Source organism: Rousettus aegyptiacus, unplaced genomic scaffold (genome assembly GCF_014176215.1).
Source record: "Rousettus aegyptiacus isolate mRouAeg1 unplaced genomic scaffold, mRouAeg1.p scaffold_m13_p_14, whole genome shotgun sequence".
Taxonomy (NCBI): Eukaryota; Metazoa; Chordata; class Mammalia; order Chiroptera; family Pteropodidae; genus Rousettus; species Rousettus aegyptiacus.
This window is the reverse complement of record NW_023416289.1, coordinates 261672-401315: the sequence shown is the minus strand read 5'-3', so window position 1 is coordinate 401315 and position 139644 is coordinate 261672. Positions and strand designations below refer to the sequence as shown.

Here is a 139644-nt window from a genome sequence, read left to right as displayed (position 1 = left end):
CTCTTAAAACCCAACACTCCGAACGCGAGCGGCGTGATGTAAAAATGGGCCGAAGGCCTGAAGAGTCCCCCCAGCGAAGAACACACCCAGATAGCAGCCAAGCACGTGGGGAGAGGCTCCGCACTGCACGTTACCAGGGAAACGCAAATTACAGCTGCTCGGAGACACCAGCACGCACCTGGCCCAGCGACCGCGGTGCGGTGGGCCGCGTGGGGCACGGTCCCTGGCGGCTTCCGACCCGCCGTCCACCTCGCCTGCGCCTGGCCGGCGCGGGCCCCAGCCCAGCCCGGAGCTGCAATGACCGCTGGCCGGCGTGGCCCCCCCATGCGCCGCTCACGCGTGGCTCCAAAGGCGCCCGCATCCCTGCTCCGAACCTACGTGTGAATAGCTGAAAACGCTGCCCTGATTTTCCTCTCAGCCTGGGGTACAGAGTGAGAGAAAGGACCGGGACACACAGGCAGGGGCCTTCACAGGGAAGACCAGAGTCTCCGGACACAGCCGCCACTGACCAGAAGGGCGTCCCCACCGGGGGCAGCTCAGTCCAAGGACTGGCGAGGCCGAGGGTGGGTGGGAAGGGTCAACGCCAGGTTCGAGGTCCGCAGGAGCAAAGCATCCAATGGCCCCAGCGCGTCCTGCCCACGAAGGGCACGTGCAGCCTGCCCTGGAGCGCGCCCAGCCCCGGCCGCCCCAGGCCGCAAGCTGCCACCTCACGCCACCGGCACTGGCAGCACCCCCAGCAGCATTTGTCACTGCTCCCCTCCGAGGTTCCCAGACACAGGAGAGGGGCAGCAGCTATGAGCACAATGCGGCCCCGAGACGAAAAGATCGTTCCCGCCCCCTCGACGACGAGACTCACCACTGGTATTTACAGATCTAATTGCAGGTCAGGCGTGCACCCAGCGCTCCTCACGATCGCTGTTGGTGGCAGGTCCCGCTATCGCGCTGAGTTTTCGAGTGAGGACGCTGGAGACCAGGCGGCTTGAGACACTGGCTGGAAGCCACGCGGCTCAGAGCAGAGCCCGCCCTGCCCGCCTTGGCCCTTCCCGCCCGCGGCGTGCCTGAGTTCAGGGCGTGTAAGCGGTGCCGCGCCACACTGGGCCCAGTCGAAGCCCGGGCCGTGGGGACAGAGCCCAGAGGCGGGAGCTTGGGGCCGCGGGGCCGCGCGTCAGGAAAGCCGGGCCCCGCCTGCAGGGCCGCGGCCCGGGCCCCCCGGCCCGCAGCCCCGAGCGCCCACTGCCGTGTGGGCACATCGCTCACGCGTCCGCGGGCACGCGGGGCGTGAATCACGTCTCTCTGTCGAGGTCGTGTTTTCTTGCTTTGAAAAGAACACCTATTCTTCTTATTCTGAGGATGGGGAAAAAAAGTTGCCTCTCTTTTTGGCTTAGAAGGTGGCTGAATTTTTCAATATATTCATGCAAACGAGATATTTCATCTCATGGATTTTATCCCAGTTCTGTCTATGCACATTTTAAATAAATTAAGATGAAATAAATCCATTTTATTATATCACCCGGTGCCATCTCCGTGAAATAATGCCCATATTTGTATTTCCTAAGGAATGTTGACGTGGCTAAAATGTCGCGGCGAGTGTGATCTCAGAGGATTGTGCTGCCAGAAAAAAAATAAATCTGGGCCTTTGTTTAGCGCCTGGAGTGGCACCGCTTTTGATTGAAATGACTCGAAATATCCATCCCCAAAACACGGACGAGGCAGTAAAGCACACGGAATCGATCGCCACAGCCCAGAAGCAACGTGGCCACCTGCCTTTGTTTGCTCGGCATCTGCTCTGTCACCGCCCCCCGCCCCCGCCCCGGGGATAAATTCCTCAGGCTCCCTGTCAGGGGCCGGGGAGAGGAGGGGGTGTAGTGGCCAGCCCCCAGGGCCTCGGGCAGCCACCCTGTCCCCCATGCGGCAGCCCAGGATACTCACGCGGTCCCCTGTCCCCGGCACTGGCGCTGACCACGAAGACGCCGGCATCTCCGCCTCCCTTCCTCCTCCAGGGCCGGGACGGCGCGGACCGGGGAGGCGTGTGCTCCACGGCCTCTCGGCCCCTTCGAAAGGCAGGCGGACAGGCACGGGAGACACCTGTGACGCGGCTTCGCTGCTCAGCCCAGCTGTGACCACGGCCGGCACTCAGGGACGAGCGGCGCTGACTCCGGTCCAGGGGACACAGAGACGTCACAGAGAACGACGACACTGGATGACAGTCCGACGATGGACACGAGGGCCTCGCCGAGTCCTCCCGGCCGCTGCGCGAGGCCTGCCTGGAGCTCCACGTGTAGGCCGGACGTAGGGACAGTGGGGCGGGGGGCGGGGGCGCCCGCCAACGCCGGGCACACGGCTCGCTCCCGCCGGCCTCGCTCTCTGCGGGCCCTGCACTCAGCCCACATCAAAGGATGGACAGACACACGGCCAAGTCAGCTGCGCCCAGCCTAGCTCTTTCTAAACCATTCGGGTGCAGAGACGATCACTAGCCGTGTCCACGGCCAGCAGGGGCCCCGCACGTAAGGACACCTGTGACGTGTCAGCCCTCGAGGGCACAACGAGTGTCCACGTGCCCAAGCACCACGGCCACGGCCTTGGCTCTGCCTGGGACGTCCTGGCGGGTCTGATCCCCATGCTCTCTGGCAAACGTGAGATGCCTCATCAGGGCGGCCGGCCAGGCCCCCAGCAAGAACCCGCCACACACGCACAGCTGAGTCACGCCCGGCCCTGCAGAGAAGGGCCCCCTCTCGGTGGCAGGTACGGTATCGTCGCTGGAAAGAGGGCGTGCCCCCAGGCCCTCTGGGAGCACCCTCGGGCCCGCCTGGCGACAAATACCCTGACGAGGCCGTCACCCTCTCCCGTTAACCACCAGGAGACCCCCACCTTCCCCCGGGTGGGCCGGGGAGGCGTAGGGAGACCTAGTGGCGGAGCCCCAAACCCCCGGCGCACACAGAGCCAAGCGGCATTCTGAGCTGCTTCCTCCTTTCTCCACGGCCATTAGTGTCAATTACGTTGGGCCTGACAGGCCGCCTTTGACGAAACGCTGGCGTGACAAACACATAAACAACGCCCAAGCCTTGGAGCTGATGTATGGGTGCATTTAATAAACACTTGTTTGCATATTTGTTATCATACTAATGAATATAATTACTTTAATTTATGTCATCAAGCCATGATTCCGTTCCGACCTATACGTCACTTGAATGTGTCGCGTTAGCATTTTGCACACCCTGGCACTTTGAAGAAAGGGAGGACCCACTCCCCTGTGAGGACGCGGGGCAGCCGGCCCCAGGTGGACATGCCCGCGTGGCAGCCGCCCCCGGCTCCGAGCACCCCCGCCCCACGGCCTCCCGGAAGCCACGCATCTTCAGGGCCTTGCGGTGTCCCTGGAGGTCACCTCTGAGCAGTGTTCCACACACGGCCATAAAGCAAAGTTTTAATCACATTAATGGTTTTGCTGATGACAAAAGTGATGCCCGTTTATTTTAGAAAATAAACAGATCACAAAGAGAGTAGATGAAGATGATGAATTAAAATCCTACTTTCAAAATACTTAGAAAAAAATACGTGTGTGTGTGTGTGTGTGTGTGTGTGTGTGTCTCCTTCTAAAATGCATTGGACACGGTGCAGAGGTTCTTGGTAGATCAGAAGCCATGCGGAGTCCCCGAATGTAAGAGGAAGACAGGGCCTGACAGCGGACAGCCCGTGCTCAGACCAGCACCACAGCCCGTGAGTAGGGCGCCTGGGCAGACGCGCCTGAGGCGGGCGGGGAGGGGCAGGGCGTGGGGTGCCCGGAGCACCGCTCGGTGTTGGCAGAGAACTGCATCAGAAGAGGCAGCGGTCACCCCTGGTCACTTCCTGCCCGTGGCCAATGGGCCGGGCGGCATTCTGGATGGGTGCCGGCCCGCAGGGCTGGTCGTGTTTGTCAGAGGCAAGGCGGCCTGGGCCAGCCTCGCCCCGCACGCAGCACATGGGGGTGAGCTGCGGGAAGAGGTCAGACATTAACGGAGGCAGCCCTCTGGGACTGCTGTCCCCCACCCGGAGACACCGTGCACCCACAGCCACACGCCCAGGAAGCGCCCTTCACCCCCGCACACGCGCGTCCCAGGAAGTGCTCCTGGCCTCTGGGGGAGGCCCTTTCCCACAGGATTTGCCAGACGGCCCCGCCTGGCAAAGTGTCTTCCCATCGAACAGCACGGGGGGAGCCCCAGGCGACAAGATAACCAAGCAGACCAAAGTAGCACCCCCCAGGCTCTAAACAAGAGACGGTCATTGGAACTGCAGCCCACAGAAGTCGGCAGAGCCTGCATGCCAAACCTAAATGAGGCGGCAGCAGCTAAAATTAACATTTAAATTTGACCCAGAGTCTCCTAGCAAAGCAGCCAAAATGCCCAGGATAAAACCGAAGGTTACCCATCACACCAAGAACCAGACAATCACAGCGCGAATGAAAAGACACGATGCCTACATGCCGACACGAGCGGAATCAGACCCTGGGATCAATTGGCAAGGATTTTCAAGCAACCACAACAGTGATTCGACAGATAATTACACAGTCTCTTAAAGCAAATGAAAAATTAGAAAAATCTCAGTAAAGAAATATAACTTATTCAGAAGAGCTAATTGAAATTATAGAACTGAAAAAGTCAAAAATAAAGCTTAAAACTTGCTGGAGAGACTCAATATTGAATGGAGGCCACAGGAAATAAATCAATAAATGAAAGGACAGACCAATCTGGACAACAGGTAGAAAACGGAGTTAAAAACTGAGCAGAGGCCACAGACCTGTGGCCACAAACAGATGAAAGCTGATCTGCGTCGCGGGGGGTGGGGGTCCCTGTCCCAGGGGAGACAGACAGGGTAGCCGCGGGCTTGGTCTCCGTCCCAGGGGAGACAGACAGGGCAGCTGCGGGCTTGGTCTCCGTCCCAGGGGAGACAGACAGGGCAGCCGTGGGCTTGGTCTCCGTCCCAGGGGAGACAGACAGGGCAGCCGCGGGCTTGGTCCCTGTCCCAGGGGAGACAGACAGGGCAGCCGCGGGCTTATTCACCGGAAGGTGGCAGAAGACTTCCCAGAGTCAGCGAAAGACATAAACCCACAGATTCGAAAGGTACGCAATCCTCAAATAGGATAAATCCTCCCCCCCAAATTCCATGCCGGGACATGCCATAATTAAATATCTGACAAAGGAAAATCTGAAAAGCAGCCAGAGAAAAACAACACATCACCCAAGAAGAACACTCAATCGAATGGCATCAGTTTCCTCATCTAAAACCGGGTAGATCGAAAGGAAGGGGCTGAGAGGAAATCATTGTCAGCCGAGAGTTCCATATCCAGCCAAACTATCCTCTGGGAACAAAGGGAATTAAAGAAACTCTCAAACACCCAACAGCACTTATTACAAGCAGCCCTACCCATAAGTAACGACCAAATTAAGTTCTTCAAGTAGAAAGAAAACAGTTAAAGAAGAAATCTCAGTCTATGGAGAAGGAAATAGAACAATAGAAAGAGTAGAACTGTGGATAGACAATAGACCTGAGTTTTCCAAATCACGTGTGATGGTTGACACAAATACCAAACATCATTTGTTATCCAAGACAATACTTAAAAGTGGGGAAATTTTCTAAATGAGAAAACTTAAAGATAGTAAAGTTCCCACACCACTCAAAATAGTCAAATGTTGATTTTAATTCATAGACCATGATAAGTTCACATATTGATATTTTGACATCACAGTTAACAACTAAGAAAATGCTACAAAATGATGTATGCGAAATAATAAATAAGTCAAGATCGAATTTTTAATTTTTTACTAATTTAAATCATACCACAAGGAGCATCACTGTACATGTATCTATGTTCATACCAGGATTATCCCACTTGGCTATATTTCTAGAAAGTGAATCACTTTCAAAGAACGTGCTCATTTTTAAGACATTTAATACTTATTGCAAAACTGTCTTATGCAAACTCTATCTCAATTTATACTGAATAAAACATCTTTATCAAACTTCTTTCAGCACTGTTATATTTTTTTCTAAATTGCTTCCAATCAATCCACAAAGACTGTTCCAATCTGCATATCTTGGATTACTACTAAGGTTAAGCAGTCTTTGTGTGTATTCATGGTCCATTTATATTTCTAATTTTGTTAATTGCGTATTGATTCTCTTCGATCATTTTTCTATTTATTATTAATCTTTAAAAGCTATTCATAAATAATGGCACTACTCCATTCTTGATATGTATATTCTAAATAATTTTCACAACTTATTTACCCTTTAATTTCATTTACGATGATATTTGGAAAACAATTTGTATTTTTATGCGACCTAATATATCAATTTTTCCCCTTGTGTTCTCTGCCTCTGTCATGCAAAGAACACTGTCCTCATGATCACGTCCTTTGCCTTTGTCCCCATTCTTTTGTGGTTTCATTTATGCAGCGGAGTCTTCGGCACATCTGGGACTATCTAGCTTCATGGTAAGTCTCTACCTTTATTTTTCCAATGGACTAAATGGTTGTCCCAGCACCATTTCTACTTTCCCCACTGATTTTTTTAAATTAAATTCCATTTATTTTAATCTCACTAGAAATATTAGATACATCTTATTGTAAAATTCAAGCAATCCAGACAAAGTCGAAATTTCCCTTGACCAAATGCTTGTTCAGTTTCCAATTGCATTCTTTCAGCCGAAGTAACTGTAACTATCAGTTCGATGTGGGAAACCCAAAGTTTTTTCCACAAAACAAATAGCTAATGCTTACGAGTGTTTCCTGTGTGCCAGGCAGCGCTCTAAGTGCTTCACGTGTGCATGAGCTACAACTTTAACTGAGATGGGACGGGAGGCAGGCGGTGCTGAGACACCTGCTCTGGTCGAATCTTCAGCCCCAGCGCCGTTCATTGCATTTTAATTAATCCAGCTTAGTGACACGTCACGATATTTGGCGAGGTAAGTATGCTGCTTGTGTTTTTTCTACATTGTTTTGGCTCTTCTTATGCATTTACTCTTCCATGTAAATTTTAAATCGCCTTCTATTAAAGTTGTTGTTGGACATCGAATTTATAGATTAATTTGGAGAGAATACGTACCTTTATAATATGAAGCATTCTCTCCAAAAATAAAATACATATTGTTAAGAATTCTTGTTTTGCTCATGGTTTGAAGAGAAGAGTAGCGGATGATTTCACCACTGCTATAGATTTGTGGTAGTTATCTCTACCTCGATAACGAAAGCTTTCTTGTTTCCCATACACAATAATATTTAGGGGGGTATTGATCATTAAAGAAAAAATTTTTTAAAATACGTTGACTTCTGTTATGATTTTAACATCAAAGATATACTAGGCTAATAGAATTAATTATCTTCCCAGTTTATAATATAAGAATTACCTATTTCTGGAATATGTGGTAGAACTAAGTAATAAAAGCACCGGGCTTGGTGTTCTCTAGCGGAGTATACCTTCGACTGGCTTTCTAATCACTTCAATGGAAATCAGCATAATCGGATGGTCTAATTTGGCAATTTATTTTTTTTATAAAATTATGCATTTTATCTACTTTGTCAGTTTTTGATATAAGGAAAGCATCTTGTAAAATTTAATTCCTTCTTTAATTACACCCCCTTATCTCATTCATGATGTTTTTTATACTTTCTTTTTTCTTAATCGAATGTGAAGGTTTTATAGATCAATTCTAATGGCTTTGTTGTTCTTGTTTATTTTATTAAGGTCAGTTTTTATCTTTATAACTTCCTTCTACTTTCTGGAGATTTGATTTTTTTTTGTTGTTTTTTCTGTTGTTGATGTTTTTTCTAGTATCCTGAATATTATGCTTTTTGATTTGGTCCATTTGATTTCAATTTCCCTCAGTTTCTAATGTATGCATTTAAGTCCATAAATTTTCCTCTGATTGCTGCTTTGGCCACATCTCACAGGTTTTAATATTTAATGGTCTATTGCTTATTTCTACATAGTTTGTAATTTTTATTTCCTTATTAACGCAGGACTTTTTATAAGCGTTTTTATATGTATCACTATAGAGATTTATTTCCTGTTTTCTTGGTTTCATTTGGTCAGTGAATGGAGCCCATATGACCTTTTGTTTTTAGAACTTGCTGAGATGTCTTTTGTTGTCTAGTCTATCATCAATTTGTGGTTTATGTATATTTGAAAAGAATGTGTATTGTAAGTTTGCATTAGGTGTTAATTGTGTCATTTAAATTATATTATTAAATTGTCTACTTGAAATAGTCTTTTAAAAAAAAAGTGTGAAATTTGTCCCCGTTGACTTGCAGATCTGTCAATTTACCTTTGTCTTTCTGTTTGTTTTTGTCGTACATTTTCCAAATCTGTATTTTTAAGGGCAGAGGGTATGTGCACGTCACGGCACCTCGGCGGGAAGCCAACAACACGAGGTCCTCCGCGCACTCTAAGGGCAGAGGGTGTGTGCACGTCGCGGCACCTCGGCGGGAAGCCAACAACACGAGGTCCTCCGCGCACTCTAAGGGCAGAGGGTGTGTGCACGTCGCGGCACCTCGGCGGGAAGCCAACAACGCGAGGTCCTCTGCGCACTCTTTAACGCGTCCCCTCTGGCTTAACATGGCACCAGACCACAGGACAAACTTGGGGTGCGGGCGGGCTCACTCCTCACCCCGTCTCTCTCTGCCGGCGTAACCGACTGCTGCTGGAGCCCGCGTTGCTCTTCTCTTCATCGTGGCTTTAGAAGTCAGTGTGTTATCGGACGGCTAAATGATTGGTCGCTCTAGCATATTCATTCATCCATCCATATTAACTTTAGATTTACGTTGTAAAATTCTCCAAAAAAAATCCATTTAAAAGTCTTTTCTAAAATAGAGTTATTTATAAATCAGTTTGAGGAGAGCTCTGTGTACTTAAGTCTTTTTACATAAGCTTCAGGAAAAGTTTATTTCTTTCATATGTGTCTGGCCCACTTCCTAAGTTTATTTTAGATTTTTTAGATTTTGTGTCATCTATATAAATAAAAAATTGCTTCCCTTTTGTCTGTTATTTTTGGTTTAATACACGGGACATCTATCGATTTTTATGTGTCTGTTTTATAATTGCACGTATTGAACTCCTATATGTGAACCAGGAGCATTTCAGATGATGTGCTTGATTTTTTTTCTTTGACATTATCATAAAATAGCAATAATTTTGACTTGACCATTCCAGTATTTATTCTCCAATCTTTTTACTACTTTGACCGTAACAGTCATCACGTAATTATTTTAGATGTGTTGTTACCACAACAAGAATTCCTCCGAGTTTTCCATTTTGAGTATGGCATAGGTGGTCACTTCTAGATAGATTATCTTTATCATGAAAACCAAGGTTTCTCAGCTTTGGTGCTGCTGACGTTTTGAGCTGGAGACGCCCTGTTCTGGGGCGGGGGAGGGTGCCGCTGTGCTGTGCACTGTGGATGTCTAATGGCATCTCTGACTTGTACCCACGAGATCACAGTAGCGCCACTCCCCAAATCACGACGATCAAACGTACATCCACTGTCAAACATCTCCCGGTGGCAAAATCGTCCCTGGTTGAGAACCACTGATGTAATAAATTAGCCTTCTATGCTTATTTTAACCATAACCCTCGGTAGGACTGGATGCTAAATTTCAACAAATATCTTTTTAACTTATAATCACATTTTTTTCTCCCATGACCTATGGATTTGATAAATTTTTAATTATATTATTTCCCAATTTTGTACCATCCTGACAGTACCAAAATAATGCCTTATCAGTCAAGGCATATTATCTTTTTAATGTAAGTTTAGTGTTCTTCTTTCTCTAGATCATTTTAGATATTTAAAGTCTTTGGGGTTTACATATGAATTTTAGGGTCATTTTTCTATTTCTGTAAAAAAAATTTCATTGGTACTTTTATAGAGGTTACACTGAATCTATAGATGGCTTTGGGTCATATAGACATTTCAACAGTATTAATTCTTCCAGTCATGAACACGACAAGTCTTTTCGTGTATTTGTGTCTGCTTTAATTTCTTTCATCAGTATTTTATAGTTTTAATGTATAAATCTTTCACAGACACACACATGGAAATTTCTGGAGGCGATAGATATGTTTAGTACATTGATTGTGGTGATGGCATCAGGTATATGCATATGTCCAATCATATATATATATATATATATATATAGTGTTCACATGTAAACTTATGTTTACATGTGAGGCTGACATGTAGGTTTTCTTTGTTTATTTACTATTTTGTAGGGTTTGGTATAAGATTATGTTTGCTTTATAAAGTGCATTGGGAAGCTTTCTATCTGTAGTGTGATCATCCTCTCAAGAGATTTAAGTGGATTTGCTATACAACCATCTGTTTTAACACTTTTCGCTTTCTTCCTTTCTTACTCATTTATTTTACAATTAAAATTCATAATTTAAATTTTCATTGAAAATCATCCATTTTAAAAAACTTTCTGTGTTAATATATACTATATCTTCTACCTTTAACTTTTTAAAATATATGTCTCATTTTTTATTTGTAATATTGTTACATGTGTTTTCTCACTCTGATTTATTTGAATAACTTCTCAAATGTCTTTATTTAGTTATCGTTCTTTAGATTTGGTAATCTGCTGTTTTCTGATTCAGTAACTTATGTTTTGTCTCTATCAATATTTTCCTAGGTTTATTTTATTGTCTAATTCATTGTGAGTTAAATACCTAATGCATTTATTTTTGTTCTACATTAATAATATTGGTATTTTAAGGCTATGTATTTTCCTCTGAGTACAGCTTTGACCAAACACCATGAGTTTTTATATACAGTATTTTCATTATTTTATAATCGGCTCCTAAATACAGCTTGATTTTCTCTTTGCTCTAAGAATATTTCAGAGGTTTTAATAACTTTTTAAATTGCTAATTGAGATTTTTAATTACCTTTTTTTGTTCCTTTTGTAAAATATGATATCTGTCTACCTTTTAATTATTGGAATATATTCATTCTGTCTTTATAGCCAATTTATACTGTGTATTTCATGAATATTGCATGGGCTATAAAATTCTTATTTTAAGAAACATCTCAATTTAAGAAACAAATTTATTATTTGAAATCATCCAAATTCTTAGACTCTTTGCCTACGAGATCTGCCAGATACCAACAGAGATGTCGTAGTTTTTAGTACAATCATGATTCTCTATCTTTTTCTTGCACTCGCTACAGTTTGCTTGCTGTATTTCACTATAACGTCACTCGGCATATTAGGACCATGATGTGTTTGGTCTACTAGGTTGTGCGCCCAGCGAAGGCAGGAGTCACATCTGCCTCCTTTAACACCGAATGGCCAGCTCTTGGCCCAGTATTTACTGAATAAATGTAAGAATAAACTTACGAGTGATAGAGCTTCAGCAATAAAAATAAGTTCGCTGCTGTAACTAACTACTCCCAATGCTACTTCAGCTGATACAATATTCTGTCCCCATATTTTCTGGGTTCGTTTTGCCTGATATATCTTGTCTTTTTTTTACTTTTTGCTTTTTTGAGTTTCCTTTTCTGCCCTGCCCTTGATCTATGAAATCTATTTTCTTTGTGAATGTATTCGATAAACAATGATCCAGTTTAGAATTCAAGTACTGAACGTTTTACATCTTTCGAAAGCATCTAAGCCCTGCGTTTAACGCGGGGTAGGTAACTCTCCGGGTTTTAAAGTCGGAGGGAAACAGGCGCTTGGGCCTCCAGCGCACGTCGCAGGGAGCGCGTCTCTCCCCCGGACCCCACGTTCACGTTCCTCCTCCGGCCACCACTGACACGTATTAAAGAAAGTGCGACTCCACATTTGGATTATTATTAATTTTGGCATAATGCGACTTCTCTTCAAAAATTAACTTTTAACGTTTGAATTTGGGTTTTTAAACAATGTCTCGCTTATTCAGACCAGCATTTCCTAAAGAATAAATTATGCCGTGAACGTCGTCCTTCCTCCGACGCCCGCGTCGCTGGCCGTGGGCCCCACGGGGCACCAGCGGGGGACAGAATTCCCCCTGAGAATCCCACGCTTCTGTGGTCAGGTGGTTTCAGTGCCAAAAAGTCAGCCCCTGAGAAAGCTGGGGGCCCCGGGGCTGAGAGCCGAGCACCCGAAAGCTGGGGGAGGTGGGAGGTTCTGGACAGAGCCCGGAGTTCCTGACTGGCGACACCCCTGTGCAGGCTGCGGGCTGGAGCAGCCGCCCTGAGCGCGCGACAAGCCCGGCTGCGCGGAAGGAGCCGCAGAACCAGCCAGCCGCACCTGGCGCCGCGCCTCGCCCTGCCCCGCTCGCCCCGCTCACCTGGCCCTCACTGCCCGGGTCCCCTACCTGGGACCACAGGGCGACAGGGCGCCAAAGAGGCCGCGCCTGGACTCGCTGTCGCGCCCGCGCCTGGCGTCGACTGCGCCGGACCGAAGTCCCCGTGAATGGTGAGTCGGTCGCCTGCGATGGGAAAGGAGGGCGCCTGTCAAATCTGCCGTGAAAATCGAGGGCTTCGCACGCAGCGCCCGCGGGCCTTGCCGCTTTATTGAAACCGCGCTTGTTCGCGCAGAGACTCGGGCGGGTCTCGGAGTGACAGTCGCCGCGGGCGGTCTTCAGCGTCCCCGGGCGCACTCAGCTCCTGCTCACGGCCCCTCTGCGGCGCGCGGAATGGACACTTAACGACGAGCCGGTCGTGAGGCCGCAGGCGGGGCGGAGGCTGCGGGGTGCTCCGCGCACGGTGGCCGCACGCGTACAGGGCGAGGCCGCCACGTCCCCGCGTGTCCCCGTCACACCGACCCGGCGCTCTTCCGCTGCGCTCAGCTCCGCCAGCGCCTTGCTCACCTGAGGGGTGGGCCTCCGCCCCCGAGTCCGGGGTCCAGGAAGCCCCCCAGCTGCCCACTGGCCCAGCGTCCCCCCCAAACCTTCAGCTCTGACGGGGCTCCCCAGGCCGGAGCGCCCCGCGCCGGGGGCAGAAGCCCAGGCCGGGAGTGAGGGCTCCGGGGGCGGGGGGCCTCCGGGGACCGCGCTGAGGAGCAGCTGTCCCCTCGGCAGACGAAAGCCACACGCAATTACTCATCCCGGCCTCCTGACACGGAGATTAATGAGTCCGATAACCCGGGATCTGGAAGGAGCGCGCCCTGCGGTCGCGGGCTCCCCTCCACCTGCGCGCAGAGAAGCAGGTCGCTGCGGGGACAGTGGCCACGCAGCCCTCTGCGACCCGGGCCGGGCCGGAGTCAGAACGGCCCGCGCCCACCCCTGCCAGTCGCAGCCGGCGGACGCTGGAGGGGACAGCGGCCCCAGACCCTGGCCTCTGCTTGCGTTCGAGACTTCCGCGGTGGGCGGGGCTCCCGTGTCGACCACGGTGACCCGCAGGCCAGGCCGGGCCGAGCCCCGCTGGACGTGCACTGCGGCCCCACCTTGGCACCAGGACGCTCACCCCGGAGGAGAGAGCACGCCCACAGCCACTCCGGGTGCCACCTTAGGGTCGATGGACAGCAGGACTCCAGCTTTCGTCCCTGCCACCCAAATGGCATGGATTCGAATCCTGGCCTGGAGGAGGGGGTCCGCAGCACGCGGTCAGCCCCAGGCGGTGGCCTTTCCATGAGCACGTCACCCCGACAGGCCCTGGGGAGAGTTTAGAGACGCGTTTGGAGCGTCAGGAGACTGCCCTGGGTGTCATTCGCCAGGTAGCAAAAGCCTTTCCAGAACCCGGCACATTTAATTTCCTCTTCATCATCATCAGTATTTATGTTCTAAAAATAATGTGTGATTTTTGCAGCAAATTCACATGGTACGGAGGAAACAAGTAACGAAGGTAATCCTTTCTCCACATTCCCCCGTTACACTCCAGAGACCAGCGTGGCCAAACGCGACTGTGCACCCCGGGAACTTATTGGCTCCCCAGCCAGTGCCAACGGGCCAGGGGGCCATGAGGCCAGCATGTGGGTCCGTGGGGTGCAGGGGAGGCCTTGCTGCCCCCCTCCCATCCCTCCAGAAGCAGCAGACTCCCAACACCTGGACAGAGCAGACGCGACAGCCGCGGGGTCCCCGGGTGCTGGGGCTGAAGGTCCGGGGCTTCCGCCTCTCTCCTACCAGGGACAGAGCAGGGGGCACCACACGGACCTGGCGAGGCCTCGGGTTAGCAGCGACCGCTGGTCAGGCCCTGGTGGCGGGTGGCGGGGCTCCAACACGGCATCCATGCTGCTTCTGAAGAGACGGTCAAAGTCTCGTCCCTGGGCCAGCTGCCTGGGGGCCAAGCTCAGGCCCCTTGTGCACGGTCAGGTGAGGGTCACCAGGCCCAGCACATAGACTCAAGGCGCCTGGTGATACGTGGATTTCAGGTGATCAATGAGTAAGTTTATAGTATAAATACGTCCCAAATGTTCAGGAGACAAACTTATGCTTTAAAAAATGTACTATGCAATAAACACTAAAAGAATATACTAAAAAAAAATTATATTAGTAAGCCCCATGTATATTTGAGACTTATTTATGCTAAAAATGATTAGTCCTCTGAGATCCAAATTTCACCATACATATTTCATCCGGCAGTCTCCGGGGCGTCGCTGTGGGACTGCTTGGTCCAAACCAGGGGTGACCGGGGACGAGAGCAAGAACGGGCTGCAAACTCAGGACGGCCACACGTGGGAGCCGCCTCCATCCACCTTCCTCAAACCCCTGCGCCTGCCTGGCCCAGACCCAGCAAAGGGGCGAGAACAGGGCACTTACCACCGCGTGCCCAAGGAGCCCACCGGGATCCCTGCTGGGGGGCTGCATGTGGCAGCCCAAGCTGGGGGTGCGGGTCTCAGGCTGGACGCCCAGGCAGGACCACGAGAGACCAGGGCCCCAAGGACTGTCCTTGACAAACCCCTTCTTGATCCCAGAACACAACCTCAGCACCTCGCCACAACCTGGCTGAGCTTTTTCTAAAAGATGGTGGAAGTTTGGAGGTCCTGCTCTCTCCCCCACCTGGCACACAGCCATCCCAGGAGAACACAGTGAGGGTTGGGGGGCACCCCACTTCCCTTTACAGATCAGTCATGGCAGAAGAATTCATCCTCCCGTAGACAGAGACCCCGTCTTGCTGCTCCTCCGTCACCCAGAACCCTAATACAGACGCGTGAGCAGGACGAGCCTGAGGGAACCACGTCCCGTCCCCGCGCGGGGCCTGGTTCTCACGGTTTCTTCCGAACCGCAAGCACTGGGCGCCGGCGAGGCCGGGTCAGGACAGCGTCCTCTGCAGGGACCTATCACAGTGCGGCCTGGGCGCCCGTCACAGCCGGAACCCCGACCTGCTCCCAGGCAGCTGTTGTCCCAGGTCCCACACCCACCTCTGAGTCCCCACGGACAACTCTGCAGCTCCCATCCCTCCATGACAGAGGCACGGGACCAGGACACGGGCTCCTGCGCCGCCGTCTGCCCTGAGCAGCAGCAGAGCTGAGGGCTGCGGGCTCCAGAGAAGGTTCTGCCGCGGAATCCCCCCCAGCACCCCGGCTGCGGGCGCGGCAGGCCCAGGGGCGGCTCCGGAGCCCGCAGGGCCCCCGCGGTGCGCGCCTCCCTCGTGCCCCCGTCCAGCCCTCCCCCGCCTCCTCCCTCTACCTCCCCCCACCACGTCCTCCCCCCCTTGTGCATCCGGCCCCCCTCCTCCCTCGGCCCCCGCCAGCAGTTCTCGGAACTGGCTCGATATCCTTGCGGAAGGGTCCTTGGGCCCAGCACTGCAGAGGACATGACCCAAAGGGGACCGCCCTCGGGACGCTCCCAGCAGACCTCGGTGTCTGGGACGAGGGCCTCAGAGATGCGGGTCCCACGGGACTGGCCGCGAGAGGACGAGAGCAGGGGACCCGCAGCCAGCCGGGTCTGGGGGGCCGGGAGCGGGGCGGGACCAGGACCCCGCGGCCAGCGACGGCCGGAGGGGCCCCGCGCGACCCCGCATCACACCCTGCACCGCGTCCCCAGCCCTGCGCCCGACTCCGGCCCACACGCCCACGCCCGCGGCCAGCCCGCAGCGCTCCGCGGCGGCCCAAATGCGCCCCGCTGGGTCCTCGGTCCGCCCTCGGTGCCGTTGGCTCGCAGTCGTTTAAATGTCCGATTCGCTGCCAGTAGTTAAAAATCAGGACATTTCACGGCCAATCCAGATTCCCAGTTTCCCCTCTAAAATCTCGGTTCTGCGGTACCGGTACCGGGCTGTGTCTGTCCAGTGTGAGGCGGAGGAGCAGCTGTCCCTCCCCCACGCGGCGCATGCGCCAGCTCTCCTGCTCCCCAAACTCCACACTCGCTACCTCCTGCTCTGTGGGGCCCCTGGAGGACAAGGGGCAGACGGGCGACCTCCGCACCCCGCCCCTGCGGCCACGCCCCCTGGGGACCCCACACGCCTCCAGCCCCCCGGGCCGCAGACCCAGCGGCAGCATCGACAGGTCACTACGCCAGAGTCCAGAGTCGCGAGGCTTCCAGAAAACAGGTTCGGTAGAAAAGAAGCGCTTTCGACACAACGGAACGAAGTCGAGCTCAGGGCCGGAGGCCCCAGGGGCGGCGCCAGCGCCAGTTCACAGACTGCAGCCACCAACCCAGCCACGGCCCGGCCACCAACCCGGCTCCCGCGTGCACTCTTCCCGGCTCCGGGAGGGTGTCCCCCGCGGGGGGAGGCTGGTTAATCAACCGCCTAAGTGTTGGGGGGTGGGGAGTTCGATCGGCGGGTGCGGAGCGGGGGTCCTGGCCGCGCGCCACAGCAGGACGATGTGTCTTTAAGCCTAGGTGCCCTTCAGGGGTGTGTTGGATAAATGTCTTCTGAAAAGCCTGTAAATATTCCATCGCCTCACTGTCATCACTACCATGAAATGATAATGAAGCATGAAAGAAATATAATTCCATATTCAGATGACAGCATTAGCCTCCATAAGCAAACTGAAATATTTATTAGTAAAATGTTCAGTATCTACATCCGTAATCTAAAAAAAAAAAAAAAGGACAAAAATGTTTTATAATAAAAAAGAGATTGAATGCAGAGGTAAAATCTGGTTGGCTGATTTTATTGCTTATTATTAAATCCTGGCAAAACAATTATTTTTTTCTTTTCATTAGTAAGACACCCAAATTAAAACTATGCCCTCTGGCTGCCAGGTTTACAGTTGTGATTAAAAACAAGGAATTGTGATGCATGGGGCTTTTGACAATGGCATAATCAAATTCATTCATATTGTTCAATCTTTCACTGACAAACATTTTTACAATGAAATATACCAAACAAAGAATCACATACAACTATCAATACAGAGAAATTAAGAAACCTTGTTATTATTTAAACAGTGAAGTGATACAACGTTGCCATAATCTTGAATACAAACATTACAGTGGTTAATTAGGGTAATTATTGCCTAAATCGTGCTTAATTGTCTTAAACTGAATAGGATGTGTGAATGAAGCTTTTTGAGCTTTTTATGATACGTAAGTGCCGCTGAACTATTCCGTTATGATTTAATAAGTTTTGATGGCATCTCCTCTAAGTCAGGAAATACATCTGAATACGAGCTAAGAGATAAACCTGAGCCAGAGGCCTTGACCTCCGTTTCACCTTATTGAAAAAGAGGCATGAGAGAGTCATTTAGTCCGACCGGAGTTAGAGCATTCCCGCACCCCGAGCACACTCCTTTAAGAAACAGGAAAAGGAAAAAAAAAAAGAGTCTTCGAAGTGAATGAAAAATTAGAAATTCAAGTGACCACGATCAATTCTGAAACACTGCACAAAATTAATTACAGTTTTGCATCAGAAGCAAGAATGTGGATTTCAGACAGTCAGTGTCATTTATCTCGAGCTGCACAATATACAAGGCGATTAAAAAGCCAAATCTGCGCCCCCCCCCCCCAGGCCTAAGGCCCCTCGGAGCCTGTGGAGTACAAATGATTAACTCCCAATACGCGAGGGGCACGGGGCACTTCAGCTTGAATGGAGCGTGTGGCAAGTCCCCGGAGCTGGAGAGGGACAGATTTGCGGCTCTTTATCAAAATCCACTGACGGAACCCAGATAAATTGCACGGGGCCTGAGAATGGCTGTGGAGAGCTTGCTCGGCAAAACCCGAATCTCCAGCTTCTATCGGCTTTTAATTGCTCGCCTTCTGTCTGCATTTTCCTACGACTGGTTTAAGGATTTATTCTATCCTCTAGGCCCTGCTGACTAAATTGCTCCCCACCGCACAGGGCCCAGTCTTGGGGCGGGGGGACAGTCAGTATCCAAAATACACCTGGGCTAGGGAGGTCCCCTGCCCCCTCTGGCCCTTGGGACTAGCCCACGAAGCCACTGGTGTCCAAGTGGCCCAAAGATGTCCCCAGAAGCTCAACAAACAAGCACCCCACAAAGAAACCCAGCCACCCTGCCCCCGGGGCCGCCCTCACCACCCGTCTGACAGAGGATGTGCACGTGTTCAAAATACGTCCTGTTCTGTTGTCAAAATGACTCCGTATAAGGCTGGCAGGTCTTCCCCAACCCCAGGACACGCACACGCATGTACACACGTGCACAGTCACGCGCACGCATGCGCACTCAGGGCCGCTCTGCCCAGGGCGCGAGGGGGCCTCGAGCAGGGGTTTTCTAACGGTGCTAGCTTCGCGAACTGCTCCAGCGGTGTCTCCATCCAAGGGGCCGCATTCCGTAAGCTCAGGTGTGACGAGGCAGCGGAGGGGCGGGCTTTGGGGATGCACGAAGGAGAGCGCTCAGCGTTCCGTTGTTTATAATATCTCAAGCTTGAGTGAGCTCAGGCAAAACTTACCGGGAACAGTTTTTCACTCTATCACAACTTAGGCGGCAAGGATTCGCTCCGGGACACACGCAGAGTGTCTGTCTTGCCTCTGATCACACACGGCTGGAGCCGCGGGCACTTGCATTAGCAGGGTGCCTCAAATTAACCCCAGTAACCAAATCCTCCCCCAGGCAGGAACAGGTGACTGTCCCCGCCCTCCCTGCCCAGGAGACACCAGCATCCGGTTCACTGCCTGGAGCAACTCCACTTGTCCTTCCGTGGCCTCATGGTGGGGCTTGAAGGATCAGGGAGGGTAGTGACTTAACACACACGTCAGAAACTCACCTGAGGCTAGAACGCCAGCCTAGAGCTAACGCCCTGCTTCCCAGGGTAGGAGACCCCACGTTCGCAGGGGGCTGCACTGGACCCTGAAGGAGGAGGAGGTCGTCCTCAGCCCGAGGGTGGCCTTCCCTGGCTGCAGTGTGGCCCTACAGAGGTCGATAAAGGGTCTGCCCGCCCCTCAGAGACACTCCAGGTCGATGACAAGGGGCGACTCAGGCAGAATGTCCTCAAGGCCTTTGGGGAAACGAAGGCTGAAACAGACCTCAAGTCACAGGAAAACTGTCCTGAGTGTAGCTGTTTGGAGGGTACATGTGCCGTCATCTCTGGAAAAGTCCAGAAAAAAGGTGGCCCCATTTAAATTAGATAAATATGCACAGAGGTCAAGTTCACAGTTTTCCCCTGTCCTCGGCAATGTACCTTAGAGAGACTCCGACAACGATAACGCAAATAGGATGATTGTCACTTTAAACTGGCTACGGGATACCTCCGACCCAAAGCCTCTAGGAGAACAACTGCCGCGAAATAAGAGCCAAATAAGATTCATTAGAAAAGAAGACGAGCCAGGGGTCACAAAGGTCAGCTAACGATGATGCGTCAGACTAGTGAGGCAAAACGGCGAGCAAGCCAGGCCCGGGGTCAGAAGTGCCCGCTCCGCCACTGACCTTGGACGGCCCCCTCCTGAGGAACCGATTTTTCAGCCATAAAATGAGAGTTAAGTAATATCGCTTCCATCTTGCTCACAAGGTTGGTTTGGAGACTCAAGAGAGGGAGGAGCATTTAAAAAGCCTGAGGCACCCCTCACGCCAGGGGTTACTGCTGGCGTCCGAGCCGGCCTCGGGACGAGCGACATTATGGACTTGACCCCTTCCCCATGGTTTTGGACACTCATTTAAAGAAGAAAATTAAGACGATCCCCAACATGGCATTTCCCCTCCCGCGTTTCTTTAACCTTTAGAACAGGAACATGAATAACCGCGGGCTCGGCAGCAGGACGGTGAGCGAGGTCAGCATCAGGGCAGAGTGAGAAGCCCCCTCTGTTCCCCCCGTGAATCAGCAAGTCAGACGCCAGGGAGGGCCCCCTGCTCAACACATGCACACACACACACACACGCACGCACGCGCACACCCGCACACGTGCACACATGCATGCACGCACACGTACACACATACATGCACACACGTGCACACGCACACACGCACCTGAGAGAGCCACGCGGTGAGATGTTTGCAGGTGGCTGAACGGAATGAGCAGGGGGGCAGGGGTGGGGGAGGACAGGACGAATTCTACCAGTCAAGGAAGATTTAATGCTTATCCTTCTCCAACTCCTCCAAAATATGGAAGAGGGAGCACTTTATAATGCATTTGACGAGGCCAACATTGCCCTGATACCAAAACCTGGCAAGGACAACTCACACACACAAAATCACAGAGCAATAGGAAGAGATGATGAGCAGAGATGCGAGGACCCTAAACAAAATCTGAGCAAATCAAATACAATAATGCATTAAAATGATATTACATCATGACCCAGTGGGGCTCATTCCAGGGTGCAAGAATGGGTCGACATCCACCAGTCAACGCGACACACCATGTTAACAAAATTAACGATAGAAGTTATGCGATCATCTCAATGGATGCAGAAAAAGCATTCGACAGGCTACGACACCCATTTGTTATTAAAACAGTTAATAAAATATTAGTATAGAAGGAAAATACCTCAACATAATAAAGGACATACATGACAAACCCTCAGCTAACATCTTCATGATGACAAGCCAAAAGCTTTTCCTCTGAGATCAGGAATGAGGCAAAGATCCCGAGAGCGCTGGAAGTCACAGCCACCGCAGTCGGGCAAGCAAAAGAAAGAAAGGGCATTCGAATCGGAAAGGAAGAAGTGCGACTGTCACTAGTGGCAGATGACATGATTCTCTGTATATTAAAGAAACTATTAGAAACAACAAACAAATACGATAAAGTTACAGGATACAAAATCAATACACAAAATCTGTTGCATTTTTATATACTAACAACAAAATATCAGAAAGAGAAATGAAGAAAACAATTCCATTTCAACTGCAACAGAGAAGATAAAACGCCTAGGAACAGACTTAACCAAGGAGGCGAAGGCGCTGTTTGCTAAAAACTACCAGACATCGCTGCAAGAAACTGAAGGCGACACCAGGAAGTGCAGAGGTAGTCCAGGCTCGCAGATTAAAAGAATGAACATCGTAGAGATGACCTCATTACCCAAAGCGATACGCAGACTTAACGCAACCGCCATTGACATCCCAATGGCATTTTTCAAAGAAACAGAACAAAAAATCATCAGATTTATATGGAACAACAAAAGGCCCTGAATAGCCGAAGCCATCCTGAGAAAAATAGCGAGGCCGAAGGCATCACTCTGCTCAACTTCAAATTACACTGCAGAGTGAAGATACTCAGAACGGCACTACGTTGGCAGAAAAACAGACGCACAGACCAATGGAGCGGAACTGAGAACCCGGAAGTAAACCCACATGTACACAGAGGATAAGGAGCCAAACCATACAGGGGAATAAAGGAAGTCTCTTCAATAACCGATGCTGGGGAAACTGGAAAGCCGCCTGCAAATGAATGAAACTAGACCGCTGTCTGACGCCAGACACGAAAATTAACTCAAAATTCAGTGACGGCTGGAACACACGCTCTGAAACAATACGTAGAAGGAAACGTAGGTACTAAACTTATGCATCTTGGTCTCAGAGGAGTTTTCATGAACCGCACCCCATAGGCAAGGGAAACGAAAGCAAAAATGGGTGAATAGGACTAAAAAGCTTCTGCACAGCAAAATAAACCATCCACAAAGCAAAAAGGCAACCAGCCAAATGGGAAAAGATAATATCTCTGAAAAGGGGCTGATATCCAAAATATATAAAGAACTCACACAACTCAACAAGGAAAAAAATCTAATTTAAAAATGGGCAGAGGACCTGAATAGACACTTTTCCAAGGAAGACATATAAATGGTCAACAGATACATGAAAAAAAGTCCAACTTCACCAGCTACCAGGGAAATGAAAATCAAAACCACACTGAGATAGCACCGGGCGCCTGTCAGAACGGCCGTCGCCAGCCAGACAGGTGACGACCAGCGTTGGAGAGGCTGCGGGGGGCGAGGCCCCCGCTCCCGCTGCTGGTGGGGTTGCAAGTCCGCACGGCCGCCACAGAAAACGGTACAGAGGGGCCTCAAAAAACAAGAATAGGATTACCGCGTGACCCAGCAATCCCCCTCTAGTATTTACCAAAAAATTTTTTAACCATTCATCTGTAAAGATACATGCACCCCGACGCTCACTGCGGTCAAGACGTGGCAATCACGAAGTGTCTTTTGGCGGCTGGCCAGTTAAGGTCCGGTATATACACGCCGCGGAATATTACTCAGCCATGAGGAGAGACGAGACGCAGCCATTTGCGACAACATGCCTGGGTCTCAAGAGTGTCATCCTAACCGACATGGGTCACATGGAAAAGGACAAGGACCATATGGTTCCACTCGTATGTGGGACGTAACACTGAGGGCCACAGACGAACAAACGAAACTCAGACGCAGACGGCAGCACGGTGCGGGGGGGCGGGGGCAGGACGAAGAGGGTCAAGCGGTCGCGTGCAGGGGAATGGCAGGAGACCAGGCTGGGGGAGCACACGGTGGAGTGGATACTGTCCTGAGGCTGCACCCCCGAGAGCTGTGTCATGTTACTGTCGACCCCCCTCAGCCCAACGCACCTAACAACGACCCGATAAACCGAGCGAGCGGCAGCTGTTACAGCGGGAGCCCCGGCCGCAGGTCCGCGGGCGAGAGGTGACCTCCCCACGTCGGTGTAAGCCAGGTGCAGGAGCAGAGGTTAGGGCCTCGTGGGACGCAGAGCGGAGGCCAGGTGTCCCCCCTGACTGGAGGAGAGAGTGAGGACGCCCGAGCCTGCGGACGCCCAGGGACTGCCCCCCCCCCACTCACTGCAGACCGTGGGTGCCACCCGGGGTCCCCTACTCACTGCAGGCGGGCGACGAAACGCAGACGGGGGTGCCGGCAGCTTCCGTGAGCGGTTTCGGGGTGGCCTGTCGTGTGCTGTAGCTGAGACACAAACGGAACAACCTCGTGCCAGGGGGTGAAGGCAGCCGGAAACCCCCCACCCCCGCCATCCGCAGCCTCAGCCCTGCCGGGCGCCTGTCTCAGCCGCCGGAGCCGGGCCCCAGCTGCGAACAGCCCCAGGAAGCCGGCCCGGCCCACGCGCATCCGGCTGCCCCAAGCCTGCGCACCTGGCAGCCCCGAGCCCAGGTGGCCCGGTGCCTTCCAGGTGAGCCTCCTGCAGGGCCTGGCGCTGTCCGGGGGTGGGGACTGGGGTGGCGAAACTCCCCCGGGGCCCAAGCCAGCCGTCCCTACCTACCCCGGCCCCCCCTGCGCTGGGACGGGGGTGCTTGCTCTCCCCCCACCCCTGCCCTGCTCTGGTGCCATCACCCGGCTTCCGCTGCCACTGGGGCTTAGTCCCCAGAGGTCGGGGGCCTCTTCCTCGCCCTCGAACACCCCTGAAGCTGGCTGGGGCGCAGGCGCTGCTGGCGATGCTCTCTAAGCCCCGCAGGTGCGACGCGGAGGGGCCCCGGTTCTGGTCGTGCCCCCTCGAACTGCCGCCCTGCGCGCGGCGGCGGGGGCCCAGGCGCTCGTCCCTGTCCTCGTTTGCAGGAGCCGAGGGACCTGCCGGACCGGATGCGCCGGCCCCTGGCTCGGCGCGCTGGCCACGCTGCCACCCTCGGCAAGGCCACCCAGCGTCGCCGGACGCTCTGCGACTTCGGCTTCATTCCAGGCTGGAGGCGGCTCCGCGTCCCTGCCGCGCGTCGCCCGTGTGAAAAGCCCCCTCCTGCTCCAGGCGCGGGCCCCGGGGGTCGGAGGTTCTGACGACCGGCCCGGTTCACGGTTCTGAGCGGCCCCGGACACCACGCCTGTGGCCCTTGGGAACACGCCCGGTGTCCTTTATAAAAGAAGGCGCACACGACCCGGGCGCCCCGGCGACAGCAGGACCCGCAGCGGCGGCCCCGCCCGCGCGCATGCGCGCTTCCTTTCCCGCCCGGCCACCTGCGCGCCGTGGTGTCGCGCGACGACGAGGGGCCGCTTTAGAAAAGGGGGCATGGCAATTGTCTGGCCGATAAAAAGCGCTGCATGCGTCCCCCGCAACAGATGTTTAAATCGTCGGCGCGGACGCTCCGTCATGCGTTCGCGGCCGTTATCCGTCCCCAACCTGAGGGGCCAGATTGTTTAAAGACTCGTTAGCTATGAACTGCTTAAGGAAGGCGAAGTGCAAACTCCTCGCTAATTGAAAAATAGCATTTTATCGGATTCTCCTCTGTTATTATACGGTAATGCCGTGCTCAGAGTATTCTTGATACTTCAATAAGTGGGGAATTTAAAAAAATAACATCTTCAGGGCTTTGCAGAAATTGTGGCTGTTACCAATTTATACTGCTTTTTTAACCATTATTTTCTTATATTTCCCACAATGCCTCGGATCAGAAGCAAACAGAAACTGAGTGATTACCCCAAAGTGTGCTAGATGAACTGGAAAAAGTCTATTCAAACAAAGCTCATTAGTTCTGATACCTCCAGGGCTGTGACAAATTAAGCGGCTGGTGAGCGGCTCGCAGACAAAGGGATGGAGCGGGAAACCGGGCCGAGCCGGGCGCTGTGTCAATAAATCCCCCTGAAAAAGGTAAAAATTACAATTGGAGCTAAAATGGAATCCCTTTACGGAACATGTACAAAATAGATCATCGCTTCCTCCCAAGTGCGTCTGTGAGAGCCTGTGATGAATCACCGCGGCCCAGGAGGGCCACTGGGGGGTGGGGCTGTGGGCCAGGTGCGCCTCAGAGGGGGAGGGGCCGTGGGCCCTCGCCCCTCCCCCTCCTCGCAGACCTGGCCAGGCCCAGGACAGTGGATCGGAAGACAAGAGCAGAGCACGCTCCCAAAGCCCCATGGCTGGGCCCCAGCTTGCCTGCTGGGCTTCAGGCCAGCAGCCCAGCGTGGAAGGGCTCCGGGGCCTCAGGGGACCTCAGGGGACCTCTTGTCCCCAACCGAAGAGCAGTGCACAGGACGGCCATGGGCCTTCCGCTCCGGCTGGGAATCCATCTAAAGGAAATTCTGAAACATCATCATTCCTGCAGTGAGCCTGTAGTAGGCGCCTTAGTGAGGGTTTGCAAAGGGTGGGGCGGGGGTGGGGGGCCTCCTGAGCCACCAGCCGGGGGAGGGGGACAGAGCCAGGTGCCAGCAGAACCAGGCAAGGCCAGCCCACAGGAAACAGCCTTCCCCGCGTGAGCGTTGGTCTCTCCCACTGACCACCACACAAGGCCTTGGGCGGCCAGGTGTCTGCAGGGGCAGGCACACGACCACTTGTGTTGAATAAAAGAATAAATGAGTGAATCAATGAATGCGTGCCAAAAGACCTGGAACCAACCTCCAGGCAGAGGGACCAGAGAAGAGAGGCCACGCCTGGCCCCGGGGGCCATGGGAAGACAGGGGCACAGCCGCCGGGACCCGAGGGCCAGGAAGCGGCTGGCGGGCTGTGCGCTTGGTTTCCTTTGGCATCGTATGCCAGCCTGGGAGCCGAGGCGTCACAACTCTGGAAACTAGAGCAGGTGCAGACGAAAGAGAAGCCCAACAGAAGCCGGATCCGCACTAAGGACAAGGGCAGCCTGGTGGGACACCTACCCGATATCCACTCCCCTCCGGCCAAGCCACACAAAATAACTGGCTCTACCCACAGCCACACCAGCCAAGGTCAGATGGGGCGTCTACGCTTCCACTCCCGAGTGTCCCCACTGGGGTACGTACGGTCAGCGGTCCAGGTGTGGAGGCAAGGTCCTCGTTCCCACTGAGCTGCGACCCCCAGCAGTGTCGACAGACTGTGGGGGCCCGGACCCCGTCACTCGCAGTTACAAAGCACCCCTCCTTCCCTGACAGAGTCAGAGTAGGCATAGTAGAAAGTCAAGATGTCCACCATCACCCAGCACCAACAGGACCACACCATCACCGCCCCCGTGGGGCCCAGTGGGGGGCTAGCTCTCCCATCCGAGAGTAGTGAGGATCCTACTCCCTCCGGGGTCGACCTGGAAGCAGATCGTATCGATATCAGATAAAACAGACTTTAGAGCAAAGAAAATTACCAGAGACAGAGACTTGACGTGACGATGAAAAGGGTTAATCCATCAGGAAGACATATGAATCCTAAATGCACCAAACAACAGAGCTGCGAAACACATGGATCCGAACCTGACAGGCAGCGCCCCCCCCCGCTCCCCGCTGCTAGATCATCGTCAGAGAAAACCATCTAAAACAAAACGTTCAGGTAAGGCCACAACCAGAGGCTCATAATATAACGCAAACTCCCAGATTTCAATTTTTAAGGAACCATCGTGACACAAAAAGGATAAGTTTCAAACTGAATGAAAAAGACAATCAGATGCTACATCAATATGACAGAGATATTAGAATTACCTACCAAAGATTTTTAAAGCAGACATTTTTAAATGCAACAGTGAGCAATTATGAACACAACTGTGGGGAAAAAAGAGTCTATACAAAGAATTAGAAGATATAAAGAAGAACCAAATGGAAATTTTATAACTGAAAAAATACAATAACCAAAATAAATGGGGCAATCGATGGGCTTAAGAGCAGAATGGAGGTAAAAGAAGAAAGAATCAGTGAATGAGAAGAAAGAACAATAGACATCACCCAACTGGAACAACGGAGAGAGAAAAAAGGCTGAAAAAAGCAGTGGATCCTCAGGGACTGTGGGGTTGTAAGAAAAGACCTAAATTCACCTCCTTGGGATCTCGGGAGGAGAGGAAAAAGGAGGGGGCTAGAAAGCACTCAAAGAAAGAGTGGCTAAAAACATCCCGGATTTGACAAAAGATAGAAACCTATAGGTTCAAGGAGCCAAGTCTACCTAAACAATATAGATACAAAAAAAAAAAAAAAAAGCCAAGACACCTCATAATTAATCTTCTGAAAACAAAGTACAAAGACAAAATCTCAAAAAGGGCCAGAGAAAGAATGAAATGCTAATATAGGAGAAATGCCATTAAAATCATAGTGGATTTCGCCTCGGAGACATGGAAGGCAGTCGTGGAGGCCAGCGGAAGTGACGGGGAGTGACAGGGCCCCCTTCAAGTGCTGGGACTGAGGGGTGGCGAGGCGCTCTCCAGCGAGGGAGGCAGGAGGGCGCATCCCCAGCAGACCTGCCCTGCCCGGAAAAAAGGCAAACGGGAGCTGTCCAAACACAACGGACACAAAGAGAGAAAATGTGGACCATCAGGAAGGAAAATTCAAAAAGCAAAAACATGGGTAAGTACGCTCGTCTTCCCTTTTCTTGCATTTTCCAAGTGACGTTTGATGGCTGAAGCGAAAATTATAACGCTGTTTGATACGGTTCTAACTGTTTGTAGAGAAAACATTTAAGACAACAATACTATAAGTGGGGAAGTTAAAGGTACTTAACGGAAGGCAACGTTCCTCTACTCCATTCACCTGGTGAAAGGGTAAGACCACGAGACCCTGATGAGTTGCATAGAAAGAATATAGTACCTAGAGCAGGCACTAAGAAAGTTATACAAGAATATATGCTCAAACGCACTACAGATAAATCGAAATGGAAGTCTAAAAGTGGTTCTAGTAACCCGTGGGGAGATGGGAGGGAAAAAAAAAAAACAGAAATAAGCCACAGGGGAGTGGGGGGAAATGGCAGAACTAGGCTCTGACATACCAATAACTATATTAAATGTAAATGGTCTGAATATACCAATTGAAAGACATGGCAGAAATGGATTAAAAACATGAACCAACTACATGTTGTCGACAAGAAACTCACTCCAAATACAATACCAGGCAGGTTGAAAGCAGAAGGATAGAAAGGTAAATCAGGCAAATATTAAAGGAAAGCACTAATTATATTAGTATCAGGTATGAAATAGACTTCGAAGCAAAGAAAATCACCAGGGACAGAGAAGGCTAGTGCATAATGAGGGTCAATCCACCAAGAATTCGTATACATTTTTGTATACACCACTCTTGCATGCATGTGTATATAGTAAGGACAGTGTGTATATACCAGACAAAGAGTATATGCATCTCACTAAATGTGTGTGCACCAAACATAGGAGCTGCAAAATATGAGGCAAAAACTGACAGACTGAAAGGAAAAAGAAAAATTCACAATTTAGTGGCACTTTAAACACCCTCTCTCAGCAACTAGACAGAAAACCAACAAAGATATGGAAGAACTCGACAACACCATAAATCAACAAGAATTAATTGACATTTCTAGAACACTCCAATGTACAACAGCAGAATACACATTCTTTTTAAGTGTCCATGAAACGTATACAAAAACTGACCATTTCCTGAGCCATAAAATAAATCTTAACAAATTTGAAAGAATTTAAACCATATGGCATATGTTCTTCAACCACTCTATCAAAGAGAAACCGATAACAGAAATTTCCAAACACTTGGAAACTGGAAAACACACTTCCAAATAATCCATGGATTAAGGATGAAGTCTCAAGGTAAATTTTTTTAAATCATTGAACCGAATGAAAATGAAAATACAACTGTTAGAAGTTGTTGGACACAGACGGCTAAAGCAGCGCCGAGAGGAAAATGTATAGTAAAATGTATAGTATTCAATGCATAAATTTTAAAAAAGAGGAAAGATTCCAAATCAGTAACTTAAACTCCCACCTCGAGAACCCAGAAGAGTGCAATAAACCCAAAGTAAGCATAAGGAAGGAAATAATAAAGATAAGAGCAGAAATAAATGAAAATTTTTTAAAACAGTAGAGAAAATCAATAAAACAAAGAGCTAGCTCTTTGGAAAGATCAATAGAGTTGACAGATCTCTAGCAAAACTGACAAAGAAAAACAAACAAGAGAGGAAAAGACGAATTGCTAGTATCATGAAAAAAACAGAGCATAGTGCCACAAACCCTGCAGACATAAAGAGGATAGTAAGATTGCCATGAACAGCTCTACACACCCATAAATTCGACAACTGAAAAAAATGAACGATTCCTCAAAAAAATGCAAGCTACCAATAACTCACCCAACATGAAAATAATAATAATAATAATAATAATAATAATAATAATAATAATAGGACTAGCTCTAGATTTACAATGATTAAGAAATTTAAATTTGTAATTTAAAAATCCCCTATGACGGAGGGAGGGAGGGAGGGAGCCCCATGAATATAGGTGCAAAACTCCTTCGCAAATATTAACAAATAGAATTTGACAATATATAAAAATTACACACAATAACCAAATGGGATGGATTCCATAAATACAAAGTTAGTTCAATATCAGAAAATCAACCAATATCGTCTGCCACATTAACAGGCTAAAACGTGGAGCGCATGCGCAGAAAGAGCATCCGACCCAGTTCCGCGCCCATTCCCGACCCTGCGAAAAGAAGAACAAGAAGGGGGAGAAGCAGCTGCTCTGGGCAAAGTGGGGACAGTGAGGAGCTTCCTCGACCTGACAGGGACCCACAGGGACCCGCAGACCACCTACGGTGGAGTTGTGCTTGGTGGCGAAGCCTGAACGACTGTCCCCGAGATGCGGGGCAGGCGAGCTGTCCACTCGCCACTCTTACTCGACACGTCGCTCGAAGTTCTCGCCAGGGCCGTCATGGGAAAAGTGGCACAAAGACCCAAAACTGTCCCTATTTGCAGAGGGCGTGAGGATCGATGCAGAAAATCACAAGAAAGTCACCAAAAAAAACCCGGAGTGAGTTCAGCATGGTCTCAGGATACAAGAGAAACACGCAAAAGTTAGCTCTTTCTATATACCGGCAGTGAACACCAAAATTTTAAATATAATAGATTCACAATTTCTCAGAAAATGAAATGCAAAGCTATAAATCCAACAAGCCGCGGTGGGGGGATGAGGGAGGGGCGTGCCATGTCCACGGATTGGAAGACACGACGTAGTGGAGACCCCGGTGCTTCTCAGATGGTCACGGGTCTCACGCAATTTCCATCAAAATCCCAGACAGATTTTTTGTGCATATATAGGCAATACTAGTTTCAAATGTACTTGGAAAGCAAAGGAACTAGCAGAGCTGGAATTTGGGGAAAGAGGAATCAAGTGGAGGAATCAGTCCGTCCAGCTTCAAGACTTCTGTGCAGCAAGTGATCCAGGCTGTGGGGTATGGGCAACCACCTGGAGAGGAGGTCCCTGGGGAAACCTCCAGAGGCAGAGTCTCTGGGAGTGGACACGAGGCATCACGTCTTGTTAAGACCTTAGATCTATCGAGAACTGTCCTGGCTCCTCATCCTGCAAAGCTGGGCAGGGGCCGCAGCTGGAGCTCCTTCCTGGGACACAGCCAGAAATGCTACCTACTGAACGAACCAACAACGAATGAAGGAATAATGGGCAGAAGGATGAATGATGGATGGGTGGGTAGATGGATGGGTGGATGGATGGTGGGTGGATGGATGGTGGATGGGAGGATGGGCAAAGAAGACATGAATTGCTTAATTAACTGACCAAGGACTTATTCATGAACAAACGAGTTAATTCATTAATAAATGAAGACATAAGTGAGTTAATAGAAAGAAATGGGTGAGTAAATGAATGCGTATGACGCAGTCTGGGAACATGGCAGAGGCGGAAGCCTGCCGGCCTGCCCTCTGCACCCCGGTTGCAGACAGCCGTCCAGAGAAGAGGCAGATCCCACACCCATAGGTGCCCAGGGGCGCTTTCCGGTCCCGGCCCTCTGAAGTCCCGCCTCCCGGCGGAGCACCGCCACCTGCCACCTGCGTGGGCGCCACTTTGTCACTGCAGCACGGAAATGGCTCAGGCGGCGCCTGCTCCGTCTCCACTCAGGAGGCGAGCCAGGGTGGCAAAGAGGCTCCCCGGCCCCCTCAGCCGAGCGGCCACCCCGCGGCCACCCAGCACCTCCGGGCCTCTGCGCTCCGCCAGCAGGTCCTGCGCCCCGCCTGCCTGGGACCCTGCGGGCTGTGTCTCTCTCCCCTCCGGTGTCGCTGCAGCTTCTGTCATAAAAGGAAGCGATTCTGCTGTTTATACCGCTAGCTACATTTATCTCCAAGAGCAAGATGTTGAGTTTAGTTTTAATGATGAAAAAAGCCTTTCTAAGGATAACTCACTGGAACTCATTATGTATATAAAGGCCACTATTTAAAGATTCGGTAATTCCAGTGATGATCTTTTTAAAGCAGATTTATAGCAGAAAATAGTTAGATTCTTTGACTTCTGTTATAATTTTCCATTTTATAATTTAATACTCCTTTAGTTTATATTTGCACATTAAAAATATAGCATCTAAAAGTCCATCATTAAATACTTTTAATAAGTGCAATAAATAAGTTTTACACTGTGCATAAATCTAAAAACAAAACCCAACATAAATTGTTAATCTTACACTTTTTCTCATTAATTGCAATACATAAACATATGTTTTATACAAAGATATTTGCTACAAAATAAGTATAATAAACACAGTTTACCACATGTATTAATCTTAATAGTTACAAGCTGTTAATCTTATATATTAGGTAATAATTTGCAATAAATAATTGTTTATTATCTTGATGTTTGCTTGTCTCGGATTCTAGCAATATGCAATAAAGAAATGCAATTTTGAATAATTTGATTGTAAGCGTGCTGGGGAGACGCTGGATGTTATAATTAGCAGAGAGAGGATTCTGTTCACGAGAAGAACCATGGAGATGGAATGAAAAACCAAACCATACACTAGTGAGCCCATAAATAACTCACAAAGTTCAGTTCAGTTTCAAATAATACACAGTTTTTAAAACCTAAATGCAGATGCACTTAGTGGAGTGTGTCGCATTCTCGAGGTGCCCGGGGGAGCCAAACACCCCGTGGGAACTGCCCCGTTCCGAGCGGAGGTGGGGACCGGCTGCCCTGGCCCGAGTGTGCCCGGTCCCGGGCAGCCAGCGGCAGTGCGCACGCGCCCGAGCACGCCCCGCTTCCCGCCGGGGCCTGCCCACCTCCACGCAAACACTACCTGCCCATTTTGAGGGAGGGCTTGTCACCTTTACTGAACGTAACAGAAACTGTTAATCTTATATGTAAAGATGATAATTTGTCACAAGAAATCGCTCGCTCTCTGGGCGTTTGCGCGTCGTGGAGTTCAGCGACGTGCAGTAAGCAGCGCGGTTCCGAGTGATTCGACTGCACCCGAGCGCAGGAAATAAACGCGGGGATCGCAACGCGCTGAGGGAGGGTCCTGTGGGCCAGAGACGCCCGGCCCACCAGCCGCGAGTCCTCCGGGGACCGCGCAGCGGGGTCCTCGCTGGCGACAACGCCGGCCTGTATCCCCGCAGGCAGAGGGTGCGCGGTTCCCTGTCCTCCGCCCTCACAGCGAAAACCTCCCTGGAGGAACGCGCTCTGGCTGAGCCGACCGGTGTCCTCCGCCGAGCCCCGCCCCAGGGGGGTGCTGCGGGGCGGCCCCCCGCGGGCTGCGGCTCCGACCACAGGCCCTGCCGCGGCCGTCAAAGGCTCCCGGGTTCGGCGGGCGCCTGTCGCTGCAGCGGCCACGCCCTGTCGCCTCCCCGCAGGCAGAGCTGGAGCGGACGAGACCGAACCGCGGCGCCGCGCGGGAGGACCTGCGGGCCTCGGCTCACGCGTCCCAAGGGCACGGCCACTGCAGGGCCGCGGCCCCCAGCCGAGGAAGGAGCGGGGGGGAGGAGCGGGAAGGAGGGAGGGGACCAGAAGGAGTCCCAGGCCCGCCATAGGCACAAGCACCGTTCCCGCTACGGGCAGCGTCAGCGCCCCGCAGACACACACGGACACGCATCGCGGCACGGAGGTCCCCACGGGGAAGCCCGCCGCCGGCCGCGCGGGCGCCTCCCTCCGCGCGCGCGGTGCTGCTGCCCCGGGGCAGCCAGCCCGGCCCTCCCGCCTCCACGCCGCGGGGCGACAGTCCTCCGGCGTCCCCGGCACTGGGAGCCCCGGCCCCTCTCCGCCCCGTCTGGGGGGCGCGCGCGGCTCCGCCGAGCCGGTGCCAAGCCCGGGAGCAGCCGGCGGCGGCCCGCGTCCTGCCGCCCCACCGTGCGCCCGCTGAGGAAGCCATGCCGGGCGGAAACGCGCCCCCACCCCACCCCGGGCCCTCGGGGTCCCTGCCCCGGGATCCGCGCCCGCCCCGCCCCGGGTCGCCCAGGGAAGGCGTTTCCAGATGTCGCTGAACGTCGGGCAGCCGGGGCGAGGGCAGGGTCCTGGGGAGCCGCGCGTGAGATGGGGACGCCGACACCGGCAGGCGGTGCGGTGCTCGCTGCGGGGGACATTCGGGGGCAACTGCGGGGAAACCAAGAGTGGGCGGCGGGGACGCGCGGAGCTCCGTCCCCGGGCGCGGGGCGACCGCGGAACTCGCGGCCACATGAAGCTCGTAAATTCCCCCCATGAGCAATTGTTTTCATTTCCCTCCCATGCCACTAGACATTATAAGTGGAAAGCAAAACACGAGTAAATGTGTTCATTCCACTCTCGTGATCAGTGATAAACGAGAGGCCGCGGCGGCGCCGGGGTCAGCGGGCCGCGCGGGTCTGCGGGCGCACACTGCCACCCGCCGGCCGCGCGCGGAACTGCAGCGCGGCGCCCCCGCCCGCTCCGCGCGCCGCGCGTGCAAAGGCTGGCGTGAGCTCAGAAAACCCAGCGGCCGGTGGTCAGGGCTCCACGCCCCTCCCAGGCAGAAGGGCTCCGACTGCCATTTCAGCGCATTTTTCTCCCCTTATCCTAACATGCCTATGGAAGCTGTGCGTGCAGAACCTAAGTGTCCATGCGGTGTCCAGCCCCGACCTTCTACCTCGCACTGAATCTGATTTTCATAAACATCTGATAAATATCTTTTTAAAGGCTGCATAATATTTCAATTGATGTGTCAAAAGCCAGTGAACCATTGCCCAGGTGTCCATTTAAAGGGTTTCCAGCGATCCGATCATTGCAGAGGATGCTGTGACGGGGGCCTTCACACGTGGCCTTGCTCGCGTGGTTGCGATAGATCGCTAGAGGTGGAATTTCGACAGGAATGAACAGTTTTAAGGCTCGTAATGCCATTATCGGGTCCTTTAAGAAAAACAGCGCAGGAAACCATAGGTGAGCACAAGCTGCCTGGAGGGAGGCAGGGCGGGCCACTGCCTGCTGGGCAGGAGCCTCCACTCTGCCCGCCTGCCGATCTTTCAGCTCAGTGCAAGTTCAATCGCAATGCCATCAAAATTGTTTGATATTTTGTCACATTGATTTCAAATTTCACTTGAGAGTATAAAGATGTTTAAATATATCCGAGGAATATCTTTTCAAGGAAAAAAAGGAAAGGAGTAATGGGAGGGACTGCGCAATCGGATATTCCACTGCAGAAAGCAACAATAATTAAAACAATAATTAAAGCGAGCACGAGACAGCGAGCTCAGAAACAGATGCAAATGCACACACGCTTAGCGCCCGGCATGCAGGCGTGTCATCCCAGTGAGGAAAGGAGACTTACCGACAAAGGCGCAACCTGCCGCTCCAGAAAACAAGTGAGACCAGTATCCCACCTCGGACCACGCGTCGAAACAAACCCCGTCGGGATTAAGCATTTAAGTTTTTAAGTGAAGCTATAAAAGTACCATTTACGTAATGTAACGAAACAGGGTAGCTCTTTCTCAGTCCAATTCCAAAGGCAGAAACTGGAAAGAAAAAAAAAAGAGCTAGATTTGGATTGTACAAATTTAAAATATCCATATGTGAAAAATGGAATTTTGAGATTGAAAGGTAAACCAAAACCAGGAAAAAAAATATTTTCAGCATATATAACAGAGAGGTTAATGCCCTCATGTGTAAAGCTTTCTTACCAATGAATAACAAACACAAAGATTTCAAAGGAAAAAAATGCATTGAGGACGTGAATAGCAATTCAGAAAAAGAATAAATAGAAATGATAGATAAACAGATAAAACAAAAAAGTGAGAGATCATTTTTGCCCTATATTGGTAAAGATAAAAACAATGAGAATCTATAGTGTTGCCAAATGACCCCTTTCAGCACCTGTGGGGTCATTGTGTGAAGGGTAATTTGGGAGCATTACCAAAATCCTTAAAACGACCACAGAGGCGTATAAAGATTGAGCAGTAAGGTCCCTCGTGGCTCCTGGCAGCAAATCAGACGTGCCTTGGTGGAGGGGCAGAAGGTTGCACGTGTGCGCACGTGTTTACACAACTTCTCCGCACACTGGCGTCCATAACAGTGATGTCACAGAGACGTCCTTAGTGAATGGCACGTGAGGGTTTACCGTGCACACCGCTAAGTCGCTAAGTCGCAGTGCGCGCTCGCTACCCACCGCGAGGGCCTGCGGGGTGAGAGCCTGCGGGGTGAGCGCCGCACGGCGACAGCCAGGGAGGCCTCGAGTGACTTTTAATATTCTGTGCTGATCGGTATTTTCTAACTTTCTCCATTCAATGATTTCTCACCAATCGCTAATGAGAAAAATATATTTTGGAGGTTTTCCAGAAATGGACAGATTGGCGTTCCCGCTGGCGGGACCGGGGCACCGGCCGACCCTCGTGGAGCACTGTCAGAGAAGGCGCTCCGGGCAAGGCACGGGCGGGGTCCAGGTCACGGGGGGGGGGGGGGGGGGGGGGGGGGGCGGGGCGGGAGGCACCGGGGCTAGCGACACAGGCGGGGTGCGGACAGCGAGGGAGAACCTTCTGGACTGCAGAAGGGAGTCGGGTGTGAAGCGAGCGTCGCGGCTGGGTGCAGAGCGCTGTGATCCGCTCGTCTCCGGCTCGCTCTGGGCCCAGAGCCGGCCGCGGCGCGCGAGGAGAGCGCGGAGGGAGGCCGGGCGGGAGCTCGCCGCAGGCCGGGGGCCCGGCCGTGAGGACCCGGTGGCACCGGCCGCCACGCTTGCTGACGGAGTGAAAACCCCGGCGATGCGCTAGGCGCGGAATCCTGAAGCGCCCCTTCTCGGAGCGCCTGGTTGATCAGAATGCTCAGACGCTGCTGGAGAGCGAGATGCGGGCCGCGGCGAGGACCCGGCCCGGGCGCATCTGCGAGGTGGCGCTGGCCGCAGGCCCGCCCCGGGCTCCAGGGACAGAACGGGAGCGCAAACCTTCGGTGGCCGGGACCAAGGGCGCCACTCCTCCGAGCTCAGAGGTGGCGTTGGCTCCTGGCCGGAGCAGCGGGGCGGGCGTGAGTCAGGAGTGACAGGAGCCGGTCAGTCACGCCAGACGCCCTGCGGCTCCCGCTCCTCCCGTGGGGACAGACTGCGAGGTGGCCGAGACCCTTCGGTGGCTCTGCAGACCCAGGGCCAACTAAGGAAGGCAGGGCCGGTGGTCGGGGGCCAGGTCGGGTCTGTGCTCCGCAGGGACCTCCCTCCTCGGAGTGCAAGAGGTGGTGGGGGACAGTGTGGGAGGGACGGGGGTGCAGCCCTCTGTCCCCGGTGCGGAAGGCCCCCACTGGCTCAGCTCTGGCCAGCCCGGGGTCCTCGCAGGGGCCGAATGGGGACGGTGTCCGTCACAGCTGACCGTGGCACCAGCATGCGGCATGGCAACAGTCTCCAGCGGAGGCAGGAGAGGCGACGCGAGCTGGGAACCCCACACGCATGCTCAGCGAACCCCGAGATGTTGCGCCACGTCCAACCCCGGCCCCGCCCACTCCGGACTGGGTCCGAAGCGCTGGAAGCCAGGGCGTCGGGGCCCTGGCCCATCCCCTCGCCAGGCCGCCTGCTCGGGGGACAGTCTGTGTAGCCGTGTCCCCAACAGGGCATGAAACCTGCACCCACACCGAGCGCTGCCGTGACAAAGGCGGAGCCACCTCCTCCCCACTGGCATGTGGGGGACAGACAATGACCCTGAGGGTGCCCCTTCCAGTGACCTCAGCCCCCGCAGGCTCACGGAACAGACAGGGGCCTTTGAACCCGGAACGCCTCCCTGGAGCTGGGCGGTGGAGCAGGGGGTGGCGGGCACGTCCCACGGTAGGCGGGGGTCGCCCCTTACACGCAGCACTGCGGGTGCCAGTGGCCTCGGGCGAGTTGCCCTGACACTCCTGGACGCTGCCCCGGTCAAGGAGCTGGTGCGGCCCCTCAGGCCGCTGCTTGGATTAGAGCCTGAGCCCTCTGGGAAGCCGCAGGGACACTGGCCCTGCAGTGACTGGGGCCACCCTGCAAGGCTACGCTCACCGCCGGGTCCACTGTGGCTGTGGAGAACAGGACGCAGGGGACAAGGGGCAGCTGCTGCTCACAGGACAGCACAGGAGGCGGCAGGCAAGCCTCTTTGGGGGAGGGGTCTGTCTGAGAGGTCTCCAGCCCCTCATAGCCCCCACATAGCCTCCCCCACGGAGCTCCCCACGCCCTCCCTTCCCGGCTGTCCCTCCGTCCCTCCCGGAACTGCACCCCTGGCTGCCTGAGACTCCGGGGTCTGGTGGCGGATCAGCCCTCGGCCTCAGGGGCAGCTTCTCCGCCCACCCCGGACCTGACCAGGCCAGTAGCAGGCACGAGGCACTCACCTCAGAAGAGACAGAGCGCCAAAATCTCAACGGTCAGAAAGTGCAGTATTTCCAGAAATCAAAATTAATGTGGAAAAAAAACCGGCGCTGAGAAAAATCTCCACTTTTTATGTAAAGACTCTGACCCGCCCAGTCGTGCGTGTGGCACCCAGGCCTGAGCGCTGGTCCCCACTGCGCCCGACACAGCTGGGCTGCAGCATCTGCCAGTCCCCTGTGCCCGGCACCCACTGAGAGCTGGGTACGGGAGCGAGAGGGTCCCAGGGCCTCTGGTGTCACGGTGGAAGGTGGCCCGTAAGCCGTGCTGTGAGCTACTCTCACTCGGATGCCGCAAGGGGCTGGAGGCTTCTGCTGCAGCCCCGGGGGACGCCCCAGGAGTCGCTGCCACCCAGCGGCCCCGCCTCCCCACAGGTAGGAGCCAGAGCTGGGCAGAAATGCGTGAAATGACACATTAAGTGTGAATCAGGCAGACCCTGAGGACGCGCGTGACCCACGGCCTTTGCTTCCTGTGACCGTCAGCCACCTGCTCACAGGGGCCATGGGAGGGGTGGCCCGCTGTCCCGGGCACGTGGGGGCCCAGGCCTCAGCCGCCGGAGAGCTGGGCCAGGCCCGGGCGCGGCTCTGCGCGCATCCTCGCAAGGATGTCTCTGTTTGGAGGCGTGAGGTGAGGCCAGGCAGGATCAGTGTGCGGCTTCGCAGGGAACACTCCGACGTGCAGGCAGCTGCTAAGCAAGAATCCCCAGACAACCACGCTCCGCGTCTGCATCTTTATAAGTTCTTTGAAAGGAAAAAGAGAAAAGGAGAGAGATGCGGAATTTCACGGTGTTCTCGCCTGACGTCCCAGCCCCCGGAGCAAGGGTGGGGGGGCAGGGCCCACGCGGCAGTCTATGCCCTGGGGCGCTGGGCCCCAGCCCCGACCCACCCGCCTTTCCCTCCGGTTCGGAGGGGCGACTGTGCGTTTCTGCCTCAGAGGCCGGGACAGGGGAGGCGTGCCCCCAATTTTCACCATTCGCTCCTCGATTTCCTGGGAAGGTGCCCCGCTGGAGGCCAGGCAGCAGCCCCGACGCCAGGGCCCAGACGCCCACAGAGGACGGAGGGGGACGCGAAGCCGCGCGCCCTGCCAGGTCGCGCGCCCTGCCCAGGGCTCGGCCCGCCCTCAGGGAGGGCGTGGGGCACCATCTCCCTCCCGGACGCCCCCCCCCACACACACACACAACTCAGAAAAGGCCTCGCAGTCGCTGCCGCCGCTCTGCTAAGCACCGGCAGGTTCCGCCTGACCTTTTATTAACATTTTTCTAAACCAATATGTGTTGTTGTTGGGTTTTTTTTTGCTACAAGCACCCTGAGGAATTATGAAAAATATTTTTTTTCTGTAGTTTATCCCATATGCACTTAATAGGCTCACAAATATAATACCATTATAAAAAAGAAAAACTGCCGGCTCTGCTAAAAAAATTGTCATAACACTAAATTATTATATAAATATAAAAGGAGTGTGTCTGTAAAATATTCACTCAATGAACATCCCAAGGTGATGGTTTTGCTATGTTGTTTTTATTCCTGAGAGATCCATAACGCATTTGGATATGCCACACGTCACCACATGAATCAGGCGGTTAATGCATGTGCTTTTCAGAAGCACGGATGTCTTCCCCACAGAATGTGCTATAAAAAAACGTAGCGATCCGGCTGCTTTGTCTGATAGGCATAATTTAATGTCTTGCTTATAATACTGCATCTTAAGGAAAAATACACACTGTCCTACGTAGTTATTTACAATATATGGCTGCGTCTATGCAAATATGTTTCCCTGAGCCCGGGATTATATAACAAAGGTCAACAATGTTTGAAATATTTTGAAGCATATTCCCAATATGCTTAGTGCACAGTGCTCATGTCCGATATATGCACATATATCTTAATATATTTCCAGATACTTCTGTTCATTGTTCTCTCCGCAGCTTCCCACAGAATACGATCAGAGGAGTGAATTCTTCCGGAGGAAGCCAAACAGGGCCCGTCTTGAGAAACTTTATTAAGGTGGGTAATTACACGTCCTTAACGCTGCGTCAGTGTGGGGGTGCCCGATGCCACGCGAGAGAGGGGCCGGCTCGGGGATTCTAAACCTGGGGTTCCGCACGTGCACAGCCAACACACACATAGGTGACCTGATTTTTCTGTCACAGGTTTCCAAATCAGGCAATCGGGCTTAGGCATCACACATGTGCATACACACGTGTGCACTTACACACACCCGCACATGCATATCACGTGCAGACATGTGTGTATAGGCATGTACACACATGCAGTGCACACTGGCACAGAGATAAGTGTGTGTGCACATGCACATCCTACATGTGCATATCACACACACATGTGCACAGGGACACACATGCACGTGTATGCATGTGCATGCATGTACACACACTCCACACGCATGCACGGACACACATCCTCACCACACACAGACACAAAACACACTCACACGTGCACATAGACACACATACACATACATACGTGTGCACAAATGTGTGCACACCTCACGCGCATGCTCGCCATACACAGAGACACACATGCACACAGCACACATGCACACACACATGCACACGGGTGTGTGATTCGGTGCACACGAAACGGAGGTTACAAGCCGCACATTCTAATTCTCATTTCCAAATATCGCACGTTCCACCCTCGGTTTTCTGAGGGGAATTTTGTGATCATGTGTGCATCTCATTCAGGTCACTTTAGGACAGAAGGTTTGGTTAGTTACACAAGGATGAGGGAAAAGGCAGAAGAGTCAGACCTCCGGGCTCCAAGCCGTGGTTGGAGGAGGGGACGTGAGCCACGCGTGGGTCTCCGGGGCCCCGGCGCCGTCGCCCTGCACTGCCCCCCCCAGACCACGCCGCTCCGGGTCGTTCTCCTCCCGTCACGGCGGTGGACCACGTCGGAGAAGACGCCGGTCACCCAGAGCCACGCACGCAGCCGATGCCGTCAGGAAGAGGGCAGGTCTAGGGAGAGGAGAGTGTCCCGGGGCGTGGCCCAGGCTAGACGGCTCAGCGGGCTTCTCGTTTCTGTGCGGCTGTGGCGCCCTGGAGCCATCGCCAACTCTGGACCGTAGCCCCGGCCACAGGCGTCCCTGCCAGCTTCAGACCCCCTGGTCTCTGGGGTCCTCAAAACCTCCGGGCAACACCCTTCCAACCGACGCCTTCACACGCCACGAACACCACGGACTGTCCGGGGCTCCGAGGTGCGCCTGGGTCTGCAGCCCTCGTCCACGACTGCGCCCGGCGACTCCACCGCCCCTGCCCCCCCCCCCCAAGGCCCACGGCCGTGACATCGGCACCGCCCCCTGCCCCCGGGGTCTGCTGTGCGTCCCCCTCGGCAGAGATACGCTGTCGGGCACCAGGGCACGGCCCCCCCACGGTGGGTCAGCACGGCAGGTGCCAGAGAGGCTCGTGTGCAGGACCTGGCCGTGCCACCGCGACAAGCAGCCCCGCGTCTCAGTGGCTTCATGCGACAATGTCACTTGCTTGCCCTCAGGACTCCTGCTGGTGGTGCGGCAGACTCATAGGACATCCGCACGCGCCCCACGTGCCTCGGCAACGCGGGCCGTGCCGTCCTGAGGCTCCCATGTCTGGGAACGGGCCCCTGAGAGCCGAGGCTGTGGCGGCGGCGCCTCCCATCCCCCCTCCCCCCCACCTCCGCTCTCCCCGCTCCCGCCTGGGGCGGCCCGGCCTGGCCCGTGTGAGGGGACCCTCTGCACTCGCAAGGGAGCCGGGAGACGGGACAGCAGAGGGAGCACTTGTGACCTCAGCACCTCTGGCCCTGGCGACGGCTTCGCGGAGCTCGTCGCGCCGCAGGGAAGTGGCTCCCGGGCAGAGCGCGCGGCGAAGCCAGCTCCAGGCGCTGTTCCCGGACGCCGGGCCCCTCCGCTCGTCTCCGCGGAGCTGTGCGTCGTTCTGCGGTCCCCGTGGACGGAGAGAAGGAGCGGCCGCGACGTGCTGGCGCGCGAAGGGGGCAGCCGCGCCGGGCAGCAGCGCCCCGCGAAGGCCCGAGCCGCGCGCCGCGGTGCGCACGCGCGGGTCGGAGCGGCCACGGCCACGGCCACGGCCACGGCCCAGAGCCGGGACCGGGCCCGCGGCGGCCCGGCCGTCGCCACGCGGCGCTGCCGCCACCTGTCCGGCGTCGAGCTGGGGGCTCCGGAAGCGCCGGCCGCCGCCCCGCCGGCCCCCTGCCCCGCGTGCGGACGCGCGTGCCCGGCCGCGCCCGGCTTGGCCGCGTCGCAGGCGCCCGGGGCCTCGGCTGGCGTCTGTCTCTGAGCCGAACCGGCCCCGCCCGCGGCCCCTGCCGGGCTCGCGCGTGGCGCTGCGCCCCCCACGCGGCCGCCCCCGGGAGCTGTCACCCGCGTGCGGCAGACCGTTCTCCCCACGGCTTCTCAGGGAGGCCTGAGGCGCACTGGAAACGACCAGCTGCGGAAAACCTGCCTGGAGACTGGGCGGAAGGAAAGGGGCGAGGCGCGGCCCGGGGTCTTGGCTCTGGACTGGAGCAGATGGCGCCCTCTCTTTGCCTCTCCCGGCAGGACAGGGAGCTCGGCGAGCACCGAGTGCCCAGTGAAGTCCCGTTCTCTTACCCAGACCTCTGGTGACACTCTCACCATGGGCTTCCAAGGTGTGACACGACCGTGCCCACACAGGGTCCCAGGCAGGCGGGGCGGGTGGCTGTGAGGTCCTCCTCATCGCTGTGGGCAAGATGGCAGCACTTCCAGGGGGAGCCCAGGGGGCCCCCGTGTGGCTGGAACTGTGACCCCGGGGGCCCCGTGTGGCTGGAAGGGTGGCCCCAGACGCGCCGCCGACAGGGCCGCCCCTGCGACACTCGCAGTCGGGGTCCGGCCTCTGCCATCACCGCGTCCTCCCGCCCCACGGCAGGGGTTCCCGCGGACACACAGCGCCTTCTCACACTGCCCCGCCCTGCCCAGCTCAGCTTTCCACCCCGGCTACCGGCTACGTCGACCAAACCATAAAGACGCAAAGATAAAATCACTGGAAATGCTAATTCATCACTGACAATCCGGCTAGCAGGGCCCAGATATTGGAGCAGTTTTAATATTACACTTCTGTGCTTTCCCAAACTAATTTTGCCTACTAATTTTCTATAATTACCTGAATGCTCTTAGCTTCCACTAGTCAGACAAGTCTTGACACACTTACGTAACCGGCATGAAAAAGATGCTTTTAGCAGCTCGATTGTTACGGTCACAAAGCCTATAGAATCTGGAGGTTATTGTGTTCTCCCAAAAGTACTTAAATAATAGCCTAAAATCTGAAGAATTACTTTAATACTTCAATAAAAATAACCCAATTCAAAACATTTTCAAGGAAACAGAGTCCTTTGCTCTAGGCTACCGAGTAATGGCTGAGAGAAAGTGTATAGCCTGTCACTTCTGATTAGAGAGCTGCGCCTCTGCGCTTTGAATGAGGGCGCGTCTGTAATAGGAAGTGCAGATATTAAAGCTAATAAAATAATGCAGAATGCGATCTACATGAAACTTGACCAAGTAGAGCGCAGAATACAACATACGTCACCCTGCTCAGTCAACTCCTGTGGCCTGGCACCCAGTGACACGCTTAATCTCTGTTTCCAGTGAGAGTGCAGCTCAAAATACAGTACACAGTAGACGAATGTTTTACCCGACCCCCTAACAAATGTAACCAGGGACGGCTAGCATGTCTCCACAGACGCCCGGCGACCGGGTCGGGGAATGGCCGGTCGCAAACCGCCCCCTGCGAGGTCCGAAGAGCCTCGCCATCCTGGGGGTCGCAGAGATAACCAGCCACAGACACGGGCGCGGGGCCTCCACATCCCCCCGGCCCCGAGCGGCTGGCCGTCGGGCCCGCGCGCCCGACATGCGCCTTTAATCTAAACCCCACGCCAACTGTAATGGTTTTGTTTTTCGATGCATTAACCTCCAACTTGTGTTTTCACTCTTAAATAACCAGCCTGAGAACGTCCTCGAATGTGTTTCCCTAGTCACCCCACGCGGCCATGCGGTCCCCACGATGTGACCCTCTTAAGGGATTTAGAAGCAATTCCACGAGCTAATCTCAGTAAGCCTAGAATTAGAGTTCTTGTTTCCATATTTCACTTTCAAAATATTTAGAACTTTGACAGATATGACATTATGTTTTCATTAAAACAGCTGATTTCAAAACGCTGCACTGTGCAGAAACGCCATAAACAGTTTATGATGAACTGCCACGCTCTTAATTAAAACAATAAATCCCACACACAATATTTGCACAGCCTCCGGTCTGACCTTTGCCTCCTGCCATCCACCACCAAGCCGCGGCGGCGGCCGGAACGCCGGGCGCGGAAGGTTTTAAAACATGATCTGAAAGGCACTAAAGATAAAATAAGAGAAAACGTACCATTAGTCTTCGCAGTTATGATTAATTCAGTTCATATTTTACAATCTGGTTATGGAGCAAAACTGCAGACTTTACATCAAGTATTTGCCATTCACTGTACCTAATGTATAAAAATGCTTGATATTTTAGAAAATGGCACCGAGCTAATTCACCACAGCCGTGAAGGACGGGAGCCGAAGGCACAGACGGAACGATCGGCTCCGCCCGAGTGACCGGGTGCGAGGTCGGGCTCGGACCACGAGCACGTGGCCAGCAGCACAGCCCCTGACAGCCGCCCCCACGCGGCAGACCGGGTTCAGACGACCCCTTCGTCCATGGCCACACCACCCCTAACGTGCCTAAGCCTCTGGCACCAGCTGCTGCCGCAAGGGGTTAATTCACAAGCGGGAGTGACGGCGACTCTGTCCTACCGGCCCAGAGACGCCAAGGTCACTGCAGCCCGGCTAGCTCTGCGTCCAGAGCCGGCCCGAGCTGGGCCCCACGCGCGCCCACGCTGAGGGGCAGGGGCGGCCGCAGGGCCACTCTGCAGCCTGAGATGTGAAGGACAGACGGAGAGCCAGAGACTGGGCCCCGGAGGTGATGGACCCGTGAGAACGAACCACAGGGGCCTGCAGGACCCCAAGCGCCTCCCATCACACCCGATGTGAGCGAAGGTCCCCAGGCCTCTGCTCCGGGCTGGCCCCGCCCCACACGAGGCTGTATATTCACATGACAGGACAGGCAGGGACCACACACGTCCAGAGCTGGGCGCAGCGGCGCCTCCCAGGCGGGGGTCCAGGGCTGACGGTGAGCAGGACGCCCTCTGCAGGCCTTCACCGGAGCTGCAGGCAGAGCCCACCGGAAAAATGGGGGAAGAGGGCCGGGGCTGGCCATGGGGGGCCACGCAGGACCAGGCCGCCGCTGCCTGCGCTGGGAGCACCAGGGTGCCATGGTGTGGGCAAGACCCCACCTCAGCCCTGCCGGCTCTAGCCCCACCGCCCCCGCAGCTCCGCCCAGCCTGGCCTCTCCTGGGGCCCTCCAGGCCCACACAGCTCTGCAGAGTTAGTTCCTGCCTGTGCAGAGCCCCGCAGGCGGCTGATGCTGCTGACCCGGCTGGGAGCCTCCAGAGGTGGCCTCCAGGGGACAGGCCTCAGCCCCGGTTCAGTCGGGGAATTCTGTCCAGGTGTCCAGCAGGAAGGCTGGGCTCTGAGGTCCCTGTGCCACCTGGCCCCGGGGCCAGCACAGGGTGTGCGAGAGCTCCCAGGCAGTGTCCGAGACACACATCACAGTGGAGGCGGGTCCCCCCCCCCACCCCACACAGGGGAGGGTGCCACAGCAGGACCCGAGTCCCCGGCCACCGCCCCCCCCACACCCAGGCTCCGGGCACCTGCAGCCCTCCGCCAGTGCCGGGCACCACCCTGAATGACAAAGCCACACCACACGTGTCCCTGTGGCCACCACGTGGCGGATGCCAACATTTTTCAGAAACCTAAGGCCCAGAGGACAGAGTTGTCCATCCTAAAGCCCCTGGACTTAAACTCCACCCCACCGTCTGGGCTCACGCCCCTCCCCAGGGCTGGCCGAGGCTCCTGGACAGAAGCCTGTGGCTGTGTTCTCGGGGTCCACACCTCCTGTGTGTAGTTTTTAAATTTTTTAGTATTTTTGTATCAGCGAAAATCATCTAAAAGACTCAATGAACATAAGCATATCGCGGGTCACCGGGCGACCTTCTGACATGGCCATGCCAAGGGTGTCTCCACGCATCTCCGCTCCCAGCTACCAGAGTCGGGGGACGGCAGAAAAGGGGCCCTGGGCAGAGTGAGGCCCCCAGAACCACAGAACCCTGTTCGCTGCAGCGTGAGCCTCAGAGTGTGGCGGGGACGGGCCCTGGGAGGTGACCCGGGACCCAGCGGGAGGATGGAGGCGAGGGCACACATGTCCGAGTCACCTCTTGGCTCACAGGGATTCTACCCCGGTGGCACCTGAGACCTCTGTCTCCCTGTGCCCTCCCTCCAGGCCCAGGTGCCACCCCTTCAGACCCGGCGTCACCGTGAGATGTTAGAGACCCCAGACTCTCCACTTTCTTGCTAATCTTGCAGCTCTGAGAGCGTAACTCGCGCGCCGCTACGCAGTGCACTGTCTTGTCTTCATTCGTTCCGCAGCAAGGGAGGACGGAGGTCGAGAAAGTGGGCAAGGACGGAGAAACCCCCGAGCGGGTCCAAACAGAACCCCCGGCAGGAAAACTGGGTCAGGACCCTGGACAGAACCCGGCTCGCACTCGTCAATGGAGATTTGGTTTCAGCAAAACAACATCCACCTCCCCATGAGGTGAGTGTTGCTCTGTTTAAATGTGTCGGTTTTATGTTTATTTGTATTTAATTTGTAACGGGGCCTAGTCTGTAGCTGCCTAACAGCCACGAGCACAGGACTTCAGCCAGCTTCGGCTCAGTGGGTGGGGACCTGGCCGGCCCCGCCCACTGGGTGGTTACAGGACTCAGCGACATCGAAGTCCTGCCGTGGTGCAGGCACATGCGACGAGCTCAAAAATATTATCAAATGTTGTCATTTTACAATCATAGATGCTGTAGCAAAAATGACTCAAGTGACTGTTGAGGGCCTGCAATACTTGTTTCTTAATAAGCTACGTTAACCAAGCTTGAGAAAGACTGGGCTGAATTGTGTCACCTCCCCCAGAAAAACCTCATATGTTGAAGCCCTAACCCCCAGGACCTCAGGATGTGACTGTATTTGGAGGTGATTAAGATTAATGAGGTAACAGTAGTGGCCCCAATCCAAGACGACTGGCGTCCTGATAAAAAGCAGCAATTAGGGCACGAGCACCCCAGGAAGAACCCGGCCGCGCCAACGCCTCCGTCCCAGACTTCTAACTTCTAGAACGACGGGAAAAATGAGTTTCTGTGTTTTAAGCCCCCACCCCCACCATTCTGTGGAATTTTGTTATGGCCCCGAGTGAACTAATAGAACTTTGAGGTCCAGAATCAAGAAGCAAGGTGCATTTCCTCGTGTTCCCTGTGCTGTTCCTGCCACAGGTGAACCTGTCCCCTCGCTGTGATGAAGGGGGGACCGCGGATGTGAGGTGTCAGCCCACACCCCAGCCGCGACCCAGCCACGAGGCTGCTCGCCAGGCGGAGACCCCTGAGCTGAGCCGGGCCTTGCCTGCCGGGGCCTGCCTTCTGTGCCAGGGTCCGCGGGAGCGACCTGGCAGGCGCCCCACACCCCTGCACCAGGCTGGGCCCCTGGGGGGACATAGTGACGCTGGGGGCTGGCCCCCAACAGGTGCGAATCCACGCGGGTGGCCAGTCCAGGTCCTGTGCGTGCCCCTCGCCCTGCCCAGATGCCCAGGGCACCTGCCCCTGCACAGTGTGGGGGGGCGGGTTCCGGGCCGTGCTCAGCTTCACAAGGGACAAAGGGACCATTTTGTTTCCCCAAACAGCCCTCGGGGACACTCCCAGACGGGCCACAGGAGAACTCCAAGGGGGTCTCACTGCCAAGCATCACCCCCGCAGGGTGTCCGAGCCCACAGGCCGAGTGGGCATCATTGGATGTGGGAAGGAAGGCACAGGCAGAAATGGGTTGGGCTCTGCACCGTCTGGTTTTCAGGTGATACTTTTTAAACCTAAGTTCACACCTGGCTTCTACCTGCACACAGCTAGTGGCCCGCAGGTGGCGCCCCATGGCAGTCCCTGGCCTTCACGGTCCCGACCTGAGGTCCAGCAGAGGCTGAAGGCCTAGCTCAGCATGCAGGTCTCCCAAGGGTGATGAAAGCTGGGGACCACAAAGGACAGCTCACCCGCCAGATGGGCGTAAGTACCCTGTCCTCAGGGCCCGGGCAGAGCAGGCAACCGGGTGTATGACGTGCTGGGGGCCTGGGCCTCCCTGCCTCTCACGCCTGCTGGCGGACCCCTCCCCCCACCCCGGAGGACTAGACGAGGTGCAGCTCCACACCTGCAGGACACGAGGCAAAGCTGAGAGGGGTCAGGCCACAGGGCCACCCATCGGCACCTGTTCGAGCATGTTGACGGCCACACCCCAGGCCCAGCACCCTGCCTTCTGGGATCTGTGCAGTGGGAGATGATCCCAGACCTTGTAAGGTGACAGCTTCACTACCAGGTGACCATGGAAGCCAGACCTGCCAGGGCCAAGCTCCAGGAATATAGTGCAGTGGTGACCAGAAGGACTCTGGCGTTCCAAAGTCTATTTCCATCTCAAGGCACAGAAATTCCCCAGACGCCCCGCGCTGGCTGGGAAGACGCGCCCGTGTGACTGCGCCCCCTCCGCTGCCCCCGAGCTCTCGGTCCAGGGCGCCTGGCAAACGCGGGTCCCAGCTCAGGAGGCAGGAACGGGATGAAGGGGCACAGCCGGCTCCCGGCAGCGCGAACCCCACGCTGGCACGTGCGCGGGCCCGAGCCCAGCGGGTCTTCTATATATAACTTATTCCTCGGCTGCGCTGGGGAGGGCGGTTGCTATAGGAACAGAGCGCGGGGCTGGCTTCCAGAGCGCAGAGGGAAAAAGTAAGTGTCCTCGCCGGGGTGCTGCGCTGAGCTTCGAAGAGGAAGAAGCCATGTCATCAAGTCAAGCGAGGCCACAGGGGCTCCCCCTGGGGGGGTGGGGACTTGAGGATCCCGGGAAGCACACCCTGCAGCTGTGCCCCAGGGGAGCGGAGCCAGGCCAACTGCGACACCCCGCGGGGGGGGGGGGGAGCCCCCGCGGGCCGGACACGATGCCGGACCCCCCCACTCGAGCCCCGCGGCCCACCACCTTCCCGGGTAAGCACGGGAAAAGGGCAGTCAGCAGAGACTAGGCGGGGACCCTGGCGGGGACTCGCCTCCAGCCGAGGATCCAGCGCGGATGGACGCACAGTGCAGGTTTGCGCCTGGCAGGGCGCAAGGGCCGTGTGCCCACACGACTCCCTCCCCGCGCCCGATGCGGTCCCCCTGCGGGCAGAAGCTGAGTGGGGACGGGACCCCGGATGCTGTGCCAGGGTCCCCTTCGCCCTCCCCACCTGACCTGGGGTCGGCAGACACTGCCCGCGGCGGGGGCGGCCCGGGACAACCCGCGACACAGCAGGCTGCCCGACAGCGCGCATCCGAGCCGGGTCGCGCACGGGGCGCGGGGGCACCCGGTCAGGTGCCGGAAACGGGCACGGGGGAGGAGGAGGGCCCGCACCCCGGCACCCCCTCCACCGCCCGCTGTGCAGGCGCCCACGCCGTGCCGGGCGCCCGCGTCCGGGGCCCACGCACCCGAGGCGGAGCTGAGGGCTGACGCCAGCACTGGGGGCGGCTGCAAACGCCATGGAGCTTGGATCGCTCGCCGGCCGCTCACCTCCTGCTGTGTGCCCTGGTTCCTAACAGGCCACACCAGACCGGGACCAGTCCGCAGCCCCAGGGATTGGAGACTCCTGCTTTAATGGCCTCTCGGCCCCGCCGAGGGCGGGCAGGCCGGGGCCCTGGCTGGCTTGGCGTCGCCCTGGGCTTGCTCTGTCCAGAGATCTCTGGACAGGCGGGTGCGGGACGCTCTGCAGAGCCCTCCTTGGGGGTGTCTGTCTGTGCCCGATGGCAATCGGCGGTTCCTGGAGGCGCTGGGCGGCCTCCCCGGGGCCTGGTGGCTGGGTGGGTCCCCTCCCACCGCCGTTCCCAGGAAGGGTCCTCTGGCTCCGAGGGGCTTAATGAGCTCTTTGGAGGGTGGACGTGTTGGAGGCTGTATCACCTGCCAGGAGCAGGGTGTGACGTGCCTGGACCATCCCACCCTCCAAGTCACAGCATGAGGTCCCCACCCAGAAGCAAAAAAGAAAAAAAAAATGCAAAGGATGCTAGTGCTCTGACTCCCACACTTTAGAAAACGTGCAAAAAGGGCCTCTGCATTGGACCGGCCGCCCCAGGGCTGCGAGCTGGGCAGACCCGGGCGCGGCCCCCGCGGACCAGCAGGGAGCAGAGGACGGGCAAGCGAATCACGCTGCGGCGTGTGGATGGCCTCGTTCGGGGAAGGGTCACGTCCTTGAAGCAGCCACGGTCCCCCAGAGTCCCGCTAGGCTGTTCCCCGTTCCGCTCACGGGTCTCAGAACCAAGGCTACGGGCTGCGCGGACAGCAAACCATTCAATTAAGCCCACGGCCCGAGAGGAGAAGGGCCTTCTGCCCGCCGAGTGGCGATGCTTGAACTTGGTGCTCAGGAAATTCCCAGGCCAGGCAGCACATTACACCAGCTCTTCAACTTAAGAACAATTACTGTCATTTATCAGCCCGCATAGCAATAATGCGCAAATCGACAGCTTTCCAGCGGCAGAAAGCCAGCCCGGTGTAATGATATGCAAAGCCACAGCGCTCCGCATTCCCAACTGTCTCCAACCCATCAATACATCTCCGACTCCCCACAATTTATCAGTGCAAACGTGGTGCCCGATGAAGGCAGGACCAAGGAGATAAATATGACCGGGCTGAGGGAAGAGGGCTCCGGAACGTTTGCATCTTAAAATGATGAAGTGCAGACCGCATTCCGAAAGCGTTTTACAGGCAATGACCCGCTCACACCGAGTCCTCGAAGACAGGGACAGGCAAGGAGAGTCTCGTGCCCGAGGCTGCAGGTAGACGCGGCTTCTTCCTCTTCCGTCCCCAGGTCGTGTCTTTAACAGAGTGTGTGATTGTTTAGGGTCCCAATGAGAGTCACCGTGACAACGCGGTGACGGATTTGTGCAGGGCCTTTTTCCTAATAACTTTTACATCTAACGCTTCATTTTAAGTTCATAAATTCCGCAAGGAGTAAAAAGATGCTATCGTACACATTTTAAAGAAAGCGACAACTCTGCAGCATAGCATTACTTTGAGACACCCTCCCTCTTAGTCAGAGCTGGGACGAGGGTCTGGACTCCCAGCCGCCCATCCGAAGCCCCTGCCCCCCAGGGCCAGACCAGGCTGCCCAGGAGGTGGGGACAGCTCCAGCGCCCAGCACGCCAAGGCAGCGGGCATCATGGAGGGGGAACCAGGTGGGGACAGACAGGATTTCAAATTCAGAACAGAAATGGGGCCCCAGGCAGCAGTGCAGGGACTGGGCCCCTGCCATGAGCCAGGCACTGGGAGAGGCCGGGCCATGCCACAGTGACCCAGGCCCGGCTGCGGCTGCCCCCCACACCCAGCACCTCGACATTCGGTGAGCAGCATCACTCAGCCCTGTAGAATGGACCCGCTCTGTGTGGAGGGGGCTGGGGCGGGCACACAAGGCGGGGCCGGTGTCCCCAGCAGCTCTGTACACGTGTCAAACAAAGGCTGCCCGGCCACGGCCAGGGGACGCTGGCTCTGCGCCACGGTCCACCACCAGCCCTCCCCTCCCAGCCCCTCTGCAGACCCGCCGGCCCCCAGCAGCTGCGGCTCACGCGCTGCCACCTCAGCCCGGACACTGCAATGCCCGCCAATTCTGGCGCAGACTCTCGGCCCTTAGGTCAAATTTCAACCCATTTGAAAAGGAAAATGGAGATTGGTGATAAGATTTCGAGGATTTGTTTGCTTGGTGCTTGGTTGAAAGGTTAGAGGGTTTTTTAAAATTCCGCTTATCCTTATTTCCTAATGTAATACCTACCTAGTTTAAAACCGCACACATGAATAACATGATCGCATCTTACAAACGCTGAGATAATCATTTAGGGGAATGAAATCCTATGTCTTAATTTTTAAGCAGGTGGAAAAAGCCTTGAACAGGTTCTTATTTCCTGACGAGGAACATGCGGGCGCGTCTTCCTCCCTGTGAGAACCGCACCTTGCTCCTCTGTAGATTGGCACCTCCTCTCCTCCTGTCTGAGATCTGGCCGCTTTACAATAAATACATGGATCGAAGAGGCTCGGGATCCGGGCGCCAACTGGCAGACGCCACTGTGGAATCGGCACCGGGACACGAGCGTGCGGAAGTGTTACAACCTGTTCCGATCTGCTCCCTGCTCCCCCGCGTGACAGAGGAGGACGAGCATCCAAACCCTGCTGCTCACACGCACGCACACACGTGCCCACGCACACGTGCACACACAGACACACGTGCACACACACATGCACACTGACACGTGCACACGAACACAGACACACACGTGCACAGACATGTGCACAGACACACATGTGCAGACACACGCACACACGTGCACTCGCGCAGACACACGCGCACAGACATGCGCACACAGAGACAAGTGTGCACACATACACATTCACAGACACCGGACACACATGCACACCGACACACGCACGCAGATTCATGTTCTCAGACGCACGTGCACGGACACACATGCAGAGACATGCACACCGGCACACGCACGCGCACACGCACACGCAGCCACGGTTGGGACGTTTAAGACAGGAAGCTGCGGGGAGCAGCCGCGGGGACCCGGGCCCCTCGCTCCCGCTGCCGAGCTTTGTTCGCCGACAGAGGACAGTGCGAACCGGCCACAGGCCTGCTCAGAAGTCCGGCGAAGCCCGGGCTGTGCCGGGACTGTGACCGCCGCTGCTGGTGGCATCAGGCCAAAGAACATCTCCTCGCACTTGAGCCTAGGGGTTTTCTCGACAGGCCTGACGAGGCGGTCGTTAGAATAACCTCCGCTAGTCACGGGACAAAGCGGATCCGGAGACAGGTGGCAGAACCAGGCCCGTGCAGCCGTTAGGACAGTCCTGGTGGCCAGTGGCAGAAAATGCGGCCCGAAGAAGCTTGAGGCAAAGGGCGCGGTGGGCGCGGTGGGCTCCCAGCAGCGCGAGGCCCGAGGCGCTGGCTCCGGGCGGGCAGGCAGGCGGTAGTGAGCGGCCCTCGCCTCCCTCCGCCCTGCCTCCCGCCCGGCCGGGCACCCTGGCAGCCTGAGGCTCAGGCCAGCTGAGGCCGGCAGACCCGAGTCTAAACCCGACCTCAACGCCGAGACCACTGGCCCGAGCGGTGTTGACCCGGGTCACGTGACATGCCTGAGCACCTGGCGGAGCCCGGTCCCTCCCCAGCGGCGGCCGAGCCTCCGCGGGCACCGCCACCGCCGGCACCGCTGCCTCATCGGCAAGGCTCTGCCCGCGGCCGTGGCCCGACCGCAGCGGACGGCGGGCGGGCGGGGCAGGCGGCCGGAGCCCAGCCCAAGTCCCGGGGTCGCCACTTACTAAGCCCCGAGCGTTTCTTCGGAGGACTCCGCTCAACCTCGGACGCCCGACCTGCAGAGGGGCGGTCACCATACCGTTCTTGCAAGAATCAAAATGGACTTTAGACACAAGAGTCCTCTGCGAACTGTGGAATGGTGTCCCCACGTTGGGGATTAGAAGGAGCCACAGGTTCTTCGGGCCACCGCGGCCACCCCTGGTGCCCAGGCAGAAATCTCACGCAGGTTTAGGGGTGCAGGGGAAGAAGGGGGCTTAAGCCCCGTCCACAGCTCTCAACTCATGAGTAAGGAGTCACTACATCTCCCTGGTCCTCAGCGTCTTCATCGGTGGAATGAGGCCTCCCTGATAGTCATTATGGGGAAAAAGCAGACAGAACGCATAAGGAGAGCGAGCGGCGGCGAGAACGGGAGGAAGGGCGGGTCCGAACGCTGGTTCCCGCGTCTGGAGCACAGCAGATGCTCCAACCGCGGCCTTCGTTAGCAAAGGTCTAGGCCGTGCGGCACACATCTGGTTCCATGAATTTTTTATCAATATTCTTCTCTTCCATAATGAAGGTTGGCTTACGCAAAATTGTCAATTAATAAAATCTGGCTTTGCTTTATGCCTGAAGATACCCAGCAGCTCTGCCGTCCACCCCCCCCCCCCCCAACGAAACGCTCGCTAACGGGAAGAGTGGAGGCCGAATTCTGACGGTCCCGGAGAATCAGAGCGAGGAGAGACCCGCAGATGCTCCTTTTCGGGTTCTTAGCCAGGCAGGGACGGCGAGGCCCGGCCTCCCTGATGACCGGCCCTGGGCCGCTTCCTTCGGCAGCTCAGAGCGCACGCGAGTGTGCACCTACAGTCGTGAATAAAGAGTTAGTTCTTCTTAAAGGCCTTTCAAGCATCAGAGAAAGACTTACATCATGTCTAATCCACCCATAAATTAAATCGGCCCTGATAAAATTTAAAGCACTAAAACAGACAAAAACCAGCAGCACTCATATTTTAAACAACATCTCCTCTTTTTACAAAAAATTGGGGAACTTTTGCTTCCAGCCATGACAAGATGACCAATACGAGACTCGCCCTCCTGCCAAAAACAACTGTAAAACTAGACAAGTGTATGAGGCAACTGTTTTCACACGCTGGACAACGGACGGTGTGGGACGGCAGTTCTGTGCGGGGCCCGCGGCTCCTCCGGCCCTCTGCCCGAGGGCCCCTCCTGCCCCGGCGCGAGCGCGAGGAGGCCGCAGGAGCAGCTGCCCTCGGAGGACGCGGCGGAGCCCGGAACTTCAGGCAGGCGGGGTGGCCGCATAGTGAGGAGCAGGGCCGCAGAAGACGGGGCGTCGCGAATGCAGGCCCTGGGAGCCGGGCCGGGCGGCGGCCAGAGGCGGGACCTCGGCCGAGGCCTGGGGTGCGCACCTGCCAAGCGCGGTTCCGCGAAGCCCGGCAGACGTGTCCACGGCGCAGCAAAGGTGACAGGGTGACGCGGAGGCCGCGTGCCACCGCCGGACATGGCGCTTCCGCCGAGCCCAGGCGGAGTGACGGCCCTGGATGCATCGAGCCTCCGGCTGAGGTCTCGGGAAGACCACGCCTTTGGATGAAGGACCACCGTTCAAAGCAAAAGCAAGTTCGACATTAAAATAGAGGCCAAGAAATCAAGCCGACTCTAACAGGACAGAGACGGCCCACTAGTAACGGTACTGCCTCGCCGAGCAAAAGCTAAGCCTCTTTTTTAAAAGACGAGATATGGTTCCAGCCAAGATGGCAGAGTGGTCACCGCTGTGCCTTCTCTACGGCCACCTCAGAATCACAGCCACCCAGAGGAACGACCACCACGGAGAGCCGCCCAAAGTCAGGCTGAACAGAAGTCCTACAACTGGGGACGCACGCAAGAGGCCACCTCAGCACCGGCAGGAGAGCAGAGACGCGGAACGGTGGCCCCACACCGCACGTGGCGGTTAAGCATCGGGAGGGACCCCTCGGCGGCAGAGTTCCCCCGAGGAGTGAGGGGTCCTGGCCCCACACTGAGCTCCCCAGCCCGGGGCCCCAGTGCCGGGCAGAGAAGTCCCCACGACTTCTGGCCGTGGAAACCAGCGGGGATGGTGGCCGAGTGACACGGAGGCCCACGGGAGTCGCAGATGGTCCTCTCAAGGGACCCGCAGCCCGACTTGCCGCCAATGGACTCGCGCTGAGCTCCAGCACCAGGGCAGCTGCTCAAAAGACTCCAGGGGACGGCCGGGTGTCTGGCTTCCGGGCGAGGGCGCGAGGAGCAGCTTCCTCCCAGACAGAAGTGCTGGCAGAGGCCATAGTCCCTGTGTTAAGCCTTCCCCACTCCTGGCTGCAGACGCAGGCGGCGCCATATTGAGTGTCCGTCAACCTGACAGACACCACGCGCTCTGCCCGGGTGAGTCCCTGAGACCCACCGCTCTCCACATGTGGGCCACCCGAGCTGCCCCCGCTGGCTTTTCCATACAGACAGCCTTTCTTGGCTTATGCTGCTGACTTTCCTAAAATCTCTCAAAGGGTCACAAAACCCGAACAAGCAGCATCTGGTCTTGGCATGTCCTGTGCATCTTGCAAAGCAGCCCCACGCCCTGCACGAGTGGCAATCAGCTGCAGATCAATTGGTAGCTCCTCCCAGGCGGCCCCAGGCAGGGCACAGGAAGTGTCTGACCTTGGCCTGCACCACAGCCCCTCCCAACAGGCACAGACCAACATGGCCGGAGGCCAGCGTCAGAGCACCACTGGACCACCCCCACAGACGACACGCCCCAGGAGCCGGCTGGGCAGGCGCCGGAGCCCTGCTGAAGCGACTCCTGCTCCGCGGGGTCAGCCCCTGCACGGCGGCGTCTCCACTGCCGTCACAGCCACTGGCCTGGCAACAGCAACCAAGGCTCAGCCACAACGGGGGGCACATGCAACCCACGCAAGGGACACGCCCGAGCACCCGGCCCAGACGACCAGGGAGTTGACGCCACCGGGCCCCGCAGGACCTCCGCTGCATGGGGCCACTCCGCCAGGGCCGGGAGACGCAGCACACCTGCCTAACACAGAGAAATGAATGCGGGGAGGCGGCCGAATTGGCGAGACAAAAAAAAAATGTCCCGAATGAAAGAACAGAACGAAACTCCAGAAAAAGAACCAAACAAAATGGAGACGAGCAATCTACCAGATGCAGAGTTCAAAACCCTGGCTATAAGGATGCTCAGTGAATGCAGAAGAAGAAATGGACTCAGGAGGCAGGAAACATAGAAATGGACGTAGAAAACATAAAAGAGGGAACCTGTTAGAAATGAAGAACATATTAGAGCGAATCGACAGTAGATCAGGTGAAGCAGACGATCGAATCAGCAATTTAGAAGATAAGGGAACAGAAAACGCCCAATCCCAACGGCGACAAGAAAAAGGAATCTGAAAAGATGAGGAGAGTCTAAGAAGCCTCTGGGACAACATGGAGCGCACCAACACTCGCATGGTAGGGATTCCGGAAGGCAGAGAGCGAGCGGGGAGTCCAAAACCTGTTTGAAGAAATAATGATAGAAAACTTCCCGAACCTGACGAAGGAAATAGATATACGAGCCCAGGAAGTGCACAGAGTCCCAAACAAGATGAACCCAAAGAGGCCCACACCAAGACACGTCATCATGGAAATGCCAGAGGTTAAAGACAAGAGAATCTCAAAAGCGGCGAGAGAAAAGCATCGAGTCACCTGCAAGGGAGCCCTCATGAGACCGTCAGCTGACTTCTCGACAGAAACGTTGCGGTCCAGAAGGGACTGGCGGGAAACACTCTCAGTGATGAAAAGCCAGGACCTGCAGCCCAGGTGGCTCCACCCAGCGAAGCTGTCGCTCAAAGTCACAGGACAGGTGAAGAGCTTCCCGGACGAGAAAAAGCTGAAGGGCTTCGTCACCACCAAAGCGGTCTTACAGGAAACGTTGGAGGAACTTCTTTAAGAAGAGAAAAGAAAAAAAGATCAAAAATGTGAATAATAATATGCAATAACTACATATCTATCAATAATTACTTTAAACGTAAATGAATTATGTGCTCCGATCAAAATATATAAGGTGGCTGGATAAGAAAACAAGACCCTTACACATGCCGCCTACGAGAGACCCGCTTCAAATCGAGACACACACAGACTGACCGTAAAGGGATGGAAAATGAAAACCAAAAAAAAAAAAAAAAAGAAAAAGGCTGAGGTAGCAACACTAGCAATACTTATACCACAGGAAATGGATTTTAAAACAAAGGCTATAACAAGAAGTAATCCCGCTTCTGGGTATTTCCTGAAGAAACCCAAAACGCTAACTCAAAAAGGCACATGCGTCTATGTGCTCATTGCGGCATCACGTACAATAGCCAAGGTATGGACGAAACCTAGGTGCCCACCCACAGACGACCGGATAAAGAGGTGGGGCATGTGAACGACGGAATACTACTCGGCCATGAAAAAAGAACGGAATCTTGGCGTCTGCAACAGCATGCACGAGACTTCAGGGACAACGGCGAAAGGTCTTGGTGGCTACGGTAACGGGCGTTTTTGACTGATGATGAAAGCGGAGGCCTCCTTAGCTTAGAGCAGTCAGGAAGGGATGCGTGCACCTGCACGCACCTGTGTCTGCGAGTGTCGTGGGCGTGAGCGTACACGAGAGTGCGTGTGTGTGTACATGTGACACTGGAGGCCAAACCGTCCGCCGACTCTCTGACCACGGCATGTCCCGCTCCACCTCCCGACGCCGGCAGAAGGCCGTGAGCAGACGGGGGCCTCGGGGAGCTCGGGTGGCCCGCCGCCCTGGGTGCTGGGCGCCTGCCCCTCCCGGGCGCGGCGGGCCGCAGCGAAACCTCCGCCCCCGCGTCCTCGCCGCGCGGCCCCGCAGCCACGGCAACACATGGGAAAGGTCGTGCCCTGGGCTGGCGGGTGTCAGCATTCCAGGCACACGCGGTCGCCTCTCGGAGGAGCACGCGCCCCTGCACCTCTCCCAAAGGACCCAGCATCGGCAAGCTCCTCGGGACCGACCCTTCGCCAGGCGACGCGTTTGCGAGATGGTTCCGTGACCTAAAGAGCGAGGCGCTGCGTGGCCATGGACCCGGGAAGCTGGCCGACAGCGCCGGTCCAGTGCCCAGCGCGGAGGACTGGGCGATGGCCGGCCACCCGGCCCCAGGACGGTGACGCACGTCAGCGTGCAGAGGGGCAGCCGGGAGGCGGGTCGACTCCGAGGCGCACGAGCACGGGCCGCCGTCAGCGTGGCTCGCACACCGCGCCTCGTTGGACCACTGCACACAAATACTTTCCAACACAGTCCATCAGCCCACACAAACGGACACCGTCGCCAAAATCGAACCGAGACCCCTGCGAGAGAGGAGGGAGCATGTCGTCTAGTGACCGGCTCGTCCGAGGCCCCGGGGCTGGTGGCGGCAGAGCTCAGCCCGCCCCGAGTCCGCACACCGCTGGGCACGGCCTCAGCGCGGTTTCCTTAAAAAGGTTCAATCGAAGGGACAGCCAGAAAGTTTTCCTGTTACCAGTCCGGGGACACACTCACAATCTATTTTCCCGACTTCCTACAGTTTACACGTGAGCAGCAATCCATCACATAAAATCGGGGTGGGGGGGAGCTCCAAAAATACAGCTCTAAATACTCGTAGTGTCGTGCATCTTAAATAATTACAGTAGCACTGTGACGCTCTAATGACAGCCGACGGAACAAAACCGCGCCGTGACCGCGCGTCGGGCCTGCCACGCGCTTCGGCATCATCTTGCCTAACACTCCGCCTTTCCCGCAACTGTCTCATCATTGCAAGCTGCCTGGCAACGAATGCGCAATTAAGTGCGGGTTTTTAATTTGCATGTTTCTCTTACAGTGATTCTGCAATGAATTTTTCTGACTTCCTTCATAAATAAGTTTCATTATTCCTCATTATTAAAAAACAACACGCTCTCCTTTCCTGAAAGAATACCATGTGTCAGGTGACCTTCCTGTGCAAAATCGTGACTGAAAAAGGGCCGTACGACCCGGAGGACGACGAGCAGGGAGACAACAGGCCCCGAGCACGTCGGGCGGACGTGGTGCGGGTGAGGGTCAGCGGCGAGATCTTAGGGCGTGAAGGGTGAAAACGGAACGTAGTTTTACTACAGCGTGACAGGTCCCGGCTTTTGCGCAATTTACCACTGATGCCTTTTGTTGTTTTAAACGTGCTTTTAAGACATACTAACTAGTAAAAATTGTATACAATGCAAATGGCACTGCAGATAAGTTTTATTGACTTAATGCTTTGATAATAAAATTATAACAATCAGCATTATTCTGATTTATTGCGGTTTTTACTTTCACTTTGTAATGGACTTGGTGCAACACAGAATTGAATGTAATGTTGCTGCCACCTCAAGGTCACTCGGTGAAAATGAGGCAGCTTCAGTCGAACGCACTAAAGCAAGTGAGTAACCGAGGGCTTTCAAGGATGGAGATGTCACATCGTGGCCGCTTCACGGTAAATCTGAACTATCAGCATTGAAAGGAGGGGCCTTCGCATGCAAGTGGCAGGGAAGACATACTCGAGTGACACTAGGCAGCGCCGGGGGCACGGCGTGCGGGAGGGAGGGCTCTCGCAGCAGGCCCAGAGGAAGGAGCGCCGATCGTCGCGCCAGGGCCCTCTGCGGCGTCCTCACGGGAAGCAGCAGGCCTCCAGCTTGTCTGTCTTCCATAAAGCTCACCCGGCTTTCTTCTCGCCTTCTGAACCCTTCCCCAGGTGGCGACCGCCATGGACCTGACTGTCTGCCAAAGGGATGGACCAAAACTAGCCTTTCCGTGAGCAAACGGCTGGGGGGACGGAACGCCAACGCGCAGACCGAGCCGCTCGGCCGCTCCTGCCGCCCTCTGTGGCGGCCCAGCCTTGCACAAGAGTGGCTGGGACAGGGCTGGTCACCGCGGCCGCGCGTGCTGCGGGGCTTTGGGAAATGTTATTCAGCATCTCAGAGGTTGACAGGAAGCTCGGGGCAGCCTAGGCGAGCGCTGCACCGGGCTTCGGCGGGCCGCGGCCATCCCCAGGTCAGGGAGCCGCCCCGGCAGGAAGCAGGCGGACCCCCGCGCGGTCGGTGTCCTGGCCAGCTACCCGGGGCTCAATTTACGGACATCGCTGCGGCAGTGCCTGTGCCCAGGTGGTGAGCAGAGGAGACCTATTGACGGATGTGCCTGAAGAGCAGAGCCGTTAATTGCAATTACCAGACAAGACTCTTTGTTCATCTCGGGAGCTGGACGCCAAACGCCCTAACAGATTCGCAGGTCCACTCGCTCCTGGGCTCTGCGAGCGTCGCTGCACCTGATTCAGCTCCCAACGCCGAGACCCAGGACGGGGCAGCTGGGCTCCGCCCGGCGCAGGGCACCGCCGTGCTGGGTGCTGGCGCTCGTGGGCGCTGCGAGACCTCACCAGCCCCACGGCCCTCACGAGGAGGAGGAGCAGCCCCCTCCCCGGCCCCCTCCCCGCCCCGCCCCCCCAGCTCCTCCCTGCCCCTCCCCGACCCCTCCCCGCCCCCTCCCCAGCTCCTCCCCAGCTCCTCCCCGCCCCTCCCCCATCCCTACCCGCCCCCTCCCCCTCCCGGCCCCGCCCAGCCCCCGCCCCGCCCCCTCTCTGGCCCGCCCGCATTGGGGACCTGCCTCCAGCCTGCGCCCTGCCCTGCCCGCCCACGCTGGCCCTGTGCTTGGCGCCGCTCGGCCAGGCTCTGCCCCGCTCGCGGTCCCCAGCCTGGACCACTCGGCCCCTGGTCCCATCCTCTCAGATGCCCTGGGGGGCAGCCTCCCCAAATGCTACATTTCTTTAAAGCAGCGATGACCCTCACCTCCCCGCACCTTCTGCCCCCCACTCGCCCTCACGGAAAACCACGCTGCCATCAGTGGGCCTGCCTGACGGTTCTGCGTCCCTCGCCAGACTCCTGGGCCCGCAGGGCAGGCGCGCTCCGCCCTGTGCCACTGTGCTCGGTACACACTAGGCGCCCGAGAATCGCCGGCCGCGTGAGCGGGTGGGTTTGGTGCGTTCGCGGCTGCGCGTGGAGAGCCGTCTCTCTCCAGCGAGACCGCGACCTCCCCGGGCGCGGGCTGACCCCGTGGCCTCACTTAGCACCCCACACGCCGCGGGCGTCCCCAGCCCAGAGGAGCGAGAGATGCTGGGAACACAGCCCTGATACGTCTCAGGGGGACCGCGGCCGCTAGCAAGGTGCCGTGCTCCCCACGCACTCGTGACCCGCGAGCCGGGCGGGGAGGTCTGGACCGCATGCTCTGCGTGAAAGATGACAAATGGGGCATGATCAAGTGGTGCCCTGCAGCCTGGACAGTGTGTCCCCCAAAATCCATCTGTTCAGACCAACCCTGGGCGGTGGCGTTGAGGGCTGGGGTCTTCGGGAGGTAACTGGGTCCCGAAGGTGGAGCCCTCACGCACGGGATTGGACCCTGATAAAAGGGAGAAGGCGGCGTCCGTGAGCCAGGAAGCCGGGTCTCGCCAGGCGCCGCGTGGCCAGGGCCTGGATCTCGGATCTCGGGGAACCACGAGGAGCCGTGCCTGCCTGGCGCCGTCCCCCCTCGGCGGCTCCCCGTCGCAGCAGCCCCCCGACGAAGGCGCAGAGCGCGCCGACGCCGGCGGATGACGCTGCAGCCCCACGAGCGTCTCGGTCACTCAGTCCCCCACTGCTTCCTCGGCGGCACCCGTGGGCTGACGATGAATCCGTCTGCGGAGGACACTGAGGCACAGTGTCACACAGACAGACAGCCACAGCTGTCCGCGGGCCGTGACCGAGGGGCACGAGGCACGAGCCGGGGGAGGGATTCGGCCTGGCCTCGGAGGTCAGGCACGGCCTCCCTGAGCACGTGGCTCTCTGCGGAGGAGGCGGCCACTCAAGGAGCCCCCTGAGGAGGGCAGCTGTGACAGGGCCGAGGCCCGGGCAGTGACAGGGACAGCAGACCAGACTGAGACGCCTAGGCGACGGTCTGCACCTTCATCAGAGGCTGCGGGAGCCTTAGGCACCCTCGGAGGGGCACAGAGTCGAGGACGGTTCAAGGGTGACCCTGGCGGCCTGGCAAGCCATGGCCCCGTAGCTGCTGGGGCAGGAGGGGAGACGGCCAGGACGAAGACAGAAAAGAGCAGGAGCCGGGGCCGGCACCCAACGGACCCCCAGCTCACGTTCCGGCCACCGGGAGGCTCAGGGGCCGTGCGTGCGAGTGTCGCACCCCAGCTCCGCCCCGCGCCACGCTCCGCAGGCCGCGAGAGCCCACAGCCGCGAGAGCCCACAGCCCCGGTGCTGCCGCCAGCGCCGCCCCACATGGGCGTCAGAGCGCCCCGCCCCCCACCCCAACGCGCACCGCGGCGCGCTCCGCGGGGACTCGCACAGGGACTCGCGCGCCATCCGAACACCGCTGAGCTTGTGCACTACGCACACAGCTATGTTCACGTGCACTTTAGATCCTATTAACACGTAAGTTTGGCGTTCTCCAAATAAACGACGTTTTCTATGGGCCTAACCCAGGTGTACTGTCTCTCGGGCCCCTCTCACTCCTGGCCCACAGTGGGATGCACGACACACACGTATGGACACACACGTACACATGCGTGCACACATGTGTATGTATGCACACGCATGCACACGCCCACGTGCACGCGCACACATGCACGCACAGCCTCACACGTGTGCGCGCATGCACACGCCATCTGAACACAGGTGCACATGTATGCACGTGCATATACACACTGCACACACATGCCCACATGCAAAGTTGTACCCAGAAGGTACTCGGTCTGCGTTGTTGAGTGACCGACAGCAGCCCGCGGGCTGCCTCTGAGTCTGATCGGAGCCACAAAGTCAAGAGGACGACCCGTTTAGAAGGGCCTGGTGCACGCAGGGTGAAGACCAGGAGACCTGCCAGGACCCCTTCCCCTGGCTCCTCAGAGACGGACGGATCTGGCAGACCCTGAGACTCCAGCCCCCCCGGCCGGCGCCCGCCACGGCAGCCCAGCTGCGGTCCACAGGCCGGGGCGAGTGAGCGCCCACGGGCCGACAGAGAGGTGCCGTGAGTTCAGAGAGAAGGCCACTTTCGCAGGCAACAGCACGAGCCACTTCCAGCTCTTCCGTGATCCGCGTGGCCCTGGCCACCAACCAGGTCCACACGGCACAGACATTTGGGAGTGACTCAAATGCTAGCACCTGTTTCTCGAAATGTAAATGATTTAATCCGGGATTAGACCTAGGGAAACCAGCCCCTAGATGTCATTGTCGCTGCCGAAATATCAAATCTTGAGTCTTTGAAATTTTAAATCCGCAGAGAGAGAAGTGTTCTTCTGAATAAGCCACTTAAATAATGCAGATTCAATTCACTTTCCATTTCTCAGAGCCAAGTCCAAAGACTTGTGGACTTCTCGACCAAAACGTAACTAAACTCTAGGATGTCAGCACAAATTCACTTGCCAAGAAAAACTGGCTGAAACCCATGTAGCCATGTGTGACAGGACTAGCCAGGCCCGCACCAGATTGCGCGGCTGGCCAGCTGGTTTGGGACGAGCTGGGCGGTTCACGCCTCTGCTCCTCCGCGGTCCTCTGCCTGCCATGCTTGTCTCTGTCATCAGTGCTGGAGCCAGAGTCGCCTGGGCCGCCCAGCTCTGTCCGCCTCCGAGAGGACAGAGCGGCCGCCTGGCCCGCCACGTCGCCCCTACATCCTCGCGAGCGCCGCCGTCTCTGCCCCCGTGGCCCTCCGCCGCCCCTCTTCCGCCCGTTGCTGGCGGTCCAGTCTGGACGTTAGAAATGATAATAAACCACTGTTTACGGATCGTTCGCTAAGAGCAAGCACGTCGGCGCTTCATCCACGGTAGGTCCTTTCAACTTTTCGACAGTCCGAGGAGAGAGGTGGCACTGTCCCCACTTTACAGATGATGTAACGGGACACAGAGGGGCTAAGCAACTTGCCCTGGATCACACAGCTAGTGAGTGCTGATAGGTTTTAAAGCTCCAGGTGAAACCCTGTCCACAACCGGGTTCTTAGGGCCTTTCTGAGGCCAGCTCCCAGGTCCCTAACTGGAAGTCATCTTTATTCTCTCTCCCAAGCCCCCAGCTCTCAATCCGATGCCCAATCTTCCAAAAGTCCACTTTCAAGCACATTCTCACATGGAGTCCCTGCCTGGAGGCATGGCTGCGGAATGCAATCACTTGCTCATTCAATCAGCGAGTATTTACAGCCCCCCTGCAAGGCCAGGATAGCAATGAAGGAGACTGACAAGCTCCCCGGAGGCCTGGGGCTCACTGCCCCTCGGCAAGGCAGACGGGGCTAGCAATGGCTGAGCTCTGTCCACACAGACGTGCGGAGGAGGCAGACGCCCAGGCCCGAGCGGAGGGCCTGCAGCAGCCGCCCGCTGCCCGGCTGTGCCCGGCCCCGGCCCCCTCGCCCTTCCGGCCAGTGTCTGCTGCCCACCGTCACCCTGTGCCCGAGGGCAGTGTCCCCAGGACGCGGACAGAAGCCCCCTGTCCACGCACCAGGCCGACCCATCACAGAACCTCCGTGTGTGCCCGGAGGTGTGGACTGAGGGACAGGTCCTGCCGCGGGGCCAGAGGACGTGCCGCCTGGCCACCCGCTCCCGCCTGATCCTGGAGGCGCCGTCCCCGCCTCACAGCAGGTTCCGCTGCCCCCCGCCCCACCCGCAGCTTACAGGGCTCCGGGCGAGCAGTCTGGCCCCCCGGCCAGGAAGGGCCACGGGCACCACGCGCCTTTCCCTTCCCTCTGTCACTGATGTCCTTTTCTCAGCGAAAGGAACCTCCCGGAAGGTCAGCTAGCGCACGATGCGCCCGAGCTTGGCTCCCACGGCATGAGGCGCTCGGGGCTGAGGGCCTCGGAGGGTCGGCCGCTTGCTGTCTGCGGCTGTCCGGCTACTGGGGTCTCGCAGAGGCAGGACGTGAGCTCCCGCCGGCTGGCCACGCTGCTAGCGGCTTCTCCTGGTCCATCGCGTCCTGGGGGCTGTCCGAGCAACGACCACGTGTTTCCGGGTCACGGGATGACCCCTCGGCCTGGCGCTCTGGGCCCGGTTGGCACCTGCTCTCACTCCCGGGGCCCTGTTTCGTGTCTTCCTCTGCCCCTGCTCATTTCATCCCGCTGCTCCCGTCGCCGGCGAAGGTCGCCGCATTAGGGAGACCGCGTCCCCACGGGGACCCCGTCCAGGTGCCATCGCCATGCCTCGTGTCTCACTCAGAAGCGGGTGCTGTGCCTGTCGGCAGGACTCCGCATGCAGCCAGTGGCTGCTGCTCGACTGCGCCGAGGCTCCGGGCACACGAGGTGGCCCGAGCCTCAGACTCTCACTCACTCCTGCTCCCTCGCGGAGGAACGACCGACTTTATGGGCAAAGGCGACTGGAAATCGCTTGAGGGGGCCTGGCGGGGGCGACCCAGGCACACCCGTGGCACGTGCTGGCGCCTCCCCCGGGGTCCTGACCACAGCCAACATGACTTCAGGGACTCTGGCCAGAACCTGCACACTCAGCCTGCCTCGGGGCGGGGTCCGCCCAGGTCACCTGGGCAAGGCGGGCGTTGCCAACGCTTTTCCAGGGAGGGGCCCCACTGCACAGGTAAGCCACTACATGTCATCACCATGGATCCCTGTCCTCACTCCCAGAGTCCTCAGGACCTGGACGGCCGGGTCGCTCTAGACACTGAGCTCCCCCGGCCTCTCCAAAACCAGCTGGCCGCTCAGACCCAGGGCCGAGCCGAAGGGGCAGCCAGACCACTGTCGGCTGGAGACAGTCCAGCTCCCAGCAGGCGCCCGCCCTTTGCCCACCTCCACCCGGTCGGCAGCAGCCGCGCACGCCCTCTGGGACACTCAGGTCCTCGATCAGAAGTGCATTGACGTGTGCCTCGTGGCACCTGACACGTTAGATGTCAACGTGCTGCCGAAACCACACAGGTCCGTGGCTTTTAGCAGACAGTGAACGACGGATGGATAATTTATGATGATTCTTGAGACCTGAACTCTAATTATGAGGTATTTCTAGGTATAGATTCAGGATGCAAAGTGTAAAGAACCCAGAGCTAATGTTAATTTGTTACTGATGGCTGTATATATAATAACATATCACGTCTTTTAATCGCACATTTCTTCTGACTTACATCCCACAGCCCATTCGTTTATTAACAAAATCAAGCCTTGTCACCATTCTTAATAACAAAGTCCCATTTTGAACCCAGAGGACTCCTATAATTAAACTCCATGTTTCCACACACCAGACATCTGAACCTCAGAAAAGAGATACGTTGACAATCTCGTTTTACAGGCAGGGTAAAAACGCCAGAGGATGGAGCCCGCCTGCCCTCGGTCCCTCAGTCCCCTGGGGGCCATGCAGACAGTCAGGGGGCGGTCTGTGTGTGTCTTCTCAGCTCACACCACCACCCCCCTCTGCCTCTTTTAGCCTCCCTGCCTCGTCTCCCATTTCCACAACCTATCCTTTTTGGAGGAAGGCTATTCAAAGAATATTTTTCAAAGGTCATGATAAAAACTATAACTAAAAGAAGTACAGGCTAACATGCATTCTCCAATTCTCTGTGCTGTGGCAAAGACTTCTGTGGTTAATCCTTTTAGAAGGAAACTAATCTAATCTTATTATACCAAAGACAAGGTGTCCTTCATAAGCATCATCGCTCGGAACACATTGATCTCAAGTTTCAGCTGCTTTGGTGTCTCAGTCACCTAACGACCCACCATCTCCTTGGCAACTTACTCACGACACTGCCATCGGTGTCATCAAAACTTAAACAGTGCTCTGGTCTAAGCTTTCGAGCAAACTCCATGCATTGTCAGACCCCTTGGCCACGTTAGAAGACACAGACACGTGATACGTGGAAAAGAAGCGAAACCTTGAACCTCATCAACTAATCAGCCATCCCAAAGTGGAATGATGAGATGTGTGCAGAGAGGGATTCCGTTGTCTGGACCATCACTTACCGGGAGACAAGCACTGAGTAGGTGCCAGAGAAGTGAGTAAGCGAGTTTCCCGTCCGCGACACTAAATCTCACCATGATAGGTTAATTAAACCATGATAAACAGCATCCTGTGTCAAATGGAAGGAACTCGCAAGAGTTCTGGCGCGACGTCCAATGAGTCTACATCTGAAAGTCTCTGCATTCCTCTGACTTGGAAGCGTTTACTGCCATTTCCTGGGAGCTCTCAGACAGGAAAGAGGAGCACCGAGGTTTTGCTGCGCTGGCTTCTTAAGTCGCCTCTGTTTTCCTGCACCGTATACTCTGGCTGTCTTCGGGAACGGAGGTCCTAATCTTTTCTCTAACTTTCCGATCCGCCTGGAATGGTTTCTTCTCGTGGGCTCTGCCCCTTCTGGTACCTAGGTGAACAGAGGAGGCTCAGTCAGCAGAGGCTGTGTCACGCTGCAGTACAAACAGCTCCCAAACCTCAGAGACGCCCCTGACCGTATACATCCATCGTGAGTGGCTCGGCTGGGGGCTCAGCTCCTCCTTGTCACTCCATAATGTCGCTGACAGTGTGGCCAGCACTTCGCACCCCACCTGTCATCGGCCAGCAGGTGAGAGTGCTCTGCAGGAAGCTGCACTAGCGACTCGACGCTGCGGAATGGAAGCGGCCCCTTCGCCTCCACGCGGTTCATTAGGCAACCCGGTCACAGGCCGCACCTCCGAGACAGGGCAGGGACCAGGAAGTTCCGTCTGACCTTATTCTAGAAGGGCGACGTGGGGACGGCCGCTGAACCCAGAAGAGACTGCACGGGGACCTCAAAGACTCGCCTGCTCTCACTCGTTTCAGAATTCCCGCATGTTCCCGAGATCAGTGTCTCTGCCTCGTGTTCGCACTCCCACCTGATCGAATAATTCTCTAATTCCAGTTCCGTCCACCTTCAGATTCGCGGACGTCACTAACGAGAAGCCTCTCACCAGAGGGTTATAGAGCAGGTAGCGAAAGGAAAGGAACGTGCACGTTCACTGCTTGACCTCGCTTTCTCCCTTTTCTGTTTAGCCGGCTGCCCTTGGTCATTTTTGTCCCTTCCGTGCTGGTCTTCTGCTCAGTCTCTTTCACTGAAAAAAGCTACTCGACCCTTTGTTTTTCCTTCTTAACTATTTGGTCCAACAGGCAAAGGGTCCTGCGGAATAGGAGAATTCTAACTCTGCAGGTTTCCTGACCCCCAAATTCAGGTGGATTTGTATCCTGAGATACTCACTGTATCTGACTCATCTGAACAGGGACTGTCCCCCACTGGAGGGGAGCCGGGCCCGCTGCAGAGACTAAGCACACCTGGAAGTCCCCAGAGGTATCTCAGTGAACAGGCCCAGCCCATCACTGCCCCCAGATCTTCGGCTTCACTCTCCTCCCTCCGTAGGTGGCCGCCGGCCAGGTCCAGGCCCAGGCATCCGGCGCTGCGGCTCTCGGCGAGCCCCGACGGTCTGCATTCCCAGCGAAGCTGAGTGCAGTGCTTCACTCGGCGTTTGACCCTGTTGGCAGGGCTGCCTGTGATCCTGGCGGGCACGCCACGAAACAGGTCTAAACGACCACCACCACGTGCCCCCAGACCGAGGCTGTGTCACCGGGTCAAGCCACCGGATCCGGCCCGCGGCCCCTCGGACGAGCTCCTCCCCTGAAATCCTCCATCTCCCAGGTGGCTGTCCCTGGGCCAGCTCGGCGCCTCGGCGGGACCTCTGCATCTCAGCCACCAGGAGCGCAGCCCAGAAGCAGGGACAAACGCCGAAGCGCAGGGCCGCCGAGTGCCAGCGCCCGCCGGCTGCACAAGGCCAGCCGGGGAGGATGGAGTGACCGCGCTGGCGCGCATCGGACGTGGCGACTTGGGGACACGCCAGGTGACACACACCGGCTACACCCGGGCGCCGCCGGGGGCAGCGCGGCGGCCTCGAGAACGCGCCCCCCGGCAGGTGCGACCCTCGCGCCCGCGCCCGCTGCCGCGCGCGCTCGTGGGCGGGGCCTGCGCCGCCCCGCCCCTCGGTCACCTGACCCGCCCGCGGCTCACGTGACACGGCCCGGCGCCGCCATTTTGGAGCTTCGGCTGAGGAGGGAAAAGCGGGGCACGAGCCGGGAGAGAGCGCCGGGAGCGAGGGCGAGGCCGGGGGCGCGGGCACGGCGGGGCGCCCGGCCGGCCCGAGGAGGCTCGCGGAAGCAGCAGCCGCCGCCGACCGCAGGTACCGCGCCCGGGGCCGCCCGGCCGCCCGCCGCGGGCGCCGCCGCCGGCCATGTGCGCCCTGCCCTCGGCCTGTGCCGGCGCCCGCCGCCGCTCGCCCGGCGCCGGGGGCTCCGCGCCGGCGGCGCCCTCTCCGCCAGCGCCCCGGGGACGGGGCTCGCGCCGCCGCCGCCGTCCTGACGAGCTCAGCCCCCGCCCCCCGGCGCACAGGCGCGGCCCTCGCCCGGGCGAGCCTCGTCGGCGAGCCGGCCGCGGGGACGGGCGCCCGGCCCCCGAGACCGCGGGGCGCCCGGAGCGCCTGGCCGGGGCGCACGGCTGGGCGCGTCCCCAGGCGGGGCCGCCGTCCCCGCCCGCGGGCAGCCAGGGCGTCGCTGCAGGTGCCGGCGCCGCGGCGTGCCGTCAGCCGGCGCGTCGTGGCCGTGGCTGGATTTGTCACCTCCTTGAGTTTGTGCTGTACTTTCTTCGGCAGCGCTGCTCTCTGGCTCAGTGTCTGCGTGGCGTCGTTGATGGAAAGAGAAAGCCTGGCCTTTATTCCTTCATCTGACTGACATTTTAAAATGAACTTCAGGGGAAGGCCGAATTCTTTCTGCCCGGCAGTGAGCTTAACCGCATTTCCTTAGCCACAGTCCATGAAGTTGCATTCCGTGGGAAACGAACACGCATTCTTTGGTCTTTGCGCTTCATTCTAGCTGGGGTAGGAACCAGGAGCAAAGACACTGGGCGCCGGGCGGTGCGTATGGGTCGGGCCACTCTCTTGTCTTTTCCTGCGGCTCTTCGGCCCACTGGGCCTGTAGAACAGTTTGAAGTTTGCATAATCACCCTTTAGACTGTACTTTTGGTTAAGATTAAAATAGCAGTATACAGTATATTGTTTCTTACGTACTAGAAAGTGATATCAGTGAAACCAGTATTACGAGTCAGGTAAATTGTGAGCTAAAACAAAATACACAATTATTAGAAGTTTCCAGAGCTATTTTCCTAACCTGTGTAGAACCCTAAAGTTTTAGCTAAGTTATGTAAATTTGCATCACATAATTGGATTACACAAACATTCCTCTGAAGTTCTTTTTGACATGGAATATTGAGAAATTTTTACTGCAAAAAAAAGAAAAACCTACTTTGTATCACCAAGTAAAAGAGATGGTTGGCGCTGCGTGCTCTTTTCTTGGCCGTACACAGGTTTTGAAGATTGGTCCCAAGGACCATGTTAATTTCAGGACTTGACTTGGAAGGCTCGGCTCTGCCAGGTAACAGCCATGTGACCTTGTATAAGTCTCTTCAACGCAGTTTCCGTAATTGTAAAATTGTGTAACATCCACCTAGCCTATCCCAAAGGTCAAACACACATGTTGGTACAAGCAGCTGTAAGGGGCTGTTACACTTTTCAGTGTCTGTACTTAATAAATTTTTGTTCTCAGAAAGAAGGGGGAAATTGGCATGTTGAGGAAGGATAGCTTTAGAATCAGGTAGGCTCGGACTCCAGTTCGTAAACCATCTGTTATTTTATGTCTGTGAGCCTCACGTTCCTCATCTCCAGGCTCACGTTTCCAGGAATTAGACGAGTGACACGCCACCTGCATGGGCACGGCCCCTGGGCTGGGAGCCCCAGGAGCAAGAACGTCCTGCAACCCGCTTACGTCCTCTGCAGCACTGCGCAGTAAACGCTCAGTCTGAATACGGGTTAACAGTAGTTAGACCTTACGTCTTAATTGCAGCTGCCAAATCAGAATATTATCTCAGGCTAGATGCCAGCTAAGAAATAGTACTATGAAATTCGTATACTAGGGATATTCGTGCTCAATTTTTTTCTTGGTGCCAATGAATAATTAAGCTAAGGAGATTTTAATTCAAATAAGTTACAGCCGAACATTAGTAAAGTAAATCTATAAACAAACAGTTTCGTGGTATTTTTTAGACAGTTTATAATTCAGGACATGAAAGTTCATCGAGCACCATTCTCTTGTTTTACCTCTCAGGAATCTAACACCCACAGAAGCAGTGGCTCGCCTGAAGTCACACAGCTAACTGAGGCTCTTCTAGGAGAGGAACCCTTGAGTTTATGTCCCCTGCCTTCCTTTGCTTGGAGCAAAACGTTTTGTATTTTAGAATTATAATAATCTGGAAGAATTGCCATTATTTCCATGCACAAATTTTTTCGAGTTGGAAAAGAATAAATCCTTAGTCTGACAGGGAAGGTTCTCTCTAACATGTTGATCAGCCTTCGTAGGTTCACAGGAAAAGTGTGGCCTCCAGCCCCACGGGGCCCTCGCGGAGGCTTCGCTTGGATTTACCTGTAATTCACATGCTGACTGCTGTACCTAGAAGGAACTGATTAGCAATAGAAACAAACCACATCGCAAGTTATAAGGAAATAAAGGACAAATTAACTAATTTGGAGCTTTTCTTGCTAAAAGTGTCCATTGTAAGCTTTGCCTTTGGGATACTATCGTCTAGGGAAGGGTTCTGACTCAGCGGAAATGTGGTGGGACTTTTCTGGTTCTGGGTACAGCTTTTATTTATTTGCAACAAGTCGATGCATTTGATCTAATGTTATGTCTAAAGATTGCGAACAGGAAAGCCCTGTTTTGCTGATGCCTCGTGGCCTTCCTCCTCCCAGCCTGCCTTCCTGTCCAGCAGCGCTGGTCTCACAACCCCGAGGTAGCAAGCTCACTCTCATTTCTGAAAACACAGTGGTGTCAGCCGCTTTCCCTGTCATCTGGCCCTCGTGTCAGCAGAGTCCCAAGAAAGCAAATGGCACGCTCAAATTGGCTAACTCCGTGCAGAGATCCTCGGTAAAGACGCCGGAGTTGTGCAGCTGCACCGCTGGTGGCACGGTTGCCTGGAGCAGCAGCCTGGGAGAGGTCCGGCGCCAGGAGCACCGCGTAGTGCAGCCTGCCTGGAGAGAGTGGCCTGCTGAGGGACGCAGCCGGCTCACGGTGACGCTGGGTGGGAGGGAGAGACCAGGAAAGGAACATCTTGATCTCACTGCTGCCTCCTGAGCTCCTGATGGGGCTCCTCACTGGCGTGACCCCCAGAAACCAGAGGGCAGAGTGGAGAGGAGGGACGGTGGGCCTAGAGGCGCAAACAGATGACCCCTGGCACGCTTGGCTGCGTCTTAAGGGCTTCAGGGAGTCTCTGCTCACCTTTGTGGGCAGGAAGAGCTGGAGCCTCTGTTAGGATTCGGTCGTTGACTCCACCTGGTGTGCTGCTGCGGTGTTTAAAGCTGTTCGTTCTCAACTTCTAAATCTGTGCTTCATAACTCATTTTTAAACTATGGCTATTGTAAATTTTAAGTATTTTCCGTTCTTGTTATTGAGCTTGGTGCCTTGCACATACGAATTTTTTCTACAACTTTGACTTTAGAAAATTAAACATTTCCACAAGTAGAAAGAATTACATAATAAACTCCTAGGTTCTCATCACTCCAGTTATAAATTTGGCGTTCTCACCTGACCCTCTCTCTCGGCCGCGCCTCCCACCATGGGAATTTTTTTAAGTCGCATTGACGTTGGTCTTTTGGAGGCTGGGCATAGTGTGCACATTGTCATAATCCATGTGGCCATTCTTATTGAGCCACTGGGATTGTAGCCGTATTCCTAATTTTCATCTCTTTTATTCAAATAAGTTTTACTTCATTTGATGCGTAGTCCTATAAAAATATGCACGCTGGTGGCCTAAGTGAAATTTTTGTGAAAATCTGAAGACTTGGCCTTAAGGTCACCTTAACTCCCTGTCTGTGTAACTTTATCATGAGCTGTTTATCCAGCCCGCTTACCGGAGACTTTTTTAATGAGGCCTGTCGTGGATTTTGGCCATCTGCGCCCCGACCGGTTTTCCAGGTGTCGCTTGGCATATTTTGTGTTGTCACGTCTGCTTCGTAGCTGCCATTCCTGTGCGTTTCCCCAGGTGCTCGGGATCGGGCGTCTGCTGCAGACCGTCGGCCCTGCGTGGTGTCAGTCTCCCTCCTCGCCCTCGCTTGCTTTAAGGTGCACCCCGAACCATCCACAGGGAGCTTTTGGCCCAGCTCTGCCTCCCCACTGCCTTGTCATGAAGCGCGAAGGACAGCATGAGCCACCTGGTGAGCTGGCGGGCGTACAAGGTCTGATGAGCAAACAGTCGCTTGTCAGTCTCCAGGTAGCGGTCTGCTTACGAGAGGTCAACTTTCGTGGGGAAGGACACCGTAGAAGTACAGCCGAGCAGCAGGTCGCGCGTGGGAAAGTGAGTGTTCACGGCCGCTGCAGGTATTTGCCTGGCTGGTGTTTGGCAGCTGACCTGGTCAGAACGGAGCTTTAAGTGGAGGGCCCTGGAGGCAAAGCAGTAGTCGCTCGGCCTGACAGTGCAGAATTCTCAAGCAATAAGGTGACCTAGAAAGTCAGAACGGGTTTTTCTAAAGAAACATTGTTCCCCACCAGTCCCCACTTTTGAGGCACCAGGTCGAGGACACGGATTGAAAGGCGCCGGTAAGTCTGGCTTGAGCGGGATGGAAAGGGGCCGCAGGCTGGCCCGACGCGCACGCGACGTGCTCACGATGGAAACCGCCCTTCCCCAGCCCGGCCCGGCGTCGTGGTTCTGGACAGCGTTGGCCACGTGGTCCTGAGGGTGACAACTCATACTCTGCGGGGTACTGGGAAGAGCGTTTTCAACGTTGCCTAACTGACGGGTGTATCTGGATGTCCCCGTCATACGTCCAGGGGCATCTGTCTTCCGTTAAGAGGCGCTGCCCGCAGGTGGAACCGGGGAGAGAGTGGCTAAAGGGCCCCTGGCCTTGTAGCTGGGCTGCTTGTCCTGCATCGTCCCCTGCCATGCGCAGACAGGTGGAGGAGGGCCGAGTGGGACTAGAGGAGCGTTTGCATCCTTGCCTGACAAGGAGCTAAGTGTAGGTCGTCCGTGCGCCGGGGAAAGTGCAGACCAGGAGGAGAGGCGGGGCTGGGGGACCGGCGGGAGTGTGGGACGGTGACAGCAGGGCCGCCTGGGGGAGAGTGCAGCCTGCGACCGAGCTTTCGGCGCAGTGTGGCCTTTGCCACTGGTGTCACGAAGCCGCTGGCATTCCCGGGGTGTCCTGAGAGAGTCCAACATGCACCGAAGGTGCGGAGAAGCCGAAACTTCAAAATGTGACCCAAGTCAACAAGTTACTCTCACTGAAGCCAAAGGAAATGGAAATAAAAGCTCTGGCACGACGTAGAATACTTGAGATTTAGGCTGAAGGGTATTACGAGTACCAGGCCTGCGGTGGCGTCCCTGGCTGTGTCGCACCCTGGCACCGCGGACGGCCCTTTCCGAGGGCTCTGTGTGCACTTGGACCTGGAACACAGCCAGCGTGTCTGCCGCTGCTTGCTTTGGTGCCCTTTCCCTTTCAGGAAAAAAAAAACGCGTGTGAACGAGTGATAGCTGACCACTAATGCGCCCTCTGGAAAAAACCACAGCGTAGTTTGCGGCTTGTCTTCTTGAAGGCAAACCAGAGGAAGTAGAAGAGGGAACTGGATTGTCGCTTTGATGCAGTTTCATTTCCATCGCGCTTCTCAGAACTCACTGCCCTTGGCAGTAGGTTAATGACTGTATTTTCGTGATTTCAAAGTTCTGTAGAGAAGAAACAAATTGATGGTTTCGGTAAACACTAGAGTTATGTTTGGGGTACGAAGTTGTATCAGTCGGGTGCTGGCCCCGCGGCAGGGGTTTCATGGGGACTGGAGGCGGTGCCCTGGAATAGCTGTGTCCCTTCAGTCTTTTTCAGGAGAAGGTGGCCCCACGAGCTGTCGGGGTGGGTGGGGGGGGACATCGGGAGAAAGGAGTTGCAGGTGGTTCGTTCGTCTTTTCCAGAGAAAGAAGTGGAGAGTGAGAGGCTCCCGCCATCCATCCCGAGAGGAGGTGGCGTTCCAAGGGGAAGTCGTGAACGACTCGAGTCCCCTGGGCCCGGGGAGGAAGCACGCAGGCCCGCTGACGCGCGCCGCGTGCCGCCGCCCCCTGTGACCTGCCCTGTCTCTGTCTCCGTCACCCTTGCAGGTATGGAGGATAGCAGCGGTGTTGCCGTGTTGGCGCCGGACGTCGGGGAGCAGGAGGCGCTGTTGGCTGCTGAAACTGTCATCGGCTCGTCTTTGGAAATCAGTGAGCAGAGAAAAGCTAAAACAGACCCCTTAATCCACGTCATCCAGAAGTTAAGCAAGATAGTGGAACACGAAAAGTCACAAAAATGTCTTCTAATTGGGAAAAAGCGCTCACGCTCAAGTGCGGCGACATGTTCTCCTGAGTCCCAAGAGCCCTGTGAGGTTCCAGCGAAAGTCGCCCCACCGCCCGCTGCCGCTGCCGGAAGGGCCGAGGTGTCGCAGGCGCCTCTCAGCCCCCACTCTCCCGCCCAGAGTGAGGGGACGGCGATGTCCTACCAGTGCAGCCTTTGTAAGTTTCTGTCGGCGTCGTTCCCTGTGCTGAAGGACCACGTCAAGCAGCACGGCCAGCAGCACGAAGTGATCCTGATGTGCTCAGAGTGCCACCTCACGTCAAAGAGCCAGGAGGAGCTGGAGGCTCACGTGGTCAGTGACCACGGCAGCGAGGCCAGCTGTCAGCCCCCAGCCGAGGCCCCGCCATGCGCAAGCCCCCCAGAGCGACACGGTGAGCCCAGGCCCGGCACCCCAGCCGGGGTGAGCAGCCCGCCGGCCCCGGCCGCAGCCACGCCGGGAGCGGGCAGGGGCCAGTGGTATGCGTACGAGCAGTACGGCGTGTACCGGTGCCTCTTCTGCAGCTACACATGCGGCCAGCAGCGGATGCTCAAGACCCACGCGTGGAAGCACGCCGGAGAGGTCGGCTGCTCCTACCCCATATTCGAAAACGAGAGCGAACCCCTGGGCTCTCTGGCTTCCCCAGCGGCCGCCTCAGCCGGCGGGGTTGCCACCGTCGACGCGGTCGTCATCGCCATCGGGGACAGCGCGCTGCGGGTGCAGAACGGGCCGTCGGTGCAGGTGCAGATCTGCAGCTCGGAGCCGTCACCCTCCGCCTCCCCTCCCGGACAGAGCGCGGACGAGGGCGCTGGCCCCAGGCAGGCCGTGGCCCTGGACCCTGATGCGGAGGAGACTCTCGAGGCGACCTCTGATGCAGAGGAGATGCTGGTGGCCGACAGCCTGCTGTCGTCGGCGCAGAAGATCATCAGCAGTGGCCCCAACACGAAGGGCCACGTGAACGTGATAGTGGAGCGCCTGCCGGGCGCCGAGGAGGGCCTCTCCCAGAGGAGCTTCCTCGTGAGCGCGGACATCGAAGAGGCGAAGCAGCTGAACCCGCCCGACGCCGGGGGCGAGGGGAGGGGGGACGCCGTTGGGGCCGACAGGTGCGCTGTGGACATCGGGGGGCTGATCATAGGCTGGAGCCGTGCGGAGAAGACCGACAGTGAGCTGGGGTACCCGGGCCTGGCCCCCGATGAGAACGCGCCCCCCGGCCGGAGGAGAACGAATTCCGAGTCCCTTCGGCTGCACTCGTTAGCCGCGGAAGCGCTGGTCACCATGCCCATCCGAGCTGCGGAGCTCACGAGAGCCAGCCTCGGGCATTACGGCGACATAAACCTCCTAGACCCAGACACCGGCCAAAGGCAAGTGGATAGTACACTGGCCGCATATTCTAAAATGATGTCACCACTCAAAAACGCCTCGAATGGATTGGCTGGATTTAACCAAAGCAGCTCTGCCTTGGTAGCTCTCCCGGGCGGCCAGCAGGAGCTGTCGGACGGGCAGGCCAAGACGGGCATCAGCATGTCGCTGCTCACCGTGATCGAGAAGCTGAGGGAGCGGACTGACCAGAACGCTTCGGACGACGACATCTTGAAGGAGCTGCAGGACAACGCCCAGTGCCAGCCCCACGGCGAGGCCGGGCTGCCGGGCGGCAGCGTCGTGGAGTACGTCCCGGACGCGGAGCGGCCCTACCGCTGCCGCCTGTGCCACTACGCGAGCGGGAACAAGGGCTACATCAAGCAGCACCTGCGGGTCCACCGGCAGAGGCAGCCCTACCAGTGTCCCATCTGCGAGCACGTCGCGGACAACAGCAGAGATCTGGAGAGCCACATGATCCACCACTGCAGGGCCAGGACCTACCCGTGCAGACGGTGCGCGGAGTCTTTTCACTGCAAGGTGAGCCCTGCGCCGGCTCACCCGGCGACCGCGGGGGCTCAGCGGGGCCAGGGCTCGGCGGGCACAGTCCACGCCTCGCCGTGGACCGGCGGGCATGCAGGTCGGGGCCGAAGTCGGGGGCCCCGCGATTCCCCTGGCCCGCCACCTCCCCCACAACCTCTGTGGCGACTGCTTTCGTGGTTTAGTTCTTCGCTTTACGTCTTCGGAAATGTGTGGATTTCAGAGTGTGTGGGAATTAATTGCAAGGGAATGTGTGTGGGGGACATCACGCGTGTGCACACGTGGTGACACGAGTTTAAGCCCGCGTCAGCATCGCGAAAAGTATTATCTTCCACGGTCCTGAAATGCAGGTCGCTTGCTGCAGCTGCTGCACAGTCACCCGCAGTGGCTCAGGCCGCTTTGCTGCTTGCTCTGGACTTGGGGGTGGCCGGCGGAGGCTCCGCCCAGCCAGGTCTCTCGGGCACGCTTAGTTGGTGTGGGGAGGCAGGTCACAAGGCCGTTGTCAGTGCTGGGCTTGTCGCCGTGGACACGCTGAGGCACGAGGAACAATCTGCTCAGACCGTCAGTGGTTCAGAAGCACCCACAGGCCCCACGCAGGCCCCCGCGGGACAGTGGCGGCTCCCCGCCTCTCTGATGAGGTCGCGGCTGCCCTGGCTGCCTCTTCCCAGTAACCGTCAGACGTGCCGCGTTTTGGCGCCTTCAGCGTTGAGGCGTTGAGGGGCCTGCGCACCCGGCCTCGAGAGCAGCCGGCCCGCCGTCCTGTGGCCTCCCAGCAATCGTGCGAGTGTAGTCTTCGCAAACCGCGTTCGAATCTCTCTCGATTTTTTAGAGTCAGCTGAGGAACCACGAGAGAGAGCAACACAGCCTTCCAGACACCTCGTCAGCGGCGCGTCGCGGCGAGCCAAGAGTGTCCAGTGACACAGCTGATGAGAAGTGTGTTCCGCAAGGTATGTGGCATCTCTTTACACAGGCTGCACTGACGGGCACACGAGCCGAACCACACCCTTCGCTGTCGCCTGGGTGATCTTCAGGACGAAAGCGGCGCGTGTTCTCTGCCGACTGTCACTGTGAGTGGGATGCTGCTTTTCTCTGTTCCCGAGGAAATTCCGAGTACGACATGAATCCTACATTTGTAAATATTCAGCTTCAACTGTGTAGGCAGAGAACACGTCGAGACGTGTGCTGTCCTCTAAGGACCAAGTACAGGTGACCCCGTAGGTGGCAGCGCCAGCAGCACGGCCAGGGAAGCCGCAGCACAGAAACAAAGCCTGCTCGCCCTCCCCCAGGGCCAGCGCGCTGGCAGGCGGCAGCCCCACCTCGAGCCCTGACTGAGGCTTCCCGCTGTGATCCTATCTCAGCCGAGTGTGACTGCCAGTCTCATCTGCATTATTTAAAACACCCACCGCCAGATCCTTGTACATACCTAACTGGCCTGAGTCAGCCACGTTCCCGCTAATAGGAATATTAGAATCAGAGGTTTAAGCAGAGTTCCCTGAGAAGGCGGGTGCCACATCCGGGGAATCGGGGATAAGGCCCGACAAGCTGTGCCGCCTTGTGTCGGCTTGCTTAAATCGGTGCGCTCAAAATGTCTCAAGTGTGGTTGTAGCGTTTATGGGAAATAAAACATTGGGGTGACTTTCCTTTTTACATTTCCTAAGAATTAAAGTTAGAAACAACCACAGAGTAAAACGTTTTACCGTAATGTTCATTAAATTATACCCCAGAAAGCTTAACTGATTCTAGAATGTTTCTGAAAGAACTGATTTGACACGACTGTAGCAACAAAATCGCTTGTCAAGCAGATGTCAGCCCGGTAAAAATCTCCCGAACAAAAGGAGTTTATGACAGAGCATCTGCTTCTCCGGTGGATGGCTGGGCCAAACGGTTTTGCTTTTACAGACTCGCCCCGAACGCCCGCTTTTATTTTAACTCGAGTTTCCACATCCCCTCAGAGGGAGGCATAAAGGCATTCGCTACCTGTGGACCGTGAATCCCTAACGAAGGAATAAAGCGCGCCCTGCTCAGCGGCACCACCTGCAGTGCGGGCGGCGGCGCTGGAGGGTGCCTCTCCGAGCACCGGCTTCAGAAGCCATCACTGAAAACCGTCCGCGTGGGCTAACAGATTGAAACTTACAATTTTAATAAAAAAGATTAAAACGTCAGCTCAGAACCACAGCGAGCAGGTCGAGCCTGCAGCAGCAGCGTCTCTTCTCTGGATCCTCCTGTTTCCGCGGGTTTCGTGTATGGATTTCGTGGCACGTGCTGACTCTGTCGTGGCACTGCGACAATTCAGGTTGCGGTGGCCTCCTGCGAACTTACACCTACACTGGCGCTTTATTAAGTCAAGGGCAGGACATAATTTATTCCTTCGTTAGGATTTGCAGTCCAAAGGTAGCAAATGCTTTAAAGCATTTAATCCTTCAGAGGGGATGTGGAGACGTGATGAGTTAAACAAAAGCAGGCGTTCGGGGCGATTCCGTGAAGGCGGACAAAACCGGTCAGGCCCAGCCGCCTACCGGAGAAGCAGATGCGCCTTCAAATTCTGGTTGTCAGGCCAAAGAAGCTTTTAGCTCACAAAGAAGGTAAAAATAATTCCTGTTTGTTGAAATTTTTTTAACCATTTAGTAAACTGACTTAACGAGGGGAGACGGTGCCATAGCACAGGTGGCCAGGGCGGCGGTGCTTGGGCACGCGTCCGCCAGGGGCATGGCGTGCCCGCCTTGAGCTGGGGGCCAAGCTGGGCGCTGGGAGGACAGTGACGGCGGCACTGCCTGGGGACCAGACAGCTGGGTGTGTCGGCGAACATCACAGCGCTTTCCTATGGCACGTCCGTGCGAGATTTAATTCTCTTGTTCTTGATTGCAAACCTGCGATGCGCCAGTCTCTGGGGCTTCACTGCAAACACAGCAGGCAGGTCCTGCCCGCCCTCAGGGCGTCTCCGCTGGCGACCCGTCAGACTTCACGCACGCGTGCAGGGCCGCACGGACTGCCGCGGAGGGAAGCACAGAGCACTTCCGGGCTCGCCGGAGGTGCGGGCAGGGTCCGGCACGTCCATTCCCTAGATGAGACACGGTCCTCACGAGCCGGCCTCATGGGCCCGTGGTCACACCAGCACTGAGTGTGCGTGAGGACGGAGCCAGGTCTGAACTTCGAGTCCAGTGCCCCTTCTGATAAGGACAGTTGCTCGAAGTGGCTCAGGCCCGCATCCTGTGCCGCGCCAAGTCTCACCATCTGTCATCTTTATTAGTTGTCATTGATCTGTAATGTTTCTCACACAAAACCGTTATCCAATATTCACACTTCATTTTTTCAGGTTTTTTTAAACTGTATTTGGAACACTGCCACGTACAATCAAGTGCAAGTTTTTAACCTACCAATTATGAGTAATACTTAGGGTATAATTATGATTAGTGTATATATTAATGTTATAAATTTACACCAGGAAATCGAGACATTTAGTTCCACCTGGCAGAAGTAGTTATTAGCAAAAGAAATTTTCAGTTTTAGAACGCGTAAATTTAACTTCAGGGTTTTCTTCGTTTTGTTAAAACTCCATTGTTGGGGTTCTGTCGAGCCGCCAGCCTCACCTGTAGCGCTGGGTCGTGGTGCGCTCCCTAAGCTTCCTCGCCTCTGCCCGTCTGGCCCGCACCTGCTGTGCTCCTGGCTGCCCTGGGGACTGGGTGCTGACAGGGCAGACGAAGCCACGACTGTCCTCAGGAGCGGTCTCAGTGGCCACAGCATCCAGCTCTGCTGTCCCAAGCTTGCCCTGTTGCAGGCAGCCTGTTTCCGCTGGGCCCCGGCTTTCTGGGTTCAGAGAGCTGATAGCCACGTTCTTAGAATCTTTGTCATTGGGACCTGTCAGGCTGCCAGATGCAGACGCAGCATTATGTGGCACTTAATAACATGCACTTGCTTCTCTCTCTGTTGCCGCATTGCCAGCCGGGGTTCCAAAGAAAACCTGCAGACGGAGCGTTAGCTTTTCGATACCGAGTTCCTTATCTATGCTTTGTAGTTGTACTTCATGATATCGGATCACGGTATTGAAGGTCACTTGTTGGCAAATCCACGTTTCCTTAAGACGATATATCCAGTATTCATCAGACTAACACCTTTTAGATTCACGATGTATCCGTGGTTAATTCAGCTGCTGCATAGTCAGCAGGGCAGCTGACATCCAGTTCACCACATTAGAGTTTTGTGCAAGGTTATGGGAGAGCAACGCAGTGTATCTGTGTCCACAGATGATGTCCGGTTTCTGTCAGCCGAAAGTCCAGATGCAGAAGCTGTAAAGCTGTCTTTAAACTTGTGATTATTAAACAGTGAGAAAGCCTTGATTGAAATGTTAACGCTGTGTGGTTTAAAGATTCATTTGCAATGGAATGTAAATGCTGCCCTTTGAATCTAAGCAAAGCATGTCGCTAAAATTCTGAAATGCCTTGTCTAGAGAATAAGTCTTCCATCCAGAAACAGTACAGATGTGACGTGTGTGATTATACCAGCACGACGTACGTTGGTGTCAGAAACCACAGACGAATCCACAACTCTGATAAGCCGTACAGGTAAGTGGGATGGCCCCGGAGTTCCGCCACGTGTATTAGAGTGCTTGATAGCAAAGAACAAACTTATTAGTAATTAAAACGAAGTTAGAAGTAATTGAAAACTCATATCACTTGTTTGAATACAAGGGCTAAGAAACTTTCAGTTACTGGTTTCATGACTACCGTTTATTTAAAAATATGAATTTTAAGCTTAAGTGTTAGGACCGTAGATATTTTGTCCAGCTGGAATACAGGAAGATGTCTGTGTCTGTCAGTTACGTGCAAATTGTCATAGTCTTCAACACTTCACATATCTTTCAGTAACTTGACGTCTAAGTACTCAGTATTCCCGCAGAAGCTCCTTAAAATTTAAACTGAAAGATTCTGTTTTTGAAAATTAATGTATCATATGTAGAATAAGGTCATTTACGTGATTTCTCACAGAAGCCAATTCAGATGTATGTTGTGAAAACTATAGGCGTTCCTTAGTTCATCAGAATAGGCCGACGAATATAAATCATTACTTTTTAAATAAATTTTGCCTCGGGAACAAACGTGGTGTTTATATAGAGTTCATCCAGCTGCCACAGACCAGTTTGGTCCCCTTGTGGCCATGGCTCCCACTCTGAGCTAAGCTGGTCACCGTCACGGAGTGCTAGGCCACGGGCATGAACTCCTAAGCCCTCGTCAAAACGCATTTCCTGTTTTAAGTCTGTCTCGGGTTTTCTAGGTGTGACAGGTGAGTGTGGAAAAGTTCCCTTGTTAATATCTAAGTAGGCACCTGACAGGCTGGCCGTCACTCTCTGTATACGGTTTTAACTGTCAACCTGTGCTGCGTTTGCTAACCAGCAGACTGACTTATAATCACCCCAGACAACATCCATCCGTTTGCGGAGTCTTGTATGTTACTGTATTAGAAGTTGTTCTAGAACCGTTAATAGCTGAAGTACTCGGGATATTTGTCTTGACTCATCAGTTCTTTGTAAGTTTAAAGCACTATTGCACTGTCCCTAGCATGTCCATTCTAGGGTGTTTTGGCTTGTAGGTGTCCATGTGAGAGCATCATGTGCCTGGAATCAGGGACATCTTAGAGTCAGTGAGATACGCTGTCCAATGAGGCCTCAGGAGGAGGAATTCAGGAGTGTGGCAGGCTCGTCGTAGTGACTGACGTGACGGCATGGGTCTGACTCCCTCACCTGCCTTCCAGGTGCTCTTTGTGTGGGTACGTGTGCAGCCACCCACCTTCTCTGAAGTCGCATATGTGGAAGCATGCGAGTGACCAAAACTATAACTACGAGCAAGTGAACAAGGCCATTAACGATGCGATTTCGCAGAGTGGCAGGTAACTGTTCCCGCCCCTCTCCTGCCGTTACGGGTTCGTTAAAGCCAGGGTTGCATGTGCTGGTCCTGCGTTCTCGCCAACGCAAGGTTTGGTGTTTTCTGTTTGGTTTTTAAGAGCCCTAGGGAAATCCCCTGGAAGGACGCTACAGAACAGCAGCGACGAGCGAGGCGACCCTGTCGCTGCCAGCCCGGACGACACGGCGTCGCCCGCAGAGCCCGCGGCCCAGGCTGCCGGCGAGCACGAGGCGCCGAGCGCCCCCAGCAGCGCCTCGCCCGGGGCGGCCCCCGCCGGCGTGGAGTACTGCGTGCTGCTCTTCTGCTGCTGCATTTGTGGCTTCGAATCCACCAGCAAAGAAAACCTGCTGGGTCACATGAAAGAGCACGAGGGCGAGATCGTCAGCATCATCCTGAGCAAGGACGCGACGCGCCTCTGAGCGCAGCCCAGGCCCCAGCGGGGCCCGTCACACCGCGGGCCCGCCAGGCGGGCGCCGTCCAGTGACCGACCGGACACAGGAACTCGTCGGTGTGATTTTGAAGGAAATGACAGCTGTGACTGTGGAACCAGATTCGGGGCGTATAGGAGGGATCCCGAGGGGACACGCAGTGGGAACACCGGAGTGTGTCGAGTGAGGGGGAGTGGCAGAGGAGGCGAAGGTGCGATCCTGTGCCAGCCGTCACCTCGTCGTCGTGTTGAGTGTGTGTGTCATTCAGACTGCGTGAGTGCGGAAATGCAGCAGGGGGGTGAAGAGTTTCAGGAGCTCTGCCGGAACTTACTGTTAGGAACGCGTCACCATCCTCAGAGCCTGGTCTCCTTCCCTCCCAGTCCTGACGTGCCAGCTCTGGCGTGCCAGGCCTCCTGGGGCAAGTGGGACACAGCTCCCTGGGGGTTTCAGTGGCACCAAGAGTCAGCAAGGGGAAGGGGGCCTTGAAATGATCTAAACCTTTCCCCAAATTGGTAAGTTAACCATATGCACAATATGAGATATATTGCTTTACCACAAAAAAGAAAGAAAAGAGACATCTGCATCCAATTCTAGATTGTAAGTAGGTGCTGAAGGAGTAAATTATTGCCTTGTGTTCACAGTGACTTTCCAGTGAACACAGGAGGAAATAGGTGAATTCCCACCAGACTCAACCCCCATCCCAGGTGGAGAAGCATGTGACTCAACGCAGTGCAGTTACCTCTTGAAGGTCCCCCTCAGTGTCTGCCGGGTCCCCACAGTTGTCTAAGTAAACAGGCTCCCCACCCTCCTGAACCGGCCTTCCATCTGGGGGGTCTGTGGGAGCCACGATGTAGGAAAATGCGCATGTGATCACCAGACCCTGGAGTCAGTGAACTCTTAACTAGAAACCATTGGGGGAGGGGGTGAGACTCAGAAGCCCCCGGAAGTGAGCACTGCCATTGAGATCGTACTTCTCGGAGTTTTATGAAGTCCCACATAGCCGAAAGGGTAAACCAAACGTGGCTCAAGCGCAGTGGGAATCCAAGCTGTTTATAAAACTTGTAGGAACAACAGCATTTGGCGAGTCTGCGAGGTTTTCTCCCGTCTGGGAGATTCCATTCTGTCTGTGCAATAGGATGTACGGAGCCCAACAAGTGCCATGAAATAGATGGGTTCTCCTCGCTAACTACACATTCTGTGTCCTAGCATTTCTAAGAGTGAAAACAGGGTTGGTTTTTCTGGCTTTTGTAGTGCCGTCATTTATTCATGTTTCGTTCTGTTGAAGTCAGAGGCGGGGCCTGTGCGCCCCTCCTTGCCCCCCATGGTGCGCTTTCTGAACCAGCTTCCCAACCCGGAGCAGGTCCGAATGGGATGCTTGCTAGACGCGTGCAGGAAAGACAGCTCTTCCAGAGTCCAGGTGTGAGGCGAAGGGGCGGACAGGGTAAAGGCTGCGTCAGGAGCGCTGACGGGGGCCAGGCTTCTTGGAACCTTGTCTGATTTGTTTTTTTGATCGCATTTTCATGATGATACTGAAACAGAATTGATTGTAGTTCTCTAGCTCTGTAATGTAGGTAGCTTTAATTTATTTATGAAAGTCAATCCATTTTTGATATGTGTTTTTTTAAAAAGATAAAATGAATTTTATATAGTAAATTATAATCCCCAAATCCACTGCATGTGGATCTATTTTCATTTTCTCCTGTTTTTAGAATTAAAACAATTATATTTTATTTCAAATACAAATAAAATATTTTAAATGGTTCCATTATTATCACTTATATTGTTGCCACTCAGTCATTTCTTACATTGCTAGTAGCTACGACTCAGTATTTCTTCATAAAAATATCATTCTGAAAATTAACCTTAGAAGAATTTTGTCTTATAAATTTTCCTTGGCTTTAATTTGATGTAACCATTTGGAAAATACTAATAACCCAAAAAAATGCCAAAAATTTCAATGGTGAATTTTTTACAATTACCAGTCATTTCCTTAAACCACTTCCATTGATTGTTACTTAAATTTCCATTTGGAATCATGGATTTAAAATCTCCCTCGCCCATGGAGGGAAGACTAACCCAACAGTTCCAAGTCTGTAAACGTCCATCGGATTCTGGCCTAGAACATCCTGGAAGCTTCCTCCTGGCCCTGCAGGAGAGGCGGGAGAGCAGGGCCACCGGGACGTCCCAGCCGCCTTCTGGCGAGCCTCACGCTAGCAGTGCCTCTGCCAAGAGCAAAGTAGTCATGAAAACCAAATACGCGATTTTAATTGTGGAAGAGAGAGGTGTGGAGATGATCAGGACGGATTTCTTCATAGGAGGAACATTCTATTTCCTGGCACTAGGTCTTTTCCCGTACAAAGCTCATAGTATTGGTTTTCCACTTTGACCACTTAAAATTCTAAGATCGGATAGTGAAAATAGTTTTAAAAGAAACTGCCTGGATAAGGCGACAGAGGTGCATCCTGGCCGTTATAAACGACGCTTTCTGGGGCTGCGTCACTTTCTCTGGCCATCCAGAACATGGTGGGTGTCCCCAGCGCTCTGGCAGCCCCGTGCCTATATTCCAGTCGGTCGTGAGACTTTAAGTTCTGCGTCCAGGCAGTGCACTGCAGTGACGCTTGTAAAGCCTTTGTTCTAGATCTGTCGTCTATTCGAGGTGGCGATTGGTGGCTTCGTTGTTTCCTCTGTCTTTTCTCACAAAGCGGGTGGCAGGCACCCATGTTTACGTCGTATCGTCCACAGTGTACTGGGCTTGACAGAGACAAGCGAGCTTCTCTATTGAGATGTGTTACAGGTTTAGTTTTCATAGATACTTATTTAATCTTTTTTTATTGTACAGCAAGGTGCTCTAAGTAATATTCTATGAAATATATTTAATAGAAATTTGAGTTTGATATCCATGGACATGAATACGTGTATTTTTTTAAGAAATAAGTATTGTGTAACACTATGGCATTGCTTCTATAGCCAAAGTATAGAACTTCCTGGAACACTGACATGTAAAGACGCCAGTTAATTCCAACACTGCATCCTATTCAAATAGGATGATTTGCATTTTGTAAAATTATGCTGCACACGGAGCTGCAGGCCTTACAGCCCAGGGCTCTAGGGCCGTGTCCAGGGTACAGCGGTGGCCTGCTCAGCAGTGACGGGAGTCCACAGTGCTGCTCAAAGTACCTTTGCAAGTACTGTGCAGAGTTATAGTAATTTATTTTGCTTTATAGGAGTTGGTCACGTATTGACTTTAATACTGTATTTTGGTAATAAATCTTTTGTTAAAAACACCTGCCTCTAAGTTTTATTAATGACAAGGTGATGTATCCATTCTTATCTCGGCAACGTCGGTTTGATCACTTAGAAAGTTAGGTTTAGATAGCGAAGAACTCCCAAAGGCCACACAAAGGCTCACGCTGACCCTCGGCCCGCCGTTGAACTGCTGCTGACAGCACCGAGCCGTGTGGCGCCGGGCGTCTAAAACGCCTCGGGTTGCTTCCAGGCTCCGTCCGAAGCTTCCTGCTACAGTTCTCCATTTTACCTTCCAGATCACAGCCTTAGCAGCTTTAAATTCTACACAGTCACAGTGCTGAGGACGAGCTGGGCTCATGCCAACTAGCACTCTGGGGGGCAGGGGTGCACGACTGGTCACGCCTGGGCGTGTCGTGGCCCCTGTCAGATGCTCCCCACACTGAGCTGTGGCATTGGCAAGTGAAGCCGACATCGCCTGGCTGTGTGGTTGGCCTGGCCATCCGTCTGCGCTGTAGCGTCCCAGGCCACATCACCTCGAAGTGTCTGAGGCCGAGCTGTAACCCGTGGTCCCGGCTCCCTGGGGTAACAGCTATACCCCTGGTTTTCAGGAACCAAACCCCAGCACGGGCCCGGGACGCAGGGTGCGGAAACGTGACGCGTGGGCTGTGAGTCCACGACACACGGCGGTGTGGGGACTTGGGCCAAAAATCGTGACGTATCTAATAGACTTTTTACGTTGATGCCATGTTGAAGTGATATTTTGGGTTAAATAAAACATTAAAATTAACTTCGCCTGTTCATTTTTGTGACACCATACTGGAGAACTGTAAGTCACACGTCCGGCTCGCGCTGACGGGGACAGCGCTGCTGCTGCGGCCCGCGGTCCGGCCTCGGCCCTGCCTCGCCTGGCCCGTGCTGCCCTCGGGCCCGGCCTCGGCCCCGCCTCGCCTGGCCCAGGCTGCCGTCGGGGCCCGGCCTCGGCCCCGCCTCGCCTGGCCCGGGCTGCCGTCGGGGCCCGGCCTTGGCCCCTCCTCGGCCCCTCCTCGCCTGGCCCGGGCTGCCGTCGGGGCCCGGCCTGCCCCCTCGTTCACGTGGCGTGTGGGGTTTTCGTGCCCGGCGGCGGCACTGAGAAGCCGTGACAGGCCGTATGGCCCACGAGGCCCGAATCGTTTACCGTGTGTTTGATAGTTAATAGTTGAGGCCCTCTGAACTGGGGCGACGGCACGATCCGTGCCTTAAAACGACCAGAAAGAAGGAAGCTTTTTATAGCACCGTTTTACGACAATTACATTATTTCTCCCTCTGTAATTTGTATAAAGTCTTCCTGTTCTCCAGACCTCATCCATAATTTATAACTCACTACCTCATCATCGCTGCTATTTAAAGCCAAACACAATTTGTTTAAAATAACAACGCACAATTAAACAATAAATAACGCAGCTGTGAGGAGTCGAGTCTTGTCCTGACAAGCGCACAGCTCCGAAGGCACTTCCCCACCTCACCGTCTCAGTGCTGTGGGCGCAGTGACAGCTGACAGCGTGTCGCACCACCTGAAGATCGCACTGTGCCGCAAGGTCACCGTGGTGGCCAGTCCACCCGCCTGGGGTGTGACGATCCACTCGAATGACCCAGGCTGTGAAGAAGGGAGTCTGAGGGGCATGTTGGTGAATGGCTCGTCTGGGTCTAGAGCCCTATTCACGGGTCGGGCCGAGGTTGCCCTTGGCTTTGGCAGAACCACCAGCTACACCAGCAGGACTAGGAGAGGCCACAGTGTCCTCCCAGAGGGGTCTCCAGGGCCATCAGCAGATACACAGCGGACACTTAGGGCCCATAGGTCCTGGTCCGTGCGCTGGGCTTACTCGGGTGGTGTGTCTTGGTTTGTATCTCTGATGCCAATGACTAAGATGCTCGCCCAGTCCCCAGAGCTGTGTCTGGGTAGCAAGGGCCTCGCTCTGCGGGTGGCACATGAAGTTCTGTCAACTATGACATGCATGCTTTTGTCATCTGATTTTTTTTTTCAATAATGGGTAGTCACTTTAAATTGTTTGCCTTACAAAAGTAGATTATAGTAGATCTTTGAATTAAGGTTATTTTTAGGCACCTCGTATAATTTACCTTTACATAAAAAAGTCGTCAAGTGTTGGTGTCCTTTTGCTTCAGAATGCAGACCACATTTATGCCAGTGTGTCACTGAGCAAAGGAGCCACTGAGTTAACAGTTTGCAAAACCGCGAGACCGGCGCGTGCACAGCTGCCCCGAAGAGCCCGGGCCTCTGCTCAGAAAGGATATTTGAGGAAGGAGCTGTATTTACACAAGTCCTGGAATAATGACCGTGAGCTCAGACCCAGCGACTCATCTTCCGATTTCTCAGCTTTATCCTACGTGCGAAAGAAAAACGATGATGATTACAGTTATCCATGTCATTGCCCTTGACGTTGGTGGTAATAAAATGTTTTTTTATTTATTAGGGAAGTATGTCATCTTAACTGTGCACACAGTGGAAGGTTGCATTTCTCAGGTCTTTCTGAGCACCTGACAGCTGTTTTAAGGCTTGTCACATCTGTGCATTGCTGTTTCTTCAACTTGTCATTTCACTAATTTTAGTATCTGTGTTTTAGAAAGTGTGGAGTAGGCACGTCAGTCCGCATCTTGCTCTTTTGTTTATGTCTGCAGTCCTATTTAAAGTCAGTATTTCCAACCACAAAAGGTGTTAGAAAATTCTATTTCGGACTTATGAGAAAAAGTACAGCAGGACGCAGTTCAAGCCTTACACCGTATTTATTTCTGATTCTCTACAGCTAACGTTCTGCAAAAGTAGTTACAGTGAAATAATGAAACTGTGGGAAACAGTGGCTTCGAGGCCGTCCGCATTTTCTGAGCCCCTCTCCACACAAAGCCTGGAGCACAGCGGGCGTGACGATGGCCCTGGAGCCATGCAGACATCACAGACGGGTCACGTACTAGGAAATGAGACTCTTCAGAACCTGCCCAGGGGGAGCGGCCCTGCCCTCATGTACAAATGCTGCCGAGGCCCCAGTGTGTCGTGTGACCGCGTTGAAAACCAACTGCGCAGGAAAACAAAGTGTGGACCGGCCCCTGGGACAGCGGCCGCCTGCCCCAGCTGCGGCGGGGGCCGCACCCGCCAGAGCTGCAGGCGCAGTGAGCGCCGCCGCCGCCGCCGGGCTGGGCGTCTCGGGCTTTACCTTCCAACCTCGCACGAGTCCCATTATTTCCGTTTTGTGGCCTGTGCAGTTGGGGGCGTCATGACCACCTCACGGACCATGCGGGCCCAGTGACATCGTCTCCGAAACACGCCGTCCAGCTCTGACACACTTGTGGACGGCACTCGGGCCCCAGCCGGTGACCTCAGGTAAGGAAGTCACCCTTTTCTGGGCCTCCGTTTCTTCACCAGTAAGGCAGCGGTGACACCGACACCCTGTGGGGTCGGGAAGGTGGCCAGCCACATGCGCACGGGGCCCGGCGGTCCAGGAGCGTCCGCAGTGGCCGCTGTCACCGTGAACGTGCGCTGGGAGCCTGGTGTCAGCGCTAGTCACAGCCCTGGGGCGGAGCCCGAGACCCAAGCTGGTTTGTCTTGAGGGCAGATGCACGAAGCGAAACTATAAAAAAAGGCAAACGGGGTTTATCAGTGTGTGGCCACCGTGTCCAGGGGCCGTCGCAGCTGGAAGGCGAACCATCCGGGAGGAAGTGCTCGCGCATGACCCCGTGATCACGGCATGAGCGTGTGCGGTCCTGCCCTCACCGGCAGATGCCCGCAGGGACTCCGACTGTGGCCCCTAGCCGGCTGATGAGCTGCCGGCACTGGCAGAGCTTGGGCCCAAGGACAGAAGTGTGCTCAGGGACCCTGCCAACGCAGCCGCCGGCTCTGGGAGCAGGTGCCCTGCGCCGGGCTGTCGGGAAAGGCAGGGGCTCTTGGAGACCGAGAGGAACGGCCTGTCACAGGGTGTGCAAGGCTGCCACACTCACGCGGCACCCCAGCTAGCTCACAGGACAGCCCCACCGCGGGCCTGGCGCCTGCGGGCCAGCTGGGTGCCAGCCTCCTCGTGCCAGGGGCTGTCCCGTGGGCCCAAGCATGGCGTCCCTTGGCCCCCCAAGTGGACTCGTGACTGGGTCGGAAGATGGCAGACGCAGTAACGATAAAACCAAATCAGCACTTGGGTGTAACCGTCGTGCACCGCCCGCTCACACACAGAACGAAAGGGAACGCGAGAGCCTACTGGCCACACCTCCAGCGCCCGGTCACCCCAGAAGCGAGACCCAGGGGCACAGGCAAATCCATGACACAGCTCTCGTGTGGACGTGTGGTGCCAGAATCCAGTGCCACTTGCGCCCACACCTTGTATTTGATATCCGATGGGTGTTTGAAATTCGAGAAGACACCAGATCTTACCCGCGTGGGAACTGGCATCTACCGAGCACCTTCCGGCCGATTTATTCAAACACCGAACAAACATCTACTGAGTTTCTAAATGTCTCCCAGTGAGCTCTGGTAAAACCTATCCAATAAAGTTAAACTTCCAGGTTTTTAGAAAGAAATCTCTATTTAGCATCGAGCGGGGGGAGGCTGCCCCCTTGCATTCCGTAGCGGACCGGATGTCTGGGGTTGGCCTCGCGCACGCCAGCTCGCTTCGGGACCGCCGTCCACGGCTGCACTCTAAGGGTGTGCGATCGTCTGAGGAGCAAGGCTGACAGTGTGCACGAGACTGCGCACTCGGCTTTAACCCTCACAGGAAAGGACCAGCTGTTCCCACCACCCGTTCTCCTGGTGGCAGGGCGTGTGGCTGGCGCGTGACTGTCTCCCAGGCTGGCTCACGGCCCGGTGGGGCAAGGCGACCAAGTGGTGGCTGATGGGATGGGAGGGGCGGTGGTCCGTGACACCTCCGGGCAGTGTCCACCCCTGACCCGCGGGCGTGGTGGCGGCCAGCCGTCGCTGACTGCAGGCAGTGCGAGCAAGGGCGATGGCGCGCCCCAACCGCCAAGCTTTCGATTAAAGAAACGGGGATTTAAAATAAGCGGGACTGCCGCACACTCGTTCTTTTTAAAAATCACTTAAACATAAGAGTTTACAAACAGGTCGTACACACAGGAGTTAGTATGTGATCAGGTGATACAAATCAGCAGGTCGGAATGATAGTGGAACACTGATTATGCAACGATAAAAAAAAATTACGTTAGATCTCTGTCTCACCCCACATTGAAAAGATGCAACATTTTTAAAACTAGAAGTATCTAAAATTTTTTTGCAATGTTGGGGTAGGGAGCGTGGTCAGGAAACCCAGGAGCTATAAAGGAAAGATGACAGATGTGACGGTGTGAAGACAGGAAACACCGCGGAGCGAAAGACACCACATGAGCCATATCGTGAGGACGCGTGTGCCGGGCACGTGCCAAAAAGCGACCGCCCGCCGTCTGCGAGGAAGTTCCTCCCCTCACGATGCAGTCACGCCGGCCCAAGAACACCGAAAGCAACGACAGAGAAGAAAGATAAACACCCAGTAACCCCTGATATAACTGTCAGTGCCTCACTGATACATTTAAAATGGTATGTCATGTGTCACCAAAGACTGGCAAAGGCTAAAATTATCCGCTGTTGGCAAAGACGTGGAGAAATAAGCTCTGTAATGCACACTGGTGCAAAGTAGTAAGAGTTTCTAACCTTTTGGGAATGTAGTTTGCCAATGTTTGTCATAATTTAAAGTATGAGTTCTAGCAATTTTATTCCTAGAAATATATTCTAAAGAATCACATAAATATAAGGATATTCTCTACCACATTGCTTGTAATAGGATAAAACTAGAAACAACCTGAGTATCCAATTAGAGAGGAATAGTTTAAAAAATGATGACACTTCCATACACTGCATTGATGACCTGTCACTATAACCGAATTACCCCAAATCTTAGCGGCTTAAAACCACGATTACATTTATTACCCTCACTGTTTCCATGTCACTTCTGGCTCAGTATCTCATGAGATTGTAGTCCCTGAAGGCTGCCCTGTGGTTGGCAGAGGTCGCCCACGAGGGTCTCTCACGTGGCTGGCAAGGTGACTGCCATGTGGCCTTCCCCATAACCTGTTTGAGTATCCTCACGACATGGTGGCTGGCATCCCCCGACGTGAGCAATCCCAGAGAGGCTAAGGCTGAAGCTGGGATGACCCGTATGACCTGGCCCCATCCATCCCACAATGTCACCTCCACAGTGTTCTATCGGTCACACAGCACGGCTATGACGCATCGAGAGGGGAGGAGAGGGGGGTGTAAGTACCGGGCAGCAAGGACCACTGACCCTGAAGCGCGAAGGCTGAGCAGTAGTTCAGCCGGGTGAAGAGCGCGCAGGGCGACCACTTCTAAAACCCTTGCAAGACACTTAAGACTAGGAGGCAGAGATGAGGCTGAGAGGGAGGCGGAGCCTGGCTCTGGCGGCGTGCGAGCCCTGCCTGGAGCTTGGTGGTACATAAAGCTGGCAAGCCACCACGAGGGTGCGTCTCCGATCAGTCTGGCTACTACGCAGAGGGTGAATTGAGTGGGCGAAGACAGGAGGCAGGTTGGAGGAAGGCCATCAGTTAGGAGGCTAGTGAAAGGACCCAGACGAGAATTAGTAACTGGGATGAGGCTGGTGGCAACAGAGCCCCGGAGAGGGAGAAAAGCCGGCAGTCCGAGAAGTTTGAGCATTAACCCTACAGGACTCGTGTTTGACTGGACGTGGGATTACACCGCCGCCAGGGCTCGGTTTGGCTCCCCGGTTTCACTTGCGGTTTGGGGATGAGGCGCAGTTCAGTATTTAAACAGGTTGTCTGAGATGCCTGCACACATGGAAATGTCCAGCAGGCAGTGGACATAGAGGACCGGAGCTCAGGACATACATCTTGGCCAAAAAAAAGACGAGTTGTCAGAATATCAGTAGAAAATGGAGACATGAGCCAGAGAATCTTTCTTTTTTTTTTTAGAGTAAGAAAAAGTCACAAAAGAGACTGAAGAGGGATATGAAACAGAGGAGACAGGACCAATCCACTCACACATGTATTAAGCACCCAAATGCATTTCCTGTACGGCATCTCCACGTGACAGAGAAAGCCTGCACCTGCCACTACGCCAAGCAACTGAAAACAAGACTGTGCACCAGACGGGAAGAAGCCAGAGGGTCCCAGTGGACTCCCAGACGACACAAACGAGCAGTGTTCCTGCACCCGCACTGCAGTCACAGCCTGGGACCCGGGCTCACCGGTGCCGCCCCCGGGCTGGCTGTGTCCCAGCCGACGACTCGTCAATCCGCTTATTCATACGCAAGACTTATCGCAGCAGTGGATGCCTCCTTGTAAGTGCCAAAGCTTTAAAGCCATTTCACTGAGACGACTTAAGAAAAACCCTATACAGTAAGAAGGGCCGTATTTAAGGAGAAATCAATTGGCGCATGTATTAAGCGCACAAAAATGTATTTCATATTACGCATCTTAACGTGAAAGACTATAACGATGCAGTCCCTGCTCGCAAGTCCGTAACGCGAAAGAGGTGACACCAACCGTCATGTTGGAACAGGACAAGCGCCATCTGAAGAAACAGCTGGCATTTATTGAAGCCACCCAGCAGATACCTCAGTCCGTTCGCACAGCGTGCGCGCTCGTTACTACCAGCGACAGACTCAGCGAGGAGGAAACTGGCCAACGGAGGCGGCCAGGGGAGGCGCCCCGGGCGGAGCGCGCCGCGTGGGGAAGCGGCGGGCCGCGTTCTCCCAGGGCGGGGCCCGGGCCGTCCCTCCCGGACGCGCCCGGCCTCAAAGGCTCACGCCGCACAGCGCCGGGACGGCGACGGGCTGGACGACGGGGCGCGCGCCCGTGCGGACCGCCCGCAGGGAAAACAGCCCCAACGCACGGCGGCGTCCGTGGCTCGGCCACCGGCGGCCAGCGAGCCGGGCGGCCCGCCGGCCGCACGCGAGGGCGCTGACCGCGGCGCCGGGGCCCGGGACAGCGCACGCAGCCCAGCCACGCGGACAGCGCGGGACTCGCGAGTGCTCGGCCCGGCCCGCGCCGCCCCGCCCCGCCTGCGCCTTCCGCACCCACCCCGCCCCGCCCCGAGCCGCGCCCCGAGCCGCGCCCCCTGCCGCCCCGGCCCGGGCGGCGAGCGGAAGTGCGCCGCTTCCTTCCGGCCGGCGCCGAGCGGGGCGGGGCCTGCGCTGACTGACGGCTCCCGGGGCCTATGGGCGCGGGCGCAGCGGCCCGGCCTCCCAGCGCGCTGCTTCCCGGCCAGCTGACGCGCTCAGGCCCCACTCGCAGCGCGGCGAGCGGCCCTCCGCAGCGGCCGGGTCCTCGCAGTCCCCGCGGCGCTGGGCGCCACGCCTGCCGGCGCCTGCCCGCCCGGAGCGGCGCGAGCACGGCCGAGGCGCAGGTCCGCGGCGAGGGGCGCGGGCGAGGAGGCCGAGTTCCGTCCCCGCGGCGCCGGGCGCCCCGTCCCTTCCCGGCACGAACGTGCGGGTCGTGTCACCTGACGGGAGACTCGTCAGGCCGTTCGCGCGGTGGTCACGGCCGGCCCCGGGGGCGTCCGCGCGCGTCCCCGGGTGGGCCCGGGTGGCGGCCCGACGCCACGCTCCGGGTGCTCGCGCGCACGTCAGCGGCGGCTCGCGTTTGGACGGACGGACGGACGGACGGACGGACGAATGAATGATCGAACGCACGCATGAGCGGCACCGTGGCGGCCGCCGGCTCCTTCCTGCAGGGCAGGTCGATCGCCGTAGGGACTCAGCCCGCCGAAGCCCGGCCGGCGGCGGTCGCGCGTGGTGCTGAATCGGTGACGCGCGCGCACCCCGAGGGCCCCCGAAGCTCCCAGGGTGGAAGTGTTAAAGGAGCCCCTAAGTGCGTTGAAATCCACGCACCTTTCCCGAGGCCGCGTTTCGGCCCTTCGGAATCAGGCCTTCGACACTCGCTGCCGAAGACGTCTCCCGGGGCACGGACTGTAGGGTCATGTCCGACTGTAGCTACGTGACGTCGCGGGGGCCGGTGGCCCAGCACAGGGAGCCCCTTCCCGGGAGGAGGGCGCGGGGCGGCGCGCTCGGGCTCCCAGCTGCGGGAGGCCACCTCGGGAACGCGCCGTGTCCCTCACGCACGTGGGGGCTGGGCCCGCGGGCGGGGAAAGGGCCGCGGAGGGCCCGAGAGCGGCCGGGGGCGCTGCGCACGGCCGGCGGTTCACTCTGGCGTCGTTTGTAGGAGAGGTTGGAAGAGCAATGCATGTGAGTCTGACATCATGATATCCATCAGGCAAAGAAAAGGGGTAAAAACCACAGAAGTTTCTGAGGATCATGCGGCACAAGAAGAAAATGTGAAGTTGGAAAATAAATTGCTGTCTGGTAGGTGATTTAAATTAAACCAGCATTTGGGATTGCTTTTACTTCTGCGTGTTAAAATACCACTCCCACAGGCTAAAAAGTCAGTGAGACCTAACAGTCGAGGAAACTCGTTCTGATGCCCAGTGTTTTAGTTCCGCAGATGGTTTGATTGCAGTTTGATAATACTGGTTTTACAGTTGTGGTTGGATAAAAGAGGAAGGGGCTCGGATTAGAACCACTGGCTCCTCAGGCGTCTTCCAGCGGCTGGGGGTTGCTAGGCCAACCCTTGGAGTTCCCAGCCATGCCCTCCCCTCTGCCGGTTCACCTCTGCTGGTCAGACTAGGCAGCCCTGCCTGGGGCGTTTCTCATCTCATTAAAGTACTGGAAAATGAATGAAACAGATTTTTGGTCTTTATTTCCAGTCATGTTTCTGAAATTTTATTCTTTTTTTTGGTGGGAAAAGTGGTCAGAATTTGATAAGTTTTTAATACAATGCTAAAGACGCTTGCGTAGGTCACACGGCATTAATTACTAACCTCTCGCCTCCAGAGTTCATGAGCATGGTCAAGGTTTTTAAAAGCAAGCATAAGAAATTCCATCTCCAGACATTTCGGGTTCTCAGACAGAAGTTACACTAATTGCAGCCATGTAGGTTCTTACCAGCCAGATCTAGTAATTTGGAGAAACAATTGTATAAAATAAAAGTGTCTGTATTGAAAAATCAGGCCATGTAACTCAGCTATTAGCAATTTCGGACGAGACAATACTTTCTGAAGACCTTATTCAATGCAAATTCAAGTTTGATTTTTTAAATTAAAACCTAACTTTGAGAACTGTTTTACCAAAGCAGTATTTATTTATACCAGAAAAATTACCTGAAAGCTAAAGAAAAGTAAAAAAGGAAAAGCGTTCCCCCAAACCCACCCATTCTGAGACTGGGGCGCGTCATCCGCCGTCTGCACGGCGCCCACGGTGTGCACCTGCGGCACTGCTGTGTGGCCTCAGAGCTGTGTGCCGCGTGCTGCTGGCACTCTGCCGTGGCCCTCTCACGTTACGAACATAGCAGCCAATGCATTTAAGAATATTGTCAGCGTATAGTCGTGTGCCTGGAGCATCATTTATTTTACTAATTCCACGTTGGCTATTTAGACGGTTTTTTGACCTGTTACCTGTACAAACAGCTGTGGTAAATATCCTTGTGGCCAGATGTTCATTTAAAACTCTAATTATTTGCCTAGATTTAGAGGTGCTGGCCACACAGCAGGTGAACACAGTTGTCAGCAGACTGTCTGCGTCCTAGACACGCAGCCCACGCCCCTCCAGAAGCGAACCTCACAGTCCCACAGCAGCTGCCCGGCTGTGTGAGCACAGGCCCTGGGCGTTCACTGAGTGAGGTGACGTCCTTGTCTGCAGGAAGCTCATGTCCCAGCTGGCAGAATGGACAAGCGAGGAGTGGAAGTGGCGGGCAAAACGGTGCCAAGTGTGTGGGATCGGATCTGGGGCCACAGAAAGCAGCCCGACTGTCCACTAGGGACACGGCAGCTCCCCCAGTGGCGGGCAGCTGGGACTTCGCACGCTTGATAGTCTGGAGGAGGACCGTTAACTTCTGTTTCCTTTTTCTAAAAGGTTGTAGCAGTAGAAGATTGTGGAAGACTCTGTCATTTACAGTTGGGGGAACCATTGCGCTTTGCGTTGGACTCCTTACCTCTGTCTACCTGGCCACTTTACATGAAAACGACCTGTGGTTTTCTAACATTAAGGTACGAGGCTTCTACGACCATTGTGTGATTTACTCGTTGGTGTATGCAGTCCGTAGCCTTGGAGGTGAATGACCCCACAGTCAGGCCATACAGAGGCCAGTCTCTGAAAAGGTTTAGCAATGGAGTGAAAAGACCACGTTTGTGAGTTTAAAGTAGCCTCAGAGCCCCGTAAGCCAGCGCGTCCGCCGCACCAGCTACCTGGGGTCACGCCACCCCGCGCTTTTCCCGCTGGGCTGTGCCTTGGTGCCGGAGGTGGTGAGCGACGTGGTCTGACGAAACCACGTACTCTAGGGTTGTATGTATGTGCAGTATGAACATTTTTCTTCCATTGAGTACAAAAAAAAAAAAATTGGAAAGCCACTGCTCCGAGCCGCGGGGTCTTCATCTCCACAGGTGACGTCAGGGCGTCCGCACCTTTCCAGCGGTGCGTGCAGGTGGTCAGGGACGAGCCGTAACTGTCATCACATTCTCAGGAGGGTGTGTGATTTTTTAAACGCCAGTTTCCTGTTCTCTCTTTTTAAATATTTCTAGATGTTGCAGTATTTTCAGAACAAATATACCACATTCGTAAGGAAGCTTACACATTGCCAGTGTTTTTGATCCAAAATATCATGATCTTTGACCTATTTACTACCGTGCTTACAAAGGCAAAATCGACCTTCAGAGGTCAAAGATGTGTCATCTGTGAGGACATTCCAAAGAGTCAGCGTGGAACCCGAAGACAGTTCCCAGAGAGTTTTCCAGGGTTCTGCGCTTTGGTCTCCTTGCTGGAGTGAGCCTCCAGAGAGAGCGCTTTAATGACACACTTCGTTTGCATCAATCGTTCCCGGTGTGCTTGGTTTAAAAGCCTGCCACTCCGCTTCATAGGGATAGCACGTGTCTATATCTCTTTATGGAAATCATCATGATATCAAAGAATATGATTCCTTCGGTGACAGCTGGTGGTTTTTCTTGTCAAGAGAAACTTTACTCACCTGTACCTCTTTAAAATGAGGTGCTTACAAACAGATTCCCTAGAGTTAAGCAACCTAATGCTTGCTTATTAACAAGTATTTGGATTAAAGGCCCAAATATCCCTCTGTGGGCACGTGCTGTGACTGTGTCGTAAGATGTACTGAAAGAAACCGTGTGACTTAATTGTAACCCGTAAGTTTAGCTCTTTAAAGCTCATAGGAGACCCTGCTAGCACTCTCAGATAAGTACGCCCACCATCAGGAGACCCGGGCATCCTTGACCTTTCTCCCTCGGCCCTCACGAGGCGAAGGAAGTCGTCACACCTTTACCTGGTGTTTATTGAGCACCCGTTCCGTGGGAACCCCGATCTCAGCAGCGTGGGAGCGTGGAAGGGATCACAGGCTTCCGAATTTGCCAGAGGCCTTCCAGGGTAATAGCATCCAGCAAATACGTACGAAGCCCCCGCAGTGTGCCCGCAGCACCCACAGCGTGCCCGCAGGCACTGTCGTCAGGGGTGGCAACACCGCCGGGTGAGACAGGCCCCGCCTGGGAGGCGCCCACCCGCGAGTCGCAGTGCTTGGAGTCAGCACTGTGGTGGGTGGGACGGCATTGTGGGGGCACGCAACAGGGGGCCTGCCCGGTTTTAGATCACGGAAGGTTTTCCAGAGGACGCAATGGTCAGCGAGACCCGAAGGGAGAGAGGGGTGAACCAGGCAAATGGGGGGAAGGGCGCGTGTCATAGGGAAGGGACGAGAACAGGAAGTTCGAGGGCAGACAGCCTCCCTGACCTTATCAGCCGCCCTTCCTCCCTCCACACGGACCGCGTGCCGCTTCGCGTCCTCCGGGCTGCCGTGCGCCACTGTCCGCCCGGCAGGCTCTCGTCCGTGGCTCACGGCCTCACCTCTAGGTCCCCGCCCAGCGGTCACTCAACAGCACCACGCCGCGCCCTTCCCTCCCTGGCCCCCTCGGCCGCACGCGTTGTATTTTACTTGTCTACTTAGACGGTGAATTCCGTGAAGGCAGAGGTTCGTGTCTCTTTTGTTCCCTGTGAATCTCTCAGCAGAGTGCTTGTCACGTGTAGGTCGGGAGGTAGTCATTGAATGAATGAATGATGTCATTAACGAATGAAGTGGATGGACTGGAGGAAGACACCCATAGAAGCCCAGAATCCAGGGGCGGCTAGTTTACTATTCAGGCAGAGGCTGCTCGTGCCTTCTGACTGATAACTGTCTTTCCTTATTAATTGCATTATTCTTTTCATTGAAACATGAACCCCTTGGGATCAAGGGCGACATTTTTAGAGCTTTTTATCTCTCCAACGAACGGATATTCAATGATAAAGTTAATTCTCGTTTGGCTAAAAGCACTTGAGCTGCTCAATTTTTGGTCTTTTTTTCCTTATGCTGACATTTGCCACTGTTCGGCTCTTAGTTATTTGCTATTACGGAATCAGTATGTCCGCTCATTGGACGCTCACACGAAGCACGGGGTCTCCAGGACAAACGAGGCCAGTGCTCAGAGAGGTCACTACGGCAGCACCAGCGCCGACGGCGGCCTCGGTGTCAGCCCAGTGGAGAAACTGTCACTTCAGCAGTAGTCCGAGCCCCTTCCCAGCCTGGCAACTGTCACTCTCACAGCTCCAGTCAGCTCGGGGGCGGGAATCATTCATCCTGACAGAGGGACGTGGGTTCGAGCAGCCAGAAAACTGCACGAGCCATCGGCGTGAGCCGCAGGCGAGGTTCCCAGGGCGGAGCTGTGAGCGGGGCTGTCCTCTGAGCTGCCTTCTTGGCGAGGCGATTTGTCAGCCCAGCGCGACCCATCCCATTTATAAAGTTAATCTTCCCATGGCTTCCCCGCTATCCGCAGCCTAGTGATGGGGGGGGGCACTTTGTAAAAGCGGGACTCATTTACGGGAGATCTTAAAAACCGATGACATGCTTCCTTTGCACGTTTGCTGTCATTTGTTGACAAGGGCCGGATGCCTTTGGTGTTGCCGAGGGCGCATGTCACGCACCGTGCGCGGTCGCTTTCCTCTCGATGCCTTTTCCTGCTGGTACATCTGCTGAGTTCCTATACAAGCTGCTGCTTGATGGCTGGCCGCGCAGGTCCCGAAAAGCGCAGTGCCTTTGTCTTCCCACTTCTCTCTCCCATGTGTGGGGAAGGCGCGTTCACGCGCCACACGGCCCCCCAGCGCGGGCCGCGGCCGCGGGGCGTTGCCGCTGGCGCAGTCCACGCGGCGAGGCGTAAACGGCTGTGAACCTGGAAGAGCGTTTGCCTGAGCCAGGCGGATGTCCTCCTAGCGGGAAGCAGCTGTGAAGCGTGCCAGTGTCTGTCTGACGAAGTGCAGCGTCGGGCTCCGTGCAGCTGGTGCCGGGTCGCCGATCCACCGCGTTCGAACGCGTGTTCGCTAAGTGGGACCCTCCGTCCTTCGCACAGTCTGGGCGCGCGCGGCGGGGGCGGCGCCCGGCGCTTTGTGCCGCTGGCGCTGGCGCTCGGCGCGGTGCGCGCCCCTCCCCGCCTTCGCGGGGTCAGCCCCCCCCCCCCAGAACCGTGCCGGCCGTGAGGCCCCCACGGGCGCGTGGCTGCCGCGGGTCTCCGGGCTGACTCGGGGTACAGGGTTGGCGATAGAAGGTTCCACTGGGGGCGGCCGCGCTTGGGGCGCTTCAGGGCAGCTGGAGGGAAGAAAAGGAATGTAATTAAGCTTAATGGGGTTTTTCTTTTTGCACCGAGGAAAGCTAATATTTGCTCAGTTAACGTCAGTTCATGGCCTCTGTCGTTACTTCACCACATAGGAGTTTGTACCTAGAGGGGGCGACACCAGCTCAGGTCGATGCTCTCAAAGGCAGGAGAGCCGCCTCCCCCCGAGGCTGAGGGCGCGGGTCAGCTGACCGCGCGGGGTCGCTGCGGCCGGGGACACGGAAGCCACAGCCGCTCGTCCTGTCGCCCCCACAGCGGCCCTTCCGTGGAGCAATGTGCTGACCACAGTGAATTTAGACCCCGACTCGGCCTTTTTTCGTTTTTGTAATGTTTGATTTTTCCAGGATAGACTTGTTTTCTACGAAAGGAAGCTCATTATTTAAGATTTGCTGCCCACACCTCCTCTCCTTTATTTTTAAGAGTTAACAGCGATAGAACATAATAGTTTGTTTTTTCAAGGTCAATAATTGCATGTTTATGCTCTTAGGTAATTGAGTATTTCCTCAGTGCTTTATTCATGAATTGATTTATAATACTTTTTTTTAAAGATAGGAAAAATAGTTAAAGGGTGTAAGAAGTAATCGCCAAGTCTGATGATAAATAGCATAAATGGTTCTTTTAATGAAATATTTATTACTATTTGAAAGAGTCGGTGGTAGGAAAAAACACAGATGCGCTGGGAGTGTATCGGCTGCGGTCGGACGCGCGGCGTGCGGCGTGCTCCCCGCGACGCCGGCTCTGCGGAGCGTGGGGCTGCCGGAGCAGGAGGGGGCGCAGGAGGGGGCCCCTGTGGGACGGCGCGTCGCAGGCTCCAGGACCCCGACCTTTGGCACTGGCGTGAAGGGATCTGTGACGGCTTGGATTATAATTCTTTGCGCGTTGACACTGTTTTTATTTATATGTGAAATGCAGGCTCTAAGAGTGTTAACAGGATTATTCCAGAAAGACCTCCCCATCCGCATTACCAGTTGCCTGCATATTTTACGTTAACATTTTAAATTTTATGAAAGCATCCAGCAACCAAGTTGACAATAGCTATGGCTTTACACTTCGGTTCTTCTAAGTGCAGCATTTACGTGAAAGCAGTTTAAGCTCCTTGCGTCCATTTTCCTCCCTGAGCGTCTTCCCGCCTCCGAGTGAAGCCCACACCTGCGAGGCCAGCCCCTCCCCGGGAACGCCTCCTGCTCCTTCCACAAAGAGAAAACTGTTCCTCTAGTAGGCAGGTGTCTAAAGCAGCTACAGTTCTTTTTATTTGGGAGATATTTTTGTACTGATCCTATATTGTTTCTCACTAATATTATAAAAATGGTGGGTTTTTTTTAAATTTTCATTTGCGTGAAATAAAAGAAAAATGTTAACGCTAAAAAATCAACTTAAATGGAACTAGATAACTCCATTTTAAAAAACGGTTTGTTACGGAAAATTTTAAGTATCCACAAAAGTCGAGAATAGTATAATAAACCCCTTAATATACACCCAGTTTCTACAATTATCGGCCCTGTGTTGTTTTTATTAGCCAAGATTTCTTGAGACTATATGTTCAGAGCTGTTTTTCCTTTTAAGTTGGAGTTCTGCGTCCTGTTTCTATAGTGACAGACATCTAAACAAAACTAGGTCACGTGAACTCATAGCCCTCACTTCATTTCAGGAAGTGGAGCGAGAGATCTCCTTCCGAACAGAGTGTGGACTGTATTACTCGTACTACAAGCAGATGCTGCAGGCGCCAACCCTCACGCAAGGTACGCGCGCTCTGTGCTGTCCCGGGCCCGACCGCATCCTGTCAGAGTCTCGGCCCACAAATGCTTGTGCACCAAAGCATGTTAAATCTTTCCTATAACTTGCACAGTCTTTTCTTTGAACTTGTGTGTCTTTCCTCGTTCACAAAGTCAATCCATGAAAATGTTTTGCTCTGTAAAAAGCTAGGCAACGCTTTATATACTGCCCCTCTCCTTGCCTCTCAGCCCTACTCTGACCCAAAATTAATCTGTCTGCAGTCGCTTGGTTTTCCTGCTGATTTTTCCCATAATCATTGGGGAAGAGGGCTTTGCAGCTCAAAGGCACATTGTTTAAGCAGAGGCACTTGGCGCTGCAGACGAACATCGGGGCGGTCCCCAGTGCTCACACAGTCCTTTATTTCACAGGTGCCGTTTCCCCCTATTTCCGTTTCTCAGAGGTGTAGAGCCCACACTCCTTAGCTTTGCTCCAGCTCATGGAAGCCCCAGAAAGGGTCTCCCTGAGTGATGCGCACGATGCGCCTGACAGGACACGACGCCTGCGTGCAGGCAGATTTGGGGCAGGGAGTCGTCATAGCTGCCACTCGGCGCTTCCGTTTCTATTACACTGAGAGACAGGAGATTTAGGTTATCTTTCTTTTCCTGCCGTAAAAATTAATCAGTTGGTTTCAGTGTAGAGAGCCAGATTTACCCATAATAAGATTAATTACTCATAAGCCAAAACTTGAGGGTTTTAGCAGCCGTTTGATGATCGTTGCCTGTATCCATTATTTCAGCAGAGTGACAGAAGGGACATTTTAATTCTGTCGTTGTTCCTGTCGTTATTAGCAGGAACTCTGCTATGTAGAAAACCTTTTTCTCATCAGCTGTTTGATCGCCCTGAGGTACAGTTGATACGAGAGGCGGGATAAGCGTTGATGTTTTTCTTCACGCAGTTATTCGTGGATTCCATATCTGCTAACTTGCCCACTTGCTAAAATTCGTCGCCCCCAGAGCAGTATTCATAGCGCTTTCAGTCACTCAGAGTGCTGTCTCGTGTCCCGAGAGACAGAAGGCCATGATGGAGGCACACGGAGCAAACACGCATGTTCCATGAGCTTCCTCCAGTGTGAGCTGGCGTTCATGAACCGACCGTATGTGGGAAACGCACATAAATCACGGTCACGCACTGATCGGTTGATAAAAACGTCTGATCGGGGGTGCGTATTCCCTGCTAGTTCGATGTCGCTGAGTCCGTCGGCGCTGGGCACTGCAGCTCCGCGGACCATGGCTGCTGTGAACAGCGAGCCTCAGCGTCCCGAGCGGTTCTCAGGATCACAGCTGCTTCTCCGGCACCCCGAAGGCAGCGCTTCCTGCTCAGGGCAGGCGTGTCCCTAGGGGACAGCCAGAATATCCGGAGATGTTTTCGGTTGTCACAGTCGGGGGAGGGGGAGAATGCACTACTGGGATTTAGCTGCTGAACATCCTGCAAAGCACAGGACAGTCCCCACAACAAAGAGCTGTGGGGCCCAGACGTCAAGGCGCCAAGAGTGCTGAGTGAGGAACCCCGTGAGGGCGAGCAGGCGTCTTCTCCTCAGGTGTCACTGCGCCCTCAGCTCACTGAAGTCATTTGTTGAGATTTTTCTTTTAGAAAAGTCCAGACATTTAAAAAATAATAATAATAAGGTAGACGGAGAGCCCTGTAACGGGTTTCCACACATCCGTCACCCCTCTGCAGCACTTACCAGCTCATGACTGGCCCCGTCGCCTGGCCACCCCTCCCTGCCCCCAGCCGGTGACCACAGTAACTCTAGGACGCCATACGGCTTCGTGCGCGGATATCAGCGTGTCTGCAGGACGGCAGCTGTCTTGTATGAGCATGCCACGTCATCACACTTAAACGCAGTGCGGAAATCACTTACCATCCGAGACGGCTGTCATGGCCGTCACTTTAGGACTATGAACGTTGAAAAACTAAGCTGCATACCCGAAACTATCACAGTATTGTATCATAGCTGTATTTTAACAAAAATCTTTTTTAAAAGAGTAATACCTAATGCCTAAATTTGAGATATTTAATTTCACAATTTAAAAGTAAAAAAAGAGAAAGAAAAAAATTGTGTACTATCAAATATCCAGTCACTGCTGGAGTCTCCTGACTGTCTTACAGATTTTTAGTACAGTTTTTGGATCCACAAACCCGTACGTTGTCATTTGCTGTGTCTCTTTAAGTGTTTCTTTTAATCTAGAGATTCCTTTCCTTTTTTTTTTTTTTCTTGTAACTTTGTTGAAAACGCTGAGTCACCTATCAGAGTTCTCCACTCTCCGGTTTGCTGGAGCCCCAGGGTGCCATCTGATGCTTTTTCTGTCCGACCCCCACTGACCCACTGACCCACTGAGAGGCGAGGCGCCCCGGGGCTGGGTTCTCTGCCTGGTGAGAAGCCTGCTGGAGGGTGTCACGGCCTCCACGGCAGGAGCATGTTCTCTGCAGTACTGAAGACTGAATACTTCAAATGAATGATTCTAATTGTAATCATTTTTTCCTGATTTTTCAAATATCGACCTTAGGTTTTCATGGCTTAATGTATGATAACAAAACTGAATCTATGAGGACAATTAACCTCCTTCAACGAATGAATATATACCAGGAGGTTTTTCTCAGTATTTTATATAGAGTTCTACCCATACAGGTACGTTGTGCTCGGTGACATTGAGTTGTTCATAGAAGATGAAAGTCAAAATCTGCCATTTTAAGTGGAAAGTTTCGCATGTGTTGTTCTGATGTTCAGCTGGCTTGGTGTAAAAGCAGCAGTACCCTAAATTCTCTTCATGAATATTGTGGGGTTTGCTTTTTACTTATGTTTTATAAGATATTTTGAACAGATAGAAGCTTCCTGGCTTATATATGTTTGCAGTGTAGAAGTGATAAATATTTTCAATGTAAACACTCCTCACGTGTCTTTGAAATAAAAAACATTAGGAAATTAGCAAATCACAGGGACCCCTTCTCATGTGAGTAAGGTAGAGCTGGACAGAACCAGGCAGGAGCCAGTGTCGCAGGACCGGCCCCCGCTGTGCTGGGGCGGCCTCGGCCACGTGCGTGGGGGAGGGTGCTGTTGGCACGGGCTTGGGGTTAACGTCAGGCTTCTGAGTATGGACTGTCGGCTGTCAGTTTTTAAATGGCAGGCAGAAAGGTCAGGGCTTCCGTAACAAATACCTTTTATGATTCCCTGTTACAGAAATATTTGGAGCCAGTTTATTTTTATATTTACACCTTATTTGGACTCCAAGCCATCTATGTCACAGCCCTTTACACAACCAGCTGGCTCCTCAGCGGCACGTGGCTGTCAGGGCTCCTCGCAGCTGTCTGGTACGTCACTAACAGGTGAGTTGCAGTCGGGCCGCCTTCCTCCCTCAGCAGAGATGCAGTTACTTAGCTTGCAGCTCATAGACGCGGTCCTGCCACGCTCGTCGTGTGGAGTGTCCTCGGTCGGCTCAGCACTGGCGTTTGTCTCGCTGAGTAAGGCAGAAAGCCCTCCCGTGTGTTCCCAGCTGGGGACAGGGGGAGCCAGGAGAGTCTCCCACGATAGCCCGGTTCCGTCACCAGTTCGCAGGGTGACCGGTCCTTCTCTGGCCCCGTAGCTCAGCTCATGAAGCGGTTTAATGATGTCTTCACTGTCAGCCTTCACGGGGTGAGTGCAGCTCATGATTAGCAGAGCACAAAGCACCGCGTACATGCAAGGAAGTTCTTACGTTATTTAATCACCTATTATCAACTTCTAAATACCAGGGCGTTATGAGATAGCATTTTTTATAAACATTCAAGATGGACTGATTTATGCCTGCCCTGCAGTCGGCAGCCACTGCTAAGCAAGAGCCTTGAACACAAGTTCTAATGTTGACTCCATTTTATAACCCTAAACAAATTACTTTTTATTGTAACCTCAGCGAGTGCTTACTGTATGCCAAGCACGTTACATAATGCTTTACGTGTATTCTTTTAACAACCCCGAAGAGGAGGTTCTGTTATCACCATCCTAGAGTTGAGGAAGTTCAAGCTTAAAAGGTTAACTTAAAACATTAAGGTGTGTGTGTGTGTGTGTGCGCGCGCGCGCATACAGGCACATATATTTATATAAATAGATACACAGCTAGATCGTGGTCAGAATTCAAACGTGGGGCACGAGACGGCTCTGCCACGCTGCCTTTTACTGTTTGAATCCAGCGTAGCTGCGAGGGGCAAAGGCAGGTCCCGTCGACCGTCCGTGTGAAGAGGGAGTAAAAGACGTTCGTTTGCCAGCTGGCAGGGGGCTCCTTGGTCCTGGGCGTGTGGAGGTGGCACGTAACTATACCTGTCCTCGAGGGCTCACGTTCCAGGGAGGCGAGGAGCTAGCGACAAATTTAAGGCTCAAGTGGACAGTGCTCGGGCCACGGGGGGCACAGGACACTGGTTAGAGCCACAGCGCGGGGCGTCGGCACGAGGCCTCCTCGGCGTGAGCCCCGATCTGCCACCCAGCCGGCCGCGTGGCTGTGGACAGGCTGCCCCGTCTCATGTCATGGGGGTGGCGATGAGGGGGACGCATCACTGCTGAGAACCGTACCCGGGATCCGAGGCCGCTCACGCTGGAGTCCCCGTGCCGCCCGGCGACGGCGGGGCTTTGCTCACCGGGCCCTCCCCGTGCAGAACGGACACGACGAGGGTGGAGTTCACCGTGCCGCTGAGGGAGAACTGGGCGCTGCCGTTCTTCGCGATCCAGGTGGCCGCGGTGACGTACTTCCTGAGACCAAACTTACAGCCTCGTTCTGAGGTGAGTTCTTATAGTGCTTCCTGTGCCTTCCAATCCTCCAGTTTTGCCTCAGAAGCTTCAGGAAACGGCAGACGCGCGCTGTTCTCGTTCCACGGCCAGTTTTCAGCTTGAGTCGAAGGAAGTCGTCTTTTCCTGAGCCTGTTCCTCCTTTGCAAAGAAAATGTTTTCATTTCTGTTGTTGAAAATGTACTCTACATGATCTGCCCTTAAGTAGTTGCAGCAGACCCACAGGCAGTCTCTGCGAAGCTGTCAGAATTCCTGAGCCTTTGCTTTTGAGAGGGATCTGGTGCGCCGTCGCCCCCATCCCGGTGCGGGCACAGATTCCGTATGTGAATGTTGACATGCCAAGTGTCACTTTAGGCTATTTAGAGCTTCAATAACAAGTGCAGGCGTTTTCAGAGTGACAGTTTATGGCTTTTCTGTTTGGTTAGATCCCGGCTGCTCTTGAGCAAACTCGTCTGTGAGGCTTTTTATTACCAGCGACATGGAAATGATGCGAAGGTTTTCTTTCCACAGAGGCTGACACTTCTCGCCATTTTCGTCTCGACCTTTCTCTTCAGCCTGGCGTGGCAGTTTAATCAGTTTATGATGCTGGTGCAGGCGCTGGCGCTGTTCTCCCTGGACTCCCTGGACATGCTGCCGGCCACCAAGGTGAGCGCGGCACCCAGCGCACGCACCTGCTCGGCTCCCGTGTAAATACAGTTTGGAGCCGAGGAGGCGCGCAGCCCAGTTCAGCCATCTAAACTTTTGTCCTGCTTACCTGACATTAAAAGATGGATTTATTTAGATCGCGAATATCCTTTATGGCAGGGGTCCCCGACCCCTGGGCCACGGACGGGTGCCGGTCTGTGGCCCGTTAGGAAGAGGGCCGCGCAGCAGGAGGTGAGCGGCGGGCGAGCGAGCGAAGCTGTGCCCGCAGCTGCTCCCCAGCACTGGCGTCACCCCACAGCTCCGCCTCAGACCATCAGGCGTTAGACTCTCAGGAGCACCGGTCCCTGGCTCAGAAAGGTTGGGGACCACTGCCCTATAGAGAGGGCTTAAATTTTAAAATATGAGATAGCTCTTGTAAAATGTATTTCTGTGCGTTGCCTTTCTTTTTTTTTTTTTTTCAAAAAAAAAAACGAGTATGTAACAAGTTTTCTGTGGCACTTTATAACATTTTTATAGTAACATTTAACCAATCTCGACTGAACGTAAGACGTATGCAGTCTTGGAATACAAACTGCCCTTTTTTTAGAAGTACGCCCAGCCAATAGGAAAAGAACTGCCAGCATCAAAAGGCACCATAACCCAAGCCAAGGGAAACAAAACAATGCTTTAGTTTTTAAAGTATATTTGTGAATGAGTTGTTATTCTCAGAGGTCCTGCCAATCAATGAAAAACACATGTACACCCTAATAGAAAAGGAGACAAACATACAAATACTTTCTAGAAGGAAAACATCAAAAAGAATAAACTGCTGAGGTGTAAATGGAACCAGAGAAGTACAGACGTGTGCTCTGAAAACTGCAAAACATTGTTGAAAGTTTCATGGGCTGGGACACTCCCTGTTAAGACGTCAGCGCCCCCAAACCTGCAGATTCAGCACAGCTCCTCTCGGAATCCCAGGTGCGTGTTGTGCAGAAACTGATGCGGTGATCATCAAATCCTTACGGAAACTCAGGGGACCCAGAATAGCCAGAACGAGCATGCAAAAGGAGAACAGCGCTGGGGGACTGACACTCGTCCACTTCAGGGCTTCCTTCCCGGCCACAGCGGTCAAGGAGCGCGATGCCGGCAGGACAGGCGTCGATGGGACAGAACTGAGACTGGAGACCAGTAGTCGATGGACTTTCAACGGGGCGCGAAGATAATGGTTGAGAAAATAATCTTTTCAACAAATGGTGAGGAATAAGTGGCTGCCTCCACGCCAGAGAGCAGTGGGGCGCCTTCCTCAGTGGGGCGCCATCCTCTTGCCGGGCGCAGCAGCGGCCGCAAAGCAGGCCGCACACCTGGCCGTGCGCCGAGGCCGAAAACCTCGTCGAGAGAGGAGAGGGCGACGCTCCGTGACCTCGGTGGAGCCCGGGCCTTCTGCGCTGGGACGCCGAAGCGCAAAGTAGAGGAATCGGACTTTCTCAGGATTAAAAACTTTCCTCTGTGAAAAAATGCCATCAAGAAGTGAAGAGAGAGGTCGCACGCAGGAGGGGGACTCCGCGAGTCGCCTGCCGGGCGGGGGCTGCCGGGGCGCGCAGGGCGGGCGAGGCCGGGCGGACGCCTCCACGGAAGGCCCGGAGCCGATGGGCGCGTGGAGAGATGCTCGGCACCCCCGGTCACTGGGAGTCACGACCAGACCACAGCGGGACGTCACCTTGCGTGCACCTGGGTGGCCGGCATTTAGAAAGAGAAAGGAAGAAGCGAGGCAGGCGGCCCAGCGCCGGCGAGGGTGTGAGCAAGCGGGGCCATGCTCTCCCGGTCGCAGCTGGGGGTCCTGCGGTGCTGCAGCCCCTTCAGGGCAGCTTAGCGCTCGCTGCGACGTCAGCGAGGGGCCACCGCGGGCGCCAGCGCTGCGCCTGCCCGCTGCACGCCCGGGAGAAGCAGACGTTTGTGCCAAACGCTCCAGCGCGTGGTTCGCTGCAGCCAGGGCGGGCGGCGAGCCGAACGCGGCCACGCACACGACGGACTGCCACCCGGCAGCAACGGGACGCAGCGGAGACCACGCGGCGCGGCCGCCTTCGAGCGGCGTGTCTGGATGTGGCCGCCTAGAGACGAGAGCCGCTTGGCGTCTGGCGGGACCTGGGGCAGCGGGGAGAGCAGGAGCAGTGGGGGCTGCTGGGCGCGGGAGTTCTTTGGGGGCACGAGACTATCTTAAAATCAGACCGTGGTGATTCTTGCACAACTCCGTTCAGTAACTAAAAGTCAGGAAGCGTGTGCCTTCAGGAGGTGGACTTCACGCCGGAAGCAGCGTCCTCGGTGCCGCCCAAGTGCCCGCCGGGGGCCTGGGCCTGGCTGGTAGGCGGCCCTGCGCTCTGTCTGGCGGGGCATCGACACGCACGCAGCTCAAGAGCAGCGATGCACGATGCGGCCCCACGGCGCGGGCACAGGTGGTGACCGGAGCCCATGAAATGCTGCTGGCCGGACAGGAACTGTCACCGTTCAGAGGGAAGCCGAAGACTGCGAGCCCGGCCTCTTTCCGGAACGTATCTATGCCCCCGTTTGCTTCCTGCTATCTCTGCTCCTTTCCTCTTTAACCGATGTTACAAAATCTTAAGTGTTTTGGTAAGTCGACTGTAGTACATGCTTTAGTTTCCTCTTCTAGACTGCGTCTTGGCCGAGGGCGTTTTCTGCGTGTTCGTAACCTGAGCTTCGCCGTCTGCTCTCTGGCTGTTGCAGGCGACCTGGCTGTATGGGATCCAGGTGGCCGGCCTGCTCCTGGTCTGCGCGCTGCAGTTTTTTAACTCCATGATTCTCGGGTCACTGCTGATCAGTTTCAACCTTTCGGTGTTAATTGCAAGAAAATTGCAGGTAGGACTGTGTGTGTCCCCAGCCAGGGTCAACCGTGTGGCTTGTGGCGCACCGAGGGCGGTATGTGCTTCTCGTCGGAGGGCATGGGGTAGCATTTCTGCCATCCCTTTGATGTGAAACTTAGTATTTCTCAGAGAATTAGAATCTTGATTCAATTCAGGGATTAGCCAGAGATGCTTAATGAAATGCCATTGATTTAAATTTCAAATTAAAGAGGAAATTTTTAAACTTCTTCCGTGCACGAGCTCAAGGATAAGCAGCGCTGCCTGTGGGGACGTGCTCGTCACAGCCCCCCGGCCGCGGGCACCTCGTCCCCGTCCGCGTAGCAGCTCCTGCCCCACACGCCACGCCACGGATTTTTTTTTTTTTTTTTTGCGAGGCAACCCTTGGTCGACCTCACAGATCACAAGGACCTTGTCAGCTTACATCCCCTTATTTTTATTTTTACGCCTGCAGCACCTGGCCTTCCTAGGCGGTCTCCCATCCAGGTGCTAACCAGGCCCGACCCTGCTTAGCTTCCAATCTCAGACGGGATCAGGCGTGTTCCGGGTGGCGTGGCCATGGACCACTGATTTTTTAAGGCATTAAATTGACGCCTTTGAGGATCTCGAAAGTCCAGACAAATACCTTCAGCAATAATAGGGCATTTCTAGGGTGTCATGTTTAAAAGCACTGACCTGATCTTTTGGCTTTATTAAATACTTAAAATTTCTAAAATTTATGTAAGATTTAAGGGTCAGCTGTTTTTCTTTAGTACTGTCACAAAGCCTGTCTTCTTTCTCAAAAGCATATGAGAAACATTTCTCATAAACACTCATATCGAGAAGCCATTTCGTTTTCTGCTTTGGCAAGAATAAATCCTTTTTCTTACTGTATTTTGAGTGAGAGCTGCTATGGACTGTCACGAAGATTTCTAGAAACAGGCTTTTAGTTGATTATCAAAAACATTTGTTCTCATTCGTACTTTTAACCTTAATTATAAATGAATGTCATTCATTTGAAATCTTTAGATATAACATTCGGTAATCCGTAAAGTTACCTGAGGGTTATGAGAAAGCAAGTACGTGTTGCGGAACACAGTGGCCCGTTTGGTCCTGACAGGTCTTCTCCTTACCCGGTGTAGCTACGTGATGGTGATATGTGACTTCATGGGCAAACGAGGGAAGGTTTGTCCGGTCAGCGTGTGCTGAACACCTAAGCACAGACTCCAGACTCTGGTTCCAAAGTCTTAAAAAGGGGGCTAGGACACAGGACACGTTTTATGGAGATTCTTATTAAAGGGCCATTTACTTATAGAAAATTTCAGATGTTAAAACAGTGTAACCTCATGAAAATTAGCAGGTTGTATTTCGCATTTTCCCTATATGTTGCACGATCCAATGTTTTACATCCTTAAGTAATTATACCTTGAATGTTTGTGAAGTTATGTTAAAATTTAAGAGTTAAAACTGAACTCTTTTAATTTCTAGAAAAACCTGAAAACTGGAAACTTCCTTAACAGGCTCGGGAAGCTATTGTTACATGTATTTGTGGTTTTCTGTTTGACACTTTTTCTCAACAACATTATTAAGGTAAGTTAAGAAAATGACATTAACTTATTGTTACTAAAGTTACCAGTTTTATTTTAAACAGTGTCCGTCTTAACTTTGTTTCAGTAACGGGATCATTTTCTTGATTTTAGTCACTGATCTCTCTTCACTCTTTAACATGCTCTACCTTGGACTCACCTTTTCAGTGAGTTTTAAACTTTTTAGAAGCTCAAGTTTAAAAGCATTAAACAAGTATTCCTCTAAATTTAAAAAATCTTACTTTTTAGAGATTATTTTCTGTACGGTGGTCCGGAAAAATCAGCTGACCTGATTTTTATCAGGTCGAGTCGACAACAAACGCCCTCACTGTCGGAAGCACATCACTCACGAAATGGCCGTGTCCTTCTGTGAGGCCACCAGGGGCAAGGCGCGTCCGCGTGTGCCCGGCAGACCCCTTCTGCATGACAGTGCCAGCCCCTCTTCCTGTGTGTTGACTGTCACGGAGAAAGAGACTTTGCTCAGCCAGCCACATTAGACGCTCCTCTCTGGGCCTTTGTACTAGGCTCTGAGGTGCCACACAGCTCAGTGCCTGTCACGGCCTCATCTGAGCGGACACTCAGCATTTCCACAAGACCGGGAAGACCGGGCGTCCACCCACCCCGAGGCTCTGCACGCCCGGGTGTGCGCCCTGTGCGAGCCAGCAGGGGGCGCTGTGCGCCCAGACCAGTGTCTTGACCCCGCAAAGACTAGCAGCTGAGCTGCCCTTGCCGTTCTGCCAGTGACCTGCAGTGGGAGGAATTGGGAGAAACGGTCGAGGCCCTTTGCTGCTGTTACTATGTCCACGGGAAAACCTGTCAGGTGTCCTCCCCAGGACGGTCAGGGTCTCCTGAGCAGCTGCTGTGTCTTGGCCCTGTGGCCGTGTGTGACCAGATGCTCGTGCCCCTGCTGGAACGCAGCTCGCCTCTGCCGAACCGTTTCTGTGCTAACCTCAGTTCTGGGCTCTTTTTTTCTCTTCTAGCTTCATTTTTCTTCTGATACAATTTCTTCCCTGATTGTTATAGAAATTTTTGTAAGCCATAAGTCAAAAGTAAAATTATGTGAATTAGAAGCATAATCACTGATGCCAAACACCGGCTTTTGTCTGCTCACCGGGGTGGACAGCCGAGTCTCAGACAGAGCCCGCCAAGCCAGACGGGCCTTGCGGGCCGATCCGAGGTTTCCGAGCTAACAAATTGTGCTCGGTGGGCTTCAGCCACCTCCCTCCCACGAAACCAAAACTAGTCTCTTGTCCACCTTACATATAGAACTTAAGGGTGAGATTGTTTGAAAAAATGGTTCTGCTCAAAAAAAGGAACGAGGCAGCTTGGAAGTCCTGGCTTTAGGATTGCTCGGTTCTTACACCCGGTGTGAACATTCACACACTCTCCTGCGAAACTGCACGCGGAGTCTGCGTGTTCAGGGGGTCGTCGGGAAGCCATGCGTGAGGCTCTGCTGGCAACTTCTGTTTCTTCCCTCCCAACAGAAAATTCTTAACCTGAAGTCCGACGAGCACATATTCAAATTTCTGAAGGCAAAGTTTGGGTTTGGAGCAACAAGGTATGACTGAATTTAAAACCTGCGTTTTTCATTTTTTCTTAAATAAAATCTGTTTGCTTTTTTATTTTAAATCAGCAGAGACTTTAAAACTTAAGTTACCATTGTGCCTTCAACTATTTCAGGCTCGTTTTGAGGAAAAAGCTGTGGTTTACTTATCTCGTTTCAAATTTAATACTTTCCTTTCCATTTGTTCCCTAGGGATTTCGATGCGAACCTGTACCTGTGTGAAGAGGCGTTCGGCCTCCTGCCGCTGGACACGCTGGGGAGGCTGGCGGACACGCTGCTCTTCTACGCCTACGTGCTCGTCCTGTGCGGCACGGCGGCCGCGGCGCTGGCCGGCGCCTTCCGCAACCTCAGGTCCGCTCGCTCGCCGCTCGGCGAGGCGGCAGAGGCAGCGCGGTCGCGTCGCGCAGCTCGCGGGCCCGCGCTCGGCAGCCGGGCGTGCGGTCACTCGGGGCCGGCGGACGTGGCGGGGACACCGCCCGCGGGGGGGGGGCCTCTGTCCCAGCCGCACGCCCGGGAGCCGTGCGCCCCGTCGCCCCGTCTGCAGACCGGGAGAGCCAGCGGTGCCGTGGCCGTCGGTCACAGTGCGGTCGTCGCTCGCGGGGGATCCGAGTTCCCGCCTGTGGGCACACTTCCACTTGTCCTTATCTGTGAACACTCGAAAAATACCGATAACCTACAAAACACCTTTCAAGATCTCATAGTTCTGGTGGTTGCCTAGGTTTTTTTTTTATATTCTCATAATTCAAAGGATTGAAGTCACTCTAAATTTTTACTTAAAATGAAATTTGTTAAATTTTAGTTATCCTGATTATTAATGCATTTATGTTATGACACTTAGCCTCATAAAATGATCCGTGGTGGTTCATTTTATCTTAGGGAAGTAATACATTTCTAAATATACGAAAGCATTTTTTCGTATCTTCTCTTAAAAAGCCCTCACTAAAGTAAAGTCGTGTGTCCAGCCGTAACCTCGCGTGCGTGCTGTTCTCTTCAGTGACCCCGCAGGCCGGCCCGTGGGTGGCGTGGCGAGGCGCACACTCAGCCTGAAGCCAGAAACAGCCTACAACCTGATGCACACCGTTCTGTTCGGGTTCTTGGCATTGAGCACAATGAGGTATTTTTGTGTGAATCTGTCTGTCTGACTGACTTTTTTTATTTAACCACTCTTTGCCTGACATAAGTTAGCAGCACAATCTGGGAACTACAGTCATCGTCATTAACGACTATGGTCACCATAAAACGGTGACCTCTCCCAGGACAAAATCTCACTTAGAAGTAGTTTTTCCTAATTACCAACATTCCTCTATTTTTTACTTACGACACTTCTCAAAAGACAGTGAAAGCGAGAGAGAACCCTTTGGCAGATGTTTGTGTGTGGTTTCCGTGAGATGTGACCATCCCGGACAGAACAGCAGCCTTCACAGCGGACTTGGGCCCCAGGTGTGCGCGCAGCCGGCCCTCGCTGACCTGTGCTCCGCCCCGCAGAATGAAGTACCTGTGGACATCACACATGTGCGTGTTTGCCTCTTTCGGCTTGTGCAGCCCTGAACTGTGGGAGTTGCTTCTGAAGCTGATCCATCTTTACAACCCAAAGACGGTCAGTGCCTCCCCGTTTTCCACTTTGTTTTTATGGCTCTTAGTATTTCTTTCAGACCAGTTCTGTTTTTTTAGCTGTCTGATAAAATGGATACTGAAATTTGAAGCTAAAAATAGTTAATTGATACATAAAATTATGATTTTATAAGGAATTGCTTTTTAATTTTAATTTTTTTATTTTTTAAATCATTTTCCCCCCAGACAATAAGTTAGATGTTCTCATTTTACAGAATTTGGAAATACTGAAAAGCACAGAAAGAAAAATTAAAAGTCACCAATAATCCCATTATCCACTATTGTAATTGTGCTGTGTCATCCTAAAAATAATTACTGAGTGTGTGGCGATGGCATGTTGCGTGTCCTGCCCTGTACACTCACTCGGCAGTATGGTGGGGTGTACAGATGTCTCGTTCATGTCCCTTACACTGACTCGGTTGCTTGATATATTGGAGGCTCATGCTCCATTAAATTAGATTTCTGATGTTTAAAAAAAGTCACATTTTTACAAAGCAAAGCTAAGGCAGAAGTGTTGGAAACCCTTGTGCCCTACGTGACGTCTTCCCTCACAGATGTGGGCGCTGCGGTACTCCGTGCCCGTGCTGACGCTGCTCTACCTGTGCTGCAAGGTAAGAGGCCTTCCTCGTCCCCGTCTCCGGCCCGTCGCAGCAGGGCCGCTCCGCCGCGGTGCGCTCTGTGCGCTGCTGGCGTTCGGCTTCAACTGCAGGACTGATCTGCTTCGCAGACAGCATTCACGAAGTAAAGGCGCCGAGCAAAGCGAGAGCGAGCGCACGTCCCTCCGCGTCCCGCCAGGCGCTCACCGCCACCTTCGTAGGGCTGGGCGCGCGTGGGCAGGTGCAGCGGAGACGAGCCGCGCTGTCGTCCGGTCTTGGTAGGGAGCCGTGACGTTCCCCACACGTCGCCTGACCCGTCTCCGGAGTGGCACTGCTGTGCTCAGTTCCGAGATGCAGGTCGTCAGTCGCCCCGGCTGCTTTGACTCTTGTCACGTCTTAGCTACGCAGAGTCTGGACTTGCCACCCGGGCAGGTAGCTGAGGCTGCTGTATCCTGGTGAGCTCTCAGGGTCTCTTTTTTAAGAAATCTTACGTGTGGTGTTAAGTTTAGATGTTTTTCTCCAAATTCTGTTTAAAGTCGAAACAGTGGGTTTCAAACTCTGCCATGCGTAGCCCCGTTGTGGGAGGGCGTCTGAGGGGCGGCCACAGCAGCCAGCCTTGGGTTCATTTGCTTATATTTTCATGTAAGACTTTATTTGAAGCAAAAGGTCTAGGCCAAAAAGAATGTTTGATTATCAGTATGTTAGATGATTCTATTGTCAGTATTTCGAAATATTCCGTCTGTCACGTTCCTGTCGATCAGGACGTTCCTGTTGCAGGCAGAGGGCCGCGTCAGCTGCCAGACACCAGGGGAACCAGAGGCGTGTTATTCCCGCCACGCTGCCCCTGGGCATTTTACTACCGTAATGTAAATAAACGGAGCTTCTAACATCCGAGAAGCAACACCAGGATCACACAGAGTGCAGGTGCCACAGTGAGCGGGTGACCTTCCCTCCGCCCGCTGGCAGGAGGGTCGCAGCTCGCTGCCCCTGCCCCACCTCGGAGTGTCACGCCGGCAGGCCTCCCGCTGACCCTGCGAGGGGGCTGAGCGCTTTCACGTCTCAGCTGCTTATTCGAAATTTTACTGATTTTTTTTAAAGCTATTTGGGGTCTTAAATCTCATCTTTGATAAAGCTGAGGAAGGACATGGTTGAAGAGAGAAACTGCCCTCAGGAGCAGTGGCTGTCAACGTGCAGTGCCCTGGGAGCCGTAGGAAGTACCTGGGTCCCGTGCAGCCCGGAGCGGGGACCGGAAGCTCACGCCTGGGCAGGCCCCAGAGCGACAGTGCCACTGTGTGGGCCAGACGGTTCCTTGTCGTAGGGCTCCCCCTCTGCACCTGCCCAGTGCACCTCCCCCAGCTGTGACCATCCCAGATGTCTCCAGGCATCGCACAGTGTCCCCTGGGCGGGGGGGGGAGCCCCCGTGAGAACCACCACGGGAGCAGCAGCAGGGTAGCGGCGACATTCCCTGAGCGGCAGAGCTAGTGTCTGGAGAAACTTCCAGAGGCCACCAGCCTGGCGTCCTCAGCACAGGACGAGCGGAGAGAGCCCCGTGCGACGCAGTCTAGATGGCGCGGCCTCTGAGGCTCGTGTCAGGTAAACTCGCAGGGCGCGAGGGCACGACGTGCGCTGGAGGTCACCCCGCCAGGGAACGGGGTGAGTCCGCGTGCGCCCGGTGCGCGCTGCAGGGGAGCTGTTTCCCGCGCCCCTTCGGGGTCGTCCTGCTTAGGAGGCAAAAGCTCTTGCCAGTCTCGACGCCGCAGTCAAGAGCTGGCGGTGGCATTTCCCTCACGATGGTCAGCTTGCGAGGTCGCTGAAGTCTCGTGCACCTGTGGCCAGTCGTTTAGAAACACTTGGCTCGGTCATCACGTCCCACGTTATCCTAAGGCGTTCACTGCAGAACTTACTAGACTGTAATAGCTTCAGAATCGACAACAGCAACTTTCAAACGAGAGCAGTGCCTCATACCCACGGAATTCACGGATTTCGTGAGTTTAATACCAAAAGAGTTAGAACACATTATAAAGTTGGTTTGTATTGGTTATCAAAATCAACAGGAATAATGGGCCATTCGGCCAGTCGTGTCACGTCTCTGGAACCTGGGCTGAGCGATCACACCCGCTCTGCCATCCTCCTCCCAGGAGATCAGGTGCGAGTTAGGGAAAATGGCCAAGGACGAGGCACCGAGACGGGACAGTGAGGGCCGAAGCGCGCGGGCCAGGCAGCCTGCGGTGAGGGTCCCGCGCGCTCGCCGACTGCGAGGCGCAGCGGCCGTGCGGCCGGCCTCCTGCTCCAGTGGACAGAATGCGTCCTGGGGCTCTCCAGAGGACGTATGGACACACCCTGGATTTTTCACCCACTTGTCATTTGACAAAACAGCGTTCCCTTGATCGCGGAGTTGGGCAGACAGGCACGCTGGGCTCGAGGTGCGGGGGCTCAGACCGCCTCTCCCCTCGTGCCCACACGGCCCTGGGCAGCAGGTCCGTGGCCTGCCCCAGTGGCGTGAATGTGACGTCCACACGCGCCAGACGTTCCCAGAGGCCCTGCTCCCAGCCCTCCTGCCCGCCATGCCTGGGACCGCGTCAGCACCCATCAGCACCCACCCCGCTCGCTAGGGCAGAAAATGCCAGCAGCACGTGGCTCGGGGGAGGGGCCGGGCGGAGTCGGGGCCAGGCGGTCCCTCTGCCGCGCTGCGGCTGGTCAGGTCAGGTCCTCTGAGCCGAGGGCTCCGCACTAGGAGGCAGGAGGGGACGCTCTGCGGCTCTGTCTCCCGCGGGGGCGCCCGATCGCCCGTCACCTCCACGCGGACGCCTCACTAGACATTAACAGCACAGGCGAGGGCGTTTTTATGAGAGTAAGTAAAAGCTCGTCTTCAGACGCTGACGGCACCCCTAGCCCCGCCAGCCGCGCTCAGATCGGGCCCGGAGACCGCCGAGTCGCGCCGGGGGCCGGCGGCAGCGCTGCAGCCACCATGTCTTCGGCCAGGGACACGTGCTTTCTCCTTGCTCGTTTCAATCTCAGGGCCAGCTGTGGGTGTGGGTGGATTTTGTTTTGTTTTGTTTTGTTTTTAATTTCAGTTCTGGCCAGAAATGATGGATGAGCTTTCGGAGTTGAGAGAATTCTATGACCCAGACACAGTGGAGCTGATGAGCTGGATTAAGTAAGAGGATTTTTTTTAACCTTTGAAACTTAAGTGCCTTTTAGGAGTCACTATATACCTCCTTTGGGTTTTTTTTTTTCTTCTTTGCTTTTTGCCAAATCTAATTGTGAAGATACATTCATTCTCAAGTTCTTCTTTAAAACTCTATGTTTGGAAATAGTTTCTTTCCATTCAAGAAGGCCTCTCCAACGGCAACCTCACGAGGGGGGCAACGCCCACAAGGGGGGGGGCGTCAGGCGCGTCAGACCCCGGGGCCTGGCCGCGAGCCAAGGAGCTGTGCCCCCTGCCGCCTTCATCGCCCACCCTGCCGTCAGGTCAGTGCCTCTCAGGTGTGTGCGAAGGCGTTCTCCCTGGCCGGCAACGTGGCCCGCGAACACGGTTTGTTAGGGTCGCGGCCGGCCGGTGCCATCATGGGAACGGGCCGCGCGGCCCACGCCCAGGCCTAGAGAATGCTGAAAGCACGACGAGCTTTTCCCCTGGGCCGTCCCAGGCGGCTTATTGTCGCCTGCACTTTGTTGCTTTGCCTGAGCGTTTGGCATGAGAGTGGAACTCGCAGAGGAGACCTGCCTTCCACGAGAAGAACACCTGCCCGCCCGTGACGCCGGCTCCTCGCTCTGGAACCCCGAGCGGCAGTGCGACCGCCGCGCGGATGCCGCCCACCTGTGCGACGCTCCGAGCGCGCTGCTGCCGCCGCCAGCACCTGAGCCGTTTACAGCCGGTGCGGCAGGTGCAGCGCAGGCCTCGGGAGTGCGGGCCGTGGGCGTCGCAGGGTGGAGCGTGCCTGTGGCCATGGCCCCCAGCCGGGCTGGCCGTCAGGGGCAGTGACGTTGCTTTCCGTGCCCTTCCAGCCCGCCGTGCTGGGCGGCGCGTCGTCTCTATTCACGTATTTAACTAAATTGTGGCGATCGCCGGGTTCGCTCACGGGAAAAGGCGGTTCCTATGAAGGAACGCTCATTCCTGTGGCGTTGCCTGCAGCCTGGAGGCCGGGGGTCCCTGTGGCCGAAAGCGCACCGTGGGCACGCAGGACCCCGAAGGCAGGGGGCCCCCATCTGCCGGGGTCGGCATCACAACCCTCCCTGCCGTCCTCTGGAGATCGGTCGCAGCGTCGCTGACCGCAGAGCCAGACCGGACACGCCTTCGAGGTCGCGCTGGTCCTCGCAGGGGAGCGGGCCAGCAGCGGTTCTGGCTCTGAGGAATCAGAGCTGAGCCGCCGTCCCCGGGGCGCGGCGCGGCCTGGCGCTGCCGGCCCTCCATCCGGGGCGGTGTCTGCAGTCTGCTGTCCCATTAGCGGGAGGGGGCCGCGCCGAGGGGGTTGGACCTGGGCGAGCACGCTCGCAGCGCGCGGGCGGCTCCGGCCTGAGGTCGGGGCTGGCGGGGCGGTGGCCACCCAGGCCCCTTCGCGACGGTGGCGCCTCGTCTCCGCACCGCCGCCGTCATCCCTTCTCCGTGGTCTCGGATTTTTAGGGGCTCGAATGGGTTTTAGTGGAAAAAAATGCTTAGGGTTCTAATTTTAATAACGGGAATGTTGTTTATGCTTTCGTCTTTAGTTCCTTAGAGAAATAAAGATTTAAATTTAGGGACAAAGCCAAGAACTCTTCGGGGTTAAGCTTCTCATTAATCTGCAAGGACACTTTGTTGCAATCAGGCCCCAGAGTCTTCCGGCTGAGAACCAGGAGGCCAGTCAGCTCACGTGTGGTCCCCACAGCCCAGCCGGTGTGTCCATCTGGGGCTGGTCCCCCACGTGACCCCGAGGGGCCGCCGGCCTGTTCTCCAGCAGATTCAAAGGCATGTTTCGTATTGACCCACTTGTGCTGGTACTGCTCCTGGGTACAAAGAGTGAAAACCGGGTGTTTCTGTTTTTTACTTTCTGGGGCCGCTTTCAGCAAAGCTGCCCAGGGGCACTGTCGTAGGTTTTGCGTGCGATCGGGGAGCACGTTTACTCCCGTGATGCAGCTGTCACGGCGTTTGCTGATTCGCATTTTGTTCCTTTGTGTCCTTAAAGTGTTTCATTTTGGATTCCTGAAATTTTTCTTTGGCACTGTGCCATTAAGATAGACCCGTAGATTTGAATATTTCAAGGTGTGACATTTGAACTACTTGGCTGGAGGAGATTTTCACTAGGAATAGTCTCCGGCGGCGGAGGCTGCGTGCGCCCTGTTTTCTAAGTGGGGATGAGAAGACGAAGCAAGGTTCCTTTGCATTTAATCAACACAGAAAGAATCACTCTATGTTTTAAATATGACAGTTTAAGATCAGACCTTAAATGCCTGTAAGTCTAAAAGGGCCGTGTCCGAGGACCAGGACTTGAAATGTCGAGGCTGAGGTTTTACCGGGTCTGTGACCACACTTTAAAGAGCAGACGTGACCTGCGTTCTTCAGGCCTCGCTCCTTCAGAAGCTGGTTGGGTGCCTCTGCCGGGCCCTCGGCCTGCTCGTGGTCACCCTCTCCGGTAGCAAGGGGGGCTTTCCCCCGCCACGGGGGTCTCCGGTGGCCTGGAGTGTGTGTGGCCACAGATGGCTGAGCGTCGGGGCGATTCCGTGGGTCCCCGCCCTGGGCTTGCGAACGCGCTCACCTCTTGCGGACTGGAGGTGCCTGCCGTCCCCCGACTTCCTCAGGAGAACTGAAGTTCTCACAGTCCACTGTAGCTGCTTTGTGACCCGCCTTCTTTCCGCAAGCAGTTCCTCCTGGTTTGTGACAGGTCTTCCATCTTGGAGAGGAAACAGGGCCACATGGGGCCTAGGGTTGGCGCTGGGGGCGGGGGTGGGGGGTGTCGGGCAGAGCAGCCAGGAATAAGGGCGCCTGGGAGGCAAGGCGCCAGCCCCAGGGAGCTAAGTTTTGGAAGTTGGGAAGACTGGTTCATCTTGTCCCATTTCACTTGTTTTAAGTTTGCATTCGCTCGCCGGGTAAAGTAGCAGTGAAATGTCCCAGTTGCCGTGGGGCCAGCCTGTAACACCAAGTCACACGAGCAGAGCGAACGGACAGCATCCGTCCTGTGCGGGGCGTCAGGCGTGTTCACAGGAGAGTTATTCTGGCTCGCCCCGTGGGCGCCGGGTGCTCAGTGAGGGCCCGTCTGGGGCTGGTCCCCCACGCGACCCCGAGGGGCCGCCGGTCCCGGAGCCGCCGTGCTCGCGTCTGAGACGGACACACTTCCTCCACACCCGGACTCCGCTCAGACACGTCACGCCGAACGAGCCTCGTCTGTGTTGCCTCCACGCCCTCAGCAGTCACGCGACACATCACCCTGCTCCGCCTGCTGGTGGCCGGTGCCGCCTGGGGACGTCGCCCTCGGGGCGAGGGCGCGTGTCCCGCACGCTTCCTGTCAGCGCCCCTGCGGGCCCACCGAAAGCATCAGGCGGCTGGCGGACGCATTCGCCTGTCGCGGGAGCTGAGTGTGGCTCTGCTCGCTGGTGGGCTGCTTGAAGACAGGGCGGCATGCCACGCTAGCCGGTACAGCACCCCAGAGGCCCTCAGCACTGCCGAGGACAGACCGCAAGGGCCGGCAGGCATCTGCGCATCTCCCCGGCTGACCTGGTGCCCGCTCACACGGTGACGCCAGCCGCCCTGCAGCCCGGCACAGAGGCCCGCTCAGATGCCGCACCCGTCGCCGGCTGGGCACGCCCCGGGCAGTGAGGCCGCGGGCCAGGCGGGGTCGCCCGCTCTGCCAGACGCGGGACCGGGCTCCTCTTCTGCGCTCCTGCGAGCTCGGACAGCGCCGTGGGCACTGCTGCGCGGGGCTCTGGGCGCGGGGGAGCGGCTGCTCCGGCCGCGAGCGCACCGAAGGCGCAGACACGAGGGGCAGCGACGTTTCCTCTGGGCAGCGTCGTCCGTCGGCCGCCTTGGCGGTTCTGGCGCCCTGAGGGTGGCACGGATCCTCCAGTTCATTGAACTAGACAGAATTTCTGTAGCGCGCTCCCTGAGGACATCCCCTCACGAGTTCTCACCTAAACCCCCCTCCCCAACCCCTCCAGCGGGGCCGGCGCAGGGGCGGAGCCAGCGCCTCGCCTGGGTCCCCGGAGCCGCTTGTCAGCAGTGAGCCCCCAAGCACAGCCGGGCAGTCCACGCGTTGGGCTCACTCAAGTGCCAGCAGGCCTCGTGTGCTTGCGTGATTCTGTCCACTTTTTCCGTCCCTTCAGGAAGCCGATGGGCATCTAAGTGAATGGAAAGAAAATCTTGACTTTTCAAAGTAAGTTACTTGCAGTGTCGCAACTCGTGCTGTGGGGCCTTGCTCGCGGACACCCTGGGCCTTGCTGGGTGGCCTTCATGCTGCAGCCTGAGCGCTAAGCTGGTGTGCGCGGACCATCCTCGTGGGACAGGGGACCGCGTGGCTTCTGAGGGCCCTTAGCACGCGAGCGCGCTTCACACGAGCCCTCGGGAGCCGCGCGCTGCGCTAGTGGTCCACGGCCCTCGGAGCTCGTCCGGCCGGCCGCCTCCCCGGGGCAGGTGTGGCTCCTCCTCGTAGCCTCCCGCGGTGTCCCCAGCGGGCCTGCACGGGGAGCGGTGATGCTCTTCAGTCGGTGACACCTCGCCGATGTGCAGGTGGCTCCCAGGTTCCATGAAATGGAAGGCCGTTAAACCAGCCTCTAGAACTCTCGCCCAGGGCGGGGAAGAAAAGTGCCCCACGGCAGTCAGCCCCCGTGGGAGGCCCCGCAGCTCAGCCTGGTGGCACCTGGAGGGGAGGTTGTGACTCAGCGGCAGGCGCCCGTGGTCCTCGGGGACGGGCACTCAAGGGGCAGGATACACAGAGTACGTGCTTGCCCATCAGGGATGTGGTGCCATCCCATCTTGAGTAACACTGGCTATTTCAGAGTTTTTCGTGTTCTTTTGTTTTTACTGATTCCCTTTTTCTGAAAAATAATCGGGAGTTATTTCTGTGATCTCTTTAGCTTGTTTTAACAAAAACCCTTGGACTTGACCCACGATCGGCTGTGGGCTCTGGCTTCGTAATTTGTTTCGCTCCAGGCAGCCCCTGCGTCAGGTTTACGAAAAGCCACAGTGGCATCTTGCACTCTGTCCGTGGGCCTCTGGGACGAAAGCCAGGCGGGTGTAGGCTTCAGCCAGGAGACAGGCTTGGAGGCCACCCCCAGGACGGCCGTGGAGGGCAGTCAGGCGCCTCCCAGCCGCCGCCAAAGGCCCACAGCGGGCTTGTGCAGGGCACTCCTTTCCCGCAGGGCCGTCCCGACACCAGACCCCCCCCCCCCCACGCCACGTCCTCGTGGCTGTGGGGCTGAGGGGCTTACCCGGGACTCCGAACTCTTCCAGCTCCCACACCCCCGGGAAGGCCGTGTTCGCCGGGAGCATGCAGCTGCTGGCCGGGGTCAAGCTGTGCACCGGGCGGGCCCTCACCAACCACCCGCACTATGAGGACAGCGGCCTGCGGGAGCGGACTCGAGCGGTGAGCCAGGGCACGGGCTCTGCGGGGGGCCGGCTGCCAGACACGGACTTGGCCCCGATTCTAGTGCTGCCGAGGCCGTCCTCTCCCAGTCAGAGAGCCCAGGGCAGAGGCCTCAGCTTCTGAGCCAGGCGGCGAGGCGCGAGGGGCAGGCCGGCGGGGCGCACTTCCGGCGCTCCGAGCGCGAGCGGACAGGTAACGCAGCATCAAAGGTCACCGCTGAAGGCGGACAGGGAGCACAGTGGACAGCGCCCCCCCTCCCCCAGCCCAGGCACTAGCGGCGCCCACGTGTGCACGCACGGAGGTCGCGCCCCGGCCTGCGCTGGCACAGGCGGTGCGGCGGGGCGTGGGCGGGGCGCGCGCCGCCTGCACAGCCGGCCACTGGCCCCGGGGCGGCGTGCCGGGCGGGACCCGCGCGTCTGCGGAGGCGGCTGGGTAGCATCAGCCGCTGGCCGGGCGCCCCGAGTCGCAGCCCATCGTCCCCCCAGGCCTCACCAATCATTTTAAACTTTTTAATGCTTTGTATCAGCTGCTTTTAAATCTTGATAGCTGACCATTTGTTGAAAAAGCCGTATTAGAGGTGAGATTTAACCTTAAAACAAATGCTTTTTACTAAATCCATTTCCTATGAGAATTGTCTGAGCTTAGATTCCTGCTAAACCAGGAGTTTTCCAGTCACCCAAGTGTGTCCTGGAGCCCAGGTCAGCTCAAGGGCGCCCCGCCTTCGAGTTCCGCTGGCTCTGGCGCCCCGCGCCCCCGCGCGGTGCTGTCCACAGGGTGACCTCGCCGCCCTCGCGGCAGCAGCAGACACTGAATCAGGCTCAGAACCCGTCTCCACGTCAAAAACGCGTCGTTAGCAGTCAGCGGCCCGCCGCGCCACCGTCTGCTCGTCTGCTTGGCGCAGGCGACGCTGTGACGAGTGGAAGGCTGGTCGCCCCTCCTCCCGGGAGGGTGAGGGGCAGCGGTGTCCAGCCTCCTGGCCGGGCAGGGCACGCAAGAGGGCGGGAAGCACGGGCGCCGGCCGCCAGCATCGCACGGCACGGCCTTGCCTGCTGCCACTGTCAAGCCGGGTTCGCTAGGAGCAGGCGTGCCCACTGCTGAGCCGCCACCCCGTCCACACTTAGCTCGAAGGCCCCGTTGTTAAAGGTAGAGACCGCCTCTTCCACGCAGCCGTCTACAGGCGGCGCGTCCCCAGCGAGGCGCGCGCCGCCGCCCAGGCTGCACGGCGCGGCCGCCTCTGGCCCGCGGGAGGTGGCCGTCCTCAGCCGAGTGGTCCCTGTCGCCCTGCAGGTGTACCAGATCTACGCGAAGCGGCCCCCAGAGGAGGTGCACACGCTCCTGCGGGCCTTGGGCGCCGACTACGTCATCCTGGAGGACAGCATCTGCTACGAGCGACGGCACCCCCGCGGCTGCCGGCTGCGCGACCTGCTGGACGTGGCCAACGGGCACGTAAGCACGCGCCTCCCGGAAGCGCTGGCGCCCGCACCTGGCTTCCGCAGAGCATGCTGGGAGTCGAGGGTGTGGTCACCGCCTCTCGCAGGACTGGCAGCCAGGGGCAGGAGAGAGGCCGCCTCGGTCCCCAAGTTCATGTCAAGCAGCACCCCTGTCTCAGCTGGCTTCCAGCAGGAGGCTCTGCACAAAATTGCTCTTTGAGGTTCTGCCGCTAAAATCAAAAACGCAACCTGAATCCTTTAAATCTGCTCTACCTGCTCTGTCACTGGGGTCCCCTCTTGTCCACTGGCACACTTCCACACAGGCGGCTTTCTCTGGCCACGCTTACACTCCAGAGCAGAAAACCAAGCAAGAAACCCAGCCTAACTCTGAAAAAAACTTGACTGTACAAAATTCCAGATTCAGGACACTTAAGATCCAATCTCTTCACAAGTTTCAAGTGCACAGGACACTTACTACGTCCAGTCACGCTGCTTCGGGTACACCCAGAGCACGTGCACCTCCCAACCGAGGTCGGTCCCTCTCGCCAACACGGATGTGCGAATCAGCCTGAGGGGGGTGGTGTTTTGTCGGGTCACCGGGCTGTGTCCTCTAAGTGTGTACAGCTTTGTCAGTTATGCCACAGAGAAGCATGGGGAAAAAGAATTGGAGGCTCAGATTTTGCCCAAGACAAATAACTGTCCATAGCTGTCTTAAATTCAGAGAAGGCGCAGACCCAAGATGGGCATTTAAGCTATGCTGTGTGTGTAACCTTTTTAACTAGGCATCTAATGAGCTGGTCGTGGTGACTCTCCTCTGTATTTAGTTTGTGAGAGGGACCATGTAGCACATCCTACGAACGGGGAGATCACCTGCCGGCTCCGGGTTTGACACCGGGTTTGACTCCCCCTCAGCCTTGGCTTACACCTCTGACGGGGGCCGGGCCAGATGGCGTCCACGTAGCCATCGCTGTTGAAGTCACGTCATTTCAGCTCTCACTAACCCATCGCCCTTAAACTCAGCGCCTCGTCCTGCTTCTGCCGTCTCTTAAAAATGCGATTCTTTTTACCAGATTTTACTGGCTTTTGTTTTGGCTGCAGGTGATGGACGGCCCAGGAGAGAACGACCCGGATCTGAAGCCCGCAGACCACCCTCGCTTCTGCGAGGAGATACGGAGAGACCTGCCCCTCTACCGGGCGTTCTTCACTAGAGTGTTCCAGAACAAGACGTTCCATGTTTACAAGCTCTCCAGGAACAAGTGACGCTCCCCGTGCTCCCCTAGTTACATGAACCCCATCGCGGCGAAACTCAGTAGATGACGCTTCACGTGTGATTAGACGGCTGGTACCTTAAAACTGTGATCTGAGGAAGATCTACAGATGTTTACACAAATGTCTCCATCTTCGAAAGTATCTTTACCAGCTTCGGTCTTTTTCATCTTGTCTCTATCTTTGCCACCGATGTTCTTTGGCCTGGATGTTCTCCGCCTCCTGAGAGCGATCTGGAATTTCTTTATTGGGAGAACAGCAGGTCCCACAGGAGCCTGGACGGCCACACAGCGTGCTGGGGCCCCAGGGCTTGTGCTGGCTTGAAACACTTCAGTTGATTTAAGACAGCGGTGGTTGAATTGAGTTGAAGGGTTACATAATCAAATTACTTAGTGTTTCACCAGTGAAGACTGGTGACTTTTTAAAAAACTCTGTATTGTCCTGTTTCACCTAAAAATTTTATAATGTTTTCCAATTATGCTTTTAATATTACAAAAAACCATCGTGTTAGGTCTTGGTATGTAGCTGAAACTTCTCGCTGTGCTCTGGAATGCAGTGTGTAGCATTCAGCAGTGTCTGTCAGAATCAGGCGTGTGTGCGTGCTCGCACGTGCGTGTCTTTCAGGGCGGGACACAGGGACGTGTCGTAGCCTCTAAGGGAGCAGCGTGCGGATGGGGCCGGGGCCCCCCGCACCACCGCTGTCCCCGTCACTGTTCTGACACCCGCCGATGCTGTTTGACCTATCCTGCAAGAAAGGGGATTCTTCTTTATTTCTTACTTGTTTAAATTTACTAGGTTTGCAGAATTTTGTAATTTTTTTGTTTTTAGCCTTTGTATTTTTTACAGCCTAGAACCTTGCAAGATCTGAATATTTTTTAAATACTGTATCTTAACTACTTCACTAACACAGTATTTTTGGCAGAAAGCGTTTTCATGCCACGTTTGACGGTGGTCTCCAATCTCACTGTGAGGGCCCTGGTCGTGCGACCCTTTTCCTTACTGAAGGTGACCAAGTGCCTCTAAGTCCTGCTCACTTGTAAACAGCGAAGGGTTACGCATTCCTGCTCAACAAGTCTTTGGTAATTGCACTGATGATTGATTGCGAAGGAGGGGGGCGTGTACAAGTTGCTGACGGAAGCATCCTGTGCGTTTCGTTGAATCCCGCGGCTACCGTGAGTAACTTTCTTCCCTGTTCTGGCAGTTGGAAGAGATTTCGGGGTCCCTCCTTGCAGCTGTGTTGACGTAAATCGCCACAGGTGTCCCGTGTTCGAAGGACTTTAGATTCAGTTACTATTTACTAAGCAGCATGCTGAAACAAGTCTTACATTCATGTTGGACCCAAGAGTACTCGGCTTTTATCCAGACTTAAATAAAAATCGACAGCAGCTGGGTTCATCAAGTTTTGCAGCTGGGACTCCTGAATGATCTTTCCTGTGTCCCTTCACAAGGCTGGAGGCCGGTGCCGTTCAGGCCGATACAGCAATGAGACGCGCTGGTCGGTCCCGAGACCAGGGAGCCGGCGGTGCGCGCCCGCCGCGGCTGGCGGCGTGGACGGCCTCCAGCGAGTGCCTTACTCCACGGGAACCAAGCACATGTAAGGCACAGTGTGCCAGACCCCGAGGTTTCACTCCGAAAGCCTCTGGTACTCTGATACATTTCAACTTATTTTCAATATTCCTTCATGCATTAATCTAAACATTTGGGTCTTTGGAGTCTCATCCAAGAGACATGTACTTAAATTTTCATGCTCATCACCATGTTGATGGCAGACAGTAATCTTTTTTCGTAGTTTAGGTGCCATTTTTGCCAACATATTCAGGCTTCAGTCTTCAGTGAAAATATAAAGTGCCAAAAAAATCTTGCAAGAAGAGAACCTGTCCATACTCTCTTCCAAGACACTGTGACCACGTAGAGTAGACACTTCTTCCCGGTGACCAAAGCTCAGCGAGTCCCGTCCAGCCCTTGTAGTGCTTGTCAGCATCTCTGTGACCCCCGGGGCACATGGGAGGGGAGGGAGGAGGGACTGGGTGCCGGCCCTCCAGCGGTGGCCCGAGGCCGAGCTGCCTGCCACGCAGTCTCGGTGGCCGTTGTCACTTAGGAGTAACCTCCGATCACAGCCGGCTTTGTGGAGGACCGCTTGGTGTGGCTTCAGAGTCAGATGACCTCTGAGCACAGCAGCTGCCCCCACCCTCCACTCACGCCACTCACCTGGTCCCTGACAGCCCCCCGCCCGGGTGAGCGGACCATCCCCAGCTCCGTGGGGCTCCTGGGACCCTCACGGCCCTACCATCCTCTGTAAGTACTCGATTCAGCAAACACCTCGGAAATACGGGGTAAAAAGAGAGGGTGGTTTGGGCAAAAATTAATTTGCTTCCTTGATAAAATTTGGTAAAGGTTGAATTTCTAATTAAAATTGCTTTTAAATTAGGTGTGGTTGAGAAAATTATAAACTTTTAGGAAAATATAAAATTCAAGAAAATTCCTGAGCTTAGATTGCTTCATAGGTTCCTTTAAGTGCTTGTTCTATTTTAAAAACTTAGACCGACCAGGAGGTGGTAAAATTACCCAAGTCATCCGATCGGTGTGGTTTACGCAGGAGCGGAACTACGATCGCAGGGCGTTTCTGCAGAGCAGAGACCTTGGCGTCCGCCGGGTCCTCGGCGGATGGGCGCAGGACATGCGAGCTCGGCGTCGGGGCTCCTTGCCGTGACCTGCCGAAGTCGTTAGGTGACTGACCACGGATGCTGGTCACAGTGACTGAGAGACTCTGGTCACCTTACGGACTTTTAAAAAATGGGAATGCATTGACATAAAAATATTCTACTTTTTAAACCTTGGATTTGATAGGAAGAGATCGAAATGTTCTCAGATCATGCTTCTTGGTTAACACGCTCACGGACACTCTGTGTGTGACAACCTTTTGGCCTGGAAGAGTGCTCGTCTGTTCACGGAGGAAGCTGCCAGGATGAGAGTGGCTTACTCTCGCATGGCAATTTCTGTATTTCATGTTCTGAGGGTAGCACCTGACAGAGAGCTTTCATAATTTGTTGTGCTGAGCTGTACGGACCTTGTATACTAAATAAAGCTCAGATCACACGAGGTATGCCTGTGATTCCTTTGAAGGCCGAAAACCGAGGAGCCGGCCTGTGGGAGCGCGCTGGCTCTGGGCCCCTGGGGCGCGGGCGCTGGTGGCGGGGGCCCTCTGCCTGCCGGCGTCCAGGGAGGTTGCCTGGCGTTGGCTCTGACAGCTGCCTGCCTGTCCCACCAGAAGCCCAGGTCCCACAGGTCCCGTCCCCGAGGAGCCGCATCGCAGAGGTGAGTGCCACCGTGTGGACCCTCGGACTCGCCTCCACTTCCCGGTGACATTCTCAGCCCTCAGAGCTTCGGGAAGGTGAGTCGCAGCCACGTCTTTGGTAAGAGCGTTAAGGCGACGGGTGCCGCCTGGGCTCGCGCAGAGGTGCTGAGACGCTGACGCCCAGACTCGCCCTGTCTGGGAAAGAACTTCGAGGTCTCTGGTCGTTGCGGATAGACCACTTAAGAGACCTCCTGCCCTGTGGCTTTTCTCTGCATACGTGGACAGCGTCTGTGTCTGTTCAATAGACAGTGTTTCAGAATCCGAGGGTCTGTGAGAGCCTGGAGGGTTATAAACGTGAGCAGGAGCTGCATTATTCTGTCCACGAGGGCCCGCGAGCGCAGGGCGGGTCCTGTTATCCAAAGGTCCCGTGTACCGAGTAAGACGTGGTCACGGTGATACGCGCTTGAGACAGAGCTGTACCACATCCTCCAGGAGAAGGAAGGGCGTGCCAACCAGAGGCTTCGTGCTGGGAGCTACAGGAAAATCAAACTCAAATTGACTGAAACTATACAAGGAATGTATTAGCATTAGCATTAACTGCTTTTTAGGCCTTTAAGGGAACTTAATGTCCCAGTGATTGAATTCAGTGTACTGACATTTTAGTGGACGATACAGACAAAAGATAAAAACATTTTAAACTGCCAAACGTTTGAAGAGAATTACGATGTGGCGGTGTGCCGGCATGTCCCAGGGTGGCCACGTGGCCGTGAGAGCTCAGAAACGCTTCTGATGGGATGCCGCTGAGCTAGGGTGTGGCTGGCAGGAGGGGGCCAGCGTGCCGGGGCGGGGACGAAGTCCCCCCACTTTCCCTGCCGACAGCACCGGCCGGGTTCCCTTCCGAGAGGGTCCTGCCCCCCACGTCTGTCCCTCCTGTGGCACAGGGTGAGGTGGGCAAGCTCCCTGAGGGAGGGCCTGGAGGCCGGTGGTGCGGACCAGGCCGGGCGTGGCGTGCGGGGTGTGACCGAGGCCTCGCTGCTGGGGACCTCGAGGGAAAGGACAAGCGCACACTGGGCGGGATGCGGGCCCTGCGCGGGGCTGCTGTGCCTCGCTCAGGGTCTGCTCCAGGGCCATGGGCTCTTGGCCACGCGGCGACCGGCGGGGGCTGGCCAGGTTCCAGGGTGGCTGCGCGATTCCACCCGAAGGACAGGCCACGCCCTCCCCGAGCGCAGCAGGACCGTGCGGGGTAGAGACCGCTGGTGATGCGTGGCACAGGTGCGGGGCAGAGGCCCCTTGGGGCCTGGAGGGAGCAGGCCGCAGTGACGGCACGACCTCGGGCCTCGCCGCCGCGCCCCCAGCACGCAGTGCAGGCTCTGGCCGCCGGCGTGTGCTCGTTGGCTGTGTCGCACGGAAAACCAGCCCAAGGACGGCCCTGGCGCCGCCGCCTGCAGCCGACGCCGCCATCCCCCGCTGGGCGCGGCGCGGCGCCGTCTGGGACCCGCGGCTGCGGGCGGCAGGTGCGTCCGGGGCAGACTCCCGCGGCGGCCACCAGGGGGCGGTGGCGCCGCTCGGACCTGCCCGCAGGCGCTCGCCTCCCAGCGGCCAGCCAGCGGTCATCCCGGGTCAGCACCGTCTGGCCGGAGCTGCGAACCATCTCTCTCAATTTATTATGTGTTTATTTTGCTTTTTTTTTGGCCAGACATTAGGAATTTTGCTGAGTTCCCCAGGCAGTTTTTCCTTTCGTGGTTATTTTAATGACTGTGATCTTTCGCACTTCCGTCGAAGACGCGGGTCTCTGAGTTTTAGCGTGTGGGAATGTCGCCTCCCAGGATGAATTTTAATTGAATCTGTATCCTGCAGCTGGTTAGTTACAATATACACAATGTTGCACTTTTAAAAGGAAGAATTAAAATTAACACTGGTTTCCAGGTGCTTCGAATTGTAGTTAGAAACGTTTTGCCCACCGCCCCCCCCTTACTCAGCTGGAGGCCAGTCTGCGGAGGTGCAAACGTCTGTTCCCCACCTTGAGGAAGCGCAGAGAGGGCAGCGCCCCCCGCGCAGGCGGAGGCAGAACTGGGCCAGCGACGGGAGGCCCCGGGGACCGGACGGAAAGCCAGAGCAGCAGGCACACCGCGCTCACCGAGAACGTCTTCGAAGCCCCAGGCGAGTCAGGCCGCAGGACACCTGGACGTCCTCCGTGCCCGCGGCCCTCGGCGCCCCGCAGGCCGCGCGTCCTCCTGCTCCCTGCCCCTCCCTGGCTCCGTGTCCCCGCCGCCCGTCCCTTAGGTGCAGGCTGTCCACAGCGGCTGCTTCTGCCCGTGTGGAGCCAGAGGGAAGCCGTCAGCTGGGCTCGGGGAAGGCGGCTCCTCCCTCCCCCTCTCAGCCGCCACCTGGGCGGGCTGCCGTCTCAGGAGCCGCCGCGTGCACGGGCGCCCAGGGCAGGCCTCTGGGCACGGGCCAGGGTCAGGGAAGCCCGGAGGGGAGGAGCCGGTCTTGGACAGTGTCCTTACTGTCCTGAGCAGGTGCCCTCACCACATGCAAGAGGCAGCAGGGGGTTCAAACAGCAGACCTTTTCCGAAAGGACCAGGCAGTAAGCATTTCTGGCTTCCTGGGACACACCGTCCCCACGGCTGTCACTCGGCCCTGCTCCTGCAGAGTGTTTGGATGGGCCGATGTGGCAGTGTTCCAATAAAACTTTATTCACAAAACAGGCAGCTGCCAGGTTTGGCCAGAGGCTGTAGGTCCCTGGCCCCCGCCGCAGGTGCGGAAGGTCACAGACACCGCGGTCTCCACCCCCTGACCTCATCACCTCCCAAAGGCGCCGCCTCCCGACAACACTGTCACACTGGGGTTAAGGTTTCACGGTGAGTTTTGGGGGTGACAACACTCAGTCTTTGGCATGGAAGGAGGCCGTACACCGCTGTCAATGATGAGAAAAACAGGTTACAAAACAAACAGCCAGCGCCGACTGCGAGCCCCGGGCCTCGGCTGCGAGGCCTGACCGGGCGGCTCCCGCGACCAGGCGACCCCCCCAGCTGGCGCCTGACACCCACGCGCGGTAAGGGCTCCGAGGCCTGGGGGCAACTTCGTAACAATCAGCACAGGCAGGTTCGCGTGGGAGAAACACTGGGGCCAGGCGGCGCCGGAAGCTCCGCTGTCACGAGCCCGTCTGCAGGGAACACGTGTGCCGATTCCCTGTACCATGGTGATAGACCGTGTGGGGCAGAGGGTCCCACGGCCCTCTTGGGGCATGCCGCCGTGAGGCTGTGGCCAAAGACCTCACTGGGTCCTTTAAACCCTGGGCTGTGGTGTAAGTGTGTGATGTCTAAGCTGAACTGGGGGGCAGGCTTAAACCCTGCACCCCTACGCTACGTCGGCGGCCAGGGGCAAGTTACTGATGCCCCATTTCCCCACCTGTGAAACGGGCATTGGGAGGGGTAAAGGCTCTGCTCGGGGCTGCGGGTCAGCAGCGGGCCTAGAGCTGTCCTTGGTGCTGGTGAGGAGCCTGGGAGCCCGGAGGCGGGGCTCAGGGTCAGTCCTCAGCTCCGATGCCGAGCCGAGGCTCCGTGACCCCTCCCCTCCTGCCTGCGCACAGTCCTCAGGGTGCACACTGACCCTGACCCCAATCTTCCCTGCCGGGCTCCCCGCGGGGGCTAGAGCCCTGCCAGTCCTGGGCATCCCCGAGGGCTCGTGGGACGCACCGCGGCCCCAGCGCACCTCACGCGCGCCCCTTCCTGGCGCAGGGGTTCCGAGCCTCGCCCCGCCCAGGCCCCGCCCCTCCTCTGCCCCAGGCCCCGCCCCCTCCACTGCCCCCTCCTCTGTGTCCCCCCCACCCCTCAGCTGCAGTCCCCACGCGGCGGCGCGGGAGCCAGGCGCACATGCAGGGGAGCGCAGCAACGCCGGCCACCCCCGCCTCCCCTCCCTCCTTCCATCCATCATCCATCCTTCCCCCTGGAGGCCTATTTTTAGCTCCCGATTCATCTCAGTTAAACAGGGATAATGGCCATCGCCATGGTAACCTGGCCACCGCTGAATTCCGGTTTCTTTGGGAGTGGAGAGGCCAACACAGAAGGGGCCTCCGGGGAGGCGGCAGGGCCCAGGGCGGAGGGGCTGGAAGTGGTGTGTCCCGAGGAGGCACGTGTTTGCCACATTCTGACCGGCCGCTGGGCCCTGTGTGACCAGCACGTGGTCCGAGGGGCAGGAAGCCTCAGACAGGCCCGGGCTCCGCCACGAGGTCGGTCGGCTGAGATGCCAAGGTGGGCAGAGGGCACGGAGGCGTCGGCTGAGAATGGGAGGCGTCCACACAGCGCAGGGGGCGGCATGCTGGCCGGCGGCGGGCGGGGCGGGGCGGGGCAGGGGCCCTGTGGCCTCGGCAGGGTGCAGCCAGCCACTCCCGGGAGCAAGCTGGAGGCAGAGAGCAGCCAGGGACCCCCCGAAAAGACGCCTCCAGGGGCCAGAGGGGGCTGGACAGGAGCGCGGCAGAGGCCCCGGCCGTAGCGGCCAGGCGGGGGAGGCCGGGCTGCCGGCGTGCGAGGGCCGCTGAGAAGTGCGGTTAGGTCGGCGCCCATGAGCCTGCCACCCGGCGAGTGGCCCGAAGGGGGCCAGGCACTCCCACGGCACGGACAGGAAGAGCCAGGCTCAGGACGGCTGTGGCGGGGGCGGCGCAGCCGGCCGGACGCGGAAGCAAGACGCCCAGCGCCCGGGGCCGCGCGCCGCTGTGGTGTCCGCGCCGAGGGCCACGCCATGCAGCTCTGGGCCTCACGCTGGGGCCTCACTCGCGCTCACTGCAGACGGGACGTGGCTCTCCCAGCAAGCAGAACCGGAAGGTGTGCCCTGGGCCAGGCCCCCGGGGAGCCACCTGGGCCCAGCCTCCGGACAGCGCGCTTCCGGCACGCTGTCCGCCCTGGCCCCTCCTCCAAGGGCAGGCCTGGGGTCCGCCAGCGGCCGCAGGTGCTTGCAAGGGCCAGGGGTGTCAGCACTGGGGCTGGATGCCAGCTCCAGTCTCCAATAAACTGGAAACTGTGGGACCTTGGACAGGTCTCAGGCTGAGCCTCGTTCCTCGGCTGTCACGTGGGGGCCTGGAAGCTTTAAATCACATCCCACAAATCCCGTGGGGAGGTGGGATGCGCGTTCTTTCTTGGATCCGGGCAGACCTGGGGTCCTGCGTGCCTTCCGAGGCCCAGTCCTGGAACGCCGCTCTGCCGCCTGGCTCGCTCGTGACCCATGCTGCAGGGAGGCCCCAGCAGCCAGCACCGACCTGCTGGCCACACGAGGGGGCCGCCACGAGGGACCCCTCCGGCCCCCCCCCCCGCGGTCCTGCAACTGCAGGGCAGACACCCACCCCACCCTCCCTGATGCCTCCCAGACGGTGTTTGCTGGGGCCACTCAGGGTTGGCCAGGGCGTCCCTGAGAACACGAGCCCTGAGCCGTGCCAGTCTGGGAGGAGGGGACAGGCTCCTGGAGGAGGAACAGGCCACCGGCCTCCCCTCGCTCTGGGCGCACAGCGCTGGGGCCTGAGGCCGAGATGAGGCTCCGGCTCCGGGCCACGCAGCCACGCCGGGGTCTGCCCGGCGCCGTGTTCCCCCCAGGGCCGTGGGTCCACGCGCGTGTGCCCGCGAGCCCACTGTGCTCACTGCCGCGTCGCAGGCCACCACATGTAGGCGAGATTTCTCTGGTTCCGAGGACAGACACTCAGAGCCCCACCCTGGCCACGAGGTGCTGGCCGCGCAGCCCTTCTCCACTGGGAGCCATGGATTCTGGGCCAGCGTCCCCACCCTGGGCCTGCCGCGGTCGTCAGAGTCGGCCGGGAGCCAGAGGGAGCGGGAACAGGGCAGCTTGGCATGCGGACTGTTCTTTCTTCTGCTGCCAGGGGGAGCAGACAGGAAGCTGTGACTCAGGGCTCGTGATTGGCACGGGGGCGCAGGGCCCAGACGCGCTCTGGGCTCCGTGGGCGGCGAGTGGCAGCTGCCTTCCCCGCCCTCCGCTGAGCGAGGCCCACGGGGTGCCTGCCGGAGAGGACCCTCTTCCGCACCAGGACCTCCTGCGGCCACCGAGCCCCTCGTGCTGGGGAATTAAATTGCGAAGCTTTTAGCTCAAACGTCTCTGTGCTGGATTCTCACAGGCCCAGGGGGCCGCGTTAGGGCACCAGGCTCAGGGAAGAGAAGCCACCTGGCCGGGCGCAGTTGGGAGGGCGGGGTGGGGTCGTGGGCGGGCCCTCGCGGCCTGGCTTCCAGCACCCCGAGCCGGCGGCCCCAGCCGTGCGTGCGCACGTGCGGTCATGTGTACGAACACATGTGTGTCTGTGTGTCCGCGCGTGTGCACACGTGAGGGCTCTTTGTCCTCAGCTGTTTACTGAAGCCTCTCTCTGGCCCCAGCCGCACTGAGTGGCCGCAGCCGGCCTCCTGTGGGGCGGCTCCCTCTGCCTGGACGCGGGGCGTCAGCTGGACCAGGGCGAGTGGGCTGACGGCAGAGGCCAGCCACGAGAAGCCAGGAGTCCAACCTAGGACGGACATTTTCTGGGGCCACTCAGGGTTGGCCAGGACGTCCCTGAGCTATTCCAGCAAACCCTTTCCAGCCCTGAGCGGTGCCAGTCTGGGAGGAGGGGACAGGCTCCTGGGGAAGGAGCAGGCCACCAGCCTCCCCTCGCTCTGGGCGCACAGGGCTGGGGCCTGAGGCCCAGACGAGGCTCCGGGCCAGGCGGCCACGCCGGGGTCTGCCCGGCGCTGAGCCAGGACCAGCCGGCCGGGGCCAGAGTGCAGCAGGCCTGGGGGGAGGGGCCTCCGCGGGTCGGGGGCACGGGGGGGGGGGGGGGGGGGGCCCACAGCGCACTGTCCTTCCTCTCGGCGCTCATGGCTCACACCCAGTGCCCCTCTGCAGGCCGCGGCGCCCCCCGCCTCAGGTCGCCGCAAATGCCGGCGAACGCGCCTTCGCAAGAGGCAAGGCAGCCAGGGCGCCAGGGCCCACGGCGGGCGCGGTGGGAGCGGCCGGCGGGGACCCCGGGGGGACCCGGCCCCAGGCACCGGCCACGGCGCGGGGAACCAGTGCGCGGGCGGCCGGGCCCGCGCGACGCCCGCGGCCTCCAGCGGGACAGCGGACCCTGCGGGCCGTGCGCGCAGCGGGGCAGCGCGGAGGTAAGTCGAGGCCCCCGGAGGCCGCGGCGGCCCCGCGAAGGCGCAGGCGCGCCGGGGTCCATCGCGTGCGCCGCGCGACCCGCCGCGTTCTCGGTGGTGGGGACAGACACGGCGGTCGGTGTTCGCCCCATGTGTCCGTGTGCCCCCCTTCAGTCGTACCCCCAAGACTCGCCCACGCGCACATCTGTAAGTTACATCTGAAGGAGCGGAGGGCTCGCCCGCCAGCCGCCGGCCGGCCCGACCCCTCCCAGGCCCCGGACCGGGTCGCCCTGACCCCTCGGCTGCACCGGCTCAGCCGGGCGGCACTCGGGCTGAGTTCTCGCCCAGGAGAGTGGCGCGTGCACCCCGTGGGCAGTCTCTCCTGGGGCGTTCCGCGCAGGGAGCCCTCCTGGAGGCCCAGGGCCCTGCGAGGGGCGCCCGCCCAGCTGCGAGCTCGAGAGGCGTGAGTGAGGGGCCCGCCTCCTGTCCCAGCCTGGCGCAGGCGGACGGGTGGACGGGCGGATGGGTGGACGGGCAGACGGGCGGACGGGCCGACGGGCGGACCGGCGGACGGGTGGGTGGTAGAGATGAATGGACAGAGGTAGGTACCGGGCTAGATATCTTAAAAGCCAAGGAAAGACAGAGCCACTCAGCTGGTTTGTTCTGTTAAACAACTGCAGGAGCTAAACAAAAAATCAAACAGACTGAACTCACTGACGCGATGTTTGTGCGAGCCTGTCTCAGTTATAATGAAGTCCAACGTGAATCAGACTCCTTAAAAGTGATGAATAAACAGAATACTAAAAATTTTAGACTGAATGCATGACATGGGAACTAGGATTAGAGGTTCAAAACATTAATAACTTGCATATTAATTTTTAAAATATGCAGCGAGCCACACAAAAGCCACTCCATAACCTCCTCTTCCACCAAATCTCACAGTTGGCAT

At 55.9% G+C, this 139644-nt stretch overlaps 3 protein-coding genes, 3 long non-coding RNA genes and 1 pseudogene across 15 annotated transcripts; 3 read left to right on the top strand and 4 right to left on the bottom strand.

Annotated features, from left to right (window-relative positions):
- Positions 1-23093: 23093 nt before the first annotated feature.
- LOC107502117 lies at positions 23094-26274 on the bottom strand. Its single transcript, XR_001594927.2, has 3 exons — positions 25908-26274; positions 24681-24780; positions 23094-23162 (listed from the first exon to the last, which is right to left on the bottom strand). It is a non-coding gene; the product is annotated as an uncharacterized LOC107502117 (long non-coding RNA).
- A 7550-nt stretch (positions 26275-33824) lies between these two features.
- LOC107502116 lies at positions 33825-69016 on the bottom strand. 3 transcript variants are annotated; one of them, XR_004954169.1, is made up of 3 exons: positions 67062-69016; positions 56813-57050; positions 33825-34788 (listed from the first exon to the last, which is right to left on the bottom strand). It is a non-coding gene; the product is annotated as an uncharacterized LOC107502116 (long non-coding RNA). The 3 variants fall into 3 exon arrangements; XR_004954171.1 differs by lacking the exon at positions 33825-34788 and adding an exon at positions 37731-38374; XR_004954170.1 differs by lacking the exon at positions 33825-34788 and adding an exon at positions 52199-53956.
- Positions 69017-69130: 114 nt separating this feature from the next.
- ZNF507 (zinc finger protein 507) lies at positions 69131-86982 on the top strand. Of its 4 annotated transcripts, none has more exons than XM_036231207.1 (6): positions 69131-69272; positions 75272-77376; positions 78206-78323; positions 81821-81935; positions 83122-83256; positions 83371-86982. In XM_036231207.1, the coding sequence occupies exons 2-6, from the start codon at positions 75274-75276 to the stop codon at positions 83687-83689; spliced, it is 2790 nt and encodes a 929-aa protein (XP_036087100.1). In that variant the 5' UTR covers positions 69131-69272; positions 75272-75273; the 3' UTR covers positions 83690-86982. The 4 variants fall into 4 exon arrangements, with proteins under 4 accessions (XP_036087100.1, XP_015984442.2, XP_036087098.1 ...); XM_016128956.2 differs by lacking the exon at positions 69131-69272 and adding an exon at positions 69582-70001; XM_036231205.1 differs by lacking the exon at positions 69131-69272 and adding an exon at positions 69582-73349.
- A 2721-nt stretch (positions 86983-89703) lies between these two features.
- On the bottom strand, positions 89704-94972 carry LOC107502108. Its single transcript, XR_001594925.2, has 2 exons — positions 94484-94972; positions 89704-90561 (listed from the first exon to the last, which is right to left on the bottom strand). It is a non-coding gene; the product is annotated as an uncharacterized LOC107502108 (long non-coding RNA).
- A 232-nt stretch (positions 94973-95204) lies between these two features.
- On the top strand, positions 95205-131393 carry DPY19L3 (dpy-19 like C-mannosyltransferase 3). Of its 5 annotated transcripts, none has more exons than XM_036231202.1 (19): positions 95205-95345; positions 96161-96300; positions 97906-98039; positions 103339-103429; positions 105971-106092; positions 106642-106787; positions 108087-108210; positions 108727-108861; positions 111580-111711; positions 113181-113282; positions 114763-114836; positions 115035-115193; positions 115837-115956; positions 116328-116439; positions 117008-117064; positions 120124-120206; positions 125466-125598; positions 126886-127044; positions 128127-128288. In XM_036231202.1, exons 2-19 carry the CDS (start codon positions 96198-96200, stop codon positions 128286-128288), a joined length of 2148 nt encoding a protein of 715 aa, XP_036087095.1. In that variant the 5' UTR covers positions 95205-95345; positions 96161-96197. The 5 variants fall into 5 exon arrangements, with proteins under 5 accessions (XP_036087095.1, XP_036087094.1, XP_036087096.1 ...); XM_036231201.1 differs by lacking the exon at positions 95205-95345 and adding an exon at positions 95513-95677 and having other exon boundaries at positions 96212-96300; positions 128127-131393; XM_036231203.1 differs by lacking the exon at positions 95205-95345 and adding an exon at positions 95514-95677 and having other exon boundaries at positions 126886-127040; positions 128127-128238.
- Positions 112159-112277, bottom strand: LOC118611903 (annotated as a pseudogene).
- Positions 131394-136152: 4759 nt separating the features above from the next.
- Positions 136153-139162, top strand: LOC118611421 (uncharacterized protein C10orf95-like). Its single transcript, XM_036232097.1, has 3 exons — positions 136153-136536; positions 138463-138716; positions 138883-139162. Exons 1-3 carry the CDS (start codon positions 136153-136155, stop codon positions 139160-139162), a joined length of 918 nt encoding a protein of 305 aa, XP_036087990.1.
- Positions 139163-139644: the final 482 nt, after the last annotated feature.

Bases quoted from the DNA above. Each gene is read 5' to 3' on its own strand.
- ZNF507 (XM_036231205.1), top strand. From the start codon at position 73,061: ATGAGGCCTGTCGTGGATTTTGGCCATCTGCGCCCCGACCGGTTTTCC. The intron at 78,324-81,820 runs GTATGTGGCATC...TGCCTTGTCTAG, and splicing joins TGAGAAGTGTGTTCCGCAAG to AGAATAAGTCTTCCATCCAG. The intron at 83,257-83,370 runs GTAACTGTTCCC...TTGGTTTTTAAG, and splicing joins GCGATTTCGCAGAGTGGCAG to AGCCCTAGGGAAATCCCCTG.
- DPY19L3 (XM_036231200.1), top strand. From the start codon at position 95,634: ATGAGCGGCACCGTGGCGGCCGCCGGCTCCTTCCTGCAGGGCAG. The intron at 96,301-97,905 runs GTAGGTGATTTA...TTTTTCTAAAAG, and splicing joins GGAAAATAAATTGCTGTCTG to GTTGTAGCAGTAGAAGATTG. The intron at 111,712-113,180 runs GTAGGACTGTGT...TTTAATTTCTAG, and splicing joins TAATTGCAAGAAAATTGCAG to AAAAACCTGAAAACTGGAAA.
- LOC118611421 (XM_036232097.1), top strand. From the start codon at position 136,153: ATGAGCCTGCCACCCGGCGAGTGGCCCGAAGGGGGCCAGGCACTCCCA. The intron at 136,537-138,462 runs GTGCTTGCAAGG...GCCCCTCTGCAG, and splicing joins GGGTCCGCCAGCGGCCGCAG to GCCGCGGCGCCCCCCGCCTC. The intron at 138,717-138,882 runs GTAAGTCGAGGC...CGTACCCCCAAG, and splicing joins CGCAGCGGGGCAGCGCGGAG to ACTCGCCCACGCGCACATCT.